General features: G+C 43.4%; 2 protein-coding genes across 11 annotated transcripts; both read right to left on the reverse strand.

Moving 5' to 3' along the window:
* Positions 1-1,272: 1,272 nt before the first annotated feature.
* On the reverse strand, positions 1,273-7,263 carry tmem88a (transmembrane protein 88 a). Its single transcript, XM_034177728.1, has 4 exons — positions 7,091-7,263; positions 6,813-7,028; positions 1,910-2,230; positions 1,273-1,801 (listed from the first exon to the last, which is right to left on the reverse strand). The coding sequence occupies exons 3-4, from the start codon at positions 2,216-2,218 to the stop codon at positions 1,514-1,516; spliced, it is 597 nt and encodes a 198-aa protein (XP_034033619.1). The 5' UTR covers positions 2,219-2,230; positions 6,813-7,028; positions 7,091-7,263; the 3' UTR covers positions 1,273-1,513.
* Positions 7,264-32,398: 25,135 nt separating this feature from the next.
* Positions 32,399-94,114, reverse strand: LOC117516856 (protein Aster-B-like). Of its 10 annotated transcripts, none has more exons than XM_034177736.1 (22): positions 93,767-94,114; positions 93,710-93,734; positions 79,583-79,841; positions 78,787-78,807; positions 74,078-74,098; positions 58,469-58,553; positions 53,429-53,532; positions 53,141-53,236; positions 49,452-49,532; positions 48,011-48,126; positions 47,352-47,517; positions 41,020-41,203; positions 40,726-40,869; positions 38,645-38,763; positions 38,414-38,556; positions 36,880-36,983; positions 35,521-35,733; positions 34,770-34,857; positions 34,129-34,140; positions 33,913-34,020; positions 32,810-32,930; positions 32,399-32,599 (listed from the first exon to the last, which is right to left on the reverse strand). In XM_034177736.1, coding segments are annotated over exons 1-22 (2,301 nt in total). In that variant the 5' UTR covers positions 93,768-94,114; the 3' UTR covers positions 32,399-32,509. The 10 variants fall into 10 exon arrangements, with proteins under 10 accessions (XP_034033627.1, XP_034033626.1, XP_034033621.1 ...); XM_034177735.1 differs by having other exon boundaries at positions 41,020-41,206; XM_034177730.1 differs by having other exon boundaries at positions 47,352-47,541.
* Positions 94,115-135,088: the final 40,974 nt, after the last annotated feature.

Below are 135,088 nucleotides of genomic sequence, written 5' to 3' on the forward strand. Positions count from 1 at the left end.
TGACAGTTTGGTCTTTTGTTCTGTTGTAAACTGGAACAGTTTTAGAAATGCAGATTTAAAACACACATTAGCCTCAGTCAGTAAAAGAGTCCTGGAATGATGTTGAGGTGGATCCAGGAATAAGTTCTTCTTATATTATATCATTTATTATTATTATTATTATTATTGTTATTATTATTATTCTTTCATTTAAATTCCAAATTTCTGGGACAAGATTCCTGCATTGGATGTCAACTGTTTCAATGTTCTTGAGTTGATCCTTAAGGTTTGGTGCCTTTCTTGCATGAAATTATCGAGTATATGTTAAAGATGTTTAATGGTCCAGAAAGGTAAAAGTAATGACTTCGGATAACTACATAAAACAGTATCACAGTAACTGTAACTTAGTGGTGATGACTTCTGCCGGTAACCAAGTAAACAACTGTAACCGGGCAACTTGAGACGTGAGATTAACATTAACTGAAAGACTTAACAAAGTAACTAAAACACATTAAGTAATAGAAAGAGGATGATCTGAGGATGGACTGAGTGTTGCTAATTATTGGAGTGATCAGTTTATATATATATATATATATATATATATATATATATATATTACAAATGTCTTAAAACACAACAATGATCAATGATCAGAGGTCAGGCTCAAGATTCAGCCATTAGGATCTGAGATGAGGATTTATTTCAGCAATGATGATCTAAGGTCAGGGTGATTGTTGTAGGATCAGGATTAAAGATGCAAGATGGGGATCAAATTTAAAAGATCAGAATCAAGGATGCAAGATGAGGATCAAACATGAAAGCTCAGGATCAAAAATTCAAGATCAGGATCAAAGATGAAAGCTCAGGATCAAAGATGAAAGATCAGGATCATAGATGAAAGATCAGATCATAGATAAAAGATGAGTGAACAGAATCAAAGAAGAGCGATAATCAAAGATGAGTGATCAGAATCAGAAGTCAGGTTCAACATTCAGCACTTAGGCTCTAAGGATCTAAAATCAGGACCAAAGATGAACAAACAGGATGAAAGATTGGGATATAAATTAAATAATCAGGATCAAATCATGTTACAGAAGAAATGATCGAACCTCAGAACGATAAATAAAAAGTTAAAAACAAAAAGCATGTAAACGGAGGCTGTTGGGCCGTGGCAGAGTTCTGCACTCTGAGTGCCCTTCCTGTTATGGTTTTATATTTTTTTTAATGTTGTGAAATTGATCACTGTGTTATTGTGTCACATTGCATTCTCAGTCCAAACAAACTGCACGTTTATAGTCGTGTGACATTTTATTGTAAAAAGATACTTTTTAAAAAAGTCACCAGACTTGTATAAAAAGAAGCATTATGACTTTAAAATAATCAAAACAACAAGATATAGTGTTTTTTTTTTTAAATGTAGCAGCTCTAGGAGTGAAAAACTGAGTGAAGAGAAATGAGCCACGTTCCCTTAAACCCACTGAACCTATAAAAATAAAATGATTAATTGTTGTTATTGGTGATCGATGTTCCTCTCCTACACCCATATGCTGCCTTTGGCCTCTCTCTCTGACGCCCCCTGTTGGGCGCAGCAGCTGCCTGCATTGACCTCCCGCTGGCGTGAGGCCGGCAGGTCCTTGTAGACGGCGCGGCTGTAGGGGATGAAGCACAGGCCCAGCTGGAGGTGTCGAGCCAGGCGGCAGTAGGCGGCGAGCGCCAGAACCAGCAGCGGAGTGAGCAGCAGGAAGCCAACAACCAGCAGCGCCACGCAGCCGCCATCGTCCAGCAGGTCCGAACAATACAGAGAGGTTCCGTGAGGCTGCACCTGCACATCAACACAGGAAAAGGGGCAAACAGGAAGCGGACGGAGGCGTGACTCAGATGTTCACACGCTTTGCACAAAGCTAACCGTGCGCTGAAGCGAGAGGCTCACCGTGGAGTGGCACATGAAGCCAAATATGATCATGGCAAGGGCCGGGGTGAGGATGGTGCCAAAAATAATGCTGGCCAGTCCAGCATTGATGAGTGCTATGATCAGGTTCTGGGCGGTGACCAGGACGGAGCAGGCCCAGCAGTCCAGAGAGCCCCTTAACTCCAGAGGGCTGTACGCGGCCTCGCTGCTGCCTGGGGAGTACGGAGGAGGCACCACGACCCCTGACCCTGCTCTGGACGGCGAGCCTGAGTCAGACTGGGCCTGTTCACACACCGGCTTCTCCAAAGTCCCATTTCGCGACAGACTCATTTTGCTTTTGTCCTGAAAACATACAAACAAGCAAAGAACAGCTGCAGAACGTTCAAACCCAACATGAAGTGTCCCATAGGCGGTTCTAGGAGGAGACTTTATGGGGCTTGAACCCCCACCACATATTTTAGAGGCTCCCAAATGATAAATTCACAAGCCGGAATAATCATACAATAAAGTATAGGCTACTGGCGATTATAACGCCTGATAAATTACAATAAAAAAGAAATGTAGAGAAGGAAGATCAGCTATGGGTAGCACTGATTCAACAATGCATTAAAAAGCTCCCACATGTAATAACTCACCTTTTTATTTTGAAATATCTAAGTTAAATAACATGAAATAAAGTAATGAAAATTTTCATCATATTTAAATTGGCTGAGGTTGTGGCTTTTGCAGTAGGTAAAATGATGAATGTAGGATTATTTATATTATTTTACTCCAGTTTGCATATGTTCATAGATGTCTGAAAAGGGCCCAACATATGGACAAAAATGGCCCATTACTTCAGGCACAGGTTTCGTTTGCCCATATCACCTTTTTCAAATATGATTCACTGTATCAAAAAAAAAAAAAAAAAAAAAAAAACAAAAACAACAATATCAGACAATATCTCAGCACTCCAGATTTTAGAATAATCAAACATCAATATTGACATCAGTTTTAAGAATCCTGTAATCCTGCTCTAATCAGAACCCATAAAGAAAACTGAACCGTAAAAATTCTGTTCTCAACTGCAGGTTGTCACAACCGCCACATTCTCTGACTGATCTGGTCTTGTAGTGTGCCCCCCCTCCCCCCCCAGTTTTCATATCATCATAATATTTATTGTTGTTTATTTACTGTACCTGGATAAACTGAGTTTGATGACGTCTCCCATATATCACATTGATCCATTTTTGTATGCTAACATTATTAAAAATGGATTGTTTCTTTCAGACTCTAGAACCTGATGAACCTGAAAAATTGGTGGATGAAAGTTCAACATTCAGAAAAACAAAAGCCGGATAGCACCACCTTAAGGAAAAAAGCCTCGTCTTTTTTCAGCCCAGTCCTTTTTTGTTCGTGCCCCTGTCATGAGTCACATTTTCGTGATGCGAGTTGTTGTTATTTTACTATTCCTAATTCTACCCCTTCTCTTAACCCTAACCATAACCATAACGCTCTCCCTTCCCCTAATCCAGACCATAACTTCCCAGACTCCCCATGACACCCTGCATTTCATGCCCACATCACGAAAGCACCCCATTTTCGTGATGGTATCACGGACCATAGATTAATTTACTTTTTGTAATCAACTTCACGAACTGCCATGAGACTGGCTTACTTTTATTCTATGTTTTTTTTGTTTGGTGTTTCAAATTTGCATTTATGTCATCCAAGAGCAGGATTGGTGCCCTTGTTGTTTTCTATATTTTGTTGAATTTTATTTTCTGCATCATTGAAAACGATGCCATACTCTCAGCAAATTTCAAGAAATTTCATGAAACCCCCCCAGACCTGGTCTGGGGGTGGAGCCCCCCAGAAGCTGAAAGGCAAAAAAAGAAAAATGCTTAAAAAGGTGTGTGTGTGTGTGTTTGTGTGTGTTTGTGTGTGTGTGTGTGTGTGGGGGGTGGCGCTGGTTTTTAGCCATGCTAATGCTCACCCGAATTTCAAGAAATGTACTGGACTTAAACTTCAGTCTCTGGTCATTCCCCAGAGTTTCAGTTATCTTGGTCGCTTTGCATAAAAAGTCATGTTCTTCCAAATTATGCTCCAAATGGTATGATTTGTTGGTGAAATAGGCCTCCAGGCAAACTGTCTTTTCCTTGGTTGACCAAGACATGTTGGGGAAGAGGATTGGAACAATTGTCTTCATCTTGTATATACTTGTGTCTGATGTTGAATAACAATAAAATTCTCCATTTTGTTGCGCTGAAATCTTGTTTCATGCAACTACAAATCATGAAAAAAATGAAATGTCATCTGTTTAATCTTCTTGTTTACAGCAAAATAATCTGGAGAAAGGTGTTGAAAGTCAACAAAGATAAATACACAACTCTGCTTGTGAGGAAATGAGCTCCATTGACCCAGTCCACATTTAAACGGCTTCAAAACCACAAAAACCAGAACAATAAACCGGGAACAGCTGGAAACCTCTCCAAGTCCCTCTAATTAGTAATCCACGTGTTCCATAAAATGCTGTGGTGGTTACTTCAAGAAGGAAACATCTAACAACTTGTTTTACCTGATAAAAGAGATGTAAACCTCAATTTCTACAATTCAATGCAGAATTATGTTTAAACTTTGTCTAAGAGTATCTGCACAGAAGTGAAAACATTTTTGGCATTCATTTTTGCGTCCACATATTTTAATTTGTTTATGTCATCAAATAAATAGGAGAAGGTGGAAGTAGCACACAATGAAGCTGGATGCCAGCACCCATAAAACAAGAAGAAGAATATATGAATTATTCTGTATCTAAGAGAACAAGTAAATTTAAGAAATCATGATCTCAAACTGAAAGACCATGTTCTGGAATTATAAAAGGGTATATAACTTTCATACTACTAGGCATCCCCTGGTTTGGACTGTGTGTGACAAGAACAGCAATGGCAGGTCAGCCAGACAACGCTATAAGATAATTATCCTATCATTTACAAATGTTTTACAAGTGAATTTTCAACCATTAGTTAAATTGCACATTCACCTCACCTATGACTTTGTGTGTTCAGCGGTGACAAAGCATTTTACTTGAGTTTTCTGTTTTAAGAAGAAGAAGAACAACAATTTTAAAACTCATTAGATTCTGCTTGCTAGTGCAGTATTTCATTATAAATAAATAAATAAATAGATGAGCTGAGTTTTCAAATATATACTTATATTTACTTCTTGTCTTGCAGGTCGTAGCAGTGAAATGTTTCAGAATGGCATGAGAGCGAGACAACATGTTGAGTCTCACGCTGAATGCATGAGACCTGACAGAACCGCTTTTAAGTGTGAGTCCCATTCCAAATGAGTGAGACTTGAGAGCTTTGCTCACCTACTATTGTCTGTTAAGCAACCAAAAGAAGCACTTTCATCATATTTGGTGCCTCCAACAACATAAATTTGCTCGTTAGCTTCTGCTTACTAATGCAGTGTTTTGGTTGCATTAAACAATGCAGCAAATTCCAAACATTTAATTACACTGCATGTTTTCCTCACCTGTCATTATCTGTTCAGTGGTGACAAGACAATGTTGAGTTTTGTGCCTCATACAATAACATTAATTAGCTTGTTAGCTTCTGATTGCTAATGTGGTGTTTGCTTTATATATAAATAATGTGAACATTATTGAACAGATTTCGCCTCTTGTTACATAAAGCAGTACAACCACATTTCAAAAATAAATGCAACTTGTAGAATGGTGCAACCTATATGATTTGTTCCCCTTCTTCATGACGCCCTTTTGGGCAGATTTGACTAACATGCCAGTGCAACTTATAGTTCAGAAAATACACCATATTGCAGGTAAAAGTCTAAACCTTGAACATAACATGACACATTTATCCCTAATATCCCTAATAACAACAACAAACAGTTTTGTATTTGGACAAACAGTGTATTAACTAATTAAATAATGAAGACGATAGCCCTAGCTTCAAAATAATTGCAATGACTATTTTTGGATAATGAATAATAGAGTTTTTATCATATATGCTGGACACATTTTGCCTATTTGATTTTACCTGAACACAGCTGCTCATACAATGGGGTTATTTCAGTTCGACTTTTCAGACGAGTTTGGAAAACATTGCCTCAGAAAACAATTGGAGGACTTTGGGGAATTATTTGCTATTATTTATTGTGTCAGCTGATTTTTGAGGATGGCAGTTTTTGTTGCAAATATGATATATTGATTCTATAATTTGCATGGTCACTGGTTTTGTCAACAAAATATTAAATAGATTTTTCAGACAATGAAAGAAATAAAAAGCTGCCGTTTTTAACATGTAATTGACATATATCAACAACCAGCAGTACATTTCAAGCACGGACACAAAATAAAAACTTTAAATTTAGATTTGCAATTTCAGTATAGCCTAACATTAGTGGCCCCTCCCATTTATGGAAACCCCACCACAAAATCTTATAATACGGATTATAGAGTTGAACAAAACCTTAATTCACAAAATTTCTAATTGAAATATTTAAACATAAAAAAGGCTCCTGCCCAACGTCCAATCTAAAATTGAATGGGATCTAATCAGGATAAGCCCAAAATCTTCTCCATGCTTCCTGAATTTTTTTAAATTTATTTTTCAAACATTTAATTACATTGCACGTTTAACTCACCGATGACCGTGTGTTCACTCAAAATTAAGCATTTTACTTGAGGGGTTTTTTTTTTTTTTTTTTTTTGGAGTCAGGAGGTTTCTGACAAACATGCCAAAAAACAACAACAAAAACAAACAAAAAAACACAACATCAGGTTTTTCTGACAGCGGCATCGACACATCCTCCCAAGTAACATTCAGTTAACTATAAAAGGCCAATTGATCCCTTCAGACCAGCTAACAGTTCCCCAGCGTGTTTTCCAATCAAAATGATTGATGAAGCTGCTTTTACTCACTGTGTGTTGACGCTGACAATCTGCGCTCCTGCAAGTCTCAGAGGCAGCAGCTGATGGCACGCCAAAAGAAGTGAAGAGAAGAATTTCGAGAATTTCCTCCTGTCCTGTCTTTTTCTGTGAAAGTCCAGAACTTTAGGGCGGCCGCAGAGGCAAAGCTGATTTGGTATTACCAAACAAAATGTAAAGCCTTCTCCTGTTTTGGTTTTCAGCTGTTTCCTGTAAAAATGAATTAAAAAATTTTAAATAACAAAACAAAAATGTCAGCTTGTGTTTTCTACCTGAAGTGAGTCCCAAAGAAAGTTGGCTTTCCCACTGGCTTCAGCACTTCCTTTCCTGGCATTCTGTTTCCTCACATCGCTCCAGTTTAAGATAGGATGGATTGTGTAAGCCCTGTGTGCGTGTGTGTGTGTGTGTGTATCCTGTGTGCAGCTAAAGCGAAGGCTTTTAAAGGCAGATCAGCAGGTCAGCGGGGGCTTTCTGAGCCTAGGCTTGCAGGCTGAATGAGGGAGGGTCTCTGTTTATTTGGACAGATTAGAAGAGTCAGGGTGTGCTGCCCAAACCCCTCATACTCGACCACTTTCCCAACTTCACTGCCCAACACTGATAAGGTACGTTCCAAGACTCAAAATAACCCAGCTGGATTTTTAGTCCATTCTTGATTCAAACATTTCGTAAGTTGCCAATTAATCTATTTTGGAGCCTTGACACCAACTGTTACTGGAAATGAAGTCTATCATTCTTGCACCAGATTGCACGACTTAAGGATTTGGCTTTAACATCCCTGAACTCTCGGTGGCGCTCTGCTTTCTCCTGCCTTAGAACCACATTTCTGAAATGAAAATGAGCAACATTTCCAATCTGGCAGTCAGTCCATTATTAATCTACTCTATCTAGTTTAAGATAAGTTAGTCCTTAGTTCCAGCTAAACAAACATTAATGTGTTAAAAATGATGCATTATATTTGTATGTGTGACGGAGGCCAGCAGGAGTCGCTGTGCAATAATAGTCAATAGGCCTCACTCCCCCGACAGCTAAAGGATCCTCTGGCACCTTCTGTGCCAGAGACTGTGAGTTCATGTCCCAAGGGGAGTGAGTGGGAGGAGTCAGAATCACAACACAAAAGCAGAACAAACCCCTACATGTGCATGGGAGCCTACGTCCAAGTAGATCTTATGCCCACACATCAGCCATAGACCAAGCAGGAGGGGATTAAACAACACTTACAATTTATCCTCAGTATGCCATGACCTACACAAAATGTACAGTGACTATTCCAGGGTGGTAGCTGTAGCCAGGTAGGGGCTAAAATTTAAAAATGTTCCAATCATATTAAAAAGCATGTCACATTATCTGTCTAATCACAAAGATTCCAATAAGGTATAGTTTGGACTATCTGTGACTGAATGTTCTGGAGTTATGGAGTAAAAACAGCAAAAAATGGTGACAAAGGAGAATTTCAGTTTGTGCAGCAGTGAAAAGTTGAAGCTGCTCCAATTTGGATAAAATGTGCTCAAAATTATTGGTGTAGTTAATAGGGTTTTAAAAAGGAATAGTTTACACCATCTGTCATGCTTAGATACCATTTTACGGAGTAACTAAAACATGTCATATGTCATATAATCCAGTGGACATCGACCATGTTTGAGCTTCACTTTGGAAAATTGGAGCAACTTTAACTTACAGACTAAATTTGACCTTTGTCACCATTTCTGCCCCATAACTCCGTAACATTCAGTCATAGACAGTCCGTACTGTAGCTTTTTGGAATCTTTAAACTTGGACAAATTATATGGTATAGTTTACAATATGATTGGAGCATTTTTCAATTTTGACCCCCCCCCCCCCCCCCCCTTAATTCTTCATTGACCTCTACCTGGCTGCAGCTACCACCCTGGGATGGCCACCATACATTTTGTGTAGGTCGTGTTACACAGAGGCTGGATTGCAAGTGTTATTTAGTCCCATTAAATGGTACTGATCAGGTCAAAATTGACTACTGGTTCGTAATCTATTAAGTCATTACCTCTGGTTTACCGCTCAGCTTAAAACAAAATTTGCAAATGTTATGGACTCACTTGATACATCCTCATATATCTGGTTGAGCGTTGTATAGCAGCTTTCTCTAAAACTACGGGAGCAAGTAGTTAGTAGAAGAAGAAGTCTGATATGAAGCTGCTATAGTGAGCATCCCCATCTGCTGGCCAAAACAAGCACAACATGAGATGTCCACCCATCTGATCTGCTGCACGGCCTTTCTTTTGGGTCGGTGTTTCATAATTCATAGTTAAAAACAGGGACGGCTACAGGTGGGTACGTGCCACAACAGAACAGAAACGGACACATGGTCAGCCTACTTCAAACTCTACCTCAACAAAGTAGGGAGTTAGAGTTAGTCAAGTGGAGGAGCACCAACTTGCAGATTAAGGACCTTCCTCCAAGTGGCCTTCATGCGTCTCCCAATCTGATAGGTATTTAAACCAGCGATACTCAGGTTTCAAACCCACCACCTGTAGACCAACACATCTCCAAACCTCCTTGAAAGCAATCAGAGATCTTACCATTACCCTAATGTCAATCCCAACACTAAACCTACTTCACACTAACATAACCTTACCTTTGTTCGTTTACTTTATCCTGCGATACGACAGAAAAAAACGCTAAACTCACAAATGCGATTTTGACAAAATGCCACTATATGAATTAATGTGGTGAAACCTGGGAATCGGCCTCATTATGTCGCGTGAACGCAGCCTGTCAGAATCAGCTTAGTTTGAAATAAGAAGCTGGCAGGTCGTCTGCTTTAGATTTGTGTTCGAAGGAGGAATGACGACGGGTTGACCTATGACCCTTTGATGAAGAACATAACTCTGCTCTCAGAAAATAAGGAAATGAAGATGAAAGAACATTGACTAATTTGCTGGAGAAAATCAGCTGTCGTGGGACTGATAAGAAACCAGCGGGGATCAGTTCAAAGAGTGAAATGAGTGCGTCAATATAAAGACTCGTTTTTCACGGCCTATCTTTGTTTATTTCTTTCTTCATTCTGCAGATATACGTCCTCCCTGGAGAGAAGATGGCATGTCAGCGGTCGCTTAAAGGGGAAAATAACGCGTTCAAACAGCCCACGGCATGAAATACTAAATGCATTGAAAGAAAAGTGAGGGCACCAACCATCCAAACTTCAAGTGTGCATGTGTGCCGGTGTGTCACTGAGTGAGCTGTTCCTACGTGCATGGCAATGCTGGGAAGGGGGGGGGGGGGGGGGGGGGGGTGTTGGTTGAGGAAAAATGGCCTTCCTGTCCTTGGAACCAGGATATCCGCTGCTGTGTCCACCATCTGTGATGAGATGTCCCTGTTTCTGTCCTCTTAGCTTTCTCAAGTCCTCAGTGGACCTGCCCGTGATCACTCAGTAACAAGATGACTGTCAAAATCTGAGGCGGATTGTCTCACTGATTAATCACAATTGGGAAATCCAGTCATTCAAGCAATGACAGCGTAATATTGTCACTGATATTAAAAATATAATTATAATATGGGTAGGCTCAACTTTTTTCCGTCGTAAATACCGACACAAAAAGTTAAATTTACAAAGTACGAAAAACATAAAAACATAAAACATTCATTTTGATTGTAACCCAAATCTTTCATGACTCTAACATACAATGTGATACTATGAGTTTTTGTAACTGTTAATGGGTAAATGTCAATTAGTTCAGTAAACAGACAGGCACGTTTTTATCAAACCTGAATAATTTAAAAAAAATAAATAAAATAAAATCCAAAACAAAGAGAAACATTATCTTAATCTGAGTATTTTTTTTAACAACTAACATGAAAGTCAAGTACAGCAGCAGTTTTAAGTTATCCAACAGATCATAGACATTTACCCTGCTTCAATAGACAGATGATAGAGTGTAAAAAAAAACGCACACACACATTTTGCTCACACTAACGACCAAGACACACACACACACACACACACACACACACACACACACACACACACACACACACACACACACACACACACACACACACACACACACACACACACACACACCATTTGTGTTTTTCAACTGGAACTACAGACATTACTTTCCCCTCACTGAGACAAAAGACAAGAATGTACATGTAAACGTCTGTTGAGGTGCAATAAATGTCAACAGTTCTAAAATGTCTATTATGTTTGATTGTTTTACTGTTATAAACATAGTAATGATAATATCAAATCAAATCAATTTTATTTATATAGCGCCAAATCACAACAACAGTTGCCCCAAGGCGCTTTATATTGTAAGGCAAAAGCCATACAATAATTACAGAAAAACCCCAACGGTCAAAACGACCCCCTGTGAACAAGCACGTGGCGACAGTGGGAAGGAAAAACTCCCTTTTAACAGGAAGAAACCTCCAGCAGAACCAGGCTCAGGGAGGAGCAGTCTTCTGCTGGGACTGGTTGGGGCTGAGGGGAGAGAATCAGGAAAAAGACATACTGTGGAAGAGAGCAGAGATCAATCACTAATGATTAAATGCAGAGTGGTGCATACAGAGCAAAAAGAGAAAGAAACACTCAGTGCATCATGGGAACCCCCCAGCAGTCTAAGTCTATAGCAGCATAACTAAGGGATGGTGTTGTATGGCTGGGGGGCCTGGCTGCCTTTTTGTTTCTGTCTTTTGTTTTTCCTTCCAGGTGGCTTGCATTTGGGACTGAGTGGCTGTGTTGCTGAGGTTATCAGGACCTCACCCTGATCACCTGCGGCTCGTCAGGACTCACAGCTGTGGTGCATCTATATGGATTGGAACATGATGGCATTTAAGACTGGAGTATACAGTGTGTATTTGCCAGAGACTCGACCTTGTGACCAGACGGGTGAGATCGTCGTTTCGGGAGCCATCTCATCATCAGTGGATGCAGAGAACGTCCAGGGTTTGATGCACGGTCTGTGAAAGAGGAGGGGGTGAGGTCTCACGCTCGTCAGCACACTTCAATCAATCAATCAATCAATTTTTTTTATATAGCGCCAAATCACAACAAACAGTTGCCCCAAGGCGCTTTATATTGTAAGGCAAGGCCATACAATAATTATGTAAAACCCCAACGGTCAAAACGACCCCCTGTGAGCAAGCACTTGGCTACAGTGGGAAGGAAAAACTCCCTTTTAACAGGAAGAAACCTCCAGCAGAACCAGGCTCAGGGAGGGGCAGTCTTCTGCTGGGACTGGTTGGGGCTGAGGGAGAGAACCAGGAAAAAGACATGCTGTGGAGGGGAGCAGAGATCGATCACTAATGATTAAATGCAGAGTGGTGCATACAGAGCAAAAAGAGAAAGAAACAGTGCATCATGGGAACCCCCCAGCAGTCTACGTCTATAGCAGCATAACTAAGGGATGGTTCAGGGTCACCTGATCCAGCCCTAACTATAAGCTTTAGCAAAAAGGAAAGTTTTAAGCCTAATCTTAAAAGTAGAGAGGGTGTCTGTCTCCCTGATCTGAATTGGGAGCTGGTTCCACAGGAGAGGAGCCTGAAAGCTGAAGGCTCTGCCTCCCATTCTACTCTTACAAACCCTAGGAACTACAAGTAAGCCTGCAGTCTGAGAGCGAAGCGCTCTATTGGGGTGATATGGTACTACGAGGTCCCTAAGATAAGATGGGACCTGATTATTCAAAACCTTATAAGTAAGAAGAAGAATTTTAAATTCTATTCTAGAATTAACAGGAAGCCAATGAAGAGAGGCCAATATGGGTGAGATATGCTCTCTCCTTCCAGTCACTTCCTCACTTCATGAGGTACGTTAGATTTTGTGACTAACGTTTATACAGTCAGTAAATGTGGTGTCCCTCACACCTTATTGTATTGAGCTGTACGTTAGTCATGTATCGGCTTCCACTGCAGTGGAGTTTTGTGAACTGGATGTTCCATGCCTGCAGGTTGGGAAGCTGATTAGTAATTAAGCCAGGAAGTGTTTGCTGTTTATGTACACCTTTGAGTGGTCTCTCTGTGTGTAGAGTGTGGACTCACATAATGGTTCCTTCTTTCACAGACTCGGTTTGTTGCGGCCACCTGGGGGGTGTCGGCGGGGTCCTTGGGTCCGAACGGCTTCTGGCTCCGGACCGTTAGCGCTGCTGGGAGCGCACCGTATCACCACCACGCCAGACCGCACACTCTTTGTTGTTTTGTATCACATCACTGTTATGTATTAAATTCAGTTAGCCTTTGTACCGTGCTCTGCTTATTTCATACTGGGTCCTTCAAACGCTGGTCGGTTCTCCGAGCTGCGTCCGACACATAACAGATGGTTCAGGGTCACCTGATCCAGCCCTAACTATAAGCTTTAGCAAAAAGGAAAGTTTTAAGCCTAATCTTAAAAGTAGAGAGGGTGTCTGTCTCCCTGATCCGAATTGGGAGCTGGTTCCACAGGAGAGGAGCCTGAAAGCTGAAGGCTCTGCCTCCCATTCTACTCTTACAAACCCTAGGAACTACAAGTAAGCCTGCAGTCTGAGAGCGAAGCACTCTATTGGGGTGATATTGTACTATGAGGTCCCTAAAATAAGATGGGACCTGATTATTGAAAACCTTATAGGTAAGAAGAAGAATTTTAAATTCTATTCTAGAATTAACAGGAAGCCAATGAAGAGAGGCCAATATGGGTGAAATTTGCTCTCTCCTTCTAGTCCCCGTCAGTACTCTAGCTGCAGCATTTTGAATTAACTGAAGGCTTTTCAGGGAACTTTTAGGACAACCTGATAATAATGAATTACAATAGTCCAGCCTAGAGGAAATAAATGCATGAATTAGTTTTTCAGCATCACTCTGAGACAAGACCTTTCTAATTTTAGAGATATTGCGCAAATGCAAAAAAGCAGTCCTACATATTTGCTTAATATGCGCATTGAAGGACATATCCTGATCAAAAATGACTCCAAGATTTCTCACAGTATTACTAGAGGTCAGGGTAATGCCATCCAGAAGTATCTGGTTAGACACCATGTTTCTAAGATTTGTGGGGCCAAGTACAATAACTTTAGTTTTATCTGAATTTAAAAGCAGGAAATTAGAAGTCATCCATGTCTTTATGTCTGTAAGACATTCCTGCAGTTAAACTAATTGGTGTGTGTCCTCTGGCTTCATGGATAGATAAAGCTGGGTATCATCTGCGTAACAATGAAAATTTAAGCAATGCTTTCTAATAATACTGCCTAAGGGAAGCATGTATAAAGTGAATAAAATTGGTCCTAGCACAGAACTTTGTGGAACTCCATAATTAACCTTAGACTGTGAAGAAGACTCCCCATTTACATGAACAAATTGTAATCTATTAGATAAATATGATTCAAACCACCTCAGCGCAGTGCCTTTAATACCTATGACATGCTCTTATCTCTGTAATAAAACTTTATGGTCAACAGTATCAAAAGCAGCACTGAGGTCTAACAGGACAAGCACAGAGATGAGTTCACTGTCTGAGGCCATAAGAAGATCATTTGTAACCTTCACTAATGCTGTTTCTGTACTATGATGAATTCTGAAACCTGACTCTTCAAATAGACCATTCCTCTGCAGATGATCAGTTAGCTGTTTTACAACTACCCTTTCAGGAATTTTTGAGAGAAAAGGAAGGTTGGAGATTGGCCTATAATTAGCTAAGATAGCTGGGTCAAGTGATGGCTTTTTAAGTAATGGTTTAATTACTGCCAACTTAAAAGCCTGTGGTACATAGCCAACTCATAAAGATAGATTGATCATATTTAAGATCGAAGCATTAATTAATAATAATATCTACAACAATATATTAAATAGGGTTAGGGTTTAGGGTTGGGGCAGTATTCAGGGGTTAGGGTTAGTAGTTAAGGTTTGGTTGGGGTTAAGGTTAGGGCAGTATACAGGGGTTAGGGGTTAAGGTTAAGGTTTGGTTGGGGTTAGGGTTAGGGCAGTATTCAGGGGTTACGGTTAGGGGTTAAGGTTAAGGTTTGGCTGGGGTTAGGGTTAGGGCAGTATTTAGGGGTTAGAGTTAAGGGTTAAGGTTAAGGTTTGGTTGGGGTTAGGGTTAGGGCAGTATTCAGAGGTTAGGGTTAGGGGTTAAGGTTTGGTTGGGGTTAGGGTTCGGTCAGTATTCACGGGTTAGAGTTAGGGTTAAGGTTAAGGTTTTGTTGGGGTTAGGGTTAGGGCAGTATTCAGGGCTTAGGGTTAGGGGTTAAGGTTAGGGTTTGGGCAGCATTCAGGGGTTAGTGGTAGGGGTTAAGGTTAGGGTCTGGGTTGGGGTTAGGTGTTAAGATTAGGGCCGTATTCAGGGATGATCACCCCCACCTTAGCTACACCATACAGGCTTGTGCATGGGCCATCCTCCATATCAGAACCACATTATGCATGATTAAGGCCTGCAGGGTGGATGGTATTTAATTTCCTATTCCAGTCCCTCTCTCTTTGTTTCCTCTGTTTGAGAGCCCAGACTGTGTTGGTCTATAGGTCTGTGATCCTTATGTTTTCCATTGAATGTCACTGAAAATGCTGTATATCAGGGGTGCCCAAGTTCGGTCCTCGAGATCTACCTTCCTGACACTCTTAGTTGTCTCACTTTTCCAACACACCTGAATCCAATGAAAGGCTCATTAAAAGCCTGCTAATGAGTCTTTCATGGCTAACGAGTCTTTTCAAGGTGATGGTGTCCAAGAAATTCACCTATGTGTCATCAATATTGTGCTTTATTTTTATGGAGGCATGGTGTGCATTAAGGTGATCTGCAAATGTTTTGACATCCTGTTTGGAGTGTGTCCATACCTCCCAGATATCATCTAGAAATCTGAAATATGTGTGTGGTTTGAGTGGGCAGAAGCCAAGCCTGAATTTTCCCAGTTTTCCATGTAGATATTTGAATATGAGGGAGCAAATTTATTTCCCATGTCTGTCCCTTTGATCTGAAGGTAGAATTTTTTGTCAAATTCAAATTTAAACTATTTCCAAGTTTTAGGATGTATTTGTCCGGACGTCCTGGACATGGGTATTTGGAGAGCTGGAGTTTGACGGCCTCCATGCCTGCTTTTATATCAATGTTTGTGTATAAACTATCTATGTGCAATGTAAACAAACTGGCTCCTGTGGGAACGTGCATGTTCTTAATGTTTGATAAAAAGTCATAGGTGTCCTTCAGATAACTCGGGTGTTTTGATGATATTGGATTGAAATGATGTTCCAGATATTCTGTAGTCCTGTATGTCTCACTGCTGCAGTCAGAGACAATCGGTCTTCCTGGAGGAATCTCATGTGGTTTGCTCCAAACCTCCGGCTCTAGGGTTCTTCTGGCTCTAGGGTTTTCACTGCCTTTTAGATATTCCAATTATTTCTTGTATATGAACCCTTCATTTCAGGCCTGGCGCCAGAAAAAAAATATTAAGGGGGCGATGAGTTTATCACAGGGGGCGGGGTCGCCCTCCCAAAAAAAAAAGTGTGCACCGGAGGGTACCTGCCTCTGAGCGTGCGTAATGAATTTGGTGCGCTCCTAGAAAGCTCCTGTATTTAGGCTACACCGTTGTAAGAGACTGACTCACTAAGAGTAAAGAGTGATGACAGTATTTTTGAATTATTATTTGAACGTATAGATTCAAGTGATCAAGTGATCTCCTGCATACCACAAAACCAAACCAACAACTGATCTGAGAAATGACACGAGACAGTAGATTAACCCCACATACAGCCCTCCATCACAAGCGCAAACACAGCGCAACTGGGCATGACAGTCACACAACGGGTTAAAGATAAACCTTTCATGTAGATATTCAGTGGTCCCTCGTTTATCGCGGGAGTTACGTTCTAAAATAACCCGCAATAGGCGAAATTCGCGAAGTAGACAGCGTTATTTTTTACAATTATTATAGATGTTTTAAGTCTGTAAAACCCCTCAATACACACTTTATACACTTTTCTCAAACAGGCATTAACATTTTCTCACTTTTCTCTCGTGTGTAAACACTCTCAAAGTTCAAACCTTAGTAGAAAAATAAGACCAACCTGTTTTCAGGCCCAAACATTTGTTTGAGAAATAAAAATAGAACGTTTTCCTATAAATAATTATGATGGCTTTTAGAACTAACGAATTTAATTTTAACGATCAACCTACGAGGTTGGACACATAAGAAATTATTAATAGTAACTGACCAGTATTTCACAGTTCCTCTGATCACGCCTGTTCCTCCGCTGCGCCACTGTTGCGCCTATTTCCACTCACCCCTCGCTGCAGGTGTCTTTTTCCAAGTGAAGAACACAGTTATGGGTAGTTGTTGGCACTCTTTTTTCTTCTGGGCGAGAAGATTCTTATAAACAGACACGCAGAACACAATGCGCGTACTCTCCCTTTGCGGTGCCACAACAGGTGTCCCGTCATCTCGACAGAACACCGGCCTGCTTGATGAGGACGCAGAGCACAATGTGCTGTAAAAAAAAAAAAAAAAAAAAAGCATGCAAAATTGGACTAAAAAAATCCGCGAAACTGTGAGGCGCTATATTTTCCAGTATTTCTTTTTCTTTCTTCTTTTATTTTTATTTTTGATAACTCTCACATCCGAGGGGGCGAGGTTGATGACGTGAGGGGGCGTCGCCCCCAAGCGCCCCCTCGTGGCGCCGGGTCCACTTCATTTTTCATTTCTGTCAGGATTTGTTCCACCTCTTTAGCCGTATCCAAATATATGGGTTTATCCTTGCTGTTCAGTTGTCTTAAACCGTCCCAAAGGTACTGTGACCTGTCCATCATGACCATGGCACTGCCTTTGTCAGCCGGTTTAATAACGATTTGCCTCTTTCTGTCACAGTGTCCCAACGTCCTCCTTGTCCAGGTTTTTCCTCTCCCTCTGTGCCTACAGTAGTCCTTTACAGGCCCATGTGTCTGCCAGAACTATTTGTCTGATTTGTTTTGATAATTTGTGTAAGGTGGGTGTCTGATTTTGGTGTGAAGGGGGTCTGCGTGGCATCACCCCTTGTTTAGAAATAGGGTTAGGGTTACAATTTTAGGTTCTGATGGTAATTTTGTAGGTCCAATTGTTTTTTTTACTTCTCTGGTCATCTGTATTGTGGTACAAAGGTGAGTCCCCTGTCCAGGAGGGAGCTTTGGTCTTGTGATGGTGTGAAATGCTTGGCGAGGTTTATTACCGTCCTGTGTCCCCCTGCACAGGTCGGCTTCGTGGGGCTTAGAGGTTAAAAGCCTCAGTCCAGTGTTGCAGCCTGGGCTTTGCTGTTTCCTGGGTCCAGTGAATTCCATCGTGCTCTGTGTGGAAGGAATGTGATGGTAGGAGAGGCAGATGTTTGTCATTTTTTTTGGATGTAGGGCTGTCCAGTACTTTCTGTTCTTTGTGGTGGAGTTGTGAGGAGAAGCTGATTAGGGGAACCCTAATGTCTGCTGCTGGGAAGGTCCTTCTGGCTGCCTTCACTGCTGCCTGTATTTGTTTCACTGTGGTTTCCTTGAATTCTTTTTCCTTTTCAACCAGTGTTGTTGTTGCTGTCTTCAAGACGATTGCCTCTGCATGCCTAAAGTTTCTTCCCAGGTAGCTCTGTATCTGTAGGTCTTGGATCTGGAATCCTCAGATCCTGCTGAGATTTGAGTCCCCATTGATCAGCCATTTTTTCCACGACCATTGTGCCCAATTGACCAGCTTCCATTTCGTATGAAAGTGCCTTCTTGGGTGTGTGACCAGCGATGGTACGGTGGATCCGTGTTGCAGGAGAGGGGTAGGTGTGTTGACTTCCATAGGCATTTCTTTACCCCTCTCTTGAGTCAGTGGTCACTGGTGGGTTTTATATATATATATATATATATATATATATATATATATATATATATACCTGCCCAACAGCTCTGTTTATACATGGAGTTAACAAATATATACAGTGAGGAAAATAAGTATTTCAACACCCTGTGATTTTGCAAGTTCTCCCACTTAGAAATCATGGAGGGGTCTGAAATTTTCATCTTAGGTGCATGTCCACTTTGAGAGACATAATCTAAAAAAAAAATTCCGGAAATCACAATGTATGATTTTTTAATAATTTATTTGTATGTTACTGCTGCAAATATGTATTTGAACACCTACCAACGAGCAAGAATTCTGGCTCACACAGACCTGTTAATTTTTCTTTAAGAAGCCCTCTTATTCTGCACTCTTTACCTGTATTAATTGCACCTGTTTGAACTTGTTACCTGTATAAAAGACACCTGTTCACACACTCAGTCAATCACACTCCAACCTGTCCACCATAACCAAGACCAAAGAGCTGTCTAAGGACACCAGGGACAAAACTGTAGACCTGCACAAGGCTGGGATGGACTACAGGACAACAGGCAAGCAGCTTGGTAGAAGACAACAACTGTTATGATTATTTATTAGAAAGTGGAAGAAACACAAGATGACTGTCAGTCTCCCTCGGTCTGGGATTCCATGCAAGATCTCACTTTGTGGGGTAAGGATGATTCTCAGAAAGCTCAGAACTACACAGGAGGACCTGGTCAATGACCTGAAGAGAACTGGGACCACAGTCACAAAGATTACATTACTAACACATGATGCTGTCATGGTTTAAAATCCTGCAGGGCAGCAAGGTCCCCCTGCTCAAGCCAGCACATGTCCAGGCCTGTTTGAAGTTCACCAGTGACCATCTGGATGATCCAGAGGAGGCATGGAAGAAGGTTATGTGGTCAGATGAGACCAGAATAGAGCTTTTTGGAATCAACTCCACTTACCATGTTTAGAGGATGAGAACAACCCCAAGAAAACCATCCCAACCGTGAAGCATGGGGGTGGAAACATCATACTCTGGGGGTGCTCTTCTGCAAAGGGGACAGGACGACTGCACCGTATTGAAGGGAGCATGGATGGGGTCACGTATTGCGAGATTTTGGCAAACAACCTCCTTCCCTCAGTAAGAGCATTGAAGATGGGTCATGGCTGGGCCTTCCAGCATGACAATGACCCCAAACACACAGCCAGGGCAACTAAGGCGGGGCTCCGTAAGAAGCATTTCAAGGTCCTGGAGTGGCCTGGCCAGTCTCCAGCTCTGAACTCAATAGAAAATCTTTGGAGGGAGCTGAAACTCCAAACCTGAAAGATTTGGAGAAGATCTGTATGGAGGAGTGGACCAAAATCCCTGCTGCAGTGTGTGAAAACCTGGTGAAAAACTACAGGAAACGTTTGACCTCTGTAATTGCAAACAAAGGCTACTGTACCAAATATTAACATTGATTTTCAGGTGTTGAAATACTTACTTGCAGCAGTAACATACAAATAAATTATTAAAAAAATCAAACATTGTGATTTCCGGATTTTTTTTTTTAGATTATGTCTCTCACAGTGGACAGGCACCTAGGATGAAAATTTCAGACCCCTCCATGATTTCTAAGAGGGAGAACTTGCAAAATCCCAGGGTGTTCAAATACTTATTTTCCTCACTTTGTGTAAAAAATAGCAAAAGTCCAATGATCCTCATATGAAGCACTGGACTGACCACAAGCTGCCCTGGCTGTAAATGATGCAGCACACTGCAATCTGCTTTTGGACTATGTTCTACCAGGAGGACGGGCCCACTGATGACGTGAGGGATTGGAGGCTGGCTCTGCATCCCAGGGTGCTCTGTGACCCCCTGCCTGTGGCGCAATTGCTAACGTGATCATCTTAATAATGGACTTTGCTTTGATGTTATTCTGGTTTTCTGTTTCTTCAGCTTTGTAAAATCTTTGTGTAACCACTGTAACTGTTAGAATGACCTAAGCAGAAGGTCACCCCTCTGAGTCTGGTCTGCTTGAGGTTTTTTCCTCAGTATCATCACAGGGAGTTTTTCCTTACCACTGTCGCCTGTGTTCTTGCTCTGGGGGCTGATAAGGTTTGACCCTAGTCATGTGAAGCTCCTTGAGGCAGCTTTGTTGTGATTTGGCACTATATAAATAAAATAGTTAGAATTGAAGTTGTTGGGCCAGAATTCTTTTCCTTCATTCACATCTTCATATGAGCTCCTATTGTGTAAAGCATCAGTGAAATTAGAGCCCATCTGTTCTGGATTTCTTGAGGGGGTAGATACAGTAACGATATTAGGGAGTAAGAAATTGAAGATACTGACACATCTACCAAAATATGTGTAAAAAATTGGAGCGATTCCCAACATTTCATTATTTAACTCTTATAACGAATAAATGTAGTTGATGTTTTACAGTTTAAACATGAACTTTATGATACATTTATAAATATAACCAACAGCCCACAAGCATATATCAGGCTGCCTTCACTCGGATTGGCAGTCGCTGTGTCACGTTACTCAGCATTTGCATAAAATACACTTTTCTTCTGTTCTGGCCTCATCTCGCTGGTGACACAGTGACAGCTTGTCTCTTGTCGCTGTCAAACACCCACTCTGATTGAACATGAATGGTAGCTGGTTGCTTTGCCTGATGGGTTCCCAGTCTTGCAGCATTGTAAACAATACTGCCAGATCACCCTCTGCTGGACAAACTGTATCATGACACCCTTTCCAACAGGTAAAGAGTAATTCTGTATTACGTAATAGGTAAAATAAACACTGTCATGTCAGCAAAAATAATGCAGATTCCGATATGGTTGTGAAATGTGTATGTCGGTCGATATTATAGGCCAACTGATATATCGGTTGGGATCTAATGGAAATCCACCAACCAACCTAAGAAGAGGTGAGCTGAGAAGACCTATGGACCTATGGTCATCTTGGAAATACATTTCTTCATGTGGTAGTCCTTAGGTCTTTTTTGATCTACTCTCTTCCATAAATGTAGTAGTACTGCATGGAATCAGCATTGCCCATGGTAGTGGTCCAGTACCTTATTTTATGGAACCCGTCTTGCTCTCAGTGGTTCAGTGATGAGTGCTGTTTCCTCAGAAGTGGAAAAAGTCCTTGGTTCACTTCCGACGTGGTCATGCCTGTGCTGTGTTTGTGTGAGTTCCCTCTGGGTTCCCTCCGGTTCCTCCCATGAGGCCACGAGCTAGTGTGGAGGGCTGTGTCTGTTGTTTTGAGCATTTTTATTACAAACACTTGGAATAATTTGGCTTTGACACTCATATCAGCTCTATTTAAGCTTCAGTGGAACAAATCAAGCATTTGATGAAACAAACTAGTTTTTACTAGTTGAAAAATGGGCAAAAAGACATTCAGACTGAATATCATCCAGTTTTCAACCAAAAATCAAGGCCAAAACTCCAGTTAGTGCTCAGTGGACTCTTGTACCTGTTACACTGACAGAATCAATCAATCAATCAATCAAGTTTTTTTTTATATAGCGCCAAAACACAACAAACAGTTGCCCCAAGGCGCTCTATATTGTAAGGCAAGGCCATACAATAATTATGAAAAACCCCAACGGTCAAAACGACCCCCTATGAGCAAGCACTTGGCTACAGTGGGAAGGAAAAACTCCCTTTTAACAGGAAGAAACCTCCAGCAGAACCAAGCTCAGGGAGGGGCAGTCTTCTGCTGAGACTGGTTGGGGCTGAGGGAAAGAACCAGGAAAAAGACATGCTGTGGAGGGGGGCAGAGATCGATCACTAATGATTAAATGCAGAGTGATGCATACGGAGCAAAAAGAGAAAGAAACAGTGCATCATGGGAACCCCCCCACAGTCTACGTCTAAAGCAGCATAACCAAGGGATGGTCCAGGGTCACCTGATCCAGCCCTAACTATAAGCCTTAGCGAAAAGGAAAGTTTTAAGCCTAATCTTAAAAGTAGAGAGGGTATCTGTCTCCCTGATCTGAATTGGGAGCTGGTTCCACAGGAGAGGAGCCTGAAAGCTGAAGGCTCTGCCTCCCATTCTACTCTTACAAACCCTAGGAACTACAAGTAAGCCTGCAGTCTGAGAGCGAAGTGCTCTAATGGGGTAATATGGTACTACGAGGTCCCTAAGATAAGATGGGACCTGATTATTCAAAACCTTATAAGTAAGAAGAAGAATTTTAAATTCTATTCTAGAATTAACAGGAAGCCAATGAAGAGAGGCCAACACGGGTGAGATATGCTCTCTCCTGCTAGTCCCCGTCAGTACTCTAGCTGCAGCATTCTGAACCAACTGAAGGCTTTTTAGGGAACTTTTAGGACAACCTGATAATAATGAATTACAATAGTCCAGCCTAGAGGAAATAAATGCATGAATTAGTTTTTCAGCATCACTCTGAGACAAGACCTTTCTGATTTTAGAGATATTGCGTAAATGCAAAAAGGCAGTCCTACATATTTGTTTAATATGCGCTTTGAAGGACATATCCTGATCAAAAATGACTCCAAGATTTCTCACAGTATTACTAGAGGTCAGGGAAATGCCATCCAGAGTAAAGATCTGGTTAGACACCATGCTTCTAAGATTTGTGGGGCCAAGTACAATAACTTCAGTTTTATCTGAGTTTAAAAGCAGGAAATTAGAGGTCATCCATGTCTTTATGTCTGTAAGACAATCCTGCAGTTTAGCTAATTGGTGTGTATCCTCTGGCTTCATGGATAGATAAAGCTGGGTATCATCTGCGTAACAATGAAAATTTAAGCAATACCGTCTAATAATACTGCCTAAGGGAAGCATGTATAAAGTGAATAAAATTGGTCCTAGCACAGAACCTTGTGGAACTCCATAATTAACTTTAGTCTGTGAAGAAGATTCCCCATTTACATGAACAAACTGTAATCTATTAGACAAATATGATTCAAACCACCGCAGCACAGTGCCTTTAATACCTATGACATGCTCTAATCTCTGTAATAAAATTTTATGGTCAACAGTATCAAAAGCAGCACTGAGGTCCAACAGAACAAGCACAGAGATAAGTCCACTGTCCGAAGCCATAAGAAGATAATTTGTAACCTTCACTAATGCTGTTTCTGTACTATGATGAATTCTAAAACCTGACTGAAACTCTTCAAATAGACCATTCCTCTGCAGGTGATCAGTTAGCTGTTTTACAACTACCCTCTCAAGAATCTTTGAGAGAAAAGGAAGGTTGGAGATTGGCCTATAATTAGCTAAGATAGCTGGGTCAAGTGATGGCTTTTTAAGTAATGGTTTAATTACTGCCACCTTAAAAGCCTGTGGTACATAACCAACTAACAAAGATAGATTGATCATATTTAAGATTGAAGCATTAAATAATGGTAGGACTTCCTTGAGCAGCCTGGTAGGAATGGGGTCTAATAAACATGTTGATGGTTTGGATGAAGTAACTAATGAAAATAACTCAGACAGAACAATCGGAGAGAAAGAGTCTAACCAAATACCGGCATCACTGAAAGCAGCCAAAGATAACGATACATCTTTGGGATGGTTATGAGTAATTTTTTCTCTAATAGTCAAAATTTTGTTAGCAAAGAAAGTCATGAAGTCATTACTAGTTAAAGTTAATGGAATACTCAGCTCAATAGAGCTCTGACTCTTTGTCAGCCTGGCTACAGTGCTGAAAAGAAACCTGGGGTTGTTCTTATTTTCTTCAATTAGTGATGAGTAGAAAGATGTCCTAGCTTTACGGAGGGCTTTTTTATAGAGCAACAAACTCTTTTTCCAGGCTAAGTGAAGATCTTCTAAATTAGTGAGACGCCATTTCCTCTCCAACTTACGGGTTATCTGCTTTAAGCTACGAGTTTGTGAGTTATACCACGGAGTCAGACACTTCTGATCTAAAGCTCTCTTTTTCAGAGGAGCTACAGCATCCAAAGTTGTCTTCAATGAGGATGTAAAACTATTGACGAGATACTGTAACTCCCTTGCAGAGTTTAGGTAGCTACTCTGCTCTGTGTTGGTATATGACATTAGAGAACATAAAGAAGGAATCATATCTTTAAACCTAGTTACAGCGCTTTCTGAAAGACTTCTAGTGTAATGAAACTTATTCCCCACTGCAGGGTAGTCCATCAGAGTAAATGTAAATGTTATTAAAAAATGATCAGACAGAAGGGAGTTTTCAGGGAATACTGTTAAGTCTTCTATTTCCATACCATAAGTCAGAACAAGATCTAAGATATGATTAAAGTGGTGGGTGGACTCATTTACTTTTTGAGCAAAGCCAATAGAGTCTAATAATAGATTAAATGCAGTGTTGAGGCTGTCATTCTCAGCATCTGTGTGGATGTTAAAATCGCCCACTATAATTATCTTATCTGAGCTAAGCACTAAGTCAGACAAAAGGTCTGAAAATTCACAGAGAAACTCACAGTAACGACCAGGTGGACGATAGATAACAACAAATAAAACTGTTTTTTGGGACTTCCAATTTGGATGGACAAGACTAAGAGACAAGCTTTCAAATGAATTAAAACTCTGTCTAGGTTTTTGATTAATTAATAAGCTGGAATGGAAGATTGCTGCTAATCCTCCGCCCCGGCCCGTGCTACAAGCATTCTGACAGTTAGTGTGACTCGGGGGTGTTGACTCATTTAAACTAACATATTCATCCTGCTGTAACCAGGTTTCTGTTAGGCAGAATAAATCAATACGTTGATCAATTATTATATCATTTACCAACAGGGACTTAGAAGAGAGAGACCTAATGTTTAATAGACCACATTTAACTGTTTTAGTCTGTGGTGCAATTGAAGGTGCTATATTATTTTTTCTTTTTGAATTTTTTTGCTTAAATAGATTTTTGCTGGTTATTGGTGGTCTGGGAGCAGGCACCGTCTCTACGGGGATGGGGTAATGAGGGGATGGCAGGGGGAGAAAAGCTGCAGAGAGGTGTATAAGACCACAGCTCTGCCTCCTGGTCCCAACGCTGGACAGTCACAGTTTGGAGGATCCAAGAAAATTGGCCAGATTTCTAGAAATGAGAGCTGCTCCATCTAAAGTGGGATGGATGCCGTCTCTCCTAACAAGACCAGGTTTTCCCCAGAAGCTTTGCCAATTATCTATGAAGCCCACCTCATTTTTTGGACACCACTCAGACAGCCAGCAATTCAAGGAGAACATGCGGCTAAACATGTCACTCCCGGTCTGATTGGGGAGGGGCCCAGAGAAAACAACAGAGTCCGACATTGTTTTTGCAAAGTTACACACCGATTTAATGTTAATTTTAGTGACCTCCGATTGGCGTAACCGAGTGTCATTACTGCCGACGTGAATTACAATCTTACCAAATTTACGCTTAGCCTTAGCCAGCAATTTCAAGTGTCCTTCGATGTCGCCTGCTCTGGCCCCCGGAAGACAATTGACAATGGTTGCTGGTGTCGCTAACTTCACATTTCTCAAAACAGAGTCGCCAATAACCAGAGTTTGATCCTCGGCGAGTGTATCGTCGAGTGGGGAAAAACGGTTAGAGATGTGAACGGGTTGACGGTGTACACGGGGCTTCTGTTTAGGGCTACGCTTCCTCCTCACAGTCACCCAGTCAGCCTGCTTTCCCGACTGCCCGGGAATTTACACACCATGGTAACTTAGCCTTTAATTCTAACGTCGCTGTTGCGAGAGTTTTGCCAATCAGAGTGGGCTGAACACTCACGATGTGGTAATGACAGAGTTCAATGTTTTGGTGGTCGTCCACTGGTTTACTATTGGATGTAGTTCAACCTTCGTCATTGGAGGGCAGATGTGATGGTAGCACACTCTGCAGAGCAGTAACGTAGCTGATTGTTGACTTTTTGATCTCGCCAACGTGAACTTCACGTAACTCTGATTGTGTCACTTAGTACTGTTGCATCATCAAGACAGGTTCTCGATCCAGAGGAGGTGGTGCATCCAGTCAAGCCTCTGGCGTTGGCCAGCAGAGGGCGCCGGAGGGGAATGGAGCTATAACAGTACACTACAGGAGGTGACATAGTGGTTGTGGAGCTCTCTTGCCTGCGTTTCAGCAATAACGTCAAAGATTTCAAGCATGCTGAAAACCTTTTCCAGAACTGGGACAAACATACCCGTGACCCAGATATAAGTGGCTGAAAATGAATGACGAACATCGGCAGTGCCTGACTGATGTCTTCTTAGCTCCTGTGGAGTCTGGTGGACGGTAAACAGCTTTTCACTCTCCGTCAGCAAACACCGGGCTGATCAGAGCGGGACATTACTGTACAGTTGTGATACTTGTATGTGAGACTCAGATGAGGTGTATCACTTATCAATTATGACATTCTGGCCATGCAGTTCAGTTCTCTGGACCCCAGCAGCTGGAGAAGTTCGAAGGGACACTTTCACCTGGTTGCTTTTGGGGAGGTGATGATGGACCAACTGTCTGACTGGGTGGTTGCCATCCAGGACCCGAGGTGTTTCCCTAGTGTGGTGGATGCACCTGCAAGTGTTCCCAGACATGACCTGAACTACATCAGGAGGAGCAACTTCCTGGACCTGAAATGTACATTGACATAAGAGACATTAAAGACAAACTAAAGCACATTTTATTGGTATTTATTGTTTTGTTTATTTTGGTTTGTGATTGACAGGTGTTTTGTTTTTTGTTGTTGTTGTTCCTCAATCCACTTCCAGCATGGTTTGAGGTATAATACAGACCCCTACACAACAATACGTTATATTATAGCTGTACAAATACTTTATGTACACAGATAGAAAGACGTCTCCACAAATGTGTAAGCACACAGAGGACAACACAAAGCGATGCTACAAAAGTGCAATAATGGCAAATAAAAAAGGTGTATAATTTGTAAGAGTTGAAAGTGAAACTGACTGAAAATGTTGTGTTTTTAATCCCGCTACATGCTAATCAAGCCCGTTCTTGCGACTACGTAGGCTAAGAGCGTCCAGCACCTTCACTGGGTTTGTTCTTTTATTTTTCAATTTCTAAAACTCATAAATGTGGTAACAATGTAAAAGTGTACATGTGTTGGGGGAGCTCTAGCATCTGTCATTTCTTGTTTTTATTAATTTTTCTGTTAAATATGTAAACATGGGCAGTTCCAAATTGGCACTAACACTGAGTTCCAAGCGATTCTGTATTTTATTTATATGTATTTCTAAATTTGGCTTTCTAACCAGAATGGAACCTAAAAAAAAAAAAAAGAAAAAAAAAGATTTGTATGTCAGCCTCAATAGAAGTAAACATCAAACTGCATATTAAACCCAAAAGTCATATTCATGAACTTTGAACTGGTTGATGGAATTAGTGTGTTAACCATGCAGAAGATCTACAACAGATTAAATAAATACAGTACAGCTTGATTGGTTTTCTTCAGGAGAGATTTCACGAAGAGGAAAAAAAAAACATCAAGAAAATCACATGATCAGGTTTGTGTCGAGCTCGACGCCACTTTGGACGGCAGCTTTGATGTTGCAGTGTAGAAATCATAAAGTCAAAGCTCCCAATATAAATAAAACCTTCTGCAAGTCTACCACTGGCAATGCTCACTGCTGGCTAATCTGAGATTATATTTTATATCACAAATGAATGGCTAAACTATCTTATATTGATTTTGTGTTGTCTTTGTTTTTGGAGAACAGGAAGTTGAACAGAGCTGGCTGCGAGTTGACACACATCTGGTTCCAGAATTTAAACTTTTACACAAATATCTTTTAAGAGAACAGAGATAAAACACAGCTCTCTAAAGTGATTGTTTACTATCACTAAGTTACACACCTTTTATATTTCTTGAGACAGCTCTATTTTCTAATAGTCTCTGTTAAGTGCACGACACATCTCAGTCGTTTTGTCGTGAGCCATATCAGCCCATGAGCCAGTAGACTATTTTGACCTCATCAATACCACTGAAAGGGACTAAACAACACTTACAGTCCAGCCTCAGTGTACCATGACCTACACACACACACACACACACACACACACACACACACACACACACACACACACACACACACACACACACACACACACACAACGAAAAAAAAAAGGGTGGTGGCCATCCCAGGGCTGTAACCAGGTAGGGGCCAATGAAAAATTACACAGTGGTCAAAATTTAAAAATGCTCCAAAAATATTGAAAAGTATACCACAACATTTGTCTGAGCATAAAGATTCCAAAAAGGTATAGTTTGGAGTATCTATGACCAAATGTTGTGGAGTTATGCGGTTAAAAAAAAGGTAACAAAAGTCGATTTCAGTTTGTACAGGGATCAAAGAGTTAAAGTTGCTCCAATTTTGGTAAAAAAGTGATGAAAATGATTTTTGGGATTATTAAATGGAATAGTTTTGACTGTGTTGAATACTTGATCCCCAAAATAAAGTTCAAACATGGTTGACGTTCATTGGATTCTATGACACATGACAAACGTTACCCCATAACTTGATAACTAAACATGACAGATGGTACAAACTATTCCTTTTACAATGCTTTTAACTACACCAATAATTTGCATCACTTTTTGCTGCTCGTTTTAACATGTCTGTAGCAACAGGCCTATTTGAGCATTGAGTAAGTGAATCCTGTTTTCCTTCTGCCCTCCACAAAAGCTACAAAGGTCTTGAGGGTCACATGACTTTGCAGTGTTTCTTGATGAAAATGTTAAGTTAGTGGCAATAGTCATTATTTCCATCTTTTTTGAAAGGGTTATTTTGCAGATGTACGTTTACTGCCCTGTTACTGAATATTTCTTGAAGAGTATGGCGGCTTTTATGGAAGCAAATCTGTGCCATCAGAGTTTGAATTTGAATCTTTAAGGTTAAATTTTTTGAGGTTATTATTATTTTTTTTTAGGTTGAATTCTTTTGAAGTCGAAATTTTTTTTAGGTTGAATTTGTTTTTAGGTTGAAGTTTTTGAGGCTGAATATTTTGATGCTAAAAAAACCCCCAAAAAACCTTAAAAATTCAAATTCAAATTCTGATGGCACAGATTTACTTCCATAGCTTTAAATGCTCCTTTGTCAAAATGTGTAGAGTGAAAGAAAATGTATTTACAATGTTATGGTTTCATGTAAATTCAAAAGTTAAAGGAAAAAAAAATATCACTTGGCAACACATCCGCTGATACTGTCCCATACTTCACATTTCTGCGACATTTTAAAAATTTCTTCTCTTACATTATACTAACAAAATAAATCTCTGTTCACAGCATTTCATTTTGACATAATATACAATGGAACATTTCTTAAGTCCTTGCTATGTTTCATTTCTCAAAGAACTTTACAGGTCAGACCTGGGATCAAAACAAACCACGTTTCACCCAAACCTCTGCCTTAGAGAAACACTTTTCAAATAATTAAAATGCAATAAAAACAAACAAACAAAAGACATCTTAAAAACACAAGCTCTTGCACACATTCAGTTTCCCTGCATCTGACCTATGGACCGTAGTGCGACAGCACCACATATTTTCACCCATACAACCACACAAAACCATACACGAAAGTGACACAAATGAGGTTCTAGATCCAAAATAGGACCAAATCATCACATGACAGCAACAAAACTTGGGCATGTCGGAATGAATTATTTAAAATACTGGAATAACATCTATGCTGCCTTTATCTATAGTGGAGGAGATAATGGGAAAAAAAATTGGCATTTACAAGCACCAAATTTGACAGGGTGATTGTCATGATATTGCTCAGCATATCTGGTTGATTGGTCACATGAAAATTCAAGATGGCAGCCATTTTCCAAAATGTCCACCAAAATGACCTTTCAAAAATTTGTTTTTGCATAGAAATGCTCCCATTTGATCAATTAAAATGATATTAATGTCAAATTATGTTTTGTGGTGTTATTTTATTTTCTAGTTATAGTATTTATTACGATTTTTGTTTTGCTTATTTGTCAAATTAGAGTGAACCTAATTACATTTAATATGAATAGTTTCCACCTGCACATGTGGTCAAATGGCAGTTTATGCATTTAAGAGTGACATATGGTTGTCCAATACAGCATGCTTGAAAACCTACAATTCGGCACCAACAGCACACAAAGAAAAAAGTAATAATATTTTTGTGAGGAAAATAAAATGATTTGGTGTCCATCTTGAAATTAGATGCAATCTTGGATTTCACTGATGCTGTTAAACACATCCCTTGTGATCTGAGAATTTCTATACAAAAAGTAATTTTCAATTAGCCATTTAGGTGACTATCTTGGAAAGTGGCCATCATCATGGACTTGCAAGAGGCCAGTTGACGATCTTGGGAATCATCATGCCAGATTTGGTACTTGTACTAACATTTGCACAATTTTGCTGAAAAATTGATGTTATCTGCTCCACTAATATGCCTCCTTTACCTGAGTGTTCCTCTGGTCACCTACATTCACTCTGCAAACTAAACACTTATCAACATGCCACTAATCCAGAGCACCTCTGTAGCTGTATATCAGAATATTTTCTGCTATAGGAGGTATGAAACAAAATCTCAAAACATGGCCTGGTGTCAAGTTTTGAGTCTGGTGTAGCTCAGGGAGACCAGCCCTGATATGCACCATATGAGCCCTGACCACCAAATACAGCTAGCAAGATAAATACTTGGACATTGACAATGTAGCTCAATGGGTTAAGAATTTGGGCCACCTGGGCTGGAATCCCAGTCAAGCTCCTTGTCTGGGTCCTTGAGGAAGAAACCAGGACCGGCATCTCCTTCAGGGGACATTTAAACTATCATCACCTTTCTGTTATGGAATCTGGGAATACCCACGGCTCCAATGGGCCTCACTGCCTATCAAGGAGTTGCAGTAAAAACCAAATCAAGACGTTTGGCCATAAGAAATGGTTGTTATATTATTTTTAAAGAACAACTCAATGGGGGAAAGTCTGTTGTACCAAAATGCCTAGGAAGTCATTAATAGCAGAATAAATCTCAGCGTCATCACAGTAGGATAGGAGTATCTTTGTCAAAATAGACAATCCAAAGAAACTAAATATTGAAGGCTTACCACAAAATATACCCAATGGTAAGCCTCAAAGACTTGAAGGCCAGATCTGAATATAAATACAAATATATATATATTCCAATATGGATTTTGATTTGAAATCATATCTGAAGCCAGAAAAAAAGCTGCTTGCTTTGGGTTTGAGCTTCAATGGTGCCGCCTGAAACTTCTCCTGAAAAGGTGGAGTGCAGAGCTGATCCAGATGAATCCATGAAATGGATGGAGATGAAGTGATTAATTGGCTCATCACACAAATGTCTTCTTCGAAAATTTTGGATGCAAATAAATTCTGTTCACAATGAAGTTAAATTGAAAATCATGTTTTTTTCTTCTATTAGTTTCATTGAATTGTGACCTGCTGATTTTTCTTGGAACCCACGGTTCCAAAACTAACTCCAGCATCTGCAGGGACATTTTGCCCTTCTGGAATCATAGTGAGGCCCTAAGATGACATTGATGATGATGCTTCATGTGTTTTTAATTTTCCATGTGACACTGTTCTTGCATTGGTCAGTGCAGAGCTTTACCACCCCGTGTCTGTAGGGGGCACTCTACTTTCATTACAAACACTGACCCTCATAGTGAAAGAAGAAATGCGATCAGTATTTGCGTCTGATGGTGAGCTCCGCGCTGATGACACAACAGAAGCCACGGGACATGAGACATCAGTACGTCAGCTCACTTTAGAAACGAACGGTCCTTTTAAAATGCTTCCTTTGTGTCCCGGTGATGCGTTGTGTCAGAATTCCACCTACGACAGCTCGGTGAGGTAACACCAGTCAATGGGTGCAGCTCCATCTGTCCAAACCATGTCCTCTTCAGCTCTTGTTTTGTTCAGTGGACTGCTCACTTTGTGTTTTTTTACAGGCTCAGAAATAGTGAATATTGCACACGTCAGGTCTCGACATCTCAAGATGATTAATCAGTGATACTGATCTCTTCTTTTGTCTGACTCAGCGTTGTAGTCCCTGAGGCCAATGCTTTTATGCAGGTGAATAAGTGAGTCCTTTAGCTGGGTGGAGACACATGAGAGAAGCAGGTCACACACACACACACATATATATATATATATATATATATATATATATATATATATATATATATATATGTCAGGACATGGATATCAAGGAAGTCAAATAGCACCAGCAGTGACTTTACATCATCCTTCATGACATCACTGTTTGAGACCAGCGCTGCGCCTGTTTCTAAATTGCTCTGTTACCTCATCCAGCAGCAGCATTGATGACTGGATTATCTGCTTCCACTTCTGGAGCTCATTGTCATGGTAACACTGCTGTGAGTCCAGCAGTTGAACCCACTCCAGCTGGGTCTGAGGAATTTTTCTGAAACGACAGCTAGAATTCAAAGACAGGAATACTTAGAAAAGTGTTGGAAAATTTCTTAGGACTTTTTTTGGTGACAAGTGCAGGACCTTGCTGTATTTGACCGCAATGCCAGATACAGCTGATGATTTCCAGCCTTCCAGGTTTAAAGGTTCTATAAAAGCCAATGCTCTTAAAGACTGCTATTAAAGACATCATGAAATTGACTCTTAAATTCATTCATTCATTCATTTTCTGTTGCTTATCCCATTCCAGGTCGCGGTGGCAGTAGACCAAGCAGCTCAGCCCAGATCATATCTCCCTAGGGAAGTCTTCCAGGCACGTCTGACTTGGAGGAGGCCCTGGAGAAGACCCAGAACATGCTGGAGGATTATACCTCCCATCTGACTTGAGAATCTTTCAAGATTCCTCAGAAAGAGTTACAGGACTTAGCCGAGGATAGGGAAGTGTGGGATGCACTGCTTGGTCTGCTGCCACCACCACCTGGACAAGCGGCAGAAAATGAATAAATGAATGAATGATTTAGTGAGCTGATTACGTTTTGGCAGTGATCCTGATGCACCTAATAGATATTTATTCAAGCCTTTCTCAAGATTAATAACAAACAAACAAAAATCCTTTATGACATCATTAAGTTACCTTGTTGTTGTTCACATAAACATGATCTATAGGGACATGTATGGATGGAATTTTGAACTGGCTCCAAAATAATAGTTGTGTCTGTTCCAGAAGAAGACCCGGTGACCAAAATTTGGTCCAAATTCAAACTGTTAACTTAAAAAAAATTGTCTTTTTAAATGCAGGTCTTGCTTTTCCCCTTCAGTATTTACAGATTGGATATTAATAAAATAAAAGCAGCAGCAAAGCTTCGATCTAAAATGCCGCTTGCATCTTGTTGAAGCTGTTCCTCTGAAGTGTTTGCAAACCATAAAAACATATTCATGTCTTATTCTTTCTCGTCACTGTGCAGACATGTTCTTACCGTTCGTGTGGTTGCAGCTCCTGCACAGCAGTGAGACTCTGTGCAGTGTCCTCCAGCATCCAGAGCTTGTAGAACAGCATCATGTTGAGAAACACCAGAAGGACCAGGCTGCAGACATGGAGACAAAACAGATGCAAAACAGCACGTCTTTGTCTGCTGTGTCAGATAAAGACACTTCATGGAGACAACCAGACTCATGGCTGAAGTCAGAGATACCTTATACAGATCCTATGATGCGTGTGAAGGCGAGGGCAGAGAAAAAACATGGAGATTACACATAAGGGATGCACATCATTTCCCTCTTCCACAATAAGTAATTCGATACAGGACATCGGTACTGGATCTGCACTCATTTGATGTCTAGTGATTTACTTTACAGCAACTGGACCTCGTGTTGGTCTGAAGTTAACATTTACTTGAAAGGGATATTTGGTCTACGCAGTAGTATGTTTTAGTCCAGGAGACTGTAGTCATTTTTGTCCTAATCATGACCACTTAAGGAAGCCAGTCTGATGCAGGTTACTTCCCCAGCAGGGACCGGAACCCATTTACAGCTGGGTGGACTGAGACGATGTAGATTAAGTGTCTTGTACAAGGATACAGGCAGGTAGCATGAGCAGAGGGACCCAGGGTATATAGGGAGAAGGATGCTGAGGATGGAGTGACCAAGCAGAAGGAAAAGAGGGAGGCCAAAGAGGAGGTTTATGGATGTGCTGAGGAGGTTGGTGTGACAGAGGAAGCTACAGAGGACAGGGTCAAATGGAGACAGATGATCAGCTGTGGTGCCCCCTCATGGGAGCAACCAGAAGAAAAGGAAGAAGAAGAAGAAAAAGGACAAGTAGAATGTCCTTACTCACACAAGGCTGAAGAGAAGCAGTAGTTTGGAAAAACTGTAGAGCACCAGACCTCCTGCAGCTTCAGGAACATGTCGAGTCTGCGTAGAGCCTTCAACAGCAAAAAGACACGACCTTTAACAGAACCTCAAAATGTCTTTCAAACATTCTTATTTTGCTCAAAATTCATTGTGTGTTCACACCAGCACTCGCTAGAACTAACTGCTTTTGGCTTTTAATGTTTCCACAGTGGATCTGGACCCACACAATTTGGCATGGGAATGATCTTCTGGGGTATGGGGGGCTTTCAGCCTCGGATGTGCTGCGAGGCAATACTGCAATCCTGCAATAGTACTTCTGATTACATCAAATTGGAATGAATTCAGTAGATGTCAAAACACCAAAAGGATTTGTGTCTGAACTCAAGCAATTTGTTTGAGATCATTTGGAGAAAGTGCTGAAATTGTCTCCATGTCTTGGTGAACTTTAACTGAGTCGTGATGTGAACTTAATAGAACATAAAGATGGATAGCAAATTAAAGCAATACAAACTGTATTAATGGGTCACTTTGTGCCACCAGAACATCCTCTGTGCACCATGATTCTTGATTGATTCTGAACTCTGCAAGTGGGATGGAGCACAATTTTTCCACAAGATATTCCTTCATTTGGTGTTTTAAGGACGTGGTTTAGAACACTGTTGAACATGTTGAAATCTCCTGCAGGTGTTTAGTTGGGTTAAGATCCAGTGCCTGTGAAGGTGTGTTTGTCTAACCTGCCCTGTGTTTGTTGTGGAGGATATCATCTTCATCTTCGTCCTCCAGCCTACTGACGCGGCTCAACATCTCTTCGATGTTGCCTGATGACCTTCGGTGATGGACCAGGGTTCGTTTCCTCCTCCAGCTGGTGCCGGTCCTCATCGCTTTGGTTTTGGGAGACTGTCGATGGGGCTCCCTTATCACCACATCTACTTTATTCAACTCCGCCTCTAAACACAGAGAAATTGTTACGAGAGGTTTCATTGGTCAAAGTTTGAAGTTAATTTATACCTCTGCCGATGAAGTTGGGCAGGTTATGTTTTCACCCGTTTGTTTGTTTGTCTGTTTGTGAACAGGCTGAAACTCACAATTTTTCATATATTGTTAAAACTTACTATTATTTTCAAAGAGGATTCATATCCTATTCCAAGGTAAAAATTTGTGGAATTGGAAATGGGTTGGCGGAGTTTTGCGCTCTACGAGTGCTCGATTGAATTTGGCACAGAGAGCTTGATCAGATTTTTTTTATTCTTTTAATCATTCTTTTTATCATTAGTGATTGATCTCTGCTCCCCTCCACAGCATGTCTTTTTCCTGGTTCTCTCCCTCAGCCCCAACCAGTCCCAGCAGAAGACTGCCCCTCCCTGAGCCTGGTTCTGCTGGAGGTTTCTTCCTGTTAAAAGGGAGTTTTTCCTTCCCACTGTCGCCAAGTGCTTGCTCACAGGGGGTCGTTTTGACCGTTGGGGTTTTTACGTAATTATTGTATGGCTTTGCCTTACAATATAAAGCGCCTTGGGGCAACTGTTTGTTGTGATTTGGTGCTATATAAATAAAATTGATTGATTGATTAATAAAATTCTTAACTATCCAGAATGGCAGTCACACAAATTCAATATGATTTTTGTTCAAGAAGCATGACTCAGACTTTTAGATCATTTGCTGATGCATCCATCCACAAACTGGAGGATCTCAAGTAATGCTTCCTTCTGAAAGTGCACAGATATTTTGACTCACTGGGTGCAACATTGAGAAATGTTGATTTGAGAATGCAAAAGATGGAGAACCAGGTCCTACTCTTTCTGGGTCAGGCTCAAAACTCCCCAATCGCCCCTGATATGTCAATTCATCACCATTCAGAAAATGCATCTGTGCCAACTTTATTCAAAAACATAACAATCATAATTTATAAAACAACAACAACAAAAAAACCCAAACAAAAAGAACAATAAAACATATTAGTTTCATCATCTGATAAGTTGTGTTTGCACTATTTTCAATTATTTTTAGAATTTTGGTGATTTGCAAATCATAGCATTCTGTTTTTATTTGCAACTAACAGCGCTCAGCTTTTTTGGAAACTGGTTGGCAGCTCTAACCTAAATGTCTGAAGTACTCATCCAGTCCACTCCAGAAATTTCTTTCGATGAATCCTTTCACAAGCCCCCACGGCTGCTTTCTGTACCGGAGTTCAGTTGATACTCTGAAGGATAAACACAGAACGTTTTGGTTATTTTAAGGGGCTGCATCCACTCACTCTTGAAGAAGGTGTTTTTTTTTTTTTTTTTGTAAAATCCACTTCTTTCACTTAAAAAAAAAATAAAAAAAAGCATCATATTCAGGCGCTTTTTCAACTCTCAAAACTCTTATGCCCAAGAAGCCGACCATCAACGGCATTCCAGCCCTGCGAGTACTCACACAACACCAGCCTGAACATGGGCAGTGCTTCTTCACAGACCACATACCGATTTTCACAAAGCGTTTGATTTAGTTGCTCCGTCTGCTCTTTGGAACATCCTGAGAATTTGTGGGATCCTCAAGAAGCTGCTTGCTACATCAAAGGTAACCAGCACACAGATACTATGAGTGCTCTCTGGAGAAGAGAAGAGGCAAAGACTGTTTCTGGATCTGACATGTATGTTCTGGATCCGACACTGTTCAGCGCTTGCGTGTACTGGCTGTTGGGTTGGATTGTGAAAACCAGTGAATTGGGTGCTTCTGTTGGCGAAGAAAAGTTTACTGACCTTGACTTTGCAGATGCTGTGATCTTTGTGAAATCAACAGATACACTGACTGCAGCATTTGAGAAGTTAAGTGAGGAATCAGAGTGTCTGGGTTTGCAATTGTTTTGGATCAAAACTCAATCCAAGCTATTAATGACTTCCCGGACTCAGTCATGAAGCATATCAGTGTGTGGTGAAAGTGTTGGACTTGGAGTGACATTCACCTCTCTGGGACATTGACTCTTGAGACTGAGAGATTCCTGGGAAGAACTTGTAGAATCACGAGTTCACTGGACAGAGGTGTTTGGAGATATTGATATCTTTGAAGAAGAATGAAGGTCCAAGTCTTTAGCGTACTGGTGCTATCTGTACTGTATGGTTGTGAGACTTGGATGGAAACCATTGACTTAAGGTGATGACCAGATGCCCGGTGCTAGGTCTCCTCAAAGGGTCTTGGGTTATCACTGCAGGTACTAAAGAGATTAAGGTGAGGAGTATCACTCGCATTGTGAGGAAACATCAGCTTTGACATATTGGCCACATGGCCTGTTTCTCTCTGTATGATCCAGCACGTTGGTGCCTGAGTGTCGAGGACCCCAGTAGCTGGAGAAGGCCAAGGGGATGCCCATGTTCCACCTGGCTCCAGAAAATAGATGGGTGGCTGCCATCCAGGACCCAAGGTGGTTCTGTGGTGTTGTGAAAGTGCTGAAGTGCTGAAGTGCACCAGTGTATGCTCCCAGACTTTAGCTGAGTAACATTTTTGAATGATTGTGCTTCTGTGTCACAAGCAGACTGCGTGTCTTTATTATTATGAATGTAGTTTAAAATCTACGTTGATTCTTAACTGATTAGAACATTTATAAACCATGTTAACTCTAAGCACAGTTTATAATAAATTATATCACTTCACCTCAGACGGCACTTGTTCTTGGCCACCCGTGTTAGCGTGTAGCGGTTGAGTGTGTAGAAGTAGTCGTGGTACGGCACGTCGTGGGCGATAACCTCTGCATCAATGATGTAGCACTCGTTCTCCTGACTTGCCTTGTACAAAGTCTGAATGCAACAGAGCACACAGTCCAGAAAAAAAAAAGAAAAATGCAGAAAGGGACATTATAACACAAACTGAGGCTAAAGTACCAACCTGTGTCTCAGTGACTGTGGCAGTCTTTGGAGCGAGGGGATTACTCAGGGCAATGGTGTACATGATCTCTCTGGTCTGGTTCTCATCCTGTTCTTTTGTCCATGGGCGATAAACCACATCTGGCCAAATAAATAAAAATACGTTTCAGTGAAAGATGTCAACCAAACTTTGAGGATCTTTAATGCATTAACAATCTATAATATGTAGGTTTGTTTAACTGGTCTTAATTCAATTCAATTTTATTAATTTATATAGCGCCATCTCACGACAGAGTCGCCTCAAGGCGCTTCACACAACACACAATTCATAGCAGCACAAAGTCAATTTAAATCGATAAGGGCACAATAAAAAGGTAAAACAGTAGAATAAAAAGAAATTACAAAGCAAACATAAAAACATAATAAATTAACAATAAGACAGTCTAAGAATGTAGGTCTTCAATCTTGCTTTAAAAGTCTCCACCGTGTCGGACTGCCTTATAGATGCAGGTACATCATTCCAGAGAGCAGGGCCACGGTAAGCGAAGGCTCTATACTCCACAGACTTTTTAGTCACCCTTGGAACACACAGAAGTCCTGCGCCTTTTGAACACAAGGGCCACGCCGGTACGTAGGGCTTGACCAAGTCCGCCAGGTAGGAAGGAGCCAGTCCATGAACAATTTTATAGACCAGCAACAGGACTTTAAAATCCAATCTGGCAGAAACCGGAAGCCAATGAATGGGTCAGAATGGGTATAATGTGGTCAAACGTTCTACTTTGTGTCAGAAGTCTGGCAGCAGCATTCTGTACTAACTGTAGACCCCTAATGCTGGACTGTGGCAGACCAGAAAATAAAAGCATTGCAGTAATACAATCTAGAAGAGATAAATACATGTATCAGAGTCTCAGCATCAGCCATAGACAGGATGGGACTAATCTTCACTATGCTTCGCAGATGGAAGAAAGCAGTCCTCGTAATATCGCTAATGTGTCTTAGTTGGGTTTTTTATGTAAATGTGTTACATATTTGGTATACAACTGAAAACTGTAGGAAATATATATGAAGACACACATGGTCTAATGGCTCGGTTCCAGTCCACATTTTGATTTTAAAATAATGGTTGTAATTTCTTTAAATAGTTTCTGCACAGTTAGCATGATAGCACTAAAGTAGTTACTGTGCTATACTTACCAGCTATCTAAGTCAGGCTACTGTCCAATAACCAATTAGGACTTCCTTAAAAGGAATGCATTTCTTTTATGCATTGTTATCATACAATTAAGTTTTCACTTAACAGTGTTTTGATCTGGTTTGGAACACTTTTTTTTAGAATATTAAATTGTGTGGCACGGTGAGCTAATATGACAGTTTCAAGCGTACGTTAGCATGGAAAGCCACTGGATGCTGTTGGGCCCATAAATGGATCATGCAGTTGCTAGTTAAACAATTTAAAAAAAAAAATGACATCTTGGAGGTTTTCTCCAAACAATATATTTGATTTTTTTTTACCCTTTTTGTTTGGATTCCAGGTCAAAACCTCACAGCGTCAGGATGTTCCTGACCCAAGGACGGCCTGTTGTCATAATAACACAATGAATGACACCAAGTACCAGTAGATAAAGTGTCCCAGTATACTGTACTATAAAAGTTAGGGCATGTTATCAATCTGTGTCTCCATTCTGTTCCTCTGGGTGTCTTCACGACTCAGAGTTGAGTAAACTGTGAGATCTGCTTGATTGCCCCATTTTCTGTCTGCTGAAGTATTATTTAAACCACAACATCAGTAGTTTTAGTGCAGTTTGATTAACAATTTACTGAGAGGTCTTGCAACTAGCACACCAACAGACGTTAATTCAGTTAATTTATATTAGCACCAAATCACACAACATAGGTCTCTCCAAAGTGCTTCACATCAGTCCTTAACAGGTACTTCAGCAGATCAGACTCAGAGGGGTGACCAATGAGACATTAAGTGCTGTGGTCTTAATGACCACGATTCAACCAGGTAGTAAACAGTGAATGAGACGAAGACATAACCTCAATCTCAAAGGACACATTCCCATTTCTTGGTTGGCCTGCACAGAGAGGTGATGAGTTCACCTGAGAACCTCCTCTGCTCCAGAAAGTCTGCCATGAAGTCAGATTCTGTGAAAAGGATGTCGTACATTTTGTCCACACCAAATTTGTACACCCTGTTGATGTATTGTCTTCCACTCAGGTCCTCGTGGAACGCCTGCACCTCACCTGCATGAGCGCAGAGAACATTTCTGTGTTGTATTTTATACAGTGAGGCACAATGTGAGTCGTTAATACTCAAAAAAACCACAAAGTGTATTTCAGTTGTCAATAATGGAACAGACGCTGTAGTGACACTGAAGGGAAATTCTCGCACACCTTCGTCATGCGTCTCAGATGAGTCACTGAGCTCAGTGGGCAGGTCCTTGTGGTCGAGAAGGTCTGATGATGGTGAAGGGGCATGGCTGTTAACCTGACTGCTTCTATTCTCAGGCATGGGGAGGGCCAGCAGGTCGGTGTCCGGGAGCGGTCCGGACACGTCCTCCAACAGGGGCGGCTCATACTGCTGGAGAAGAAGAACCAGAGAGATTTCAATTAACATTGCCCACAAATGTTCAAAGATCTTCCTCACTGAGCAAAGCTTCCAGTGCAACAGTAAAACTCAGTCAGTATGTTCATTAAGACATAGATTAGAATAACTTTTGGATACTGTCTTCTTATGTTTATATTTAGAACTCGATTGCTCACATTTGTATATTGCTCAATGGCTGAGGCGTTTGAAATTTAATGAGCAAATATCAAGGGTAGAGCCCATGTTATACTGGTTTGCATCTTCTTGACAGGCATTTAGTGATGTATGGATACAGGCAAAAGAAAGTGAAGATACAATTGTCACATTTGTTGGTGGAACAACGGGAGGTTGCAAAACCACTTCATGGAACGACTTAAAGTTTGCGATGTTTTGGCACCCAGGCAGACAACTGATCCATTAGCATCTCCCAAAATCTGTAATTTTGGGAGATGCCAATGGATCAGCATGTAGAACTTCCAAGAAGAGGAGGGGACATCAACAGGCTGCTCTTACAAAGAGAGAGCTTCCACATTTCCACATTACAAACTCTAACGCCTTATGGTCTTAACCAGGATTATGATATTAAGCACTTCCTGTAACTGTACTGTATATATGAGATATACTTTATTGATCTCACAGTGGAGAAATTATGTTTACCCTCCAGTTACCTCAGACAGCAATTAGACCACAATTATTACTTGTTTACCGTAATAATGGCACACATCAGAATTAAAGACAGCACATACATGGGGGCGGCTTGGGGGCGGAATGGGGACCAGCAGCAGCTAAGACAGTGCTGCCCCCACAGAAGGGAAAGGGGGTGACATGAGCAGAAGCTGGAGTGGGGGGGGGGGGGGGATGAGGGGGGTGGGGAGAGGGAGTGGAGCATGCTTCACTCCTGTGAAACAGTTTATTGTCTTTGTGAGTTGAGATAAGAAACAGCCAAATAATCACCAAGGCCTGAAGACATTCCTCTGGAGGAAAAACAGTTGGGCAATTTGTCCTTCACGCTTGATAAGCCTGCCGTTTTGTGGCTTGAGGAGTGAAAAACACTTTTTAAAGCTTCACTTGAACAACCAAATCCCAATTATGAATTAAGAATATTCCCAATTATGAATTAAGAATATTCCCCGGCCTCCGAAATCTTCAACTTCATCTGTAAGGCGCGCATCTGCTCCAAGATGTCATCCAATTTGCGTCTCAGTTCAAGAGTCATCACAGTCTGAGAATGCAAGGCCTTGCCCACCTCATTAATCATGACGGACAAGCGAGGGGCCGTGGTTCTTGATGCCGCCGTCTTGCCAATTTTCCGATAGATCAGGGCAGCACATAAGCCAGAAAGTACCAGCCTTGCTACCATAAGACCAAATATGAATAAATCCTCGACATCCTCGACGGAGAAAGGCGCCAAGCATGCAATACACCAAGACCCCCATGAGTTGAGAACATAGCCCGCAGGATACATTCCATATGGTCAGGTAGGATCCCCCGGTCCTGACCTTCTTGTAAAAAAAAATGGTGTCAATAGCGTTCAGAGACCAGCAAATCAATTCCATGGTTAATCCAATAGTAGTCCAATAGAACCAGTATCCAATATAATTTGAGGAATTCACAGTCTGGTGAAGTAGGGACTTGAAGGTTAAAGCAGAGAGCAGAGATAAGGGAGAGTGGAGGAGATGCGACCCCCCCCCCCCGTCGGAGTACCAAGCTGAATATCTTTTATGTTTTTAAATTTCCAATTTTTAATGTTTTTTGTGGAGATAATATGTATAAACATTTTTTTATGGTCATAATGGTCGGGTTTGACCATTGATGTGTGTATTTATGTGTGCCAAACTCCTTCTGCGACCTGGGGGATGGGCCAAATAATCAGGGAGCAGATGTTATATATGGGAGGGGCATACTCAGTGAAAGTATGACCAGAGGACGATCCAAGGGGATCGAAATGTTGTCACATTAAAGGAAGTAACCAAGGAGTAAGTGTGCAGGCTTTTTTATTTATATTTACCATTTATCTGCCACAAATTACCAACCCAATACACCTCAAGAATACTGTCTTATTTGGCTCCAGCTTGGCACTAATATTTTTGCCTTTGGGACCTCAGTCTTTGAAGCTGAGAGACATCTGCGGAGAGCTAATGGAGCTTTGAGGTGGCTGGACAAATGGGTTTAGTGATGCTGATATCCTTCTAGGAGAAAGAAGGTCCAAATCTTTGGGGTCCTAGTACTTCAAAGATTAATGTGTAGTTATAAGACTTAAGACTCTGACCATTGAGAGTTGTAGTCTTACACACCTCTCTGCAGCTTCTCTCCCCCTGCCATCCCCTCATTACCCCATCCCCGTAGAGACGGTGCCTGCTCCCAGACTACCAATAACCAGCAAAAATCTATTTAAGCATAAAAATTCAAAAAGAAAAAATAATATAGCACCTTCAACTGCACCACAGACTAAAACAGTTAAATGTGGTCTATTAAACATTAGGTCTCTCTCTTCTAAGTCCCTGTTGGTAAATGATATAATAATTGATCAACATATTGATTTATTCTGCCTAACAGAAACCTGGTTACAGCAGGATGAATATGTTAGTTTAAATGAGTCAACACCCCCGAGTCACACTAACTGTCAGAATGCTCGTAGCACGGGCCGGGGCGGTGGATTAGCAGCAATCTTCCATTCCAGCTTATTAATTAATCAAAAACCCAGACAGAGCTTTAATTCATTTGAAAGCTTGTCTCTTAGTCTTGTCCATCCAAATTGGAAGTCCCAAAAACCAGTTTTATTTGTTATTATCTATCGTCCACCTGGTCGTTACTGTGAGTTTCTCTGTGAATTTTCAGACCTTTTGTCTGACTTAGTGCTTAGCTCAGATAAGATAATTATAGTGGGCGATTTTAACATCCACACAGATGCTGAGAATGACAGCCTCAACACTGCATTTAATCTATTATTAGACTCTATTGGCTTTGCTCAAAAAGTAAATGAGTCCACCCACCACTTTAATCATATCTTAGATCTTGTTCTGACTTATGGTATGGAAATAGAAGACTTAACAGTATTCCCTGAAAACTCCCTTCTGTCTGATCATTTTTTAATAACATTTACATTTACTCTGATGGACTACCCAGCAGTAGGGAATAAGTTTCATTACACTAGAAGTCTTTCAGAAAGCGCTGTAACTAGGTTTAAGGATATGATTCCTTCTTTATGTTCTCTAATGCCATATAACAACACAGTGCAGAGTAGCTACCTAAACTCTGTAAGGGAGATAGAGTATCTCGTCAATAGTTTTACATCCTCATTGAAGACAGCTTTGGATGCTGTAGCTCCTCTGAAAAAGAGAGCTTTAAATCAGAAGTGTCTGACTCCATGGTATAACTCTCAAACTCGTAGCTTAAAGCAGATAACCCGTAAGTTGGAGAGGAAATGGCGTCTCACTAATTTAGAAGATCTTCACTTAGCCTGGAAAAAGAGTCTGTTGCTCTATAAAAAAGCCCTCCGTAAAGCTAGGACATCTTTCTACTCATCACTAATTGAAGAAAATAAGAACAACCCCAGGTTTCTTTTCAGCACTGTAGCCAGGCTGACAAAGAGTCAGAGCTCTATTGAGCTGAGTATTCCATTAACTTTAACTAGTAATGAGTTCATGACTTTCTTTGCTAACAAAATTTTAACTATTAGAGAAAAAATTACTCATAACCATCCCAAAGACGTATCGTTATCTTTGGCTGCTTTCAGTGATGCCGGTATTTGGTTAGACTCTTTCTCTCCGATTGTTCTGTCTGAGTTATTTTCATTAGTTACTTCATCCAAACCATCAACATGTTTATTAGACCCCATTCCTACCAGGCTGCTCAAGGAAGCCCTACCATTATTTAATGCTTCGATCTTAAATATGATCAATCTATCTTTGTTAGTTGGCTATGTACCACAGGCTTTTAAGGTGGCAGTAATTAAACCATTACTTAAAAAGCCATCACTTGACCCAGTTATCTTAGCTAATTATAGGCCAATCTCCAACCTTCCTTTTCTCTCAAAAATTCTTGAAAGGGTAGTTGTAAAACAGCTAACTGATCATCTGCAGAGGAATGGTCTATTTGAAGAGTTTCAGTCAGGTTTTAGAATTCATCATAGTACAGAAACAGCATTAGTGAAGGTTACAAATGATCTTCTTATGGCCTCGGACAGTGGACTCATCTCTGTGCTTGTTCTGTTAGACCTCAGTGCTGCTTTTGATACTGTTGACCATAAAATTTTATTACAGAGATTAGAGCATGCCATAGGTATTAAAGGCACTGCGCTGCGGTGGTTTGAATCATATTTGTCTAATAGATTACAATTTGTTCATGTAAATGGGGAATCTTCTTCACAGACTAAAGTTAATTATGGAGTTCCACAAGGTTCTGTGCTAGGACCAATTTTATTCACTTTATATATGCTTCCCTTAGGCAGTATTATTAGACGGTATTGCTTAAATTTTCATTGTTACGCAGATGATACCCAGCTTTATCTATCCATGAAGCCAGACGACACACACCAATTAGCTAAACTGCAGGATTGTCTTACAGACATAAAGACATGGATGACCTCTAATTTCCTGCTTTTAAACTCAGATAAAACTGAAGTTATTGTACTTGGCCCCACAAATCTTAGAAACATGGTGTCTAACCAGATCCTTACTGTGGATGGCATTACCCTGACCTCTAGTAATACTGTGAGAAATCTTGGAGTCATTTTTGATCAGGATATGTCATTCAAAGCGCATATTAAACAAATATGTAGGACTGCTTTTTGCATTTACGCAATATCTCTAAAATCAGAAAGGTCTTGTCTCAGAGTGATGCTGAAAAACTAATTCATGCATTTATTTCCTCTAGGCTGGACTATTGTAATTCATTATTATCAGGTTGTCCTAAAAGTTCCCTAAAAAGCCTTCAGTTAATTCAAAATGCTGCAGCTAGAGTACTGACGGGGACTAGAAGGAGAGAGCATATCTCACCCATATTGGCCTCTCTTCATTGGCTTCCTGTTAATTCTAGAATAGAATTTAAAATTCTTCTTCTTACTTATAAGGTTTTGAATAATCAGGTCCCATCTTATCTTAGGGACCTCGTAGTACCATATCACCCCAATAGAGCGCTTCGCTCTCAGACTGCAGGCTTACTTGTAGTTCCTAGGGTTTGTAAGAGTAGAATGGGAGGCAGAGCCTTCAGCTTTCAGGCTCCTCTCCTGTGGAACCAGCTCCCAATTCAGATCAGGGAGACAGACACCCTCTCTACTTTTAAGATTAGGCTTAAAACTTTCCTTTTTGCTAAAGCTTATAGTTAGGGCTGGATCAGGTGACCCTGAACCATCCCTTAGTTATGCTGCTATAGACGTAGACTGCTGGGGGGTTCCCATGATGCACTGTTTCTTTCTCTTTTTGCTCTGTATGCACCACTCTGCATTTAATCATTAGTGATCGATCTCTGCTCCCCTCCACAGCATGTCTTTTTCCTGGTTCTCTCCCTCAGCCCCAACCAGTCCCAGCAGAAGACTGCCCCTCCCTGAGTCTGGTTCTGCTGGAGGTTTCTTCCTGTTAAAAGGGAGTTTTTCCTTCCCACTGTAGCCAAGTGCTTGCTCACAGGGGGTCGTTTTGACCGTTGGGGTTTTACATAATTATTGTATGGCCTTGCCTTACAATATAAAGCGCCTTGGGGCAACTGTTTGTTGTGATTTGGCGCTATATAAAAAAAAAATTGATTGATTGATTGATTGACTGGATGTTTTTGTTGCCAGGTCTCTGGAGAGCATTCTTGAGTATCACTGGAATGACAGGTGAGGTGTGCTGTTTGTACCACAAGGTATTATCAGCTATGACAATATACCCTTCCAGTGTGCTTCCCTGATGTTTCACTGCTTAAGACTCCAGTAATTGGAAATGGCCATGTAGATACCCATGTTTCACATGGTTTCACTGTTTGGAGAGGGACGGGACTGATGGCCTGTCTGTGCCGCCAATCAGAACTCAGGGTGGTTCCACATTATGGTGGATGGGGTGACCAGCACAAGTTCTGAGACCTGACCTTACCTGAATGGAATTCTGAGGTGTGAAGTGAACAAAAAAATGTGGTGATTCAAGTTTAAGTCCAGCTGACTCACGGGAACTGGAGATCCAGTGCTGGACAGTTCTGGTAGGGCAGTGTTGGGAAACTCTTCATGGGGCAGAACAGGGCTGATGTCGGGTTGGACCTCAATGTTCTTGGTGATGGTGTTGCTGGTGTCGTTGGGGTCATTATTGTCTTCCACTGGCAGCTCTTCACAGTACCTGCACCATGGAGATGGACAACAGCTGTAGGTCAAGGTTACCAGCTTGTTGCACACTGCCAGCACTGGGCTGCACACATGCATGGACATGACATGATACATGCGCTGGGAGCTGGTCAGGGCTTCTGGGAATGCAACAACATCTGCTAACTTGGATCAGTGTGGTTCTTTGTCAGCCCTCAAACATATCATCAGCTATACGTTCAGATTCAGTTGCATTTTTTCATTTTTGTTTATAAATCTGTCTCTTGCAGACTTTAATGAACCTACAGTGTCAGTGATTCATTGAAGTGACCCTGAAGTACAGTTTCACTGATGATGTTCGTCATATTATTTCTATTCAATACAGAAACTGAAAGTGTCAAATATTCAGACTCTACTACCCCCAAAATAATTTACTCTACAAATGAAAACGGTCACTCTGCTGAAGCAAAAGTAATACGGATGAATTTTAGTGCTGTGATTTTGATGTTGTGGAGGTGGTGAAATCTCACCCCATGGTGTTGAAGTCCTCATCAGGAGGGACGTAGTCTTCATCCTCACTGGTGAGGCCGAGTTCATTACCGTAACACTGGTGGACAAAGTGCCACAGCTCTTTTGGACATAGAGGCTGAGAAAAACAGAAGGAAGAAGCAAACCTGTGTATCTTGACTGCGTTCACACCGAGCGAGGTTTACTGATGTCCCCAACCCACCAACATCACCAACTCAGGCTCTCCCTTTATATGTCAGAATTCATCAATACCTTAATTTGTGCAGTCCATATGTAGCGGCTGCACTCTGCGTTGTGTTGTTATGACTCCACCCATTCGCTCCCCTCGGGACACAAACTCACGATCTCCAGCATGGGAGTCGGACTCTCTAACCAGAAGGCTAAAACCCAGGGCTCTGGCCTTGTGACCAGAGAATCCTTTTTGAGCTGTTGGGAGTGAGGTTCACTAACTACATCTGCACAGCGACACCTGCTGGCCTCCGTTACACTCACCCCCCTAAACTCACTCCCATCCGGGTACATGGCACCATTGTAGCGGCTGCACTCTGCATTGTGTTGTTATGACTCTGCCCATTCGCTCCCCTCAGGACGCGAACTCACGATCTCTGGCATGGGAGTCGGACTCTCTAACCAGAAGGCTAAAACCCAGGGTTCTGGCCTTATGACCAGAGAATCCTTTTGAGCTGTTGGGAGTGAGGTTTGCTAACTACATCTGCACAGCGACACCTGCTGGCCTCCATTACACATAGAGGAGTTGGACACCGATATGTGAACCTGGGTTCAATTCCCAGTCAAGCTACCTGTTTGTGACCTTAGGCAAAACACTTTTTCTGCATCATCCCAGTCCAAATGGGTCCTGCCACCCGTCCAATCGTAGACTCTCATTTGTTTTATGCAATAGAATCCGGGGACAAGTACTGGCCACAATGAACTTCAGGGCCTATATAGAATTTATTTCTCTTAGTGGCATGGATTATATGAGATAAATTTGATATAAAAAAGTGTAAAAAAGTTTAATCTCATCAAATTAAATTAAACTTTGCACTGTCCCTTACTGACATACAGTGAACTGTATAAACCAAATTTTTTGGGGAAATTCCTTTGATAATTTTTGTTTTATCGCCTGGACTTTCTTCAGACAGAATTCCGGACATACTGTACCTCTGCCCCTTTCTTCAGGGAATAATAAACAGCAGGGCATAGTTTTGGTAGGTATAGCAGGTGGCCTTCGTCCAGGGGAGGGGTTTAATGATTATTCAGTTTGCGATTTCTTAGTATGTAGCAGTCACTTAAATCCTGCATCATGATGTTCACCACAATGTCATATATTCGTAATTGTACATAAAACAATAGCAGTGAACAGAAACACAAATAAAGGTATAGTCCACACAACACTAATAAATACCCCCCCTGCATGCTGACATTGCACTCTCTCTCGCTCACCTTTTCCATGAGAGCATTCTGCCACAGTCTGAACATCATCATGTAGGTCCGATCCCTCGCCCCGAATGAGGTGAAAAAGTGCTGCAAAGGTAACAGGAAAAGTGCTGGATCGTTACATTCGAATGCAACTTTAAAGTGAAGTTAATCTCAAATAAAAACATTAACTAAGATTTCCTTCAGGATTAATAAAGTTCTTTCTTATTCTTATTCTTGACAAATGGGTGGCGCGGTGGCTTAGTGGATAGCACTGGGGCCTCACAGCAAGAAGGTCGTGGGATCGATTCCCAGCCTTTCTGTGTGGAGTTTGCATGTTCTCCCTGTTTCTGCATGGGTTTCTTCCGGTTTCCTCCCACAATCAAAAACATGCTTATTTAGGGTCTGCTCTTTCTCTGCCCCTGACCATCTGGAGTTGGTCCCCGGGTGCCGGACTGTGGCTGCCCACTGCTCCTAGTGATTAGATTGTGTCTAACTGTAATTAGGATGGTTAAATGCAGAGGACAAGTTTTGTTCTATGCATATATGTGCAATGACAATAACGTTTCTATTCTGTTCCATTCTAAATACAAATGCTAAGTGCTAACAAGCATTAGCACTGAGCATTTGTATGTGTCATTGATTCTTTCCATCAGGAACCAAAAAGATCTGCATGGATTAATGCAATTCGACACAAGAACTGGGTGCCATCGGCTCACTCGCGTGTTTGTAGTGTCCATTTCCTGTTGAGTAAGTCGCAAGTAAATTTAAATCATTTCTCTCTTTCGTGGTATCGATTTACCCGTGTTCTTGCCAATGACATCAATGCTCATGCTTGGATGTGACGTCAGTGTTTCTAAACAGGAAGTATCGCTATAGCGCCATATCACAACACACGTCACCCCAAGGAGCTTCACATGGGTAATGTGGTAGGCTAGTATGTTGAAATTGTTAACTTGGTAAGCATCTGTTACTTACTGGACACTTGGTTCTAGTACAGTGCATACACAGTAAAATCACCAGTGTTAAATTAACACTGACAGTAAACATATGGTCCCACTCTGGCCAGACTATGACCATATGTTTATTGTCAGTGTTAATTTAACACTGTCAGTGTTACTTTTACACTGGTGATTTTACTGTGTACTATGCATCCAGAAAGTATTCACAGCGCTTCAGTTTTTCCTCATTTTGTTATGTTACAGCCTTATTCCAAAATGGAGGGAATTCATTTTTTTCCTCACAATTCTACACACAATACCCCAAAATTACAATGTGATTTTTTTTTTAAGATTTTTGCAAATTTATACCCCCCCCCCCCAAAAAAAAACAAAAAAACAAAAAACAAAACAAGAAATCACATGTACGTAAGTATTCACAGCCTTTGCCATGAAGCTCAAAACTGAGCTCAGGTGCATCCTGTTTCTACTGATCATCCTTGAGATGTTTCTACAGTTTAATTGGAGTCCACCTGGGATAAATTCAGTTGATTGGACATGATTTGGAAAGACACACACCTGTCTACCTTAACTTAACTTGCGCAAGCTGGGGTCGACAAAATCTGACCATGAGTTATCTGAAACCATGACTTAATGAGGTTAAAAACAGCAGTCTAAATTTTTGGGGTCCACAAACTAACCGCGAGCAAAGCCGACATGCGAGTTACGTATACGTGAGTTAACGGGGTTTACCTGCATAAAGGTCCCACAGTTGACAGTCCGTGTCAGAGTACAAACCAAGCATGAAGTCAAAGGAATTGTCTGTAGACCTCTGTAGACAGGATTGTCTGGAGGCACAAATCTGGGGAAGGGAACAGAAACATTTCCGCTGCTTTGAAGGTCCCAATGAGCACAGTGGCCTTCATCATCTGTAAATGGACGGAGTTCAGATCCACCAGTGCTCTTCCTAGAGCTGGACACCTGTCTAAACGTAGCGATCAGGGGAGAAGGACCTTAATCAGGGAGGTGACCAAGAACCTGATGGCCACTCTCAGAGCTCCAGCATTCCTCTGTGGAGAGAGGATAACCTTCCAGGACGACAACCATCTCTGAAGCAATTCCTCAATCAGGCCTGTATGATAGAGTGGCCAGACGGAAGCCACTCCTTAGTAAAAGGCACATGGCAGCCCACCTGGGGTTTGACAAAGGGACATGAAGAACTCTCAGACCATGAGAAACAAAATTCTCTGGTCTAATGAGACAAAAATTGAACTCTTTGGTGTGAATGCCAGGCGTCGTGTTTGGAAGAAACCAGACACCATCCCTACAGTGTAGCATGGTGGTGGCAGCATCATGCTGTGGAGATGTTTTTCAGCAACAGGAACTGGGAGACTAGTCAGGATTGAGGGAAAGATGAACGCAGCAATGTACAGAGACATCATGGATGAAAACCTGCTCCAGAGTACTCTCGACCTCAGACTGGGGGGACGGTTCATCTTTCAGCAAGACAATGACCCTAAGCACACAGCCAAGATATCAAAGGAGTGGCTTCAGGACAACTCTGTGAATGTCCTTGAGAGGCCCAGCCAGAGCTCAGACCTGAATCTGATTGAACATCTGTGGAGAGATCTGAAAATGTCTGTGCACCGACGCTCCCCATCCAACCTGATGGACTGAGAGGTGCTGCAAAAAGGAATGGACAAAACTGCCCAAAGATAGGTGCACCAAGCTTGTGGCATCATATTCAAGAAGACTTGAGGCTGTAATTTCTGCCAAAGATGCAACAACAAAGTACTGAGCAAAGTGTGTGAATACTTATGTATATGTGATTTCTTAGCTTTTTTATTTTAATAAATTTGAAAAAAAAAACAACAAAAAAACTTTTTTTACAATGTACAACGAGATTAAAAGCCCACTCCAAAATCAGTGCAGGCAAGTAAGAAGAAAAGCAGCAATATCAAATAATGAGTATCAAAAATATATATACGATGTAAACATTAGAAGGTAAGGTGCACGGTACTGGATGGTATGTACATTGCAGAATAAGTATGTTATTATATACACTGTTAAAAATGATAAATATTGCACATTATGGGATGGAATGTTGCACATTATCGTCGGTGCATGCGGGAATTCAGGATGGTTAACGCTTTGGGAAAGAAACTGTTTTTGAGTCTGCTTGTTCTGGTCTTAATACACCTGTAGCGCTTCCCTGAGGGCATCAGGTCAAACAGTTCAAAGCCAGGGTGGGAGCTGTCTTTAGTGATATTTAGGGCTCTGCTAAGGCAGCGGGAGCTGTAAATGTTGTCATTATGGGGTGTTGCGAGTAGAATTCTGGGGGAAAAATTAATTTACTCCATTTTGGGATAAGGCTGTAACATAACATAAAATGTAGGAAAAGTGAAGCGCTGTGAATACTTTCTGGATGCACCGTCATTGCACATTAGTTACAAACTATAAATTTAAACCATGCTATATTTTAAGTTTGGTTAGCTCGCTTGGTGAGCTATTGCAGCAACTAGGCTGGATAATGCATAGCTAGTTTGAAAATGTAGTAATCAGCTCTTTTGTGTGCAAGTAATTAGCAATGCATGCTTTAAAGGTTTTTGTTGCTCAGCAACTTTGCCGTGGGGGAAATTTCACTTCCGGTTCTGTGTTCATGCCCTAAAAGCCAGAGTGCCCAAAATTCATTGAGTGGCAGAAAATTAAACATTCTAAGCTGTTAAAATGGAATCAGATTTCTTGGTGCAGGATGGAAAACGTATGTGAGCCGCCCACCTTCTCATTGTCCGTGCACAGCTGGATGGCATTGGGGATGAGGCGGGCTGTCTTCTCCTTGGTCATGGAGCAAATATCCTTCAGTCGAACCATTAGCTTGAGAGTTTCAAACAGATTTGTCAAGTTAGCAGCTGAATACACTCACTCGTTCCAGGACGTGGCGAGTCATGATGTAATGGGAGGAGTTAAATGAAACCAGTAACAATACAGAGCCAATCTGTCACCAAAAGGTCATTTTTATGGAACAAATAGATAACAAAAGGAAACATGTTGCAGTGGAGTTCTCACCAGAGTTTCCCAGCGGAAAATGTTACTGTAGAAGCAGATCCAGTTCTCTGAGAGGTAGAGGCGTCCCTGCAGGAGGATGTCCCTCTGCAGGGCACACGAGTAATCTGGTTGGAAATAAGAGTCACAAAAATTACAATCTCTTCAAACAGGTAAATCCAACATTGTGCATTAAGATTTTTAAAGAAGTCAGATTTTTTTAGTCCTTCCTAAAAATAGATTTGAATCGCTGAAAAAAATTAAAACTCAGAAAATGTGCCAAATCTTCAAATTTTTTTTCAAGATTATTTATTTGCGTATTATACTTTGAAACAATATTTCAGTCTTTCAAAATGTAGACTCATTTATCTTTCATAAATTATTCAGCTGCCTTCCCTTAATTTCTTCCCACATCTGTCTGTCTGTTTCTGATGGACTTTTTCCACACAGTACATCGTCTCACATCCAAACCAACTATAAATCCACTTTTCGATTCTTTGTTAGTTATTTCTGCTACAACCCCAACTCCTTTGAAGTTGGAACGTTGTGTAAAATGTAAATAAAAGCAGAATACAATGATTTGCAAATCCTCTTCAACCTATATTCAATTGAATACACCACAAAGACAAGATATTTAATGTTCAAACTGATAAACGTTTTTGTTTTTGTGCAAGTATTTGCTCATTTTGAAATGGATGCCTGCAACACATCTCAAAAAAGTTGGGACGGGAACAAAAGACTGGGAAAGTTGATGAATGCTCAAAGAACACCAAAATGGAAACATGTGAGTGTCATGATTGGGTATATAAGGAACATTCCCAAAAGGCTCAGCCATTCACAAGCAAAGATGGGGTGAGGATCACCACTTTGTGAACATCTGCGTGAAAACAGTTTAAGAACAATGTTTCTCAACATTCAATTGCAAGGAATTTAGGGATTCCATCATCTACAGTCCATAATATAATCAGACCATTCAGAGAATCTGGAGAGCTTTCTACACATAAGCGACAAGGCTGAAAACCAAAACTGAATGGTCGTGACCTTCGAATCCCTCAGGTGGCACTGCATTAAAAACCAAGATCATTGTGTAAGGGATCTTACCGCGTGGGCTCAGGAACACTTCAGAAAACCATTTTCAGTTAACCCTCTGGGGTCGTATACCACGGCTAAGACCAAGCTTTACTAAATTATAAATACGTTTTGAATGATATGAGATAGAAACTTATTTTTTTTTTGCTGAAAAGTTAACTCCACGGACTTTCGAGCCAGCTATCGGTCATCTTTGTACTCCTCATAGAAGCTGTGTGATGACATGTGCAATGTGAGTGTCCAATCGGAATTGGTTCACCATCACATGGTTTTGCAAAATCAAATCGTAGGGCAGCTTTACCTCACGTGAAAAGCCAAAGATTGTTTTCAGGAGTGATATCTTACTAGTTGGCCTGTTTGAATAGTCTCCTGGGTGCTCCAATGAGTACATACTATTAGTACATACTCAGTGCGCCCTGCGTCATTACGCACAGCGATCAGTGAAAGCAGGAGCACACAGCGAGCCTCTGATGACAATCTCACATGCTCAAACAAGAGCTCAAACAACTAGTTTGCATGTGAATGTTACGGGATAACTCTGTTGCTTTCTCTGCATAAAGCACTGTTTACCATATCAATGGACAACAAAACGCATAGACCATTTTGTATATATTGTTCAAAATGTGCATTTGTGTTTATTGTTTGAACCTTACTGTTGTACAGTCTTTCACACAAGACCTCAAATTACCTTTGTAAAGTATCAAAACAGTTATTTATTATAGTTTGCTGTGTGTTTTGAATAAATGTGTGTGGAAAATTATTTTTCGCTTTATTTTTTCCTTGCCTATTTTTGATTGTAAACCTTTATTACACTTATAAAACACAGCAGAAACATATATATTCTGAAAGCACAGGTTGTCCTGAAAAAAAGAGACATAAAACTTGATTGTGAGATGCAGGGAGAGCTGTTAACAGCAATAATAAAACATTTATACCAGGTGAGTGAACTGTCCAAAAAATGCCCTAGAACCCCAGAGGGTTAACACAGTTCGTCACTACATCTACAAGTGCAATTTAAAACTCTACCATGCAAAGTGAAAGCCACACATCAACATCCAGAAACGCTGCTGCCTTCTCTGGACCAGAGGCCATTTGAAATGGTCAGACGCAAAGTGGAAAAGTGTGCTGTGGTCTGATGAGTCCACATTTCAAATTGTTTTTGGAAATCATGGATGTCATGTCCTCTGGACAAAAGAGGAAAAAGGCCATCCAGATTGTTACCAGGTCAAAGTTCAAAAGCCAGCATCTGTGATGGTATGGGGGTGTGTTAGTGCCCATGGCATGGGCAATTTAAACATCTGTGATGGTACCTTCAATGCTGAAAGGTACATCCAGATTTTGGAGCAACACATGTTGCCATCCAAGCAACGTCTTTTTTGGGACGTCCCTGCTTATTTCAGCAAAGACAATGCCAAGCCACATTCTGCACGTGTTACAACACCGTGGCTTCGTAGTAAAAGAGTGTGGGTACTAGACTGGCCTGCCTGCAGTCCAGACCTGTCACCCATTGTAAATGTGTGGCCCATTATGAAGCGCAAAATACGACAATGGAGACCCCGGACTGTTGAACAACTGAAGCCATACATCAAGCATGAATGGGAAAGAATTCCACCTACAAAGCTTCAACAAATAGTATCCTCAGTTCCCAAATGCTTATTGAGTGTTGTTAGAAGGAAAGGTGATGTAACACAGAGGATTTGCAAATCATTGTATTCTGTTTTTATTTACATTCTACACAACATCCCAACTTCATTGGGATTGGTGTTGTACTATATTTGTGCCTCTGATTGTTTAATTTGCCCTGGCAGCCCTGCCAGGGCCTGCCAGGAGCTGCCATTGTCACTAATCCTGTTTGTAATATTCATGGACAGGATATCAAGGTGCAGTCAGGGGGAGGAGGGTTTCCAGTTTGGTGGGGTCAAGGTCTTATCACTGTTTTTTGCAGATGATGTGGTCCTGTTGGCTTCATCGGCCAGTGACCTCCAAGACTCACTGGATCAGTTCGCAGCCGAGTGTGAAGCGGCTGGGATGAGGATCAGCACCTCTAAATCTGAGGCCATGGTTCTCAGCAGGAAACCGATGGATTGCCTACTCCGGCTAGGGAATACGGCCTTGCCCCAAGTGAAGGAGTTCAAGTACCTCAGGGTCTTGTTCACAAGTGAGGGGATGATGGAGCATGAGATTGGCAGGAGAATCGGCACAGCAGGGGTGGTATTGCATTCGCTCTACCGTACTGTTGTGACAAAAAGAGAGTTGACCCAAAAGGTGAAGCTCTCAATCTACTGGTCAATCTTCGTTCCTACTGTCACCTATTGTCATGAGGGTTGGGTCATGACTGAAAGAACTATTGCGGGTACAAGCAGCCAAAATGGGCTTCCTCAGGAGGGTGACTGGTGTCTCCCTTTGAGATAGGGTGAGAAGGTAAATCATCCGCGGGAGGCTCAGAGTAGAGTCGCTGCTCCTTCGCATTGAAAGGAGCCAGCTGAGGTGGTTTGGGCATCTGGTAAGGATGCCTCCTGGGTGCCTCCCAAGGGAGGTGTTCCAGGCACGTCCATCTGGGAGGAAACCCCGGGGAAGACCCAGGACTAGGTGGAGAGATTATATCTCCACACTGGCCTGGGAATGCCTCTGGATTCCCCAGTCAGAGGTGGTCAATGTAGCATGGGAAAGGGAAGTCTGGGGTCCCCTGCTGGAGCTGTTGCCCCCACGACCCGAATCCATCCATCCATCCATCCATCCATCCATCCATCCATCCATCCATCCATCCATCCATCCATCCATCCATCCATCCATCCATCCATCCATCCATCCATCCATCCATCCATCCATCCATCCATCTTTTCCTGCACTCCCTTCACTTCCCATGTGTCAGCATCATTGCTGGTCTTACCACTACTTACATACAAATCTCCATCTTTGACGACTGTTGGTCATGCTGTAGGTATGTTGTGCCTGTCAGGATGCCCATGGCACTTATATTTTAATAAAAATGTGCTGAACATACAGCTTGCCAGATATAACCCCCCAAATTTGCTAAAGCGTAAGGCAGAATAATAAGGGATGATGTCACATCAACATAACAACAAATGACAATGTGGATTACTAGAGATCCTAAGATTTCAGTCAGGCCCACGTTTGACTTTCTACAGAGAGCACAAATTCCATGAAATCCATTTCTGCAGTTGTTCCTGCATGTCCCACAGAGAACAGACAACACTTTGTAGAGCTAATATCAGGATTCCCAGCATGCATCCAGCAGCTTTTGGGTTGACAGCAACCAATGCCCCATTAATGATGGATTTCATAGTACTATGAAACAGGGGAAGGATTCCGACTTGAGGACATAGAATGAGCATGATCCAACCCATAATACTATGTGGATATGTACAGGATATACCATGATTCGACTGTTGGCATGAACTTTTATAAAATCCAAAAGCAGACATCAATGTTTTTGAGTACAACAAAAGCACACCTTCATCACCACTATCAGAGCTCTGTGGGTGCCATAGATAAAGGTATGAACTATTTTCAGTACTTCTTTCTACAAACTTCTTTCTACTACTTCTTTCTAAGGCCCAATCCCAATACCCTCCCTTTACCCTATCGCTTTTCCCTTTCCCTTCATTTTGCATGAAAAGGCAAAGTGGTAGGGTGAAGGGAGGGTATTGGGATTGGGCTTTTGACTCTCAAACCTCAGCCTTCTCTATTCCTTCAGCAAGACCTTCTCCATTCCTCTAGACACCTCTTTATTTCATCCCTTCTGGTGTTTCACCACACAGTGTCATCTGCAAAGAACATGCACCAGGAGGATTTAGGTTTGTCCATAAAGATCATACCACACTCAAACAAGGTAAAGACTGAAAGTAAATCTACTGTGGCTATGGAATTGTGCACAATTTCTCACATATTTGTTGTGTGCATTTTTTTAACTGATGATCTTGTATTGTTCATATCTGTGTAGGTGAGACGGACCCACAATGAGGCGCTCGCTGTCTGGCAGCTGTTTGAAAAGCTTCCGGAAGTCTTCATTACGCTGCTTGTAGGTGGGACTCAGGACCTGCAGGTGACACACAGGAAAACAACACAAATATCAACAAAACACAGTAACAGTGCACAAACATATCTAAAGATTACTATAATTTGCAAACATGTTGCTCTGTTGAAGAATGGATCAAGACTTAAAGATAAATGGTCAAACTGGCTTTGGCACCTCAATGAACCACTGACCATTAGTTCCTGTCAATCTCAATCACTGTTGCTACGTTTTCAAACATGTCAATGCCCAAGGATGCAACATGAGAAGATTTTCAAACAAATTCTGCCATTTAGGCATGATAGACTGAAGGCCACATGGGATGTGCTGGTTCCAAGCCGGATAAATCAGGAGCATAGAAGGAGGCAGGGCATTAACTTTAAAAGTTTGTCAAATCTCAGCCACATGGGGTGTGCAGCAGGTACCTCTGAGTAGCGGTATAGCGGTCTGATCGGTCCCCCCTAAAAATCGGTCCCCTTTTTGCATACTGCACATGCTTCATTTTTGGAGTGTCAGCAGTGATTCACTGATTATCCTTTTGTTTCTGCCTAAAACTGCACTCTAGCCATCATCTATCCCAGCAACAGATCTCTGAAGCTTTTGTACAACAATCATTTCCACATAAATTCAGCATTATTTCATCATAAAAGACAGGGGACCAATCAAAAGGCGACACCAGCACGTCTGAGACTGACTCTCTGAGTCTGGCTTTCTACACCCAAACCAATCAAAGGGAATAATGTGATTATTCACCATCAGATGACAAAGTAAAGCTTCTTTAATCATTCTAAAATAAGTCTTAAGCAGAAATGAGGTGATAATTGGTGAATTGCTGCTGAAGCTCCAAAATAATGCATCAGCAGTGAAGGCAGAGGGACCGATTTTTTGGGGAGACCATTCAGTCTACGACACAGTCCCAAGCCTGGATAAATGAGTAGGGTTGTGTCAGGAAGGGCAGCCGATGTAAAACAAGCCAAATTAAAGATGCAGAGTACAAATCTAATTCCATATTGGATCGATCGAGGCCGGGTTAACAGGTGTGCTTTTTGGTCAAAGGACTGAACTGGAATAAAGAAGGTGGAGGGAATAATTTGAGGAGCTGATGGGTGAAGAAAATGAGAAAGAAATGACTAGATGTGCGGTAAGAGTAAAGTTAGGTGGATGGGGAACTTAAAAAATTGTCCAGGTCTCCCTTGTGAAAAGATCTCAATCTCAGTGGGACTTCCTGGTTATATACAACCCCTGGCAATAATTATGGAATCACCGGCCTCGGAGATGTTCATTCAGTTGTTTAATTTTGTAGAAAAAAGCAGATCACAGACATGACACAAAACTAAAGTCATTCAAATGGCAACTTTCTGGATTTAGAAACACTATAAGAAATCAAGAAAAAAAGATTGTGGCAGTCAGTAACGGTTCCTTTTTTAGACCAAGCAGAGGAAAAAATATGGAATCACTCAATTCTGAGAAAAAATTATGGAATCACCCTGTAATTTTCATCCACAAAACTAACACCTGCATCAAATCAAATCTGCTCGTTAGTCTTGGCATCTAAAAAGGAGTGATCACACCTTGGAGAGCTGTTGCACCAAGTGGACTGACATGAATCATGGCTCCAACACGAGAGATGTCAATTGAAACAAAGGAGAGGATTATCAAACTCTTAAAAGAGGGTAAATCATCATGCAATGTTGCAAAAGATGTTGGTTGTTCACAGTCAGCTGTGTCTAAACTCTGGACCAAATACAAACAACATGAGAAGGTTGTTAAAGGCAAACATACTGGTAGACCAAGGAAGACATCAAAGGGTCAAGACAGAAAACTTAAAGTAATATGTCTCAAAAATCGAAAAATGCACAACAAAACAAATGAGGAACGAATGGGAGGAAACTGGAGTCAACGTCTGTGACCGAACTGTAAGAAACCGCCTAAAGGAAATGGGATTTACATACAGAAAAGCTAAACGAAAGCCATCATTAACACCTAAACAGAAAAAAACAAGGTTACAATGGGCTAAGGAAAAGCAATCGTGGACTGTGGATGACTGGATGAAAGTCATATTCAGTGATGAATCTCGAATCTGCATTGGGCAAGGTGATGATGCTGGAACTTTTGTTTGGTGCCGTTCCAGTGAGATTTATAAAGATGACTGCCTGAAGAGAACATGTAAATTTCCACAGTCATTGATGATATGGGGCTGCATGTCAGGTAAAGGCACTGGGGAGATGGCTGTCATTACATCATCAATAAATGCACAAGTTTACATTGATATTTTGGACAATTGAAAGGATGTTTGGGGATGATGAAATCATTTTTCAAGATGATAATGCATCTTGCCATAGAACAAAAACTGCGAAAACATTCCTTGCAAAAAGACACTTAGGGTCAATGTCATGGCACAGGGTCAATGTCAACGAGCAGATCTGATTTGATGCAGGTGTTAGTTTTGGGGATGAAAATTTACAGGGTGATTCCATAATTTTTTCCTCAGAATTGAATGATTCCATATTTTTTTCCTCTGCTTGGTCTAAAAAAAGTAACCGTTACTGACTGCCATAATATTTTTTTCTTGATTTCTTATAGCGTTTCTTAAAGCCAGAAAGTTGCCATTTGAAATGACTTTAGTTTTGTGTCATGTGTTGTGTGTTGGGGGGTTTGGCTGGACATTTTGGTGTTGTTTTCTTTTCTTTGCTCTCCAGGTGGTATGCAAACTGGTTTTTTGTCTGTGGAGAAGGTGCTGGCAGAAGAGTCCTTCACCCTCATCAGCATTATTGGCTGCACTTGTGGAGGATGTTCACGTGCAGGCCTAATGACTTGCAGCACCTGTGGATGATGCTCACGTGCAAACTTAAAGACTTTCAGCTGAAGCAGATAATGAGATGGCGTTCTGCATTTAAGCCATGAGTGATTCGAGCAGAATTGCCGGGAACTCGACCTTGTGACGTTCGTTTGTGAGACGCTGAGGACCGTGCCTGGGTTTGACACATCGTGCCTGTGAAGGAGGATGGGTGAGGGACACATGCTGGCAGCACACATCAGAGGTGATGATTGTCTGAATAAGTGTTAATAGTAATTTGGTATTTTGTTACACAGTATATTTGAACATTGATGAGAATTGCGCAGCTCGCTTCTCACTGCCGTGGCGTACGGAATGATGATCCTCCACCTGTTGTGAGAAGCTGCTCATTTTACATAAAGCTTAAATTCAGACCTGAATGTGTTGCTGATAGTGTGTGCCTTTGAAAGATATTTGTTGTAGCTGTTGACTTACCTCACCTTTTCTGTCCTTCACAGAGTCAGTTTGTCGTATCCACCTGGGGGGTGTTCAGCGGTGAGTCTGGGTCCAGAAGCGTCGGGCTTCGATCCATTTGGGCGCTGGAAAGTGCGCCGTCCTTCACCTCGCCAGACAACCGCACATTTATGTTGTACACAATTATTGCACAGAAGGGAAATAAACTTGTTTTGTTTTTGGAACCGCTTTCTGGTTATTTTAGCGCTGGGTTCAGTCAGACGCTGATCCGCTCCTCAACTCGCGTCTGCACATAACAGTAGTTCCCGGCCATTCCAAAATGGACCCAGTGGCAGAAGCAGTTCCTTTTGCCGAAAAAGTTCAAGAACATTTGGAGAAGATATGGGAGCAATTACAGCATCTCACAAACCAAATTAATCAAACAGACGCCCGTGTTACGGAGCTTGCAGCGCAAGCCGTTCCGCTTCCTGCTGCTCCAGCTGCGGCACCATCGATACCGGTGCAGATAACTCCGTCACCCAGAGATTCGGCTTCCGAACCAATTATTTGTCATCCGGAGCCATATGCGGGAAACGTTGAAGCTTGTGCTCCGTTTTTGATGCAATGTTCTCTGGTTTTTGCTCAGCGACCGGCTTCCTTCTCTTCTGATGGTAGCCGTGTCTCATATGTGACAAATTTGCTCCGAGGTGACGCCTTAGCTTGGGTCACTGCGTTGTGGAGTAATAACTCTCCAGTGTTAGGATCCTTTAAGGATTTCTCCCGGGAGTTCCGATTGGTTTTTGACCATCCGGTGAAAACGAATACCGTTGCCCAACGGTTGCTGAATCTCAGGCAGGGGAGGCGGAGTGCGGCGGATTATTCCGTGGATTTCCGAATTTTTTCTGCTCAGTCCGGTTGGAATGCCGCAGCTTTGAGAGGAGTGTTTGTGGATGGTTTGAACGATTCATTAAAAGACGAGCTAGCAGTCCATGACGAACCAAAAGATTCAGATGAGCTGATATCTTTGGCTATTCATCTAGATGATCGGATAAAGGAGCATGGACACGAGAGAGGGCGGACATCAGAGCGGGTCTTTTCATCTCGGGGCTTTCCCCGACACAGATCAGGGCTGCCTCTTCTTCGCCCCACTGAGACTCCTCCGACAGGACCTCTGGCTCCTGTTGCGGATGAGCCCATGCAGCTCGGACGAGCTGAAGCCGCCATATTGCCCCGGTCACATAAGCGTCAAGAAAGAGAACAATGACGTATCTCCAGGTGTTCTTAGACAGGCATAATAATAGACACACACAAAAAAAAAAAAAAAAAAAAAAAGGGGCAGATCTTTGGTTGTTTAGTTATTTGGGCTGTTTTTGTTTTCATGTAAGGGGTTATAAATTGTTTGGGGCTTTAGAGGCGGTTCTGGTGGAGTGAACGACTGGCAGTTCGGAGCTCGGCTGGACTCAGGTAATCATTATTTGAGTTTAGGTAATTTTTGTTTGAGGATTGGGTCGTTTTGTTTTGTTGTTTTTTTATTTCCCTGCTTCTCTAACCCCAACCTCACATGCTCTAAGACCGTTTGTGTTGTGGGTTGTGGGGTGGTGCAGGTTGGTTACGCTGAGCATATCTCAGAAAACCTCTGCACCTGGGGGGGTGTCAGGGGCGTTTTTTTGGATTTGGTTGATGCCCGGTTCCACTCCAGCCCCGGTGGGCCTTTGACCGTTCGTCATTGGTGTTACCGGGGTGTGGTGCAGCGGGAACGTACCTCAGTCGGAGTGGTGGGCCTATCTGTGCCGTTCGCCATTTCGGTAGTTCCACCCCTCCCGATGGGCTGGTGGTATGGTCGGTTTGGGGCACCGGACGTATTTCCGGTTTTCCGCTGCGCTTAGGGGATGGGACTGGGTTAGTTTTTCCTGTTTCCTTCCCCAGCTTGGTAGTTTTGTGCCGTTCGCCAAAACTGAGCTGACGATAGGCTCTGGGAGTGATCTGGGGTCTTTCGGTGTGCTGGGGGGGTAACAGGGTTTGCCGGTTGTTTTATTTGCCCCCGGGGTGGTTTAATGAAGTCCGCCGGGGGTTGGATTTTTGTTTTTTTTTTATGTTTCCTTCCAGGTTCCACCTCCAGGGTTGATGGGACGGTCCTCTGGGGGGGAATTGATTGTGGGGCCGACTAGCCAAGTGTGGCCGGGTCTGGGGTTCCTGGGTTGTGAAGAGGGTGCCTCCTGGGGTTGATGGTACGGTCCTCTGGGGGGCGCTGTTGCTCCATGAATACCTGGGGACCTCTGTGGGATTCCGGCTTTGGCTGTTACTCCTGGAACTGGCGGTAAAGGTCTTCTGGGGGGTGTTGGGCTCTGCAAGTCGTTCTGTGGGGGTTGTTTGTTATTTTTCTTTGTGAATTTATGTTGGTATTGTGTTGTTGGGGCTATGTTGGGTTTTTGGATTTGGGTGTTTTTCTTTTCTTCCCGGGGTTGGATGGGACGGTCCCCTGCGGAGGGTTTGGGTGGGTTTTGTGTTTTTTCTTGTATGTTGGGTTGTATATGGGACTTTTTGGTTTTTTTTTGTTGATGCCAGCTGGCCTTCCAGCCACGGTGCCCTGTCCTGCTGTCTGCGGTGGTCCTTGGGAGCGTTACGCCATCTGCTTCCTGACGTGGACCCCGGAGGGAGGTGCTGTTCTTGGGCCTGGTCTGTTCGGTCGCCGGGAGGCTTCCCGTTGATGGGGGGGTACTGTTGTGTGTTGGGGGGTTTGGCTGGACATTTTGGTGTTGTTTTCTTTTCTTTGCTCTCCAGGTGGTATGCAAACTGGTTATTTGTCTGTGGAGAAGGTACTGGCAGAAGAGTCCTTCACCCTCATCAGCATTATTGGCTGCACTTGCGGAGGATGTTCACGTGCAGGCCTGATGACTTGCAGCACCTGTGGATGATGCTCACGTGCAAACTTAAAGACTTTCAGCTGAAGCAGATAATGAGATGGCGTTCTGCATTTAAGCCATGAGTGATTCGAGCAGAATTGCCGGGAACTCGACCTTGTGACGTTCGTTTGTGAGACGCTGAGGACTGCGCCTGGGTTTGACACATCGTGCCTGTGAAGGAGGACGGGTGAGGGACACATGCTGTCAGCACACATCAGAGGTGATGATTGTCTGAATAAGTGTTAATAGTAATTTGGTATTTTGTTACGCAGTATATTTGAACATTGATGTGCAGCTTGCTTCTCACTGCCGTGGCGTACGGAATGATGATCCTCCACCTGTTGTGAGAAGCTGCTCATTTTACATAAAGCTTAAATTCAGACCTGAATGTGTTGCTGATAGTGTGTGCCTTTGAAGGATATTTGTTGTAGCTGTTGACTTACCTCACCTTTTCCATCCTTCACAGAGTCAGTTTGTCATATCCACCTGGGGGGTGTTCGGCGGTGAGTCTGGGTCCAGAAGCGTCGGGCTTCGATCCATTTGGGCGCTGGAGAGCACGCTGTCCTTCACCTCGCCAGACAACCGCACATTTATGTTGTACACAATTATTGCACAGAAGGGAAATAAATTTGTTTTGTTTTTGGAACCGCTTTCTGGTTGTTTTAGCGCTGGGTTCAGTCAGACGCTGGTCCACTCCTCAACTCGCGTCTGCACATAACATCATGTCTGTGATCTGCTTTTTTTCTACAAAATTAAACAACTGAATGAACATCTTCCGAGGCCGGTAATTCCATAATTTTTGCCAGGGGTTGTAAATGTTCCATTTAAAATTGTGTGTTTGTGGATTTGGAGAAAGCTTATGACAGGGTGCCAAGAGAAGAGTTGTGGAATTGTATGAAGAATTCTGGAGTGGCAGAGGAGTATGTGAGGGTAGTGCAAGACATGTACAAAATTAGTGTGGCAATGGTGAGATGCGCAGTAGGAATGACAGACTCATTCAAGGTGGAGGTGGGATTACACCAAGGATCAGCTCCTTCTTGTTTGCATTGGTGATGGACAGCTTGACAGATGGCATCAGACAGGAGTTTCCAGATGACATTGTGATCTGTAGTGAGAGTAGAGAGCAGGTTGAGTCTAGTCTGGAGAAGTTGAGATGTGCTCTGGAGAGAAGGGGAATGAAAGTCAGTAGGAATAAGACTGAGTACATGTGTGTGAATGGGAGGGAGCCCAGTGGAATAGTGCAATTCCAAGGAGTAGAAGTGGTGAAAGTAGATGAGTTTAAATAGTTGGGGGTCAACTGTCCAAAGTAATGGAGAGTGTGGTAGAGAGGTGAAGAAGAGAGTGTAGGCAGGGTGGAGTGGGTGGAGAAAGGTGGCAGGAGTGATTTGTGACCGAAGAATATTGGCAAGTGAAGGGGAAAGTCTATAAGACAGTAGTGAGACCAGCTATGTTGGACAGCTTAGAGATGGTGGCACTAACAAAAAGACAGGAGGCAGAGTTGAAAATGTTGTGATTCTTAATGGGAGTGATGATGATGGACAGGGTTAGGAATGAACATATCAGAGAGACAGCTCAGGAGGGACAGTTTGGAGACAAAGTCAAAGAGGTGAGATTGAGATGGTTTGGATGTGCAGAGGAGGGACCCAGGGTATATAGGGAGAAGGATGCTGAGGATGGAGCCACCAGGCGGGAGGAGAAGGGGGAGGTCAAAGAGGAGGTTTATGGATGTGTTGAGGGAGGACATGCAGGTGGTTGGTGAGACAGAGGAAGATACAGAGGACAGGTTGAGATGGAAACAATTGATCTGTTGTGGTGACCCCTAACAGGAGCAGCCGAAAGAAAAAGAAAGAATACTGGAGGCCGGGCCAGGGTCCCTGCCTATCTCACAATGAGTGCTGAGATAGGCTCCAGCTCTCCCTCGACCCTTAACTGGAATAAGCAGGTTCAGAAAATGGAAGAGTGGATGGACTTCTGCTCTTTAAACTTATGTCCTCATGCCTCCATGTGTCTGAGAAAACGACTCACAGCAGGGACCAGTTCTGAGTCCAACTCCCACTGATGCCTCTGTTCCAGCTTGTCCAGCTGCTGTAAGTGGCTCTGAGAGAAACTCTCCCAGTTTATGTCAGTCTCTGAGTCTCTGGATGATAAACTCTGAGCCATCTTTGTTCTTCTCATCCACCTTTTATCTGGACTCTCTTCTTTGTGCATGTGTGTTTTATTTTGAATTTACTTTCCTCCTTTCATGTTGCTTCTGTTTGAGGTTCGGAACCTCAGCAACAGAGTAAAATTCACGTTGTCCTGGTGGAATGACTTCTTTTTTCAGTCCCACAGACAGATAACATGGTTGAAAGGATTTTTCAGATCTCATCTTCTCCAGTCATTTCCCACCACTTTTGTTTAAGAAAGAAAAACAACCATTTCAGAAAGTTGGCTTAAAGCATGCACAAACCCCCAAAAGAATATGTCGCTCTGACAGGAGTCAAAAGTCCATCAGATTACAGTCCATCTCTCCAGATTAGAACTCAGTTGCATTCATAAATAACCAGTCATATGACATACTCATCCTCCAATTCCACGATATGCAGATTCCTCTTTATGCAAATGATCGGGAATATCGTAACTTTTGCAATGTTGCGGGAAATCCAAGAACTTCATCAACAGAACGAAATGAGCTCTTCTGCAGACACCAGCAAACATTTCCACCATTTACATTTGGAACTGGCTGACACGTTTAGACAGGCTTGGTGTCTCCAGGATGTGAATTGGTTCCACCAATTTCCATAAAAATCGATTTGCTACTTTTAAATTTGGCAGCAACAACCAAAAAGTTACGCAAAAGCGTCCTTAGTGAAGCTTCTAAAAACAGGAGTTTGTCCTTGTGATTGATTACTTGAATACTCCAAAATGAAGCAACCTTGCAGGAATAAAAAGTCCCATTGAAAAAGCTTGGAAGTAAATAAACTCCAGACGGTGTTTGCTGGTAGATCTTCTCTGAGAGGTTCACCAGCTTCTGCTGGAGGTGAATTCTGCAGGTTCTGCTGAAAATGTGTGCAGTGAAATTGTCTCAGTTGAATGATCTGTGGTTCTAAGACGTCTCCTGATGCCTGTGTGATTGACTGCAATCCCACAGTTCTTATTCCTGCATAATTCAAAGGTTCCTGTGTCGACTTTTCCCTGTGACAGCGTGATTGTTTGGGAACAGTCGTGGAGGAGAGCGGAGTGGGCAGAGCCTCTGACAGTGTGTTTTTGTGGTTTGAAGTGAAAGAAGAGAAGGAGGGAGTTTCAAGGAGTTCACTAGAGTTCATGGTGGTTGTGTTTGTGCGTTTTAACCGACGCCTCCCTCAAGTGTTCACTGACTGGTTTTCTCTCTTATCTTGACTTTGGCCTGTCAGAGAGGATGACCGCCGGGGAGCAACACAAAAACAACAGGAAGCAGAGGAACCAATGCACATGGAGACACCGTGCCCGTCGAAACTCATCACTCACTTCCAAATATAAAAAAAACATCCACAACAACCAGTTTTACACAGTTTGGTATAAAGAGTTCACATGTTTTCAGACACACGTCAGAAAGTAAACACTGGCTTTTAAAAGAAATAAAACTGGATATTGGATGTGTATCAGTGAGGATTTTGTAGATTTGTGGTTGCAAACAATAATTCAGATCCATCCCCAGATTTAAAGGGGACATATTATCCACCACTTTACAGAGGTAACACAAATTATGTCTTGAAGAAGCATCCTGTTTTTCTATCTGTTGCTTTAAACGCACAGTTGCTGATGATGACCACGTCCCTTCTGTCTGTCTTCCACTAATCAGGTGGGTGTGTCATACAGAACTCAGATAAGCTCAGTGGGCGTGTCTCAAAGAGCAAGCGAGGCTTCTGTGACATATGTCACAAATGTTTAAAACATGCTGTTTGGCCTACATTTTCCCACTAAAATGATCATTTCCGCATAAACAATTTGTAGCACTTTGAATATTATATATATATATATATATATATATATATATATATATATACCACATCCATCTTGAACTGGAAAAAAAATTGAAAATATGACACAATCTCACTACTTTAATGGTTAATAATTTTTTTTTTTTTTTTGAGGTTTGTTTTTTTGGTTTGGTTTTTTTTTGCATTCATATGAAAATCAGGTTGTAGGTAAGCAACATATTATGCAATGATTTTAAAAGTAAGTAATTACCAGGAGCCTCATGTCAAACACTTGCATGGATTTCCTACTGAAATATGGCATACGCTAAAACCCGTACAGTCATATAATATCAGTGGTGGGCACAGTTCTGATAACCAAAAATGATCAAAGATAAAGTTTGTATTATCAGATTATCTTTTCAGATAACTTTGAAAACCGTTATCGGACTAATTTTCTTCTGATAAATTTTTGTCCAATAACTTTTAGACCGTTGACGTGGTAAACAAAAGTAAACAGATGTGTAGTTCTACCCTCTGCAAACAGAGGAAAGCTGCTTCTAGAAGAAACCACTCTATCCTCTGCAGACAAAGGAGAACTGGTCACCAAAAGGAAGAAAAAAAAAATGTTTTTTTTTTTTAAACCCATACTGAGATGCGGCCAATATCACCCAAGTCATCCAGAGGCATAAATTTTTAACTTATGGTTCAAATTTTAACCAAACTTATTTCGGACAAGTTATTTAAATTAATGTCACTTCTGAAGTTTTATAAAGTGAAAATATCAGATATATGTTTTAGTTTTAAAATAATGCGCTAATTTTTAAGGTTTTAGTGTGGGGCATTCTGTGTCCAGGTGCATTATGAGTAGGGTAATCTCAGTACGGTAATGTCAGTGCGTTCACGACAGGAGAAATGCATTTCAGACACTCTGATCAGGACAACAGCATTAAACTCTAGTGCCTAAAACTCACGTGAATATATTCTCTGGGTTTATAGACATTTTTATTGTGTTTCCTTTTATTAAATTCCACGCATCTTAAACATAGCAAGTAGCAACACAGATTATCTGGAATTTTGTTTTGGCAAGTTTTTAAGGTCTCTACTGCCATCTACTGGCCAGTAGTGTTCATGGCAGTATTCAAACTGAAGCTGGGCTGATATTTTCTCATTGTACGTTCAAAAACCACACGTCGGACTCATATTTCCAGAAGCAAAACTTAAACAGAAGCTTTTTTTTTCAAACTTAATTTACAAAAACTCTCAGTGGGAGACATCAAAGTTAAAAACAACAACAACAACAACAACAAAAACATTGAGAACTGCATTGATACGCTCTGATCAGGCTGCACTTTAACCGCTGCACATGGACAACAGCATTAACATCGCAACATAAACTATTTTTATATTGTGCCTAAAACTCTCATGAATATATTCTCTGGGTTTACAGACATTGTTAGTGTGTTTATTTTATGTAAACATGCGAGAATCACAGGCTGTCTCTCCATTATTTTCAATGGGAGCTGCTGTGAGCTACGCTCGCTTCCTGATCATGTCGTTCTGGAGGAAAGTGATGTTTTCTCTTTAACGTCTTGATTATTGTTCTTTACAACACTGTTTGTCCTCTTTGTTCCAGACTAATATATATAGTATGTCTGAAATTCGGTTTGCGTTTATTAAATTCCACGCAGATTAAACGTAGCAGACACGGATTATTTGTTATAATTGTTTTAGCAAGTTTTCAGGGTATCATGCATGCAGTTTCTTATTAACGTGATGAAAAGCATAAAAAATAAATTTTTGTAGTATAATATTCATTTACAATTGTCATCATGTAGATTCTCTATATGTTGTTTGCCTGGAGCGACTCTCTGGCATGCAAGGAATTATGGGATACATCTAATTTATTTTGACACCGGTTATATCAGACGGTTATCTAATTACAACTTGCCTTTTTTTTAAATGCCTTTTTTTACAAATAAAAAAATGGCATATTTTACAAAAGCACATTTATCTGTAAACACCAGCACACGACATACCTCACATTAACATGTTGGTTTACAAAGAATGAATCATCCAATCAGTGTGAGCAGAGGCACATTTTACCCAGAATGCCATCTGTCTGTGTTTGTTACAAAACTTCAGAATTAGTGCATTATTCAACATTAAAAGATATATGTTATATCTTAACTTTGCACAAATGACAGAACTGACATTAATGGAGTTATTCTATCAGTATTCATTTTATTTATACACCAAACCATAACCAAACCATTCCAAGACCTGATGGCAGTGCTGTGACTGGGTGGCGAGCTGAGCTTTGCGGCTCCTCTCAGTGGCTGCTGTGCTGGAAGCCATGTAGTTAACAGAAGTTCCAGCAGAGGGCAGGACGTTCAAAGCCAGATGTGCTGACTCATTGTTTGGGTCTGTTGTTGCTTTTGATGCTTCCAAAAGCGATTGTGGTGTTAAAACTCAAAATCAGCTTGTTAGTAGTTGTAAGTGTACCGGAGACAATATTGGAATTTATCAGTTTTCTGTAACTTCCGACACATTTTTGGGTGGTTTATTGTTTTAACTTTATCGAAGATAACTTTTCAGTTATCTGGTTATCTGTTATCAATGTCAATTTTTTGGTTATCTGTGCCCACCACTGTATAATATACAGATGTATCAAAGTGTGTGTACGCATGGATCCAAACACAATCAACCCAATCAACGTGGAACTGAGCGCACATGCAGACATACCAAACTTCCATGCCCCTATTTAAATATGCAGATCCATGTAAATATCCCCACTCTGTCAGATCAGTCAACATGAACACAGAAAAGAAACTATACTGAGTGTGAGCTACAGATGACTGGAAATGACATGGAGAATTGCAGCAATATTTTATTTAGTACCCTGTCAAACTGAATAAACATGAAATGGGGAAAAATGTGAGTAGGAGAGCATGTGTGTGTGAGGTCGTAAGCGCTGTGGGCTCAAGCAGTGCACACACAGTGAAGTAAAAGAAAATGAGGTCTAACCGCCACTGACAGTGTGTGACATTCACAACTTTACACCCTCGTGTTTTGACAAATACTGAACACAGGGAGAAAATCAGGGGCCTGTTAAGAATCTGCAGCTCTACTTTCACCATCAAGAAAAAACAAAACAAAACATTAATAATAGTAACAAAAAAACACATTTAAATGCGGACATGCCCACATGTGCCCACACTGGTTTTCATTCAGCAACCACCCATCATGCACCGTGCCAGCCTCTAGCCTATTCCTAACCCAACCCAATGCATTTGCGCATCACATATGATTTGAATATTGATGGAATTAAATTGTTTCAAATTAACAAAAAACAAATTAATCATGTGATGGCGCCTTTATGGCAATATGTGTGCTTTCAATAGCTCGATTACATTAGGGAAACCGGCTCTCGCTGCAAATTGTGCTTTAATGTTGGAATGTGTTGTACCTAGATGACATTCAGATGATTGTGTTCCACACAGCTGGCATGGCTCAGCTGAAGATTGACTGGCACACTCCTGACTGATCGGCCAGCTCCCGCTGGAATGCCCCTGTTGCCATGATGCCCAGCGTGGTCAGCACCTGTGTGGGCACAGACCACCCTCTCGCCATATTAAGCTCTGGGTCGGCCGCAGTTCTGTGCGCAACTCCAGTAACAGTAGCCTTGGTAATTGCAATGGGTTTATGAGCAAATTATTGTCATTTGCAAGTAAATCCTCACGTTCCCTGAATATACGCTAACATGAGATTGCACCATTTGCAAGGTCCTCTAACAATGCTAACACAGCCATTGTTAGTGCCATTTTACGCATCACTTTGCATATACTTTTATATCCATCCATATAACTGCAAACACGTGTGTGTGTTAATTGTTCATCAGTGTGTCTCTGATGTGCACATCACTCTGATGACTTCTTGTTTTCACACTATTAACAGTTCCCAGCATCACATCCATGTGTTGGAGATGGCACTGTAGCTGTAGAAATGTCCATACACCAGCCAGGTTTTTGCATGATGCACCGCACATTTTCATGGTCGTTTCACTTTTGATACATCTGAACATGACCGTGAAGACAGTGTACGCTACGTTTTAGTGTGTATGCAGCCTTTGTACATGAGTTCCCAGGTCTTTGTGTTAAGATAAAAAAAAAATAAATTAAATGAATGTTGCTTAATTTGCTATTTGATTTATAGGCTAGCCAAGAATTTATGGCACAGTACTGTGTACCACCATGACCTGTCTGGGGTTGTGAAGTTTGGACAGAAACCCCATTGGCATGTTTTCTAGTTTTTTGTTTGTTTGTTTGTTTTTTAATGAAACACTGCAAACATAATCTGAATAAAAATGAGCAAGAAATTTTCTTGTTTTGAGGGAAAATACAAAACAAATCCATCAATGGGCGAAGGACATTTTGTTTGGCTCGATTTCTTAATAATATCTTATAAATGTAGCCATTTTCAAATTGTAATGTGCCTTAAAACCAGAACAAATAGGTTAAAATTGAACAAAGTTCTGCTTATTACAAGCGAAAAAACTCTGTTCTTAATTGCTGTTAGAGCTTTTGTTCAGGTTTTATTGTATGCCTGGTGTGTGGATCAGTGCACGGTTCTATTCATAATGTGAAATGTGAAGTTGACAGTGATTAAAAATAGATGATTGCAAACTTATATTAGTGTTATTTCACAAGGTTTCAAATTTAGAAGTTGTCGTTGTCATTGGCATTACTTTAAAAAATAAGAAAAAAAAAACATCTTGATGCTCTGCTCGGATTTCATGCAAACCATTAAAACTGGTATAATCTATGTCAACATTAGCTGTCACATCATATTAACACAAAGCTAGATGTATGTTTTAAAAATGAAAATATCTTTCTTATGTAAAATTTACTTTTCAAGATTGTTTTTCTTTTATGGCAATAAATAAATAAATAAATAAATAAATAAAAATAAAAATAGAACAATTTCCCAGACACAAGCCATTTTTAAAATTCTTGAAAACACATTTTGCAGTGCAGACAAAAACTGAACTTTTATTGTGGAATACCAAGAACAGCTCTCCCGATCTCCCCTCAGTGTTTCCTCACACTTGTTTTATCAGTAACTCTTTTCTGCCTGCTTGCATTTCGTTTTTCTTCCTTAGTACTTTTTGTACCTTGTAGGAATTCTGACTTTTCAGAATTTTTGCAAGTAAGATAAGGTCAGATTTCTTGGTGTGGGATTCATGTCCTCACGCCAATTCATACAACTGATTAGAGTTTCTCCCACAATGCCGTAGGATTTTATGGCAGCTCTGTGTGAGGCTGCATCATGTGTCTGCGCCAGATTATCTAATTTGTTTTTGTTTTTCTGTGAGTATAACTTTACACAACAATGCAATTTAATATTTCATATGTTATTGATGACTGTATGGGAAAGGCACTCATCACATGACTTGAAAAAAGGTAGAAGGTGTGAACTTACATTGTACCAGCTCTGACTTTTCTGTCATCCCATCAAAGAGTCCATGAGAAGGTCAAAGCAGAGAAAAGAAGATTTAGAAAACTTTAAACACCAAAACAAATATGCAAAAACTCACATTTGAAGTCATGATGACAGAATTTAAAACTATAGATTTAATGTTATAAGCAGCACTCCCTATTTAGACCAATGTGAGGGCTATGGCAACTTGGCCACCATACTGGAAAGGCACAAAAGCACCTAATGTATGGACAAATAACATTTCTGGCAGCTAAACTTTTCATTATATAAGTTCATAGATTTCTACATTCAACAATGCTCAAGAGTCTTTACAAAATTTAAAACCTGAAAATACGTATTTATGAAAATGATTGTAGAACAAGCAAAATATATTATGATGTTCACAACTGTTAGACACATATTGCATTTTTGGGTACACAACAATAAATAGCTAAATACTAAGAGATCAAAATAAACATGTGTCCTTATCAAATCATCAAAATTGTTTTTAACAATTGGTAACATACATATATTATATCGGTCATAAAATTTGTCTTCATTAATGCAAATTGTCCTGCTTTTAAAACATATTTTTAAAAATGTATTAATACTTGTTTCAGGAATAGCTGAATTTATGCAATAAAACTTTGCAGTCTCAGTGGAGTTCCACTGGCTTGCAGTTGTGTCTGTCCCTTCCCAATATGGCAGCACTGACATGCAGCCAGGTTCGTAAGTAGTTGGAGAGTGATTTTATTTATAGATATATAATTTTTCCTCTGTACACCATGAAAATAGAGTTGAAACGTAATAATCAGCATGTCCTTGTTGCTTCAACTTGCAGCTTTAATTTGCAGGGTTTAATAAAAAAAAATATCACCAAACATTTCAGAATCAGAATCAGCTTTATTGGCCAAACATGTCTAAACATAAAGGGAATTTGACTCCCTTTGAACTTACATAGCAAACTTTATGTAGAACATTGTGTTCAAAATAGTACAAAGTTGTGCAATATATATAGTATAGATATGAATGACGTATGGGTTGTATGTGTATGTGTGTGTGTGTGTGTGTGTGTGTTATTTACAGTGATAAGATGTTGATCAGGATAACAACCTGTGAGAAGAAATTGTTCTTGTGTCTCATTGTTTTTGTGTTAATTTAGGAATCACACCCATTTTTCTACTCAACCCATTCAAGTTACAGAGGCCATAAGTATTAGACAAACTAAATATACAGATTATTGTAGATACAAGTGATCACTTTTACAGCCAGCTTTCTTGAGACAAGTCTGAAGTTGGTATTTGATGATTTGTATTTACAATAATTCTTATATTTAGTTTATCCAATTGCTTATGGCCTCCAAAAATGGAATGAATTTTGTATAAAAATGTCAATAACTCCAAAATGGTTAAATGTGTGTTTTTGCCAAACAAATCCTTGAATTACAGCTGAAAGTAAACACTATGAGCACATCTTGATTGTTTCACCTTAATACCATTGTGGTGAAGCACAGATGCAAAATTATAAATACTGTCACTGTCCCAAAACTTACAGACCTGACTGTACGCAACGTCTCTTTTATATTTTATGTTGATGTTTTATATCGATGCACTTATTTTATGGGCCACCAAATTACTCTGCCACAAAGGGTCAGCATTTCCTCACAACAAGGAACAATAAAGAGTGCAATATGTTAAACTTTACTCTTTATATTCCTGAGTCAAAGTGGGGGTTTAAAACAAATGTGCATACAGTATATTCCCAAACACAGCATTCTCATTTGGAAAATAAATGAGATTTGACTTTACAAATATACTTGTAATTTTACTGTACATATTTTGTTTATTTGCTTCTTTAATGTTCCTGATAGATCAGTATAGTTCAATCATTATTCAGAACTATTGTTTCTTTGAATTTAATACTACTACTACTAATAATAATAAACACTAAGTGAATAAATAAATGGCAGTTCATCAGAATAGACAGAAGCATCCACTGGGAGGGCCGGGAAGGGAGGAGCCAGGGGATGACATCACAAAGTGAAAGTGAAGCATAGCCAGCATGATTAAAGTGTCAAGAAAAGAAATAGGTTTCATTTGTCATATGGAAGCGTCTGAGATGTGGGATGATGGAGACATGCAGATGGATGTTGGGATGAAGGGCTGAAGAAAATTTTTGGTAAAAGGTTTAAAATGGAACCTGTAAATGTGAAAGAACTGGCACACTTCGAGGATTAGAGAAATGTTTTGTGGGGAGGATGATCTGATGTTCATGAAAATATTTCTTTCTTTTTCTGTAATATCTTAAGAACTGCAGTGGATAATTATACTCTTTAGAAAGCAATTATTATGGCAGTTTTTTTTTTCATTTACTTGTAAAGGGACCATGTACAATAAAAATAAATAAATAAATAAAAGTTTCCATTTGATGCATTGTATCGTTAAAGCTAATTTACATCTGCAGCCCCTTGGACTTGGACTTTTTAATCTCATAAAACTTTGTTTCACTTAGAGTAATTTGCTGAAACAACTTTTTCATGAAATGTTTCTTTGAAAATTAAAGAAATTTATTGAACGTCGTTACATTTGCACTTCAGTTTACTGGAGAGGAATGAACTTAAATTAGGTTTGATAAGTGTCCAACGACATTTAGTTCAATAATTTATTGAGAAAAATATTTGATACAAGGTTAATTTTTTTTTTCCGAGTACAATAAAACAAGTGAATTGCCCATAAGAGCAGGGACACAACTTGAAGTTGATTTTTGGCTGCCAGCCCAAGTTATTGTCACTGAAAGTTAACTCCTCGACTGACACTCGAGACCTTGCTGCACAGTTGAGCAGCTTTTCTCGCCATCTAGTGGGTGATGTGAGCATTTCAGCTCTCGTGGTGCATTTCCTAATTGAAGCCCAAAATTCTGTAAAATAAATAAATAAATACATAAATAAATAAAATAAATAGGTATTTATAAATGTCAAAAATGCATGAACACAATCACAGTAAAAAAGTTTGATTTTGAAAGATTTACAGTTCTTGAATTTTAGGACATGGAAGGTTTTGCCATACAAATGGATGGAAAGATGGTAAATTGTCTTGACAAGTTCTTTCAGCTTGCCATGTTTTCACTTAGGGGTCACCACGCAGATCAGATGTGGGACCTGCATCTTGATTGGCACAGGTTTACACTGGATGCTCTTCGCCACATTACATATAGAATGAGCACGGGTGGCATTGAACTGGGAACCTTTGGAAGCAAGTGCAATAACCGCTTGGCCACCACGCTACTCTGCCAACAGCCCAAAGTACAAGGCTGCTTTTTGATTAAATATCTTTATGCTTTGATATGCTTGATAACACATAACATAAACTCACCATATTAGCACGGTTAGCCACCATCATTTCAGAAATGATGGAACCTGTGGTGGTTTGAAGTGAGAAATTTCCCAGAGTTATTTATTAGGAAATATAACTTCCTATGGTTGATGTTTCTCAAATTTGAAATTGCACATTTTTATTTGCGAGTCAATACAACATTACATCTGGGTAGCGACTGGTTGAGCTAGCTAAATGGTGTAGCTCTGTTGATGACTAATGACTCATCAGTTAGGGTGGCTATAGTTAGCATTTTACGAGTTGAAAATACATTTGTGGAGATTGTGGTAACATTTTTATCAGGTAAGATTAGATTGTTCCAAGATCGTTATTAAATTTAAACATTAAACCTTGGGTTTTTTTTTTTTTGTGGTATACTGTTTTTGCTTGTGATTAGCTCCAGAATAGGCCCCTCCCAGTGATGTCACATGATAGCAACCAGCGGCCAATTCAGGTTATAAGCACATATGGCGGTGACGTGGATCTTGACTTGATCTCTGGAAGAATGTTCCAAAAAATATTTTGCCAAACATTGCCAATGGTTTTATACTTCAAAATTAAAATTTTTTTTAACCAATGGTGGGTACTTGATTGACAAAATTAAGGTTACAAAAATGTTGAGGCTATCTAATGTCAAGTATTTTTATTGGTAACCTCGCCATTTGTACTTCTAACTACCTAGACTAGGATTAGACTAGTGGTGAAGGAAGTACTTCCTCCACCACTGCCCTGGTTAAATGGGCTAGAACATTATTTGGTAGAAATTGGACTATAGTTCAATTGGGCAGTCTATTTTAATAGATTAGACTAAGTGACAAACCTGATGTAAAGTATCAGGGCTCGAGTCCTGTACACTGGCACTGGTACTGGTACTTAGGGTTTTCGACAGATCAGCCCTTGTGTTTCCTTGATTTGTTGCAAAATAACGATTTTTATTTGTTTCTTTGACTACCACTAATCCACAACCCCAATTCATTAACCATGTAAAAGATCCAACCATGAACACAAAACAAAGCTGAAATCTGCGCTTCGTGCACAGTTCCAACTTTTCAATGCGATCCAGCATGGCCGCCATTTTTCCTATGACATCATAAAGGAAGGGTCTATAACAGCCAAAGCAGGAACAAGTCACGACATTACCCAACTTCCAGTCTCATCCATACGGTTAGATAGTGCTAATTTACTGCTAAAATCTGTCACTATGGGACCGAGCAGTTATACTTCACACAAAACTGAAACAGGTTAAGGCAACTCAACACAGCAGGGTGGGAAAAGTTAAACAATTTAATTCCAGACAGGCTCCCAGGAAAGAGTAAAGATCCAGAAAAGGTTGGTGCTTACTTTAGTGTGCCGCTTGTGAAACTATTGCATGCATGAGGAGGAAAGAAAGAAAGAGATTCAAAACCAAACACAGCAAAAATACAAATGGAGCAGCTAAATGTCCGTGACTGTGACTGACAGGATGGCGCAGAAGCTACACAATTAGTCCAAGTTCAAACAAACTTAAATTCTGAACACAGGTACATTTTGTTAGAGACAAACTGTAACATTGGCATGGAATGACTTAATGACAATGAGACAATCATGAACTCTGTGGGCCCTATCTTGACGAGCTGTAGCACATGGACTGAAGTCATGTGCATTTGGGGCATGACTAGAACTTATCTATATGTAAAGTGCCTTGATATGATGTCTTTAATGGTTTGGTGACAAATAAGTCACATTTAATTGAATGTGATTGCCTCTTTCTTTTTGGACACAGGACCATGCTAACATGTGATGCTAGTTAGCTCAAAACCTAATACGCAATAGCACCTGAGCTAATAGAAAAGTCGAGGGGCATCCATACTTTGAAGCAAGTGATCCTATGATCAGTGCCAGCTACGGGTAGCAATCAACAAAGAAAACGTAAAAGAAAAAGTTCTGGTTTAAGGTACTGCACAAAGAATCCAAAAAAACAAACACAAAGAATAACTTTAGTGGCTATAGAAATAGCAGGATGCATTAAGAAGTAAAGTAAGTAAAGTAAGAAGTAAAGCAGAATCATCTACTGCACATCGTAACTTATTGCGTGTCTCTGCCTCCCTGCACATGTTGGCGTGTTTAGCTACAAGCTAACACACCTGTTTGAACTCACCTTGGAGTTCTTGCCACCGCTGCGCGTGCTGGTGTTGCCGGTGGGAACGGACTGGGAGTAGGTACGTTGCTGCTGGGACGTCTGTTGCTGAATCACCTGTTCTGGGCTGGTAGGGGAGCGGTCAGAGGCCTGGTCCGATGAGCCCTTCTCCACCATGGTGCCGTCGGACTCTGGGCTCAGCTGAGGTGTCGACGGGCGAGGGCCTTTCTGCAGGACGGGTGAGCCAGCAGGTGTGCTTCGGTTTGAGTTAGTGGCAGTACTGCAGAGGAAGAAGAGAGAGCTTGGAGTTTGGAATGAAGCCTGACAGCGGGATGCAGCGATATACTGCGACCAGGAATCTCCAGGGGATCCTGGAGTCGGTGTGGAATGGCTTTATCTCAAATGAATGGTTACTTTGGGAGACTTAGCTGAGGCATACAACTTACACTGTGAGGGAACATTAGCGACGACATGACGGCCATGTAGGCCTTTACTGAACCTACATGTTGAGGACCTCAGTAAGTAAAGTAGCCAAAGGACATTCCCATGCATCACCTCACTGAAGCAGATAGATGGCTACTTCTGAGAGGTGGGGTTGGACCAGTTGCCTGCCTGGGTGGTTGCCAACCAGGGCTCAAGGCAATTTTGTGTTACGTGGCACCTGTGCGTGCTCCAAGACCTGACCTGGCCTCTGACTGAGGGCTACTTTCAAACTAGATCAAACATCAAAGGACAACTAATATATAGAAGTTGACCTGTTGTTATTGCCTGTGCAGGTATTTTCGGATCCCTTGTCCCCATGTTGTTCCTCTGACAGACACAGAAAATACCAAACATTTGTGTGTCTGCAGTTCGTCACAGTGGTACTGCAGCACTGTGGGGTGAAAATGGATGGGTATCGGTATTAACCTCAGCTACACTACTGCAGACACAGAGAGTCTTCAGCGGTGTGCGGTGATGCTCGGGTCCCTCAGTGCAACAAAAACACACAACAAGCCGCGCGCGACGCACACAATTATTCGGAGAGTCATGAACCAACCTGGCAGCCATGGCCGCCCTCAGCCCCCTGCATCAGCCTGCCTGCTTCATTCATCCATCCATTCAGACGGCAACAACAGGACACAAGAGGAGACGGGGAGCTACAGAAAGGAGAGGCGGAGGAGAGGAGGAGGAGGAGAAGGAGGAGAGGTGCGGGGCTGCCTCAGAGAATCCTTCCAAACATGCCGTTCAAGTGCCACCTTCAACAAATGGCGAGACCTCCGCTTCATGCTTCCTCCCTGCTGCCCTCCATCATTTTTTCCCTGCAGGATGCTGCTCCTGTTCCTCCCCCCTCCTCTCCAGCATCATTCTCTTTGCTTCATCCCCCAGTGAGTCGCTTCCCGCCCACCGCGCTCTGATTGGATACTACAGCAGACTGCAGCCTGATGGGCAGTTAGCTCCTCCCTCTCCTTACTTATTCACGAGCTTCATGAATGGAAGCTGATGATGACGAGGGTTAACCCTCACTGTCACCCCACAGAGTCTGCTCCGCCCCCTCCACGCCCACCGTCTGACGCTCAGTGGGCGGGTAGTCTTTTATAATCTCGGCTTTTGTAACTCCTCTCACATAACCTGATGCCTCTTTGCACAAAATAAATAGGATGTTTTAATTTTTTTTTACCTTTTTATTACAACCCCAATTCCAATGAAGTTGTGTAAAATGTAAATAAAAACAGAATACAATGATTTGCAAATCCTCTTCAACCTATATTCAACTGAATACACCACAAAGACAAGATATTTACTGTTCCAACTGATAAACTTTTTTGTTTTTGTGCAGATATTTGCTCATTTTGAAATGGATGCCTTTAATACATTTTAAAAAAGCTGGGACAGTGACAACAAAAGACTGGGAAAATGAGCAGATATTTGCACACAAACAATAAAATAACAAAGAATCTACAAAATCAAATATAAACCTTTAAATGATGGATTGAATTCTTACATGTCTGTATGTAAACTTTATATATATATATATATATATTATATATATATATATATATTATATATATATATATATATATATATATAAATCTATCAGTAAAATTTTATCTTTGAATGTACAAATCACAGGATAAAAAGATTTAGTGACCGCCTCATCACACCAATGTGACCAAAAAAAAAAAAAAAAAAAGGATTTTAGACGACGTACCACACAGTCACCAGTATACAGTCAAGTTGGATTTTTTTTCATTTTTTAGTGTATTTACTTATTTTTGGTAACTTGGAGAAAAGTCTTTTTTTTTACTATTATCCCATGCCAAAGAACTTCCTGAGCAAAATAAACAAAATAACAGTATCAGGGGAGTCGGACTGGGGGGTAAAGGGTACTATGTACCCAGGGTCCAGAGCATGGGGGGGCACAAAAAACTGGCATTAAATACATTTTTGTGTTGCATGCTATTAATGTCCATACAATTCATGTTGTAAAAGAATATAATTAGAATGAATGTACGAGGATTACATCAGCCAAGCTTGAACCCTCGTGCGCATGCGTGAGTTTTTTCATGCCTGTCGGTGACGTCATTCGCCTGTGAGCACGCCTTGTGGAAGGAGTGGTCCAGCCCCCTCGTCGGATTTTCATTATCTGAGAAGTTGCTGAGAGACTGGTGCTGTGCTTGATCAAAATTTTTTCAAAAGCTGTGAGGCACATCCGAGAGGACATCACTCGAGAAATTCAGCTGGTTTTGGTGTAAATTTTAACAGCTGATGAGAGATTTTGGATGTTTCTATCGCTGTAAGGACTTCCCACGGAGCGGGACGTCGCACAGCGCGCCGAGGCGACGTCGTCATCCTGTTTCAAGCTGAAAACCTCCAAATTTAAGCCTCTGTTGACCCAGGACGTCGTGAGAGAACACAGAACTTCCAGAAGAGGTCGGAATCAGCAGTTTATCGGGACATTCCACTGTTAAAGGAGATTTTTTTTAATGAAAGACGTGCGGACGGATTGGCGCGTCGGTCGCAGCCGGCGCGGCGCGCCCGCCACAGGAAAGACACCTCCGTTGGAAGCCTTAAGGACAAGTTGGAACATGCCCTGTTTTTAAACAATTACTCAGATACTCACTCAACTGAAAGCCACCAAAAGCCGCCTGGATTTTACAAATGGTTATCAACACGGAGGTGTTTTTCGTGTGGCGGGACGCGCCGCGCCGGCTGCGAGCCGATGCGCCAATCCGTCCGCCTGTCTTTCATTAAAAAAATCTCCTTTAACAGTGGAATGTCCGGATAAACTGCTGATTCCTGTTGTGTGGGGCCGCTGAGAGGAGGGTACTGCTGGCCCACCACCAGAGGGCGCCCTGCCTGAAGTGCAGGCTTTGGACACAAGAGGGTGCTGCCGCCTCCTGGGAACAGCCGGGAGTGACAGCTGTCACTCATCAACTATGACAGCTGTCACCAATCACCACGTCATCACTCACCCTACAAGAGCCGGACGACATCTCCACCCCGCTGCCGAGATATCGTCTACCATTAGAGGTAATAATCCTCAGCCATATCTGTGCCGTATCACACTTCAACTGTTTGTCTGTCTGTTACAGGAGTACCTGGTTACTTGCGTCAGCTGGAGGCTGAGCTGGTCGGTGACGGCAGGGTGACGGATTGCACCCTTCACGATCAGTGAGACAAGTGACTGTTCAGGTTCTGTAAAAGACTGTGTTCATATTTGCGGAGGTGGAGGTGTAATTCCCACCTGCATGAACTGATGCCAAATATAGACATTCCACTGGTCGTCTAACGAACCCCCCTCACCATCCCCTGAAGCATACATAAGTCCCCCGGAACCGTACGGAGGTTGTGGAGAGACGTGCGCAGACTTCTTGATGCAGTGTATGCTTGTCTTTGCACAGCGTCCCATCATGTACGCGTCGGACTCAAGCCGGGTGGCTTATGTGATTAATTTGCTTCGAGGTGAGGCACGCGCCTGGGCTACGGCGCTTTGGAAGCAGAATTCATGGCTCCTAACGATATATACTGAGTTTGTGAGGGAGTTCAGACTGGTGTTTGATCATCCACATAGAGGCGAGACTGCGTCAATGGTGCTGCTGTCTATGAGACAGGGGCGTCGGAGTGCAGCCGAGTATGCAGTCGACTTCCGCATCGCGGCTGTCCAGCCGGCTGGAATGCTGCTGCACTGCGTGCCGCCTTTGTAAACGGAATGTCTCTGGTCCTAAAGGAGCATCTGGTGGCTAAGGATGAGCTGTGGGATTTAGACGGGCTTATCGACCTGGTTATATGATTAGACAACCGGTTAGAAAAACGCCGTTGGGAGCGAGACGAAGGACGTGGCCGGGCATGCACCATCCCTCTCCCTTCCGGGTCCAAAAAGGTTCCACCCTCCCCATGCTCCACAGCCTCAGCGCTCCGTGTGGCAACAGCTCCCCCTGCTGATGTTGCTAGGGACACGAGCAGGGCCAAAATGCGATCAGATGACAGAATGAGGAGGCTGGCCTGCAGAGAGTGTTTTCTCTGCAGCTCAAAAGAGCACATACAGAGAAACTGCCCCAAATGGCCAAAACGACAACACTCGCCTTTAGAGACTGGGCTAAGGGTGGGTCAAGAAATTCACGTGGGACACACACACATTTCTGCGCGGCTCCCAGTTACGATCCTGAGTGGGGATCTAACCCTTCAGGCCCCAGCACTGGTGGACACGGGGTCAGAAGGGAATCTGTTGGACAGCAGATGGGCAAGGGAGGTAGGGCTCCCTCTAGTGGCACTTCCTTCACCACTGAAGGTACAGGCACTAGATGGCACCCTTCTTCCATTAATCACACACAAGACACTACCAGTAACTGGTAGTGTCTGGGAATCATCGGGAGGAGATAGAGTTTTATGTAACTCCCTCTACCTCCCGCGTAATTTTGGGCTTCTCATGGATAATAAAACACAATCCCCGGATTGATTGGCCGTCTGGGGTTGTGGCTCAGTGGAGCGAAACCTGCTACCGGGAGTGTTTAGGATCCTCGGTTCCCCCCGGTTTGACTGCTAATGAGGAGGTTAAAGTCCCCCCCAATCTGATGGCGGTGCCTGAGGAGTACCACGATCTTGCTGACATCTTCAGCAAAGATCTGGCACTCCCTCTTCCCCCTCACCGGCTGTACGATTGTGCCATTGATTTGATTCACGTCCTGAACGCGAATCAATGGAGACCTACATCCGGGACTCGTTAGCTGCTGGGCTGATCCGGAACTCCACCTCCCCGATGGGTGCTGGTGTCTTTTTTGTGGGCAAGAAAGACGGCGGACTCCGTCCATGCATTGATTACAGGGGCTGAACGAGATCACGGTTCGCAACCGATACCCTCTGCCCCTGTTGGATTCAGTGTTCACGCCCCTGCATGGAGCCCAAATATTCACCAAACTCGATCTTAGGAATGCGTATCACCTGGTTCGGATCCGGAAGGGAGACGAGTGGAAGACGGCATATAACACCCAGTGATTCCCAGTGTCTGGGAATCATCGGGAGGAGATAGAGTTTTATGTAACTCCCTTTACCTCCCGCGTAATTTTGGGCTTCTCATGGATGATAAAACACAATCCCCGGATTGATTGGCTGTCTGGGGTTGTGGCTCAGTGGAGCAAAACCTGCCACCGGGAGTGTTTAGGATCCTCGGTTCCCCCCAGTTTGACTGCTAACGAGGAGGTTAAAGTCCCCCCCAATCTGACAGTGGTGCCTGAGGAGTACCACGATCTTGCTGACATCTTCAGCAAAGATCTGGCACTCACTCTTCCCCCTCACCGGCCGTATGATTGTGCCATTGATTTGATTCACGTCCTGAACGCGAATCAATGGAGACCTACATCCGGGACTCGTTAGCTGCCGGGCTGATCTGGAACTCCACCTCCCCGATGGGTGCTGGTTTCTTTTTTGTGGGCAAGAAAGACTGCAGACTCCGTCCATGCATTGATTACAGGGGGCTGAACAAGATCACGGTTCGCAACCGATACCCTCTGCCCCGGTTGGGTTCAGTGTTCACGCCCCTGCATGGAGCCCAAATATTCACCAAACTCAATCTTAGGAATGCGTATCACCTGGTTCGGATCCGGAAGGGAGACGAGTGGAAGACGGCATATAACACCCCGTTAGGTCATTTTGAGTACCTGGTTATGCCGTTCGGCCTCACCAACACCCCCGCAATGTTTCAGGCTTTGGTAAATGACGTCTTGCGGGACTTCCTGCACTGATTCGTCTTCGTATATCTAGACGATATACTCATCTTTTCCCATGAGACCCATGTCCAGCATGTACGTCAGATCCTGCAGCAGTTGTTGGAGAACCGGCTGTTTGTGACGGACAAAGAAGTGCGAGTTCCACCGCACTTCTTTGTCCTTCCTGGGGTTTATCATCTCCTCCAACTCCGTCGCCCCTGATCCGGCCAAGGTTGCGGCGGTGAGAGATTGGCCCCAATCAACAAGCCATAGGAAACTGCAACAGTTCCTCGGCTTTGCAAATTTTTACAGGAGGTTCATTAAGGGCTATAGTCAGGTAGTTAGCCCCCTGACAGCCCTGACCTCCTCTAAAGTCCCCTTCACCTGGTCGGATCGGTTCGAGGCCGCGTTTAGGGAGTTGAAACATCAGTTTTCGACTGCACCAGTTGTGGTGCAGCCCGATCCTAGCCGCCAGTTTGTGGTTGAAGTGGATGCCTCTGACTCAGGGATAGGAGCCGTGCTGTCCCAGAGCGGGGAGTCCGACAAGGTTCTCCACCCATGTGCCTATTTTTCACGCAGGTTGACCCCAGCTGAACGGAACTATGACGTGGCCAATCGGGAACTCCTCGCGGTGAAAGAGGCTCTTGAGGAGTGGAGACATCTGTTGGAGGGAGCTGCGGTACCATTCACAGTTTTCACGGACCATCGTAACCTGGAGTATATCAGGACAGCCAAGCGGCTGAACCCCAGGCAAGCCCGCTGGTCATTGTTCTTCAGGCGTTTTGACTTCCGGATCACCTACCACCCTGGGACCAAGAATCAAAGATCAGACGCCTTGTCCCGGGTTCACGAAGACAAAGTCAAAACAGAGCTGTCGGATCCGCTGGAATCCATCATACCTGAGTCCACTATCGTGGCCACCCTCACCTGGGACGTGGAGAAGACCGTCCGGGAGGCCCTGGCACAGAACCCGGACCGAAGAACTGCCTCTACGTCCCACCAGAAGCCAGAGCTGCAGTCCTGGACTTCTGTCACGGTTCCAAGCTCTCCTGTCACCCAGGGGTGCGAAGGACCGTGGCAGTGGTCCGGCAGCGCTTCTGGTGGGCGTCCATGGAAGCCGACGTGGAACACAGGGTGGATCCGCAGTGAAGCTGGGAGTTGGAGCTTCACTGCGGATCCACCCTGTGTTTCATGTTTCCAGACTCAAACCACACCTCACCCCTCTGTGCTCCCGGATCGGCACCGCCTCCTGCACGGATCATCGTCGGGGAGCCGGCTTGGACAGTGTGCCGGCTCCTGGACATCCGTCGGAAGGGCCGGGGATTCCAGTACTTGGTGGACTGGGAGGGGTATGAACCGACACCCCAACAAGCCTGGTCGGGCACCAGGAGGCACCCGTTGGGGGGGGGGGTCCTGTTGTGTGGGCCGCTGAAGAGGAGGTACTGCTGGCCCACCACCAGAGGGCGCCCTGCCTGAAGTGTGGGCTTCGGGCACAAGAGGGCTCTGCCACCTCGCGGGAACAGCCGGGAGTGACAGCTGTCACTCATCAACTATGACAGCTGTCACCAATCATCATGTCATCACTCACCCTACATGAGCCGGACGACATCTCCACCCCGCTGCCGAGATATTGCCTACCATTAGACGTAATAATCCTCAGCCATATCTGTGCCGTATCGCACTTCAACTGTTTGTCTGTCTGTTACAGGAGTACCTGGTTACTTGCGTCAGCTGGAGGTTGAGCTGGTCGGTGACGGCAGGGAGATGGATCGCACCCTTCACGATCAGTAAGACAAGTGACTGTTCAGGTTCTGTAAAAGACTGTGTTCATATTTGCGGAGGTGGAGGTGTAATTTCCACCTGCATGAACTGAACTGGTACGAGGAGTTACTGAGTGTCAAACACGCTCACCTCGTTTTCTGTTTTTGTTTCCTGCCAGCAGTACCAGATCCGACAACCGGAGACGGTGGCCACCTGGGGACTCAGGGCTTGGCGGCTCCAGTATCCTCCGGGTTCGGTGGCAGTGGAAATCTTGTGGGATCCGGCTCTTCTCTGGATGAACGTCTCCTATCCTTGAGCCTGCCCACACGTCACCTTTGTACTTTTGACTGTAATCCAAATTCTGCATTTGTCTGTATTTCGTTGTGCACATTTCACAACAGTAAAGTGTTGTATTTTTGGCTCATCTATTGTCCGTTCATTTACGCCCCCTGTTGTGGGTCCGTGTCATTACACTTTCCTAACAGATTCCGACCTCTTCTGAAAGTTCTCTGTTCTCTCACGACGTCGTGGGTCAACAGAGGCTTAAATTTGGAGGTTTTCAGCTTGAAACAGGATGACGACGTCGCCTCGGAGCGCTGCGCGATGTCCCGCTCCGTGGGAGGTCCTTACAGCGATAGAAACAATCCAAAATCTCTCATCAGCCGTTAAAATTTACACCGAAAACCAGCTGAATTTCTCGAATGGTGTCCACTCGGATGTGCCTCACAGTTTTTGAAAAAATTTTGATCAAGCACAGCGCCAGTCTCTCAGCAATTTCTCAGACAATGAAAATCCGATGAGGGGGCTGGACCACTCCTTCCACAAGGTGTGCTCACAGGCGAATGACGTCACCGACAGGCATGAAAAAACTCACGCATGCGCACGAGGGTTCAAGCTTGGCTGATGTAATCACATGTGATTCAAATCCATATAGTTTTTTAAAGAATAAAACTGTCGGTTTCAATAGACCTCATATATATATATATATGTTCTCCACTCAGATTGCAATAGCCAATCTCAGATTAGCCTTTCTGTCCATCATTTACCTGTATTTTGGCATGCTTGGCGCCAGAAAGTTATGTTGGATCCAAAGGGATCCAAAAAGGCTAGGACCAAAAGTTATATTGGATCGGTTCCCACTGACCAACAGCGTTAGAGCTTACTGCCAACAGCTAGCCAATCAGAGCGCGGCATATGAAGGTCAGGAACTAGCTGACAGACACTGGGTGAAAAAATGGCAACAAATATGTCAACAACACCAGAAAATCGTCTGCCAGCGAGGTTTGCTGAGTTCACAGAGGAGGAACTGGTGGAAATATTGAACTCCAAGGATGCCAAAAACACTAAGAAGGTAGACAAGCACGCTACTGACGTTTTAGAAGCATTCATCTGAATCAATTATATGCTGTTCACAACAAAATAAACTGATCTAATTTAATTGACTCTTTGTTGTTTGCTTAATTTGGGAGGGGGGTGGAGAACATAACAACTGATGGATGGCAAGACGTCCAACATAGAGAAATATTGGATGAAGAAAAGTTATATTGGACACGGCTACCCCTCGTCCAATATAACTTTTCTTCATCCAATATTTCTCTTTGTTGGACTCCTTACCATCATTATTTGTATTATATATATATATATATATATATATATATATATGTGTGTGTGTGTGTGTGTGTGTGTGTGTGTGTACACATAATTGGCAGGGAAAAGTTTATTCATGAATCAAGTTTTTTTTAAAAAAGATTTAAGAAAAAACGAATCTTAAGAATTCAGATTAAATGTCACTGAATGAACTCTTTATGTTAGTCGTCAAGATGGAAAGAGTTACTTACTACTTGTAAAGTACTTATTCTTGTTTTATATCAGTGACAGTCATTCCATGAGTGGAATCCACTCAGCCAATTGCTCAATTACAATGAATCAACCCCCCCCCCCCCCCCCCCCCCCGCCACAAAAATTTCTTGATCCCAGATCACAGTGGTGTTTAAATATCTTAAATATGTGAGATGAAATTAATCTGTATGTGTGTTGACTGCTGAAAAAGTCTTGTCCTGTTTAAAGGTTACATGATTTTTGTTAAATAAATAAAAGATGAGCCTACAGAGAGAGAAATTATTCATATTGCACAGCGCTGAACCCTTTACATGCAGTTGGTCCCATTCTGTCGAGTAACCCAGATTCCCAGTCTCCTCCAGGACGGGTCCTGATGATATGGCCTGAGAGAGCAGCAGCCAATGGGAATTGGAATGTGAGCCACTGAGTGGCCAATCACAGTGTGCTTCACTGACTCATTACAGATGCAGCCAGTAGCATGTGCCGTCACTGACAATGTTCTGATGTTCAAACAGGTGCAGAGGCAGAAGGTGAAGATGGAAATGTCAAAATATAAGGCATCCTGGAGCAAACGGTTAGCTTTATGTTTTTGTTTTTTCCTTATATAGTTATAGATCAACAAGAAAAAACATTGATTGTGAAAATACAGTGATGATCAAGTTACAAACCCGTTTAAAATATATGAATAAAAAATATGGAGTGAATAAAATGACCCTGAATGGAGTAAACAGGTGAAGATGAGTGAGTGAACAAGTGATTAAATAAAATGCTGTGGAAACGATGACATTTATTTAATTTTACTTTAAACATTTCTTTTTAACTTGTAACTGTATTTCTGCCAATCATTTTTTAAAATAAAAACCTGATCACCAATCCAATCATACAGAAGTTATTGTTGTTGATGGTGGTGTTTCTCTCTGCCATGGAAGTTATGTTTTTATCCCTGTTTCTTTATCTGTGTTTTTTTTTTTTTTTTTTTGTCAGCAGGATATCTCACAAACATATGATCACATTTAAATAAAATTGCAGTGATGAAAATATTGGTTCCAGGAATATTTTATATATATATATATATATACGAGGGCTGTCAATAAAGTAACGGTCCTTTTTATTTTTTTCAAAAACTATATGGATTTCATTCATATGTTTTTATGTCAGACATGCTTGAATCCTCGTGCGCATGCGTGAGTTTTTCCACGCCTGTCGGTGACGTCATTCGCCTGTGAGCACTCCTTGTGGGAGGAGTCGTCCAGCCCCTCGTCGGAATTCCTTTGTCTGAGAAGTTGCTGAGAGACTGGCGCGTTGTTTGATCAAAATTTTTTCTAAACCTGTGAGACACATCGAAGTGGACATGGTTCGAAAAATTAAGCTGGTTTTCAGTGAAAATTTTAACGGCTGATGAGAGATTTTGAGGTGATTCTGTCGCTTTAAGGACTTTTCACGGTGCGGGACGTCGCGCAGCGCTCTCAGGCGGCGTCATCAGCCTGTTCAAGCTGAAAACCTTCACATTTCAGGCTCTATTGATCCAGGACGTCATGAGAGAACAGAGAAGATTCAGAAGAGGCCGGCATGAGGACTTTATGCGGACATTCCACTGTTTAAGGACATTTTGTAATGAAAGACGTGCGCGCAAATTCGCAAATCTGTGTGCGCCGCGACAGGAAAAACACCTCCGTGTTGAAAACCATTTGTAAAATTCAGGCGGCTTTTGATGGCTTTCAACAAGTGAGTAACTGAGAAATTGTTTAACAGCTTGGGCATGTTCCAACTTGTCCGTTAAGGTTTCCAACGGAGGTGTTTTTCCTGTCGCGACCCCCCGCGGTCGGGTCCGGCCCGACATGCGACTCTGCCCGCACGTTCTTTCATTACAAAATGTCCGTTAACAATGGAATGTCCGAATAAACTCCTCATGCCAACTTCTTCTGAAAGTTCTCTGTTCTCTGACGACTTACTGGGTCAACAGAGCCTGAAATGTGGAAGTTTTCAACTTGAAACGGCGAGACGCTGCCGCCTCGAAGCGCAGATCGCTGTCAGGCACCGTGGGCCGTCCTTACGGCGACACTACCAGACCAAAATCTCTCATCAGCCGTTAAAATTTTTACCGAAAACCAGCTGAATTTATCGAATGGTGTCCACTCAGTTGTGCCTTATAGTTTTGAAAAAATTTTTGATCAAACAAAGCAGCAGTCTCTGAGCCATTCCTAAACAATGAAAAAAATCGACGAGAGGGTGGACGACTCCTCACTCAAAGACTGCCCACAGGCGAATGACGTAACCGACAGGCGTGAAAAAAACTCTCGCATGCCCACGAGGGTTCAAGCATGTCTGATGTAATCACACGTGATTCAAATCCATATGGTTTTTGAAAAAAATAATAAGGTCGGATACTTTTCTAATAGACCTCGTACATTGTGAGAAACTAAAAAAATTAGCTGTAACAAATTACATCAATTTTTTTAAGTTGATCCAAAGTAGCATTTTTTTCAGTGTATAGTGCTTTAAATGACTTATGTATGTTGTCTTCTGGTGATACATAAATTAACGAACATGTGAATTCATTCATTCATTCATTCATTCATTCAGCAATCAACAATATTTTGCTGAACAGTATAAACTTTTGATCACCTCTCTTGTCCTTTTGGTTGTATAGGTAGAGCAGAAAATGTTTATTCACACTAGATTTTTGTTGACCTTTGACTTTGATGTTTTTCTGAACCCATCCAAGACTTAACCATCTTTAGATATCTGTCCAAGAAATATTCCCACCAAGTTTGGTTAAGATCCACCTAGCCACTTTTATGTTATCTTGTTCAGAGACAGACAGACAGACACATACACAGGCCTGATTACAGTGTAGCACGGGGTAATGGATAGATTTTCTTGAAATTTTATGATCACATAGATAATGTTGTGGAAGATAAGTGATTCAATTTTGGAGGTGATCCAGAATATATTGTGGAACTGAGATCCAGAAGAATTTTTGGCACATAGCAACAAGTAGCTCAGTGGACGTTCTTCTTAATTTGTGCATATTCTCGGGTAACGCTGCTCTAATTTTGTGGTGGGCTAATGAGGTGAAATGATGAGCAGCTATCCCACCGGGTGCTTTCTTAATTAGAAAGAAGAGGAATGCAGTCATTTTGAGTCCTTGTTCACATACATTTGTCAGCTTCACCACCTGATTTACTTCTGATGTTTTAATAGCTTTCAAATAGTATCAGTGAGGCAGATTAAAACATTGATTTTTATTATTTATTTTTGAGGCTTCGTGTCTTTGGTTAACCTATGTCTAACTTCTTCCCAAAACATTTTTTTTTTCCTGACCCTTGACTGGATTATACTTTGGGTGATACTAATTTATTTATATGCATAGAGCAGGATACATGTGGGGACACATATGCATTTCTTAGTCATATAGACATGGAAATGCAGACCGACACTGGGCTTCCTACCATTTTTTTAAATCTCAAAGTCAGAGGGCCCTATCTGTGAGGTACACAAAGCACATAGCACATATTAATTTGGGGTGTGCTGAACACCACTTTGCTATGTTTCACCAGCAGATGGTGCTGATGCCAAGAGGTGTTCTAGCCACAGACACTAGGGTATTTGGGTTTTATCCTCGCTTGCCTGTCATGCCGGTGCCTGTGAGTTTCAGTCTGGTTAGGCACAGAACGCACTTGCTGCATGTCAAAGTCAGAAGAGAGAGGTTTTCTGGTGAGGAAACAGTTCAGCATGTAAAGCATCAAAGCGCTAGAGCAGGAGTGGTAGTCATCCACCAGAGCTCCCTGAGGTGAAGCATTTAAGGATTGTGTTCCTGGAACACCACAGCCCCCTTCACCACCTGTGCACCCAAGCAAGAAGCAAAGCAGTGTTATTTTGGTTTTGTATTTTTTTTTTTTTTGTATTCTGTCTTAAATTTGTTTCATTTTTTTTTAAAGTTGTGTTTTTAATTCAGTTTCTTAGCATCTCATGTACATCCCTGTTTGTACAAGCAGAGCATACGTGCATCATAAACACACTTACCTAATGCTGGGAGTGAGGTGCTATCAGCAATATACACAGATTCTGCTGAGTTTTAGTGTCTACAGAACCTTCAAAGTTTAGCTGAATCCAACCACAGCAGGATGAGGTATAGATCCAGGACTCAACTTACACCCGTAATGGCCACATGGCTCACTTTTGGTAAGTCTGATATCTCATAGTATCTAGTCACAAAGGGTTAATTACATGTCACAACACAAAGGTCCACGAGGCAAATACATATACATGCACCCTTGGACCTGACTCTAGGTTACAAGCACATCAGGTAGAAACAAGGTCACAGTTTAGTAACTCTAGTGCACAGAAGAAGTGTTCTTACCAGTTAAGCTTGAAACCTTTCATCAGTAAATAAAGCGCTGTCTGTGAGCCAGTGCTATGCTTCCACCCTCAGCCGCTCACTCACTTTTGGCCATGCTGAGTTGTGCAGAGGTGGTGGCGGCAGCAGGGGTTGGGGGTTAAATTCAGGGGCTTCAAGCCTTGAAGCAGCACCCATCAAAGGTTCACGTGAAAGAAAAAAAAGAATCCTGTGTGGCTGAACCTCAGTCTAAGTTCAGCGAGCAGCTTCTTGTGGCTGCTTTCAGTCTCATCTGAGAGCGTATGTGTGAAGTGAACACAGATAGAAGTGTGCGTCGTATGCGCATGTCTGCTGCCCTACAAGTCAGCGTGCATGAAGATGCAGCAGCAGCAGGATGCAGCAGCAGCAGGATGCAGCAGCAGCAAGATGCAGCAGGATGCAACAGCAGCAAGATGAAGCAGGATGCAGCAGCAGCAAGATGCAGCAGGATGCAACAGCAGCAAAATGCAGCAGGATGCAACAGCAGCAAGATGCAGCAGGATGCAGCAGCAGCAAGATGCAGCAGGATGCAACAGCAGCAAAATGCAGCAGGATGCAACAGCAGCAAGATGCAGCAGGATGCAGCAGCAGCAAGATGCAGCAGCAGGATGCAGCAGCAGCAGAGATTGTGAACATTCACTCTCTTGCATGCAGCAAGCTGTTGCTGAGATGGAGGCTTTTGCAGGAGAGAGATGAAGGAGAAGCATCTGAGCATGTTTCTCCTTTATCCATCAGCTCTTGTTATACAGATCCTCACTTCACAGAGTCTGTGCCCCACATTACATATCTGTCTCTGTCCCCCCCCCATTTATTGACAGTGATCAGACCTCCTCCCTCTGCTCTTTGCTCTGACAGGGATTACTGTCTGTTGTATTGACCAGCCCGAGCATCTGGGATCCCGTCCTGTGCGTCCATAAAAAAAAAAAAGAAGAGTTAATAATTATCAAACTGAGTGTTTCAGTCAGTAGGATGAAATACAACAGCTTTCAGAAATGATAAATGTTATCAATCAATAACTGGATTTGAAGGCTTTAAATTTAATCCCATAATCCTCCTGTGTTTGTGATTTTGGATTTAAACAGTGACACCCCCCCCCCCCCCTTTCCCACACAGTTGCCGCTTCACTTCTCTGCCCCCTCCCTCCCCCTTGCTCCTCACAGCACTGAAATTTTACTGAGTCACATAACCCATGATGCATTGCATTAGCAGAAGGTGACTTGTGCTATACAGTGGATGATGCAGCCGTTACTATGGCGACCTTTTATGCCAGGGACACCATGTGGGGAATCTGCGCATGGCAGGTGGCATGAAAACATACAGTGCATCCAGAAAGTATTCGCAGCATTTCACTTCTTCCTCTTTTTTTTTAGATTACAGCCTAATTCCAAAATGGATGAAATAATTTTTTTCCTCAAAATTCCACACACAATACCCCATAATGACAATGTGAAACAAGTTTATATACACTCAACAAAAATATAAATGCAACACTTTTGGTTTTGCTCCCATTTTGTATGAGATGAACTCAAAGAACTAAAACTTTTTCCACATACACAATATCACCATTTCCCTCAAATATTGTTCACAAACCAGTCTAAATCTGTGATAGTGAGCACTTCTCCTTTGCTGAGATAATCCATCCCACCTCACAGGTGTGCCATATCAAGATGCTGATTAGACACCATGATTAGTGCACAGGTGTGCCTTAGACTGTCCACAATAAAAGGCCACTCTGAAAGGTGCAGTTTTGTTTTAGTGGGGGGGGGGGGGGGGGGGGGGGGGGGGGGAATACCAGTCAGTATCTGGTGTGACCACCATTTGCCTCATGCAGTGCAACACATCTCCTTCGCATAGAGTTGATCAGGTTGTCAATTGTGGCCTGTGGAATGTTGGTCCACTCCTCTTCAATGGCTGTGCGAAGTTGCTGGATATTGGCAGGAACTGGTACACGCTGTCGTATACGCCGGTCCAGAGCATCCCAAACATGCTCAATGGGTGACATGTCCGGCGAGTATGCCGGCCATGCAAGAACCGGGACATTTTCAGCTTCCAAAAATTGTATACAGATCCTTGCAACATGGGGCCGTGCATTATCCTGCTGCAACATGAGGTGATGTTCTTGGATGTATGGCACAACAATGGGCCTCAGGATCTCTTCACGGTATCTCTGTGCATTCAAAATGCCATCAATAAAATGCACCTGTGTTCTTCGTCCATAACAGACGCCTACCCATACCATAACCCCACCGCCACCATGGGCCACTCGATCCACAACATTGACATCAGAAAACCGCTCACCCACACAACGCCACAGTGTGAACCGGGATTCATCCGTGAAGAGAAGACCTCTCCAACGTGCCAAACGCCAGCGAATGTGAGCATGTGCCCACTCAAGTCGGTTACGACGACGAACTGGAGTCAGGTCGAGACCCCGATGAGGACGACGAGCATGCAGATGAGCTTCCCTGAGATGGTTTCTGACAGTTTGTGCAGAAATTCTTTGGTTATGCAAACCGATTGTTTCAGCAGCTGTCCGAGTGGCTGGTCTCAGACGATCTTGGAGGGGAACATGCTAGATGTGGAGGTCCTGGGCTGGTGTGGTTACACGTGGTCTGCAGTTGTGAGGCTGGTTGGATGTACTGCCAAATTCTCTGAAACGCCTTTGGAGACGGCTTATGGTAGAGAAATGAACATTCAATACACGAGCAACAGCTCTGGTTGACATTCCTGCTGTCAGCATGCCAATTGCACGCTCCCTAAAATCTTGCAACATCTGTGGCATTTTGCTGTGTGATAAAACTGCACCTTTCAGAGTGGCCTTTTATTGTGGGCAGTCTAAGGCACACCTGTGCACTAATCATGGTGTCTAATCAGCACCTTGATATGGCACACCTGTGAGGTGGGATGGATTATCTCAGCAAAGGAGAAGTGCTCACTATCACAGATTTAGACTGGTTTGTGAACAATATTTGAGGGAAATGGTGATATTGTGTATGTGGAAAAAGTTTTAGATCTTTGAGTTCATCTCATACAAAATGGGAGCAAAACCAAAAGTGTTGCGTTTATATTTTTGTTGAGTGTATATACGAGGTCTGTCCAAAAAGTATCGGACCTTTTTATTTTTTGCAAAAACCATATGGATTTGAATCACGTGTGATTGCATCAGCCAAGCTTGAACCTTCGTGCGCATGCGTGAGTTTTTTCACGCCTGTCGGTTGCGTCATTCGCCTGTGAACAGGCTTTGTGTGAGCACATTCCACTGTTACAGGAGTTTTTGTCATGGAAAGAGGAGCGGAGGAATTCCGTGCGTTGCGGTGGAGCCACATGGCGCAAAGCAACACCGTGATGAAGCCTCACAGGACATGTTCTGGCATGTCCAGGCTCATCCACAATTTCTCGGTTAGTCACACGACTGAAAACCCATCGACAGCCATCTGAAAGCCATCTCAAAGCCATCCTGTGAGACCAACACGGAGGTGGTTTTGTCCCACGCCATGAACGGCACAGTGGCGCATCCACCCGCTTTTCTTTCCAGGAAAAAAACTCCTTTAACAGTGGAATGTGCTGAAATAGTGCTGATGTCCACGCCTTTTTCCTTTTTTGTGGAAGTCAGACGACGTCCCGGATCAACAAAGCCTTCACGTTGGAAATGATATTCTTGATTCAGCCTGTCGATTGGCATGCTCTCAGCAGTTGTGGGCCGTCCTTAAAGTGGCAGTAACACTCCTTGTGTAATCCAGACAAAATCGTCCCTGAAAGCCATATTAATTTTCCGAACGGTGTCCACCTGGAGGTCTCTCACAGTTTCTGGAAAAAAACTGATGCAGCAAAGCTCCAAATCGTTCAGACATTTATTTGCAATAAAAAAACGACGAGAGGGGTGGACCAGTGCTCACAGAAAGCCTGCTCACAGGCGAATGACGCAACCGACAGGCATGAAAAAACTCACGCATGCGCACGAAGGTTCAAGCTTGGCTCATGCAATCACACGTGATTTTGGACAGACCTCGTATAGATATATATATATATATATATACACACACATACACACAGTGGTGGGCACAGCGAACCAAAAAGTTAGCTTCGATAACAGCTAATCAGCTAACTGAAAAGTTATCTTTTATAAAACTAAACAGATAAACCAACCAAAAATTTATCAGAAGCTACAGCTAACTGATAACTGTCAGTATCGTCTCCAGTACATTTACAACTACTAACAAGCTGATTTTGAGTTTTAACACCACAGTTGCTTCTGGTAGCATTAAAGCCAACCACAGACCAAAACAATGAGTCAGCACTTCTGTCTTTCTGTGCCCTGCCCACTGCTGGAAGTTTTTGTTTACTACATAGCTTGCAGCAGTGAAGCAGCTATGTTGCTTTGAGGCAGAGGTCTTGGAAAATAAAGCAGATTTGACTTATGGTTTTGATTAAAATAAAAAAATTAATCCAGATAGAATAACTCAATTAATGTAAATTCTGTCATTTGTAGAAAGTTAAAATATAACACCTATCTTTTAATTTTAAATAATGCACTAATTCTGAAGTTTTTTAACAAACAGAGACAAATGCCAAAGGGATTATGGGTAAATGAGCCTCTGTTAACACTGATTTGTTGATTTATTCATTCTATGTAAAAACCAACACGTTAATGTGACGCGACGTGTGTGTTGTGTGGGCCGCCAGAAGAGGAGGTACTGCTGGCCCACCACCAGAGGGCGCCCTGTCTGGAGTGCGGGCTCCAGGCACCAGAGGGCGCAGCCGCCTCACAGGAGCAGCCAGGGTGACAGCTGTCATGCATCACCTGCAACAGCTGTTACTAATCATCTGATCAGCAGGAGTATATCAGCAGGACGACGTCTCCACCTCTTTGCCGAGATATCGTTTCTACCTAGAAGGTAACGTAACTCTGACAGATTGTATCCTTTTGGATTTTGTGCGTTGTTCTACAGATAACTTTTCCAACGAGAGGTGGAGGTAGCTTTCCTACCGTTCGGATTCCTGGGTGCAAACGCGCCCTCATTTAATTGTTCTTTGTTCCTCGCCAGCAGTACCAGGTCCGACACGCGGAGGCAGTGGCCACCTGGGAGTTCGGGACTTGGCGGCTCCAGTATTCCCGGGGTCTGGTGGCGGAGGAAACCGTGTGGTTCCGGTTCTACTTTGGAGAGGCGTCTCCTATCTTCGAGCCTGCCCACACGACACCTTTGTGAATTGACTTTTGTCCATTATTGTAATCTGTTGTATTGGTTGTGCACATTCACAACAGTAAAGTGTTGTTATTTGACCTATTCCATTGTCCGTTCATTTGCGCCCCCTGTTGTGGGTCCGTGTACTTACACTTTCCCAACAGGATATCTCGGCCAACGTCATGGATCCCGAGGGGCGTCAACCGGCTGTTGAACGGCCAATGGAAGAACAGGGCGCACAGGCGTCCGCTGGAGGAATGATCGGTGAGTTGCAGCGGATCCTCACCGCTTTCACGGCTCGGTTGGATTTAATGACCGAGCAGAACGTCCTCCTTAACCGCAGGGTGGAGGCTCTCGCCGCGCAGGTGGAGGCGCGCCCTCAGGGCGCTGCTGCGACTCTCCCTCCTGTCGACCCTGTGCGTAACAGTGACGTTCCACAGGTCATTCAACGACCCCTCCCACCTTCCCCGGAAGCATACATAAGCCCTCCAGAGCCGTACGGAGGTTGTGTGGAGACGTGCGCGGACTTCCTTATGCAGTGTTCGCTCGTCTTCGCACAACGTCCTGTCATGTACGCGACTGATGCTAGCAAGATAGCTTATGTAATAAACCTGCTTCGCGGTGAGGCACGCGCTTGGGCTACAGCGCTCTGGGAGCAGAATTCACGGCTCCTTCAGACATATGATGGGTTTGTGAGGGAGTTCAGAACAGTGTTCGATCACCCAAATAGAGGAGAGACCGCTTCAGCCGTGCTGTTGTCAATGAGACAGGGGCGCCGGAGCGCAGCTGCCTATGCAGTCGACTTCCGCATCACGGCTGCAAGGTCCGGCTGGAATAGCACTGCCCTCCGCGCCGCCTTTGTAAACGGACTGTCATTGGTTCTAAAGGAGCACCTGGTGGCTAAGGACGAACCGCGGGATTTAGACGAGCTTATTGATCTCGTCATACGATTAGACAATCGGTTAGAAGAACGCCGTCGGGAACGAGATGAAGGGCGTGGCCGGGCACGCGCCGTCCCTCTCCCTTCCGGTGCCAACCGCGTTCTGCCCTCCCCACGCTCCACGGCCCCTGCGCTCCGTGTGGTTACAGCTCCCCCTGCTGACGAAGCTATGGACACGAGCAGGGCCACATTTAGGGCACCAGATAGACAGAGGAGGCTGGCCCGTGGAGCGTGTTTTGTTTGTGGCTCGATAGAGCATCAGGTAAGAGACTGCCCCGAGCGGTTAAACACCAACGCCCACCCCTAGAAACTGGGCTAGGGGTGGGCCGAGACATTCACGTGGGACACACCCACATTGCCACATGACTCCCAGTTACAATCCTTTATGAGGATTTAACCCTGAAGGCCCCAGCACTGGTGGACACGGGCTCTGAAGGGAATCTGTTAGACAGCAGATGGGCCAGGGAGATAGGGCTCCCTCTGGTGGCGCTTACCTCGCCTGTGCAGGTGCGGGCACTAGATGGCTCCCTACTCCCTCCAATCACGCATAAGACACCACCTGTAACTCTGGTGGTGTCAGGAAATCACCGGGAGGAGATCGAGTTTTTTGTGACTCCTGCTACCTCCCGTGTGATTTTAGGGTTCCCCTGGATGTTAAAACACAATCCCCGGATCGATTGGCCGTCCGGGGTAGTGGTTCAGTGGAGCGAGACCTGCCATCGGGTATGTTTAGGTTCCTCGGTTCCTCCCGGTTCCCAGGCTAAGGAGGAGGTCAGAGTCCCGCCCAATCTAGGGACGGTGCCGGTGGAGTACCACGACCTTGTAGATGTGTTCAGTAAGGATCTGGCGCTCACCCTTCCCCCCCACCGTCCGTACGATTGTGCCATTGATTTGGTTCCAGGCGGTGAGTTCCCGTCCAGCAGGCTGTACAATCTCTCACGACCTGAGCGCAAATCAATGGAGACCTACATCCGGGACTCTTTAGCCGCCGGGTTGATCCGGAATTCCACCTCCCCGATGGGTGCAGGTTTCTTTTTTGTGGGTAAAAAAGACGGCGGACTTCGTCCATGCATTGATTATAGGGGACTGAACGAAATCACGGTTCGTAATCGATACCCGTTGCCCCTGTTGGATTCAGTGTTCACGCCCCTGCATGGAGCCCGAATATTCACTAAGCTAGATCTTAGAAATGCGTATCACCTGGTTCGGATCCGGAAGGGAGACGAGTGGAAGACGGCATTTAACACCCCCTTAGGTCACTTTGAGTACCTGGTCATACCGTTCGGCCTCACAAACGCCCCCGCGACGTTCCAAGCTTTGGTTAATGATGTCTTGCGGGATTTCCTGCACCGATTCGTCTTCGTATATCTAGACGATATACTCATCTTTTCTCCGGATCCTGAGACTCATGTCCGGCATGTACGTCAGGTCCTGCAGCGGTTGTTGGAGAACTGGCTGTTTGTGAAGGGCGAGAAGTGTGAGTTCCACCGCACATCTTTGTCCTTCCTGGGGTTTATCATCTCCCCCAACTCCGTCGCTCCTGATCCGGCCAAGGTTGCGGCGGTGAGAGACTGGCCCCAACCCACTAGCCGTAGGAAGCTGCAACAGTTCCTCGGCTTTGCTAATTTCTACAGGAGGTTCATTGAGGGCTACAGTCAGGTAGCTAGCCCCCTGACAGCCCTGACCTCACCAAAAGTCCCCTTCACCTGGTCGGATCGTTGCGATGCCGCGTTCAAGGAGTTGAAACGGCGCTTCTCGTCTGCACCCGTTCTGGTGCAGCCCGATCCTAGTCACCAGTTAGTGGTTGAAGTGGACGCCTCGGACTCAGGGATAGGAGCTGTGCTTTTCCAGAGCGGGAAGACCGATAAGGTCCTTCACCCGTGTGCCTATTTTTCCAGCAGGTTGACCCCGGCCGAACGGAATTATGACGTCGGCAATCGGGAACTCCTTGCGGTGAAAGAGGCTCTTGAAGAGTGGAGACATCTGTTGGAGGGAACGTCCGTGCCATTCACGGTTTTCACTGACCACCGGAACCTGGAGTATATCAGGACCGCCAAGCGGCTGAACCCCAGGCAAGCCCGCTGGTCACTGTTCTTCGGCCGTTTTGACTTCCGGATCACCTACCGTCCCGGGACCAAAAACCAGAGATCGGATGCCTTGTCCCGGGTACATGAAGATGAAGTCAAAACGGAGTTGTTGGATCCACCGGAACCCATCATCCCGGAGTCCACTATCGTGGCCACCCTCACCTGGGACGTAGAGAGAACCATCCGGGAGGCCCTGGCACGAAGCCCGGACCCCAGAACTGGGCCGAAGAACAGACTCTACGTCCCACCAGAAGCTAGGGCTGCAGTCCTGGACTTCTGTCACGGCTCTAAGCTCTCCTGTCATCCAGGGGTGCGAAGAACCGTGGCAGTTGTCCGGCAGCGCTTCTGGTGGGCGTCCCTAGAGGCCGACGTCCGGGATTATATCCAGGCCTGCACCACCTGCGCCAGGGGCAAGGCTGACCATCGCAGGGCTTCTGGACTGCTCCAGCCACTGCCCGTGCCCCATCGCCCCTGGTCCCACATCGGCCTGGATTTTGTCACGGGCCTCCCGCCGTCCCAGGGCAACACCACCATTCTCACGATAGTGGACCGATTCTCCAAGGCAGCCCACTTCGTAGCCCTCCCGAAGCTCCCGACGGCCCAGGAGACAGCGGACCTCCTGGTTCACCACGTCGTCCGGCTGCATGGGATCCCAACAGACATCGTCTCCGATCGCGGTCCCCAGTTCTCCTCGCACGTCTGGAGGAGCTTCTGCCGGGAACTGGGGGCCACGGTGAGTCTCTCATCCGGGTATCATCCCCAGACCAACGGGCAAGCAGAACGGGCCAATCAGGAGATGGAGCAGGCCCTGCGTTGCGTGACAGCCGTGCACCCGGCGGCCTGGAGTACCCATCTGGCCTGGATCGAGTATGCCCATAACAGCCAGGTGTCGTCAGCCACCGGCCTCTCCCCTTTCGAGGTATGTCTGGGGTACCAACCTCCTTTGTTTCCGGTGGTTGAGGGAGAGGTCGGTGTGCCCTCGGTCCAGGCCCACCTACGGAAGTGCCGTCGGGTGTGGCGTGCCGCCCGTTCTGCCTTGCTGAGGGCCCGGATGAGGACGAAGGCCCATGCAGACCGTCGGCGGACCCCGGCCCCTACGTACCGGCCAGGGCAGGCAGTGTGGTTGTCTACCAAGGACATACCCCTTCAAGTGGACTCCCCTAAACTGCAGGACCGGTATATCGGTCCGTTCAAAATCATCAAGGTCATCAGTCCAGCCGCAGTGAGGCTTCAGCTTCCGGCCTCACTGCGGATCCATCCCGTTTTCCATGTGTCCCGGATCAAGCCCCATCACACCTCACCCCTCTGTACTCCCGGTCCGGCACCACCTCCTGCCCGGATCATCGATGGCGAGCCGGCTTGGACTGTGCGCCGGCTCTTAGATGTCCGTAGGATGGGCCGGGGCTTCCAGTATTTGGTGGACTGGGAGGGGTACGGACCTGAAGAACACTCCTGGGTGAAGAGGAGCTTCATCCTGGACCCGGCCCTCCTGGCCGATTTCTACCGCCGCCACCCGGACAAGCCTGGTTGGGCGCCAGGAGGCGCCCGTTGAGGGGGGGGTCCTGTTGTGTGGGCCGCCAGAAGAGGAGGTACTGCTGGCCTACCACCAGAGGGCGCCCTGTCTGGAGTGCGGGCTCCAGGCACCAGAGGGCGCAGCCGCCTCATAGGAGCAGCCAGGGTGACAGCTGTCACGCATCACCTGCAACAGCTGTTACCAATCATCTGATCGGCAGGAGTATATCAGCAGGACGACGTCTCCACCTCTTTGCCGAGATATCGTTTCTACCTAGAAGGTAACGTAAATCAGCTGACAGATTGTATCCTTTTGGATTTTGTGCATTGTTCTACAGATAACTTTTCCAACGAGAGGTGGAGGTAGCTTTCCTACCATTCGGATTCCTGGGTGCAAACGCGCCCTCATTTAATTGTTCTTTGTTCCTCGCCAGCAGTACCAGGTCCGACACGCGGAGGCAGTGGCCACCTGGGAGTTCAGGACTTGGCGGCTCCAGTATTCCCGGGGTCTGGTGGCGGAGGAAACCGTGTGGTTCCGGTTCTACTTTGGAGAGGCGTCTCCTATCTTCGAGCCTGCCCACACGACACCTTTGTGAATTGACTTTTGTCCATTATTGTAATCTGTTGTATTGGTTGTGCACATTCACAACAGTAAAGTGTTGTTATTTGACCTATTCCATTGTCCGTTCATTTGCTCCCCCTGTTGTGGGTCCGTGTACTTACACTTTCCCAACAGTGTGTGTTGGTATGTACATATAAATGTGCTTTAGTAAAATATGACATTTTATTCATATGTTAATAAAAGCCATTTGGAAAAGCCAAAAGTTAAGTTGTGATTACCGTCTGATATAACTGGGGTCAAAATGCATAGAACACTGCCATCTTCTGGTGCCCAGACGCTCAGACCCTTACCCATAATCCTTTGCGTACCAGTTTTTTTTCACACGCCAGAGAGTTGCTGCGGTTTGAACAACAGAATCCACAATGACAATTGTAAATGAACATTATACAACCAAAATGTACATTTTTATTTAGCTGCTGCAAGAGGCTGCAGCGATACTTAGGGGGAATACTGCCGTGAACACTACTGGCCAGTAGATGGCAGTAGAGGCAGCCAAAACAAATATTCCAAATAATCTATCTGTTACATTTAATTTGCGTGGAATTTATTAAATTCCACGCAACGCAAATTATGTGGACTTGGAGAAGGTGTATGATTGGGTACCCCGGGAGATACTGTGGGAGGTGCTGCAGGAGTATGGAGTGAGGGGGTCCCTTCTCAGGGCCATCCAGTCTCTGTACTCGCAAAGTGAGAGCTGTGTTCGGGTGCTTGGCAGTAAGTTGGACTTGTTTCCGGTGAAGGTTGGCCTCCGCCATGGCTGCGCCTGGTCACTAACCCTGTTTATGATATTCATGGACAGGATATCGAGGCATAGTCGAGGGAGCGCCATGGCTGCGCCTTGTCACTAATCCTGTTTGTGATATTCATGGACAGGATATCGAGGCATAGTCGGGGGAGGAGGGTTTCCGGTTTAGTGGGCTCAGGGTATCATCACTGCTTTTTGCAGATGATGTGGTCCTGTTGGCTTCATCGACCGGTGACCTCCAAGACTCACTGGATCATTATGCAGCCAAGTGTGATGCGGCTGGGATGAGGATCAGCACCTCTAAATCTGAGGCCATGGTTCTCAGCAGGAAACAGATGGATTGCCCACTCTGGGTAGGGAATACGGCCTTGGCCCAAGTGAAGGAGTTCAAGTACCTCGGGGTCTTGTTAACGAGTGAGGGGATGATGGAGCGTGAGATTGGCTGGAGAATCGGCACAGACAGGGCGGTATTGCATTTGCTCTGTCGTACTGTTGTGTCGAAAAGGGAGCTCACCCAAAAGGTGAAGCTCTCGATCGACTGGTCAATCTTCGTTCCTACTCTCACCTATGGTCATGAGTGTTGGGTCATGACTGAAAGAACTAGATTGCGGGTAGAAGCGGCCGAAATGGACTTCCTCAGGAGAGTGGCTGGTGTCTCCCTTAGAGATAGGGTGAGAGGTTCGACTTGGAATAGAGTCGCTGCTCCTTCGTGTTGAAAGGAGCCAGCTGAGGTTGGTTCAAGCATTTGGTAAGAATGCCTCCTGGGTGCCACCCAAGGGACGTGTTCCAGGCATGTCCATCTGGGAGGAGACCCCGGGGAAGACCCAGGACTAGGTGGAGAGATTTTATCTCCACAATGGCCTGGGAATGCCTTGGGATCCCCCAGCTGTGCTTTTCCAGAGCGGGAAGACCGATAAGGTCCTTCACCCGTGTGCCTATTTTTCCAGCAGGTTGACCCCGGCCGAACGGAATTATGACGTCGGCAATCGGGAACTCCTTGCGGTGAAAGAGGCTCTTGAAGAGTGGAGACATCTGTTGGAGGGAACGTCCGTGCCATTCACGGTTTTCACTGACCACCGGAACCTGGAGTATATCAGGACCGCCAAGCGGCTGAACCCCAGGCAAGCCCGCTGGTCACTGTTCTTCGGCCGTTTTGACTTCCGGATCACCTACCGTCCCGGGACAAAAAACCAGAGATCGGATGCCTTGTCCCGGGTACATGAAGATGAAGTCAAAACGGAGTTGTCGGATCCACCGGAACCCATCATCCCGGAGTCCACTATCGTGGCCACCCTCACCTGGGACGTAGAGAATACCATCCGGGAGGCCCTGGCACGAAGCCCGGACCCCAGAACTGGGCCGAAGAACAGACTCTACGTCCCACCAGAAGCTAGGGCTGCAGTCCTGGACTTCTGTCACGGCTCTAAGCTCTCCTGTCATCCAGGGGTGCGAAGAACCGTGGCAGTTGTCCGGCAGCGCTTCTGGTGGGCGTCCCTAGAGGCCGACGTCCGGGATTATATCCAGGCCTGCACCACCTGCGCCAGGGGCAAGGCTGACCATCGCAGGGCTTCTGGACTGCTCCAGCCACTGCCCGTGCCCCATCGCCCCTGGTCCCACATCGGCCTGGATTTTGTCACGGGCCTCCCGCCGTCCCAGGGCAACACCACCATTCTCACGATAGTGGACCGATTCTCCAAGGCAGCCCACTTCGTAGCCCTCCCGAAGCTCCCGACGGCCCAGAAGACAGCGGACCTCCTGGTTCACCACGTCGTCCGGCTGCATGGGATCCCAACAGACATCGTCTCCGATCGCGGTCCCCAGTTCTCCTCGCACGTCTGGAGGAGCTTCTGCCGGGAACTGGGGGCCACGGTGAGTCTCTCATCCGGGTATCATCCCCAGACCAACGGGCAAGCAGAACGGGCCAATCAGGAGATGGAGCAGGCCCTGCGTTGCGTGACAGCCGTGCACCCGGCGGCCTGGAGTACCCATCTGGCCTGGATCGAGTATGCCCATAACAGCCAGGTGTCGTCAGCCACCGGCCTCTCCCCTTTCGAGGTATGTCTGGGGTACCAACCTCCTTGTTTCCGGTGGTTGAGGGAGAGGTCGGTGTGCCCTCGGTCCAGGCCCACCTACGGAAGTGTCGTCGGGTGTGGCGTGCCGCCCGTTCTGCCTTGCTGAGGGCCCGGATGAGGACGAAGGCCCATGCAGACCGTCGGCGGACCCCGGCCCCTACGTACCGGCCAGGGCAGGCAGTGTGGTTGTCTACCAAGGACATACCCCTTCAAGTGGACTCCCCTAAACTGCAGGACCGGTATATCGGTCCGTTCAAAATCATCAAGGTCATCAGTCCAGCCGCAGTGAGGCTTCAGCTTCCGGCCTCACTGCGGATCCATCCCGTTTTCCATGTGTCCTGGATCAAGCCCCATCACACCTCACCCCTCTGTACTCCCAGTCCGGCACCACCTCCTGCCCGGATCATCGATGGCGAGCCGGCTTGGACTGTGCGCCGGCTCTTAGATGTCCGTAGGATGGGCCGGGGCTTCCAGTATTTGGTGGACTGGGAGGGGTACGGACCTGAAGAACACTCCTGGGTGAAGAGGAGCTTCATCCTGGACCCGGCCCTCCTGGCCGATTTCTACCGCCGCCACCCGGACAAGCCTGGTTGGGCGCCAGGAGGCGCCCGTTGAGGGGGGGGTCCTGTTGTGTGGGCCGCCAGAAGAGGAGGTACTGCTGGCCTACCACCAGAGGGCGCCCTGTCTGGAGTGCGGGCTCCAGGCACCAGAGGGCGCAGCCGCCTCATAGGAGCAGCCAGGGTGACAGCTGTCACGCATCACCTGCAACAGCTGTTACCAATCATCTGATCGGCAGGAGTATATCAGCAGGACGACGTCTCCACCTCTTTGCCGAGATATCGTTTCTACCTAGAAGGTAACGTAAATCAGCTGACAGATTGTATCCTTTTGGATTTTGTGCATTGTTCTACAGATAACTTTTCCAACGAGAGGTGGAGGTAGCTTTCCTACCATTCGGATTCCTGGGTGCAAACGCGCCCTCATTTAATTGTTCTTTGTTCCTCGCCAGCAGTACCAGGTCCGACACGCGGAGGCAGTGGCCACCTGGGAGTTCAGGACTTGGCGGCTCCAGTATTCCCGGGGTCTGGTGGCGGAGGAAACCGTGTGGTTCCGGTTCTACTTTGGAGAGGCGTCTCCTATCTTCGAGCCTGCCCACACGACACCTTTGTGAATTGACTTTTGTCCATTATTGTAATCTGTTGTATTGGTTGTGCACATTCACAACAGTAAAGTGTTGTTATTTGACCTATTCCATTGTCCGTTCATTTGCTCCCCCTGTTGTGGGTCCGTGTACTTACACTTTCCCAACAGTGTGTGTTGGTATGTACATATAAATGTGCTTTAGTAAAATATGACATTTTATTCATATGTTAATAAAAGCCATTTGGAAAAGCCAAAAGTTAAGTTGTGATTACCGTCTGATATAACTGGGGTCAAAATGCATAGAACACTGCCATCTTCTGGTGCCCAGACGCTCAGACCCTTACCCATAATCCTTTGCGTACCAGTTTTTTTCACACGCCAGAGAGTTGCTGCGGTTTGAACAACAGAATCCACAATGACAATTGTAAATGAACATTATACAACCAAAATGTACATTTTTATTTAGCTGCTGCAAGAGGCTGCAGCGATACTTAGGGGGAATACTGCCGTGAACACTACTGGCCAGTAGATGGCAGTAGAGGCAGCCAAAACAAATATTCCAAATAATCTATCTGTTACATTTAATTTGCGTGGAATTTATTAAATTCCACGCAACGCAAATTATGTGGACTTGGAGAAGGTGTATGATTGGGTACCCCGGGAGATACTGTGGGAGGTGCTGCAGGAGTATGGAGTGAGGGGGTCCCTTCTCAGGGCCATCCAGTCTCTGTACTCGCAAAGTGAGAGCTGTGTTCGGGTGCTTGGCAGTAAGTTGGACTTGTTTCCGGTGAAGGTTGGCCTCCGCCATGGCTGCGCCTGGTCACTAACCCTGTTTATGATATTCATGGACAGGATATCGAGGCATAGTCGAGGGAGCGCCATGGCTGCGCCTTGTCACTAATCCTGTTTGTGATATTCATGGACAGGATATCGAGGCATAGTCGGGGGAGGAGGGTTTCCGGTTTAGTGGGCTCAGGGTATCATCACTGCTTTTTGCAGATGATGTGGTCCTGTTGGCTTCATCGACCGGTGACCTCCAAGACTCACTGGATCATTATGCAGCCAAGTGTGATGCGGCTGGGATGAGGATCAGCACCTCTAAATCTGAGGCCATGGTTCTCAGCAGGAAACAGATGGATTGCCCACTCTGGGTAGGGAATACGGCGTTGGCCCAAGTGAAGGAGTTCAAGTACCTCGGGGTCTTGTTAACGAGTGAGGGGATGATGGAGCGTGAGATTGGCTGGAGAATCGGCACAGACAGGGCGGTATTGCATTTGCTCTGTCGTACTGTTGTGTCGAAAAGGGAGCTCACCCAAAAGGTGAAGCTCTCGATCGACTGGTCAATCTTCGTTCCTACTCTCACCTATGGTCATGAGTGTTGGGTCATGACTGAAAGAACTAGATTGCGGGTAGAAGCGGCCGAAATGGACTTCCTCAGGAGAGTGGCTGGTGTCTCCCTTAGAGATAGGGTGAGAGGTTCGACTTGGAATAGAGTCGCTGCTCCTTCGTGTTGAAAGGAGCCAGCTGAGGTTGGTTCAAGCATTTGGTAAGAATGCCTCCTGGGTGCCTACCAAGGGACGTGTTCCAGGCATGTCCATCTGGGAGGAGACCCCGGGGAAGACCCAGGACTAGGTGGAGAGATTTTATCTCCACAATGGCCTGGGAATGCCTTGGGATCCCCCAGTTAGAGGTGGTCAATGTAGCATGGGAAAGGGAAGTCTGGGCTCTCCTGCTGGAGCTGTTGCCCTCGTGACCCGAACCTGGAAAAGCGGTTGAAGATGAGTGAGTGAGTGGAATTAAATAAATGCAAACCAAATTTCAGACATCTTATATATATTACTCTGGAACAAAGACGACAAACAGTGTTGTAGGACAATAAGCAGGACGTTATAAAGCAAACAGGAATCGATTGCAACTCACATTGATTCCAATTGAAAATGATGGAGAAGCAACCTGAGCCTCTTCTGGCATTTTTACATAAAACAAACATAATAACAACATCTATAAACCCAGAGAATTTATTCACGTTTTAGGCACAATATACAAAGAGTTTAATGCTGTTTTCCATGTGGAGCCTGATCAGAGCATTGCAAATGCATTTCTCCTGTCGTGACTGTACTGAGATTACCCATAATGCACCTGGACACACTAAAACGTTCAAATTAGTGCAATACTTTAAAAGTAAAACATATAGCTGATGTTTTCACTTTATAAAACTTCAGAAGTGACGTTAATTTAAATAACATGTCCAAAATTAGCTTGGCCGAAATTTTAACCATAAGTTAAAACGGTATGCCTCTGGATGACTTGGGTGATATTGCCGGTGAGTTAGTATGGTGTCAAGAGCAATTATCTTGTGACCAGTTTTCCTCTGGTGGCATAGGATAGAGTGGTTTCTCCTTAAACCAGCTCTCCTCTGTTTACAAAGAATAAAGCTGTTTATCTTTTACAAAAATTGAAAAGTGTTAAAATCTTTGATATCAGACTTAACAAATGTTTTTAACTGTTTTTGATTTATTCACTTCACTTGCAAAAACATGTTAGCGATCTAAAAATTATTTGACCAAAACCTATCGGAAGATAATTGGTCCGATGATGGTTTTCAAAGTGATCTGAAAAACTAATGCGATAATGAAAACATTAGCGGTTAGTGGAACTGTGCCCACCACTGTGTATATATATATATATATATATATATATACATACATATATATATATATATATATATATATATCAAATCAAATCAAATCAATTTTATTTATATAGCACCAAATCACAACAAACAGTCGCCCCAAGGCGCTTCATATTGTAAGGCAAAAGCCATACAATAATTACAAAAAAACCTCCAACGGTCAAAACGACCCCCTATGAGCAAGCACTTGGCGACATTGGGAAGGAGAAACTCCCTTTTAACAGGAAGAAACCTCCAGCAGAACCAGGCTCAGGGAGGGGCAGTCTTCTGCACGGACTGGTTGGGGCTGAGGGGAGAGAGTCAGGAAAAAGACATGCTGTGGAAGAGAGCAGAGATCAATCACTAATGATTAAATGCAGAGTGGTGCATACAGAGCAAAAAGAGGTGAATAAAAAGAAACACTCAGTGCATCATGGGAACCCCCCAGCAGTCTAAGTCTATAGCAGCATAACTAAGGGATGGTTCAGGGTCACCTGATCCAACCCTAACTATAAGCTTTAGCAAAAAGGAAAGTTTTAAGATTAATCTTAAAAGCAGAGAGGGTGTCTGACCTGATTATTCAAAACCTTATAAGTAAGAAGAAGAATTTTAAATTCTATTCTGGAATTAACAGGGAGCCAATGAAGAGAAGCCAATATGGGTGAAATATGCTCTCTCCTTCTAGTCCCCATCAGTACTCTAGCTGCAGCATTTTGAATTAACTGAAGGCTTTTCAGGGAACTTTTAGGACAACCTGATAATAATGAATTACAATAGTCCAGCCTAGAGGAAATAAATGCATGAATTAGTTTTTTAGCATCACTCTGAGACAAGACCTTTCTAATTTTAGAGATTTTGCGCAAATGCAAAAAAGCAGTCCTACATATTTGCTTAATATGCGCATTAAAGGACATATCCTGATCAAAAATCACTCCAAGATTTCTCACAGTATTACTTGCACTTGCTTGCTTGCCTCTTGCACTTGCTTGCTTGCCTCTACTGGTGGTTGGCTCTCACTGCGGTATTGTATCACTTCCTGTTCCGGAGCACAGCGGTGTTTTTCTGTATCTGTTAGCTGTTTAATCTGCGCAGTTAGATTGATCTAGTTATCTAGATTACGATTTGTTTCCCAGTGTAATCTTTACGTGCCTTAACTAAAGCACTCCTTCTGCTGAATCACCTCTAAATTATTTACACATTATTCACTTTGCGTGTTTTTAGGAATCCGCTAGCTTAGCGTAGCTACTAGCTCTTAGCCGATTTAGCATGGCGGCTTCTCCTGTCTCTCCCGCACTTTTCTGCTCTGGGTGTGAAATGTTTAGTTATTCCTCGGCCTCCTTTAGCAGTAATGGTACTTGTAATAAGTGTAGCTTATTCGTAGCTTTGGAGGCCAGGCTGGGCGAATTGGAGACTCGGCTCTGCACCGTGGAAAATTCTACAGCTAGCCAGGCCCCTGTAGTCGGTGCGGACCAAGGTAGCTTAGCCGCCGTTAGTTCCCCCCTGGCAGATCCCGAGCAGCCGGGAAAGCAGGCTGACTGGGTGACTGTGAGGAGGAAGCGTAGCCCTAAACAGAAGCCCCGTGTACACCGCCAACCCGTTCACATTTCTAACCGTTTTTCCCCACTCGACGACACACCCGCCGAGGATCAAACTCTGGTTATTGGCGACTCTGTTTTGAGAAATGTGAAGTTAGCGACACCAGCAACCATAGTCAATTGTCTTCCGGGGGCCAGAGCAGGCGACATTGAAGGAAATTTGAAACTGCTGGTTAAGGCTAAGCGTAAATTTGGTAAGATTGTAATTCACGTCGGCAGTAATGACACCCGGTTACGCCAATCGGAGGTCACTAAAATTAACATTAAATCGGTGTGTAACTTTGCAAAAACAATGTCGGACTCTGTAGTTTTCTCTGGGCCCCTCCCCAATCAGACCGGGAGTGACATGTTTAGCCGCATGTTCTCCTTGAATTGCTGGCTGTCTGAGTGGTGTCCAAAAAATGAGGTGGGCTTCATAGATAATTGGCAAAGCTTCTGGGGAAAACCTGGTCTTGTTAGGAGAGACGGCATCCATCCCACTTTGGATGGAGCAGCTCTCATTTCTAGAAATCTGGCGAATTTTCTTAAATCCTCCAAACCGTGACTATCCAGGGTTGGGACCAGGAAGCAGAGTTGTAGTCTTACACACCTCTCTGCAGCTTCACTCCCCCTGCCATCCCCTCATTACCCCATCCCCGTAGAGACGGTGCCTGCTCCCAGACTACCAATAACCAGCAAAAATCTATTTAAGCATAAAAATTCAAAAAGAAAAAATAATATAGCACCTTCAACTGCACCACAGACTAAAACAGTTAAATGTGGTCTATTAAACATTAGGTCTCTCTCTTCTAAGTCCCTGTTGGTAAATGATATAATAATTGATCAACATATTGATTTATTCTGCCTAACAGAAACCTGGTTACAGCAGGATGAATATGTTAGTTTAAATGAGTCAACACCCCCGAGTCACACTAACTGTCAGAATGCTCGTAGCACAGGCCGGGGCGGTGGATTAGCAGCAATCTTCCATTCCAGCTTATTAATTAATCAAAAACCCAGACAGAGCTTTAATTCATTTGAAAGCTTGTCTCTTAGTCTTGTCCATCCAAATTGGAAGTCCCAAAAACCAGTTTTATTTGTTATTATCTATCGTCCACCTGGTCGTTACTGTGAGTTTCTCTGTGAATTTTCAGACCTTTTGTCTGACTTAGTGCTTAGCTCAGATAAGATAATTATAGTGGGCGATTTTAACATCCACACAGATGCTGAGAATGACAGCCTCAACACTGCATTTAATCTATTATTAGACTCTATTAGCTTTGCTCAAAAAGTAAATGAGTCCACCCACCACTTTAATCATATCTTAGATCTTGTTCTGACTTATGGTATGGAAATAGAAGACTTAACAGTATTCCCTGAAAACTCCCTTCTGTCTGATCATTTTTTAATAACATTTACATTTACTCTGATGGACTACCCAGCAGTAGGGAATAAGTTTCATTACACTAGAAGTCTTTCAGAAAGCGCTGTAACTAGGTTTAAGGATATGTTTCCTTCTTTATGTTCTCTAATGCCATATAACAACACAGTGCAGAATAGCTACCTAAACTCTGTAAGGGAGATAGAGTATCTCGTCAATAGTTTTACATCCTCATTGAAGACAGCTTTGGATGCTGTAGCTCCTCTGAAAAAGAGAGCTTTAAATCAGAAGTGTCTGACTCCATGGTATAACTCTCAAACTCGTAGCTTAAAGCAGATAACCCGTAAGTTGGAGAGGAAATGGCGTCTCACTAATTTAGAAGATCTTCACTTAGCCTGGAAAAAGAGTCTGTTGCTCTATAAAAAAGCCCTCCGTAAAGCTAGGACATCTTTCTACTCATCACTAATTGAAGAAAATAAGAACAACCCCAGGTTTCTTTTCAGCACTGTAGCCAGGCTGACAAAGAGTCAGAGCTCTATTGAGCTGAGTATTCCATTAACTTTAACTAGTAATGAGTTCATGACTTTCTTTGCTAACAAAATTTTAACTATTAGAGAAAAAATTACTCATAACCATCCCAAAGACGTATCGTTATCTTTGGCTGCTTTCAGTGATGCCGGTATTTGGTTAGACTCTTTCTCTCCGATTGTTCTGTCTGAGTTATTTTCATTAGTTACTTCATCCAAACCATCAACATGTTTATTAGACCCCATTCCTACCAGGCTGCTCAAGGAAGCCCTACCATTATTTAATGCTTCGATCTTAAATATGATCAATCTATCTTTGTTAGTTGGCTATGTACCACAGGCTTTTAAGGTGGCAGTAATTAAACCATTACTTAAAAAGCCATCACTTGACCCAGCTATCTTAGCTAATTATAGGCCAATCTCCAACCTTCCTTTTCTCTCAAAAATTCTTGAAAGGGTAGTTGTAAAACAGCTAACTGATCATCTGCAGAGGAATGGTCTATTTGAAGAGTTTCAGTCAGGTTTTAGAATTCATCATAGTACAGAAACAGCATTAGTGAAGGTTACAAATGATCTTCTTATGGCCTCGGACAGTGGACTCATCTCTGTGCTTGTTCTGTTAGACCTCAGTGCTGCTTTTGATACTGTTGACCATAAAATTTTATTACAGAGATTAGAGCATGCCATAGGTATTAAAGGCACTGCGCTGCGGTGGTTTGAATCATATTTGTCTAATAGATTACAATTTGTTCATGTAAATGGGGAATCTTCTTCACAGACTAAAGTTAATTATGGAGTTCCACAAGGTTCTGTGCTAGGACCAATTTTATTCACTTTATATATGCTTCCCTTAGGCAGTATTATTAGACGGTATTGCTTAAATTTTCATTGTTACGCAGATGATACCCAGCTTTATCTATCCATGAAGCCAGACGACACACACCAATTAGCTAAACTGCAGGATTGTCTTACAGACATAAAGACATGGATGACCTCTAATTTCCTGCTTTTAAACTCAGATAAAACTGAAGTTATTGTACTTGGCCCCACAAATCTTAGAAACATGGTGTCTAACCAGATCCTTACTCTGGATGGCATTACCCTGACCTCTAGTAATACTGTGAGAAATCTTGGAGTCATTTTTGATCAGGATATGTCATTCAAAGCGCATATTAAACAAATATGTAGGACTGCTTTTTTGCATTTACGCAATATCTCTAAAATCAGAAAGGTCTTGTCTCACTTATAAGGTTTTGAATAATCAGGTCCCATCTTATCTTAGGGACCTCGTAGTACCATATCACCCCAATAGAGCGCTTCGCTCTCAGACTGCAGGCTTACTTGTAGTTCCTAGGGTTTGTAAGAGTAGAATGGGAGGCAGAGCCTTCAGCTTTCAGGCTCCTCTCCTGTGGAACCAGCTCCCAATTCAGATCAGGGAGACAGACACCCTCTCTACTTTTAAGATTAGGCTTAAAACTTTCCTTTTTGCTAAAGCTTATAGTTAGGGCTGGATCAGGTGACCCTGAACCATCCCTTAGTTATGCTGCTATAGACGTAGACTGCTGGGGGGTTCCCATGATGCACTGTTTCTTTCTCTTTTTGCTCTGTATGCACCACTCTGCATTTAATCATTAGTGATCGATCTCTGCTCCCCTCCACAGCATGTCTTTTTCCTGGTTCTCTCCCTCAGCCCCAACCAGTCCCAGCAGAAGACTGCCCCTCCCTGAGCCTGGTTCTGCTGGAGGTTTCTTCCTGTTAAAAGGGAGTTTTTCCTTCCCACTGTAGCCAAGTGCTTGCTCACAGGGGGTCGTTTTGACCGTTGGGGTTTTACATCATTATTGTCTGGCCTTGCCTTACAATATAAAGCGCCTTGGGGCAACTGTTTGTTGTGATTTGGCGCTATATAAAAAAAAAATTGATTGATTGATTGATTACTGGAGGTCAGGGTAATGCCATCCAGAGTAAGGATCTGGTTAGACACCATGTTTCTAAGATTTGTGGGGCCAAGTACAATAACTTTAGTTTTATCTGAATTTAAAAGCAGGAAATTAGAAGTCATCCATGTCTTTATGTCTGAAAGACATTCCTGCAGTTTAACTAATTGGTGTGTGTCCTCTGGCTTCATGGATAGATAAAGCTGGGTATCATCTGCGTAACAATGAAAATTTAAGCAATGCCGTCTAATAATACTGCCCAAGGGAAGCATATATAAAGTGAATAAAATAGGTCCTAGCACAGAACCTTGTGGAACTCCATAATTAACCTTAGTCCGTGAAGAAGACTCCCCATTTACATGAACAAATTGTAATCTATTAGATAAATATGATTCAAATCACTGCGAGCGCAGTGCCTTTAATACCTATGGCATGCTCTAATCTCTGTAATAAAATTTTATGGTCAACAGTATCAAAAGCTGCACTGAGTTCTAACAGGACGAGCACAGAGATGAGTCCACTGTCTGAGGCCATAAGAAGATCATTTGTAACCTTCACTAATGCTGTTTCTGTACTATGATGAATTCTGAAACCTGACTGAAATTCTTCAAATAGACCATTCCTCTGCAGATGATCAGTTAGCTGTTTTACAACTACCCTTTCAAGAATTTTTGAGAGAAAAGAAAGGTTGGAGATTGGCCTATAATTAGCTAAGATAGCTGGGTCAAGTGATGGCTTTTTAAGTAATGGTTTAATTACTGCCACCTTAAAAGCCTGTGGTACATAGCCAACTAATAAAGATAGATTGATCATATTTAAGATCGAAGCATTAATTAATGGTAGGGCTTCCTTGAGCAGCCTGGTAGGAATGGGGTCTAATAGACATGTTGATGGTTTGGAGGAAGTAACTAATGAAAATAACTCAGACAGAACAATCTGAGAGAAAGAGTCTAACCCAGGGGTGGGCAATCTGTTCCAGAAAGAGCCATGAGGGTGCAGGTTTTCTTTGCAGCCACTGACTCCACCAGGTGATTTCACTGATTAACTGATTCCATCTGCTCAAAGTGATATTAATCAGTAACCTGTGCAAATGGTGTGCATGGCTAGCTACCATGCTGTCGCCGCCAGGTTGTTTCTTTATTCTTTATTCTATTTGTGTGACGGTCGTGCATCGGTCATACGAAGTATGCTGTTTTGCACAGTCTGCGGTGCGGTGGCGTGGTATAATGATGTCCCTGTCTAAAATGTATTTTCCTAAGTCCTTGCATAATTTCACATACCTAACATTTTACTTTAAATTGAGAGTTAGCACGAACGGAAATAATATCCAACCTTAATTCATATCTGAGTGACCCAGTTAGACAGCACTTTACTTCGGACCAGAAGATCAGAATGTCTCTCTCACACACAGATGTCTGATTTATGAACAAGTTAGGTTGCTGTTCATCAATTAATAGCTGAAGTTAACCTTCACTTACCGTCATGGCCGCAGTGGTCCCCGCCTCATAGTCACCCTTTCTTGACTTCAATGAAAATATATACTTGTTTTATAAAAAGTAAAATAAAGACCTCTTTCTTGACCTCATATTTAACTGTTGACAGCACTGTAATAGTAACACTTGTAATTTCTAATGTACATTGTTAATAAATATAACTATTAAATTCTATCTAACATTTTTCTAACATTTAAATTTTCTCTAAACATTTTACTTGTCGAAATTATTATTATTTTAAGTAGTATTAGTAGTTGTAGTAAAAAAGGCTTCAAAACTGGACCTTTAATCTAGGGGTGTTGTGAGGGGGGACATCCTTGCCCCACGCCCCCATTCCATCTGGATTCGCCCCTGCTTTGGCGTTTGAGCACAAAGAATGGATAACATTTATTTATGCAGAAAACATGACCAGATTTACAGGTCAGAAAGTTTTATTGCATTTTCACATCATGTGCTCCCCAGAAAGAGAGTTTAGGTGCATTTGAGTGGAAAATAGTGTTAGTTGTTGACGCGTCGCGGAGGATCAGCTGTTTTAACATGCAGATGCAGAGCGGCTCAGCTCAGCTTTAAATAAAGGAGGAAAAAAGCAGAAAAATGTCTTTGTAAAGCTCAGTACAGGTGTGCTGTTATCACCGCGCTTTAAGAGGTGAGGACGAGTCTTAGCTGTTAAAAAAAAAAAAAGAAAACGCAGGTGAAAAGCTCACAGCTCGCTTTACTTCGTAAAAAAAAAAAAAAATAAAAATCCGCAGGCCAGTAGGCCATCAGGCCACCGGGCAAATGCCCGGTGTGCAATACTATCAGTCCAGCGGTGCTCACCATCCAACCTGATGGAGCTTGAGAGGTGCTGCAAAAAGGAATGGACAAAACTGCCCAAAGATAGGTGCACCAAGAGTATGGCATCATATTCAAGAAGACTTCGGGCTGCAATTTCTGCCAAAGGTGCATCAACAAAGTATGGAGCAAAGGGTGTGGATACTTATGTACATGTGATTTTTTATTTTTTTATTTTTAATAAATTTGCAAAAAACAAAAAAAATCATGTTGTCATTATGGGTGTTGAGAGTAGAATTTAGAAGGAAAAAAGTGAATTTCCTCAATTTTGCTATAAGGCTGTGACATAAAAGATAGATAGATAGATAGATAGATAGATAGATAGATAGATAGATAGATAGATAGATAGATAGATAGATAGATAGATAGATAGATAGATAGATAGATAGATAGATAGATAGATAGATAGACTGATTGATTGATTGATTGATTGATTGATTGTCATTACAAGTGTAATGAAATTTCGTCACACCCCATCACCTCAGACAAAAAAATAATTAATCCACAATCATTACAAGTTGAATGTAATAATGGCGCACATCAGAATTAGATCAACCATACATTTACATTTCATTGTTTATGTACGCTAAACTATAAGACAGTCCGTCATCCACATTGAGGCAATGTGAATCTGGGGAGGGGGGCAGCAGTGTCCTGCACAGCCTGTGAGCTCGGGGGGAGCAGCATGGTGGAGGCAACGGGGAGGGGTTGTAGGGGTTGGAGAAATGGGGCGTTTGTCATGTGTGCAGATGAGATGAGTTTGTATCACTCAGATGACTTTGTATGAGTTTCTGTCAGTGTGTGCATAATGTCTGGAGTTGACTTGACAACATTAGACTGTCGGGGAGAGCAGAAGATAAGAGGGCAGCCGAATGGTTCACCAAGGCTGTAGAAAATCTTTACGGCACCCGGGGACCCAGCTCCAGATGTATATCCCTGCCCTAGGGTCATGAGCAGGGCTGAGCAAACCTTGACCGGCTTCATGACACACTTAACAAACAACAACACACATAAGCCGGTCCGGTACATGAACACACATAAAAGCACACACAAGGAAAGAACTGGGAAAAGAAAAACCTCCATCGCTGCTGTGTTGAACTCACACAGCACCACTGGCGAAAAAATCACAACAGACGACAGCCGAGACTTGGATGTGTCCAGAGTCCAGACAGACAGCCCGGATAAGCTCATGCCTGAGTTGTGTTTCTAATAACTTAAAAACAGTAAATGTAGATCATGTTCTTTCTGCAGTGTATTAAGCTGAGGGTGTATTTTATTTGTGTTGCTGTTATCTGTTTTGTGCTGCCCACTTGGCCAGGTCAACCTTGAAAAGGAAGTTTTAAAACTGAATTAATTTTTACTTTGTTAAATGAAGGACACTGATTAACACAACAAAAGGCCACAGAATTTGGATGAGGTGATTCAACCAGTTAAAAAAATCAACTTTACTTTTACTTTCTGTAGGAGATATGACATGGAACTGTTATGCCAGGCCGTGACAGCATTAATAAACATGAATCTCACCTCTAACAGCGGTCCAGGCATGTTTCACAGCGCGGACATAGATGTGGAGCCAAGTCCACAGCCTGTTTTTAAAATCCTCTCACTCTGCTACTGTGTGCTGGAATCAACCACGCAAAAATAAATCCCATGTGATAATCCAGCCATCAGCATGCACGTGCGTCGAGCACACACAGCTGCTCATTCAGCCGTTGTGACCACACACACACACCCAGAGATCATGTCATCAGTCCAGCACCTCTGCTGTAAGCAAACACGCACACGCACATGAGGTCAGTAGCGCTGGGAAGTGGAGGACGAGCGCAGATGTGATTGCATGACTGCATGAGTTTATTTCTCCTTGTGGTCTGGACGTAGTTACAGTATCAATTACTGCTGACGTCTTTGCAAAAATTACAACGCTGGCAACTTCACTAAAGAATGCGATCACATCACAGACATCCATCCATTTTCTTCCGCTTTATCCGGAGTCGGGGGGGCAGCAGCTCAAGCAAAGATAAATAATATGTCAAAAGTAATAAATGGCATTTGCAACAGTCATGATAAAAGATGACATGATTGTAGTTCTTCCACCAGTGTCTGAAAAGAAGAAGAAGAAGAAAAAAAAATCAAGTGGACCATATGTTTTAAAAATTTTAATTAACCAGGTTAGTCCCATTGAGATCAAGAGGAAGCAGAGACTGGGGACTCAGAGGCAGACACATCCATCTCCCAGGCTGAAGTCACTGAGGTGGTCAGAAAGCTCCTCCATGGCAAGGCTCCTGGGGTGGATGAAATCTGTCCTGAGTACCTTAAGTCTCTGGATGTTGTGGGACTGTCTTGGTTGACACACCTCTGCAACATCACGTGGCAGTCAGGGACAGTGCCTCTGGATTGGCAGACCAGGGTGGTGGTCTCGCTGTTTAAGAAGGGGGACCGGAGGGTGTGTTCCAACTATGGGGGGATCACACTCCTCAGCCTCCCCGGTAAGGTCTATTCCAGAGTACTGAAGAGGAGAATTCGACCGATAGTCGAACCTCGGATTCAGGAGGAGCAGTGTGGTTTTCGTCCTGGTCGCGGCACACTGGACCAGCTCTACACCCTCCATCAGGTGCTTGAGGGTTCATGGGAGTTCGCCCAACCAGTCCACATGTGCTTTATGGATCTGGAGAAGGCGTTTAACCGTGTCCCTTGGGGCACCCTGTGGGGGGGTGCTCCGGGAGTACGGGGTCCAGGGTCCTTTTTCTAAGGGCTATCCAGTCCCTGTATGACCGCAGCAGGAGCTTGGTTCGCATTGCCGGTAGTAAGTCAAACCTGTTTCCAGTGCACGTTGGCCTCCACCAGGGCTGGCCTTTGTCACTGGTTCTGTTCATTACCTTTATGCACAGAATTTGTAGGTGCAGCCAGGGTGTAGAGGGGGTCCGGTTTTGGAACCACAGAATCTCATCTCAGCTGTTTGCGGATGATGTGGTTCTGTTGGCTTCGTCAAATCAGGACCTTCAGCGTGCACTGGGGCGGTTTGCAGCTGAGTGTGAAGCATCTGGGATGAAAATCAGCAGCTCCAAATCCGAGGCGTGGTTCTCGACCGGAAAAAGGTGCCTTGCCCTCTTCAGGTCGGTGGAGTGCCTTTGCTTCAAGTGGAGGAGTTTAAGTATCTCGGGGTCTTGTTCATGAGTGAGGGACAGCTGGAGCATGAGATCGACAGATGGATCGGTGCAGCGTCTGCAGTGATGCGGTCGCTATATTGGACCGTCGTGGTGAAGAGAGAGCTGAGCAGGGGGGCAAAGCTCTCGATTTACCAATCGATCTATGTTCCAACCCTCACCTATGGTCATAAGATTTGGCTCATGATTGAAAGAACGAGGTTGCGAGTACAAGCGGCCGAGATGAGTTTCCTCCGCAGGGTGGCTGGGCGCTCCCTTAGAGATAGGGTGAGGAGCTCGGCCACTTGGAAGGAGCTTGGAGTCAAGCCACTGCTCCTCCACGTCGAAAGGAGCCAGCTGAGGTGGCTGGGGCATCTTTTCCGGATGCCTCCTGGATGCCTCGCTGGAGAGGTGTTCCGAGCACGTCCCATCGGGGAGAGGCCCTGGGGAAGACCCAGGACACGCTGGAGGGACTATGTCTCTCAGCTGGCTTGGGAACGCCTCGGGGTGTGTTTGGATCGGGAGGTCTGGTTGGCTTTGCTTGAGCTGCTGCCCAGTGACCCGACTCCAGATATGTACGTTTTATATATATATATATATATATATATATATATATATATATATATATATATATATATATATATATATATATATATATATATATATATATATATAAGTCGTGCATTATATGGTTTGAATGCACAACGCAGAGTCTAAAACTTCACACTTCGCGGAGTAACACCACTCCGCTTCATGTCATGGTGTTACTCAGGGAAGTGAATTCAAACCGTATAATGCATGGCTTTGAGTTGTTTAATCCTCTTCTACCATGGTCCCACACAGTGAGTTAACACACAAATATTTATTTAAGTTAACAAAACTTGATAAAAATGCGTAAGTATTTGGGACTATTTTATGCCAGTCTCAAGACATTTTGCCTCCGATGCGCTTACCTTGTCTGCGGGCTCGGTAAGCGCCGCAGCGGGCCACTCACACCGCCCCCCTCTCTGCTTTGTGGAGCTGCGGCCAACTCTGGCAACAGGTCCAGAAACTACGCTCGCTGTTTTGATGCGGAGTGCTCTGGCAGCCCGCAAGGATAGAACCATTCTCTTCTTCTTTCCCATCTTCAGTCTTGTCCAGTTCATCCTTTGTTAAATCTTTATGCCGTTGCTTTTGCTGTTCTTCTCATTTGCTCTCCTCCTCTTTCCATTCCTCAAACGTTTTATTTTGGTCAAAAATATTAAAATTCACTTGGAAATTCATGTTTTATCGCGTTTCTGTCATTCACCTGTCAAAACACAGCTGATCTGCGCCAACTGATTTGCGCATTGCTATGGTGACGACCAGATCGGAATGATTATAACAGTGACTTAACTCGCCGAACTACGTGTGCGTATACACGAAAATAATGCACGCCAGTTAGACATGGAATTGTCACTTTCATTTCAAGGAAAATGACGGAATGACTGGAGCAGCACTGCATCAAATTTTGCCAGAAACTGGGCGACAGCCAGGTGGAAACCATTTGGAAGACTCAGACGTCTTTCAGTGACGATGTTATGGGCATCACACAGATTAAGGAGCGGTACAACCGGTTTAAAGACGTCCGCACAACGGTGGAGAGCGAGCCATGCTCTGGTCGGCCATCAACATGCCGAAATGACCAGATCATTTCCAACGTGAACGCTGTGGTGATGCGGGACCGTCGTGTGACTGTCCGAGAAATTGCAGAAGAGGTGGACATCAGCACTTTTTCGGCACATACAACTGTGACAGAAGATTTGGCCATGATAAGAGTGGCTGTGAAATTCGTGCCGAAGCTGACGGCGGAGCAAAAGCACCTTCATGTTGAAGTCTCACAGGACATGCTGGACAACGAAAAATGATGCCCACCTCTTCCACAATTTCTCGGATAGTCACCACAACTGAAAAGCCACCAAAAGCTGTCTGAATCTTCACCCAGTTTCTGGCAAATTTTGATGCAGAAGCGCTGCTCCAGTGTTAAAGGACAAGTTGGGACAAGCCCAGCTCTCCACAGTTTCTCTTATACTCACTCGACTGGTAAGCACTGAAAGCCGAGATAGGCATGTCCCAACTTGTCCTTTAACACTCCGAAATGGAGGTGTTCCTTTGTCTCGCTCCATCAGCGAATCGGTCGTGACGCGCAAAAGCCTCCGCGCGGCTTTCCATGACAAAATCTCTTGTTAAAAGTGAAATCTGACGGAAAATGGCTGATGTCCAGCTCTTGTGATAACCAGAGAAATTGCACACGACGGTCCCGGCTCCACACAGCGATCCATTTAGAAAGGGTGTGGTGGTTTCTGCCTCTCGATGGCGGCTTGGAGCACGGCGTGCCATGCGCCTTTGTGGGCAGTCCTTAAAGCTGTAGTAACACTCCTTATTCTCTGTGAAGCCTGTAAAATTTTCACCGAAAGCCAGAAAAATTTTTTCGAATGGTTTCCAGCTGCCTGTCTCTAACAGTTTCTGAAAGAATTCTGATGGAAAAAAAGCCCAAATCATCCATCATTTCCTCGCAATGAAACAACGACGAGAGGGGTGGAGCAGTGCTCACTCAAAGCCTGCCCCACTCACGCATGCGCACGAAGGTTCAAGCTTGGCTGACGTAAAAACATATGAATCAAATCCATATATTTTTTGCATAAAATAAAAAGGTCAGATACTTTTCTCACAGACCTCGTATATATATATATATATATATATATATATATATATATATATATATATATATATATATATATATATATATATATATATTGCAGCCGTCGGCTCGCAGCCGCTGCGACACTCCGCCACAGGAAAAACATCTCTGTTGGAAGCCTTAAGGACAAATTGGAACATGTCCAGCTGTTAAACAATTTCTCATATACTCACTCCACTGAAAGCCATCAAAAGCCGCCTGGATTTTACAAATGGTTATCAACACTGAGGTGTTTTTCCTGTGCCGTCCGCACGTCTTTCATTAAAAAAAATCTCCTTTAACAGTGGAATATCCGGATAAAATGCTGAAACCGACTTCTTCTGAAACTTCTCTGTTCTCTCACGACGTCCTGGATCAATAGAGCCTGAAATGTGGAGGTTTTCAGCTTGAAACAGGCTGACGATGGTGCCTGAGAGCGCTGCGTGACGTCTCACACCGTGGGAAGTCCTTAAAGCGACAGTATCACCTCAAAATCTCTCATCAGCCGTTAAAATTTTCACCGAAAACCAGCTTAATTTTTGAACCGTGTCCACTTTGATGTACCTCACAGGTTTAGAAAAATTTTTTATCAAACAAAGCGCCAGTCTCTCAGCAACTTCTCAGACAAAGGAATTCCGACGAGGGGCTGGACGACTCCTCCCACAAGGAGTGCTCACAGGCGAATGACGTCACCGACAGGCGTGGAAAAACTCACGCATGCGCACGAGGGTTCAAGCATGTCTGACGTAAAAACATATGAATGAAATCCATATAGTTTTTGAAAAAAAATAAAAAGGACCTATACTTTATTGACAGACCTCGTACGTGGTCTATTAGATAATAAACCGACCCTTTTAGTTTTTTTTAACTATATGGATTTGAATGACGTGCAATTACACCAATCATGCTTGAACCCTCGTGCGCATGCGTGAGTTTTTTCACGTGTGTCGGTGACGTCATTTCCCTGTGGGCAGGCCTTGAGTGAGATGTGGTACCGCCCTCTTGGCTGAATTCCTTTGTTTCACACGCTGCTTGAGACGGCGCGCGTTGCTTTATCAAAATTTTTTCTGGACCTGTGAGGAATATCAGAGTGGACACTATTCGAGAAATTAAGCTGGTTTTCGGTGAAAAGTTTAACGGCTGATGAGAGATTATGGGGTGTTTCTGTCAGTGTAAGGACTTCCCACGGAGCGGGACGTTCTGCAGCGCTTCCAGGCGCCGTCGTCGACCTGTTTCGACCTGAAAACATCCTAATTTAAGGCTTAATTCACCCAGGACATCGTGAGAGAACAGAGAAGATTCAGAAGAGGCCGGCATGAGGACTTTATGCGGACATTCCACTGTTTAAGGACATGTTTTAATGAAAGACATGCGCGCAAATTCGCCGAGTCGTTTCCGTGACGACTCGGCAAATCTGTGTGCGCCGCGACAGGAAAAACACCTCCGTGTTGAAAACCATTTGTAAAATTCAGGCGGCTTTTGATGGCTTTCAACAAGTGAGTAACTGAGAAATTGTTTAACAGCTTGGGCATGTTCCAACTTGCCCGTTAAGGTTTCCAACGGAGGTGTTTTTCCTGTGGCGACCCCCTGCGGTCGGGTCTGGCCCGACATGCGACTCTGCCCGCACGTTCTTTCATTACAAAATGTCTTTTAACAATGGAATGTCCGAATAAACTCCTCATGACGACTTCTTCTGAAAGTTCTCTGTTCTCTGATGACTTCCTGGATCAACAGAGCCTGAAATGTGGAAGTTTTCAACTTGAAACGGTGAGACGCTGCCGCTTCGAAGCGCAGATCGCCGTCAGGCACCGTGGGCCGTCCTTACGGCGATTCTACCAGACCAAAATCTCTCATCAGCCGTTAAAATTTTTACCGAAAACCAGCTGAATTTATCGAATGGTGTCCACTCAGTTGTGCCTTACAGTTTTGAAAAAATTTTGATCAAACAAAGCAGCAGTCTCTGAGCCATTCCTAAACAATGAAAAAATCGATGAGAGGGTGGACGACTCCTCACTCAAAGACTGCCCACAGGCGAATGACGTAACCGACAGGCGTGAAAAAACTCTCGCATGCCCACGAGGGTTCAAGCATGTCTGATGTAATCACACGTGATTCAAATCCATATGGTTTTTGAAAAAAAATAATAAGGTCGGATACTTTTCTAATAGACCTTGTATATACGAGGTCTGTCCGTAAAGTATAGGTCCTTTTTATTTTTTTCAAAAACTATATGGATTTCATTCATATGTTTTTACGTCAGACATGCTTGAACCCTCGTGCGCATGCGTGAGTTTTTCCACGCCTGTCGGTGACGTCATTCGCCTGTGAGCACTCCTTGTGGGAGGAGTCGTCCAGCCCCTCGTCGGAATTCCTTTGTCTGAGAAGTTGCTGAGAGACTGGCGCTTTGTTTGATCAAAATTTTTTCTAAACCTGTGAGACACATCGAAGTGGACATGGTTCGAAAATTAAGCTGGTCTTCAGTGAAAATTTTAACAGCTGATGAGAGATTTTGAGGTGATTCTGTCGCTTTAAGGACTTTTCACGGTGCGAGACGTCGCGCAGCGCTCTCAGGCGGCGTCATCAGCCTGTTCAAGCTTAAAACCTCCACATTTCAGGCTCTGTTGATCCAGGACGTCGTGAGAGAACAGAGAAGTTTCAGAAGAAGTCGGTTTCAGCATTTTATCCGGATATTCCACTGTTAAAGGAGATTTTTTTAATGAAAGACGTGCGGGCGGATTGCAGCGTCGGCTCGCAGCCGCCGCGACGCTCCGCCACAGGAAAAACACCTCCATTGGAAGCCTTAAGGACAAGTTGGAACATCTCCAGCTGATAAACAATTTCTCATATACTCACTCCACTGAAAGCCATCAAAAGCCAACTGGATTTTAACAAATGGTTATCAACACTGAGGTGTTTTTCCTGTGCCATTGCGCCGCGTCGGCTGCGTCCCGACGCGCGGACCCGTCCGCACGTCTTTCATTAAAAAAATCTCCTTTAACAGTGGAATATCTGGATAAAATGCTGAAACCGACTTCTTCTGAAACTTCTCTGTTCTCTCACGACGTCCTGGATCAATAGAGCCTGAAATGTGGAGGTTTTAAGCTTGAAACAGGCTGATGACGCTGCCTGAGAGCGCTGAGCGACATCTCGCACTGTGAAAAGTCCTTAAAGCAACAGAATCACCTCAAAATCTCTCATCAGCTGTTAAAATTTTCACTGAAAACCAGCTTAATTTTTGAACCATGTCCACTTCGATGTGTCTCACAGGTTTAGAAAAAATTTTGATCAAACAAAGCGCCAGTCTCTCAGCAACTTCTCAGACAAAGGAATTCCGACGAGGGGCTGGACGACTCCTCCCACAAGGAGTGCTCACAGGCGAATGACGTCACCGACAGGCGTGGAAAAACTCACGCATGCGCACGAGGGTTCAAGCATGTCTGACGTAAAAACATATGAATGAAATCCATATAGTTTTTGAAAAAAATAAAAGGACCTATACTTTACGGACAGCCCTTGTGTATATATATATATATATATATATATATATATATATATATATATATATATATATATATATATATATATATATGTTAAATGAGCTTTAATGAATGAAAAAACAAATTGCAAATGACCTGTTTTTTTTTTTTTTTTTACAAAACACCTCCACAAGTTTTTTTCATTTTGATTGCACAAAATCACTCTCACAAAAGGAACTTGAAACCTATAACAGGGGACTGTTTTAACAGAATGTGGACTTACTGACATGCAGGTTCGAACTGTGCTTTCAACAGTTTATATTTCCAGGTTATGAAAACAACAATGTGGAAAGAAAACATAGTTATTCTTGTAATAAAGCCATTCAGTCTGAGGTGATGAGGACTCTGAGCTGCCACTCACTAGCTCTACCTACAGGACGGTGGACCTGCACCTGGCCTGAACAAAAATGCCCCAAAACCACAAACTCAGTAAAATCAGACAGCTGGCTTGTCCACAATAAGAGGAGTCAGGGTTATAAACACTGGAATATTTGCTTTTCAGCACCTTCGGGGACAAAAATGTCCTTATGAAGGAAACTTTTGTGTCCCATCAGCAGGAATGCGTTGAAGAATATTTCTCACCTCAGCTTTCTTGTCCTGCTGTCAGCCCTGAAGAATAAAACAAGCTTTAAAAAGCACACACAATTAATATAATAAATAATCGGAACTCGACAGGATCATTGATTCAATCTGTCTGAACTGAAACATCAACATGATGTTTAAAAAAAAAATTAGTTGAGTGATTATCAGGTGTTTCAGACGACTATTAGTCTGGTTCATAAATATCTGAATAGTGACAGGATTTAATTTTTGTCATTTTGCCTCCATACACGACCACAATAGAGTTCAAAAACCACAATGTTTTTGCATTGGAGAGTTTCAGCTCTCCACCAACCGTGTTTCTGAGACCAGAAATATTTGGACAAGCTATTATTGGGCAATTCTGTGATAACAGAACTACAATCAGAGCAACTTTTTTTATGGCAATTTAAAATATAGCCACATTAGTAATTCTGTTACCATAGAGTTCCCCTATTGTTAATACAAATCATCACTTTTACAGCCAGTTTTCTTGGCATAAGTCAGGAGATGGACACATGAACATTTCCAAGTCACTGACTATATCTTGGACTTTATTTATGTCAGTGATTAAAAAATACAAGCAGTATGAAATATAGGCTTGATTTATCGATGTGCCTTCTGGCAAACTGGAGCTGAAGCCTCACATCTTGATTTTAAGAAAATCCTTCTGTGTTCCACTCCACCATGAAGCTGTGTGATTCACTAGATGAAAGTCTCACTGTGCACAGTTTCTCCAATCACAGCCACAGACACCTGTCTCACATTGAGCATTGTCTGGGTGTCTTGCTGGCTTTCCTCACTCATCCTCACTCAGTTTGTGAGAACTATCAGCTCCAGACAGATTCACCACACAGTAGGAGGATCACACGGGATGAAGAGGTGAAAAGGAGAAGAAGCAGCATGACATCAGTTTTATTGGCTGCCCATCAACAGATGCTGCTACAGATCACAGCTATTATATTCCTCTGTCCGATCAGGCTGAGTCAGGTAAATCGTACTAGCTCAATTTCTTGAAGACATTTTGCTCTTCATCCAGAAAAAGTTGTTCTGGGAGAACTGTGAAAGTCCTGTGGGACTTCAAATTCCATACAGACAAACAGGTGTTGGCCAACCAACCAGACATAGTGGTGGTTGACAAAGGAAAGAAGACCACAGTTGTGATCAATGTGTGAATCCTAGCTGACAGCAACATCAGAAAGAAGAAGCATGAGAAAATCGAGATCTATAAGGGCTGGAGCAACTGGAGCAGATGTGGAAGGTAAAGTCCAGAGTGGTCCCAGTGGTAACTGAGCACTGAGAGCTGGAACCCCCAAACTGGAAGAGTGGGTCCAGCAGATTCCAGGAGGTCTCTGTCCAGAAGAGTGCAGTCCTAGGAACAGTTAAGATATTGCGTAAAACCCTCAAACTCCCAGGGCTCTGGTAGAGTACCCGAGCTTCAGGGACACAGATATTACCGAAGAGTGGACAGGCTGAACCTTCAAATCCACCAGGAAGGCTCGATATAACAGATGTAGAGCTAACCGCTGGAGATACCGCTGGAGATACCGCTGGAGATACCACTGGAGATACCGCTGGAGATACCACTATGCTTACTGCTCTACATTCTGGACCATCCAGGTTCACCAGCTGTTACTGTTTCCACTGTTGCTCTTAACCCCTACATTTTCTGGATGTCACTCAAAGAAAAAGCTCATTGTGGAAAAACTAAATCTGAGCCTCAGAGCTGCTCTTTTGCTAACCCTGAACCAAAAACAGACTTTTGATTTTCACAGGAAGCTTGTTTTCAAACATGACAGGACAAGAAAGTAAGAGAAACCAAACTGCGCTGGCACAATGTGGCCGGAATTGGCTTGAACGCACATGCAGGTTGAGTCGGACACTCACTTGAGCCTGTGGAAGGTCAGCCGCCTCCTGAGAGAAGACACCCGCAGATGGCAGCCCTGTTTGACTCCCACACCGCTCTTGACCACCATGGTGACCCATCCAGTAATGAGACTTCCACCACCTCAAAGCCAACTGCAGTGAAAGCTGAGGGGCCAGGAGCGATTCACAAGGAACCCCTTCAAATACATCTTCTAAGAGTTGGTCATCAGTCGTCTTCTTTCCTTATCTGGCTCATGCCTGCCTGCTGGAGTTCACCTTTCTTCCCGCTCAGCCAGCCGCACAACCACCTACTCTCCCTCCCTCCTCCCTGGGAGCACGCTTTGCTCCATCACAGTGACCCATTTCTTCTAGGCCGTCTATCTGACGCTGCTCCCGCTCCTGCTCACATTCTGCACCGTTGCAGGTACAATGTTCAGGCATCATCCTGCAGTCCACAGGGAAAAACTGCACACTTGCACCACATTTGTCACAAGCTGTCAACCTGAGTGTGCACGCACACACGTGTGTGTCTCTGTCACCACCCGCAACCTTTGCCCTTACTACCTTGGCAACATTCTTTACTGCACATTAAAAGATTTAAAAGTGAGTTATTTTCTGATTTAAATGTCAGCATAAAAGATTGTGCAAGTGGCGCAATGCAGCATTGTTGATGCTAGCTGGCGGTCAAAACAACACGATAGCATTCTGGATTAAAAATAAGTTTAAAAAAATGGACACATCAGTCCGCATCTGCACACACGTCTGTGCAGAACCGCACTTCAACATGCAGACAGCAGCAGACTTGAACATATTTTCACACTGCAAATCCATAACCTGCTGCACTTCCACCAGTCTGATGATGACGTCTCAGGAAGAGATGCCGGGTGCAGTTTGGGGATTAAGACCTCGCTCAGTGACACCTTGATAAATTTCCTGTCTGACTGGGAATCCTCTGGATACAAGGCTGTTACAAGTTACAAATCACAGATATTCATGTTCTATTCCAGTTAAGGGTCACGGGAGAGTTGAAGCCTATCCCAGTGGTCACTGGGAGAAAAGAAGGTGTACACCCAGGAAGAGCCACCAATTTAACTCAGGGCCACATATTTAGTCACACTCTCACCTACCGTCAATATAGAGTCACCACTTCACCTAATCTGCATCTGTTTGGATTTGAGAAGACCAGACATGAAGCAATCCCAGAACGTTCTGGCTGTGAGGCAACAGTGCTGACCATTAATCCTACGACCCCCCCCCCCCCCCAAAAACATGCAGAAAGAAGTTAATTTTCTCACTAATAAACATCAGCATGAATATAAAACAAATCTAATCGAACAGAAGCATGTATGTATTGTGGAAGAAAGAAAAATGTGAGTTTTAAGGTTCCGTTCCAGAAGGTTGTTGTCAGCAGTTGGGAAAGTAACTAAAAAAGTAACTAGTAATCTAACTTAGTTACTTTTACAATTGAGTAATCAGTAAAGTAACTAAGTTACTTTTTCAAGGAGTCATCAGTAATCAGTATTGGATTACTTTTTCAAAGTATCTGTGGCAACACTGGTGACAGATGTGTGTCAGAACATCAAAAGACCACCTGGAAACACAGTGTACACATACTGTGAAAATCACTCTTCAAAGCAACTGGAGAAAAATTAGGATACAATCTATTAACCCTTCATTTGCAAGCATGGAGCCAATCACACCACATCTAGATTGTGATCTTCAAAGTAAGAACAGACCAGGTAACATATGTTTCACTTTCATTCATTCATTAATTCACTTTCTACTGCTTATCTGGGTCAGGATTGTGGTGCTAGCATACCAAGCAGGTCATCCCACACTTCTCTATCCTCAGCCAAGTTTCCCTGAGGGATCCCAAGGTGTTCCCAAACCAGCTGGGAGACATAATCCTTCTAGCATGTCCTGGGCCTCCTACAAGTTGAACATGCCTGGAAGTCCTCCCCTAGGGAGACAACAGGGGGCATCCTCACCAGATTCCTGAAGGGCCTCAGCTGGCTTCTTTGATGTGAAGAAGCAGCGGCTCTACCATCTCGGATATTTGAGCCTCTCACCCTGTTCCAGAGTGAAAGACCAGGGGCCTCATGTGTGAAAATGTGCATGGATTTCCTACTGAAACATGGTGTACGCCAAAACCCAGAAACTGACGTAAGCACAAAAAATTTCAGATGTATAAAAGTGTGCATAGGCATGGATCCACGCACGTTCCATTTGTACATCCCAATCAACGTGGAATTGAGCGCACATGCACTCACACTAAGCTTCTCCTTTCCCACGCCCCTATTTAAATATACAAATCCATGTAACAGGCCCTGGAGCTGGGAATCCCCTCACCGAAATGTCAGTCAACATGAACACAGAATAAAAATTATACAGACTGCAAGTCACAGATGACTGGAAGTGACATAGAGACATGCAGTGATAGTTTATTTGCACTCTGTGTGTGTGTGTGTGTGTGTGTGTGTGTGGTGTGTGTGTGGGTGTGTGTGTGTGTGTGTGTGTGTGTGTGTGTTGTGTGTGTGGTGTGTGAGGCTGTAGTCACAGTGAGCTCACAGCAGTGCACACCACATGGAGGATACGAGAAATGTGGTGGTCCATGTCTGGACAGAAAACATAGTTGAATGCATACATGCCCAAATGTGCCTACACTGGTTTTTGTTCGAAATAATTACATGAATAAACTTTTACACAGCAAGCAGCCGCACATCGCACCCCATGTCAGCCTCTAGCCTGTTCCCAACCCAATACATTTGTGCATCACATGTGATTTGACCATTGATGGAATTAAATTGTTTCGTATTAACAAAAACAAATTTATCATGTGATGGCACCTTTATAGCAATATGTGTGAAGTCAAAAGCTCAGATTACATTAGGGAAACCAGCTCTCATTGCTAATTGCACTTTCATGTTGGAAATGTGATGTACCTGGACGACATTTGGAAGATTGCATTCCAGACAGCTGGCATGGCTTGGCTCAGTGTTGACAGGCACCATTCTGACCGATCAGCCAGCTATCACTGGAATGCCCCTTTTACCAGGAAACCCAGCATGGTCGCACCTATGTGGGCACAGACATGCCTGGTTCCTCACTGTATTGCACTCTGGGCCAGCCACAGTTCTGCGTGCAATTCAATTTCAGTTTCAGTTTATCTTCATTTATATAGCACCAAATCACAACAGAGTTGCCTCAGGCTCTTCAAACAAGTAAGGTCTAACCTTACCAACCCCCAGAGCAACAGTGGTAAGGAAAAATTCCCTCTGAGAAAGAAACCTCAAGCAGACCAGACTCAAAGGGGTGACCCTCTGCTTGGGCCATGCTACAGACATAAATTATAGTACAATTCACAAAACGAATATACAGGAAATGCTCTTGGAGCACAGGACAGGAAGGTCTCCAGCACAATTGCCACACTCATCTCTGGATGGAGCTGCACCTTAAACAGAGAGAAAAAACAGAATCAGGCATCAGAAAGACAAGAACTACACTATAATTTGTCAGCATTAAAAAACAAGAAAAACAGGAAATACTAAGGTGATCACGGCCACTAGCCCTAAGCTTCACTAAAAGACGCAGAATTTAGGTAAAGTTGAGGCTGCGGCACACTCCGTTTCCTATTAAAATATTTAAAGAGTATAAAGCATAGAACTATACTATGCCAGTATGATGGTCATACGAAAGGGAAAATAAGTGTGTCTTAAGTCTGGACTTGAAAGTCTCCACAGATCTGACTGTTTTATTGATGCAGGGAGATCATTCCACAGAACAGGGCATGATAAGAGAAAGCTCTGTGACCCACAGACTTCTTCTTCACTCTAGGGGCACAAAGTAGTCCTGCACCCTGAGAGCACAAAGCCCCGGGCTGGTACGTAAGGTTTAATTAGGTCAGCTATGTAGGGAGGTGCCAGTCCATGAACAATTTTATAGACTAGTAGCAGAACCTTAAAATCTGAGCTCAGTGGGACAGGAAGCCAGAGAAGGGATGCCAAAATGGGTGTAATGTGGTCGAATTTTCTGCTTTGTGTCAAAAGTCTGGCTGCAGCATTTAGAACCAATTGGAGAGCCCTATGCTAGACTGCGGTAAACCAGAAATAGAACATTGCAGTAGTCCAATCTAGAAGAGATAAACGCATAGATCAGGTCTCAGCATCAGACATAGACAGGATGGGACGAACCTTTGCTATATTTCACAGGTGGAAGAAAGCAGTCCTTGTAATATTTCTAATGTGGTGGTCAAAGGACAATGTAGGATCAGAAATTACCCAAAGGTTCTTCACTTTGTCAGTATGACGTATGACACACGAACCTAGGCCAAGCGTTAACTGATCGAATTGATGCCGATGTCTCACTGGACAAGAAGCATCATTTTAGTCTTATCAGAGTTTAAAATAGGAAGTTTCTCGACATCCAGCTTCTCACTGATGCAAGGCAATCTTCTAAGGATTTTATGTGGATGAGATTACCAGCAGTTATTGGCATGTATAACTGAGTATCATCAGCCTAGCAGTAATTGGAAATCCCAACGTGCCGCAATATGTGCCCAAGGGGTGCTATATAAAGGGAGAAAAAGCAGGGGGGCCTAAGACGGACCCCTGTGGACCCCCAAATTTCATGTCACTAAAGTTAGAGGTGTTGTTATTGTACAAAACACAGTGAGATTGACTGGTCAAGTATGACGTCAGCCATGCAAGGGCACTCCCAGTAATCCCAAAATGATTTTCAACCTATCAAGTAGAATATGATGATCCATGGTATCAAATGCAGCACTGAGATCTAACAGCACAAGAACCATAGGGTGAATCCATTGCAAGC

This window comes from Thalassophryne amazonica, chromosome 9, assembly GCF_902500255.1.
Source record: "Thalassophryne amazonica chromosome 9, fThaAma1.1, whole genome shotgun sequence".
Taxonomy (NCBI): Eukaryota; Metazoa; Chordata; class Actinopteri; order Batrachoidiformes; family Batrachoididae; genus Thalassophryne; species Thalassophryne amazonica.

What these genes read in the sequence shown, in the direction of transcription:
- tmem88a (XM_034177728.1), bottom strand. Translation starts at nt 2,218, where the DNA reads ATGAGTCTGTCGCGAAATGGGACTTTGGAGAAGCCGGTGTGTGAACAG. An exon ending in GCTTCATGTGCCACTCCACG is followed by an intron (nt 1,802 to 1,909) that starts GTGAGCCTCTCG and finishes GTTGATGTGCAG; the next exon opens with GTGCAGCCTCACGGAACCTC.
- LOC117516856 (XM_034177729.1), bottom strand. An exon ending in AAGAACAAGTGCCGTCTGAG is followed by an intron (nt 36,984 to 38,413) that starts GTGAAGTGATAT and finishes TTTATCCTTCAG; the next exon opens with AGTATCAACTGAACTCCGGT. An exon ending in CAATGCTGCTGCTGGATGAG is followed by an intron (nt 32,600 to 32,809) that starts GTAACAGAGCAA and finishes GTCTCCACCCAG; the next exon opens with CTAAAGGACTCACTTATTCA.